At 36.5% G+C, this 144,179-nt stretch overlaps 2 protein-coding genes across 3 annotated transcripts; one reads left to right on the top strand and one right to left on the bottom strand.

Annotated features, from left to right (window-relative positions):
• Positions 1-33,193: 33,193 nt before the first annotated feature.
• Positions 33,194-54,671, bottom strand: AP5M1 (adaptor related protein complex 5 subunit mu 1). The gene is made up of 8 exons (XM_003831672.5): positions 54,183-54,671; positions 48,701-49,346; positions 43,198-43,425; positions 41,398-41,537; positions 40,605-40,690; positions 40,394-40,512; positions 36,942-37,038; positions 33,194-34,469 (listed from the first exon to the last, which is right to left on the bottom strand). The coding sequence occupies exons 1-8, from the start codon at positions 54,254-54,256 to the stop codon at positions 34,387-34,389; spliced, it is 1,473 nt and encodes a 490-aa protein (XP_003831720.1). The 5' UTR covers positions 54,257-54,671; the 3' UTR covers positions 33,194-34,386.
• EXOC5 (exocyst complex component 5) lies at positions 54,657-118,868 on the top strand. Of its 2 annotated transcripts, none has more exons than XM_003831669.5 (18): positions 54,657-54,949; positions 75,820-75,914; positions 76,679-76,826; positions 79,161-79,355; positions 83,846-83,910; positions 86,111-86,139; positions 87,656-87,765; positions 89,427-89,471; positions 89,576-89,716; positions 90,708-90,790; positions 91,744-91,953; positions 93,605-93,752; positions 101,054-101,162; positions 104,026-104,146; positions 105,400-105,486; positions 113,384-113,492; positions 113,663-113,878; positions 114,645-118,868. In XM_003831669.5, exons 1-18 carry the CDS (start codon positions 54,923-54,925, stop codon positions 114,831-114,833), a joined length of 2,127 nt encoding a protein of 708 aa, XP_003831717.1. In that variant the 5' UTR covers positions 54,657-54,922; the 3' UTR covers positions 114,834-118,868. The 2 variants fall into 2 exon arrangements, with proteins under 2 accessions (XP_003831717.1, XP_008955275.1); XM_008957027.4 differs by having other exon boundaries at positions 54,667-55,063.
• Positions 118,869-144,179: the final 25,311 nt, after the last annotated feature.

Genomic DNA, 144,179 nt, shown 5'->3' with positions numbered 1-144,179 from the left:
AGAGTCTTGAAGAGTACAAAACAGAAAAAACCAACTGGCATTTTAAATTGAGGGAGTTATGATTAGTAACATACACTTTTTTTTTTTTTTTTGCCACACATAAACTTTTTGGGAAGAAGGAAGCCAGTATAGGAAAAAGGATAAAAAAATATATAGATGGAGGAAAATGGCAATGAACGAAAATAGGTGAAAGAGAAACAGTAACAGGGCATATGTGTGAGAGGGAGGGAAGGAGCCGTGTGCTTTTGTCATTATTATGTTGCTATGGTAATGAAGCAAAATTGGGTTGATATTGCTCTATGGGTTTGCTTTGAATGAGAGGCCAAATATGCGCAAGCATAATGGCAGATTAACTCTTTAGTAAACCAAAGGGACAATTTAATTGTACTTCATCTAATAATTCAATGTAATTTTTAAAGAACTCTCACATTCCGTTGAAATAAGACCCAAAGAAGACTCTGAAGACAAATAATAATTTTGAAGTTTCTTTTTGTGAATTAGCAGTGAATGAAAACTTTTCAATTATAAAGTACATATTCAGTGCAGAAAAAAATGTAAATATATAAAAGAACAAAGCCGATGATGAAAAAGACACCTGATTTTGTCTGTTAACTTTTTGATGTGTAGCTCTTTAGTCTTTTCATGTATGTGTTTTCACCAATTGAGATCCCTCTTTATTATTGTATGTTGTATGTTTAGGCTGATTCCAGTTTTTCACTGTTATAAATAAGATTGTTTTTCTTTTTTTCAAGAGAGCATCAATTGCTCAAAATAGATTTAAAGGAAAAAATTTTATATACTTTTGATTGGACCTAGAGCTATTCTTGACACATTGTAGCCATTCGACAAATAGGAATTATTATGATTACTGACAACCACACATATGGGCAGCAAAGTCAATAACTATTTGTTGACTATCCATTGGGGTTGCCATTCACATATTACAGAAGTTGCCCTGTAGGTGTCACATTCAGGTATATGGCTGGAGGAGTTAGCAAGCCTTGTCCCAGAGGGTTTCACAAGGTGAAGTTTACTTTTCTATGGCTTTCAAACCTTACAGTTTGCAGAACGTGTATTCACCTACATAGGATTTGGAGATGGCAACTCACATAACTAAACCCAGTAGAGATGGCTGAATTAATGCAAATTTATTAATTGGCAATATGATATATGACTGCCAGGAAGATGGTGCATTTCCATCTGTACAACCAATATATCCTCTTCTGTAGTCAAACAGCTAGCAAAAAGAAAATCAGAAGTTTGCAAACAGACAGAATCAGAGATGATTTAAATGTGTATGCAGACTTGTCATTCAGATAGGTTTCTCTCTTTCCAGGAGAGTTCACATAGTCCATCTCCCGTCTTGGTACCATGTAATTAGCTACAGAAGATTTTCCTTTCTAAACATCCTTTCCAGGTCATCTTGATTGGAATTGTGTGGGTTCCAATTGTAAGGGTTTATGTTACATATTTATAAATGAAATCTTGGTTTACTTCCTCAGATGGCTGTTCACGTTCATTATATGTGGATACCTATAGTTTCTCCAGGGGTAACTGGGTACCTTTATTTCTCTTTATCATCATATTTATCAATGGTCCCTATTGGGTTGGCATTTTGGCAGAGAGCTAAAAGTTTTAGGTATTTTATTATTAAAATATTTATAGAATAATTAAAAAAAATAGAGACAAGGTCTCACCATCTTGCTCAGATTGGTCTTGAACTCCTGAGCTCAGCGATCCTCCTGCCTCAGCTTCCCGAAGTGCTCTGGGATTACAGGCATAAGCCACCATCCCCAGCCTAGAATCAAATTTTAAAGGCTACAGACATACTCTGAAAATATCATTTGCTTAACAAATATTCACTGAGTACTTACTGAAAAAATAAAAGGAGTAACTCATCAAGTCTAGCAACTGTGAGATTTGTCTAATGGCTCAGAGAAGCTGCCATTTTAAAACTGTGATTTTCCCAGGCAGCTTCTAAGTTTTCTAAAGGGAGAGGATTCGGCCCAGGAATCCAGTCTCGGGCCACTTTAAAACATACTTGGCGGTGGCTCATGCCTGTAATCCCAGCACTTTGAGAGGCCGAGGCGGGTGGATCACCTGAGGTCAGGAGTTTGAGAGCAGCCTGGCCAACGTGGTGAAACCCCATCTCTACTAAAAATACAAAAAATTAGGCAGGCGTGGTGGCACATGCCTATAATCCCAGCTACTCAGGAGGCTGAGGTATGAGAATCACTTGAACCCGGGAGGTGGAGGTTGCAGCGAGCCGAGATCGCGCCATTGCACTCCAGCCCGGGCAGTAAGAAAGAAACTCCATCTCAGAAAAACGAAAAACAAAATCCATACCTGGTTTGGGACAATGCAGAGGTAGTTGTGTGGAAGTGAGTGGAGCATCATCTAAAATCTGTTTGTTTGTGGGAGGACGTGTTAGGGACTGTGTGAATATTGAGGTCTGAGTCTAAGAGATCATTCAGTGTGGTCATGGTGAGTGTCTCCTATGCGTTTCTTGTGATTCTAGATGGTATCACAATAAGACCAAATATGATTCCTTTCTCCAGATAGGGAAGAAAGTAAAGCTGGAAGGGGCCTGGTGGGCTGAGAAAATGTGCAGCAACCTGCAAACTGGAGTCTGGATGAAGTTGAAGATTAGGTAAAGTGTGAGTGTAAGATTGGGAGTTTTGGAGACAGGCGCAAGATGACAGAAGGCTGTGTTTAGATCTGCAAGAACAGTGGAGGAGGTACAGAGTGATACATTTTCATGATGTGGTCATGAGAATGAGTTCTTATTCAGAAGCTAATGGATGGTATGTAGAAGGGTGTTGGGAATATTTGTTGCTTTTCTCTAAACTCTTTTATCCTCCAGAAGCCCTAAAGACACCTTCATCTGAATGTCTCATTAATCCCTGGCCCAGGCAGAATTCTGCACCTTTCTCCACCCAATCCGATCTCCATCCTGCCTTGCTGGTCCCAGCACCAGCCATCCAAGCCAGAAATCTGAACGTAAGTCATCCTCAACATCTCCCTCTCCCTCACTCAAACACAATCAATCACTGAACATGTTAATTCTATTTTATAAACATTTTGCAATTTCTTTTCCAACTCTCTTATTTCCACTGCTGTGGCCTTGGTACAGATAATTATCACAAGCTCTACCACTCTGCTCTTCTCGCCACCAGTCTTCAAAACCTCCAGTCTATTCTGTGCTGTCCCCACCCCCATGCTGGGTAGAATGAGCTTTTTCCTTCAGTACTTCAGCCTCCACTCCCACTCCCTCTGCAGCAGCTTCTCTGGACACACCCTGCTGTCAAGCCACACTGAACTACTTGAAGTTGCCAGAATCTTCTACATTTTCTCCCTGGTCCAGTCTTTAGTTCAAAGACTGCTCCCTTTGCCTAAAATGCCCCTCCTTTCTTTTTTCTTCCTGGCTAACACCTGTTCGTGCTTTAAGGTCAGGCTTGTGGTTGCCTCCTCCAAGCATTCCTTAGTGACAGCTTTCACCCTTTCCTCCCTGCTTGAGATCCTCCAGACCTGCTCCCCAGTACTCTAGCATATGCTACTAGAGAACTCCCTGCCCTGTATTGTGAATACAGATAGATTTGTCTTTCTTCCCCATTAAGTTGTGAGTTCGTTGAGAGAAGACAGTGAGTCTTATTCAAATTTGTATTATATTGCCTGGTTTGAAGTCTGACACATACTAGACCCTTAATAAACACCCACGGAAGGATAAATGAATGAGTGAATCCAGGGAAGATCCATCATAACTATAGTTCTTTGATCCTGTGAAGCCTCTCCCTTTTTGCACCATGATCATTTTATGAAGCACTGTTATACACTGTTAGATCATGTCTTGTCTGAACACTAAATCCTCATTAAAACTTCTTTGTCATCAAAGACTGAGACGGAAATGTAGTCAAGTGTCTTCATCTTTATAGATGAAGAAACAAAGGCACAGAGCAGTGGAATGACATGCAGGGGCACATAGTGGGGCCAAACTGGGACAGGATCCTGGGCCCCTGTGTCCTGACTCCTTGCTTTTTCCAACTACTACGTGGCTGCCCCTCAAATACCTGTAATTGCAAATACTTTTGATTGTGTTTCTTTGAGGAATGCATAAGCTGCTTTTTCTTTTTATGGGGTCTCACTCTGTCACTCAGGCTAGAGTACAGTGGCATGATCTCAGCTCACTGTAACCTCTGCCTCCTGGGTTCAAGCGGTCCTCCCACCTCAGCTTCCTGAGTAGCTGGGACCACCGGTGCATGCCACCATTCCCGGCTAATTTTTTGTATTTTTGCTAGAGATGGGGTTTTGCCGTGTTGCCCAGGCTGGTCTTGAACTCTGAGCTCAAGTGATCCGCTTGCCTCAGCCTCCCAAAGTGTTGGGATTACAGGCATGGACCACTGCGCCTGGACCATGATGTGCTTCTAACCTCAGGAAACAAACACTCCCACCTGTAGACAACTTTGAGTAGATGTTTAACCTTTCTCTGAAATGATTTTACTCTGTATTTCAAGCAAGAGGGTTAAAAACAGAGTACCTTCCAATTTGGCTGCTTCTGGCCTCCTCTGTGCACTCTAAAACTTTCGAGGAAGGAAAAGAAAGCTTCTCCTTTCACTTGGCTAGGAGAATGAACATGGTCTGAGATTGGATTGCCTTCATTGGGTACTATGCCTCCTTGGTGTGTTTTTATAAAAATCATTCACATGAAAGTCACAAAACTAAAGCATTTGGTGCTGGAGGTGGGGGGTGGGTGTTCATAAAGTAAAATGCAAAGCTCAGAGCTGTTCCCATCTTTTTTCATAGTAATATGGATTGCTCTTCAAGCCCAATTTGGTTTTCAGGCTTGCTTCTATTTTCCTCTTCCATTCTCTCTACTGATCTGCAACATCTGTTAAAAAATGATCCCCCCTGATTTTTTTCTTCAGTTTATTTCTCTGATCACTGTGCTTACTCTTGTGGCATGTACACGTTTAGCAAGTCAGCGTGACTGAGGTTTCCTTTAGTTATAGGGCATAACCCAGTTTAGATATTTGCTTTATTTAATTGCTGCATTCAAAACACTGTTGGGCATTTCATACTAGTATTTTTTTCAGTCTAAAGATCACCTATGCTTATATTAATATTTTAAAGAGGGTGTTTTGTAGATATGGCTAGTCTGTTTGTCAGATGACTGCCTTTTATCATCCCTCAGAAGTTTTCATATTTCTTCTTGTAAGTGATTGTTAAGGACGTGTACTCACCCAAACAATATCATAGAAAAAAGCCAGAAACCTGAACACTGGAAGGTAAACTGATGGCAAAGACTTTCCATTTTACTGAGGCTTCTAAACTGCTATGTTCCACTTTGAACCATAGTTGCACCTTGTGTGTATATGGTGTGTGTGTGTATGTGTGTGTTTGCATGTATTAATATTTGTATATAAATGTGTAAGTATAGCCACCATGCATGCTTGTTGGGGTATCAGAACAAAGCACCCTCAGAAATATATAATCTACTAAGAAAAGAAACAATTTTGAGCACTGTGGGGAAATTCCAAGGAAGTCTAATCAAGATCACTGTATGACCAGATATCTGTCTTTTTTTAATGTCAGGTATTTATCACAGAATTTTAGCCTTCTTAAATAAAAAGACATACCAAATATTTACTAATAAAACATTCTGAATCAATTTCTGGCCCACTTACAGTTGAGGGAATAATGAAAGTTCTAGGTGATGAACCTGAAGTTTGTGGTTATACAATAGAAAAGAAATGATTCTAGGACTGATGATGCACTTGAATTCCATGGTGGCTCCACCTGCCAGCCTCACAGATTCCCTTCCCCCGGCCCATCAGTCCCTGCAGACTCAAGCTTCCGGTAGGGGGTGCTGTTGTCTAATATAAGGCCTATACTTTGCAAGAGAATTTGGTTATTACTTCAGATCATTTCTAATCTTTACCGTTTCCCAAGATTTCATGTGTTTAAATTGATATTGGCTATTTCCTGTTAAGTTTACTGTGAATTTAATCTTATGCTACTGTTTAATACATTAAAGTGCCATTTTGGTTGCTGCCACTGCACTGATTAGCATTAAATTTCCCCAGAATGTGTTCTGAATATCAGTGAGCTTGTTCAGGAAAATGAATAATAATTTTATTGTTTTTAAAACAATGAAATATTTGATTACTTTGTAAAAATTCATGAAGTGAACTTTGATGAGGCTTGGGAATCAAACTAAGACTTTTAGAGGAATTGAACATACAAGTTTTGCCTTTAAAATTTTATTTTTCTGCTGGTGGAGATGTGTTATATTTGCATTTTTGAGCCTGAATAATTTTAATTCCATTTTTATTGTACAAACCCAAGAGGAACATTTGCTTTGTTTTCACTGATTAGTTATACAATTATTCTCTTCAGATATTACATGAACCATGAACCATAATATTATATTTCTTGTTAATACATTTTGGCAAAAGTATTTACATGACAACACAATACATAAATGTAATGACTTTCTCAAATGAGTACATTGTTGCCAAGAAGCAATCACCTTTATTTTAATACAAGTAAAATTCATTAAAATTTTTCTCAATTAGCAAAGTGACTTTTCCAAATGAACTAGTGAAGGAAAAACATTTCTTGTTTTATCCTAGCCCAGCTGATTTGCTTTTTATTGCCAGATGTCTATTTGGGAAGGAGAGGAAAAAAGAGGAGTGTTTAATTTTAATAAACTCGATGCAGTGCTGACTCCTAGGGGATTAGGTATGGTTCTGATACACTTAGTTCCTTTTCAGTTAGTTTCAAAGTAAAAGTTAAATTTGAAAGCAAAAGCCTTTGAAGCAAAGATACTACTTTCAAGACTCTCTCATGTTGAAAGTTAAAACTTGGAGAACCAAATGAACAAATCCTTTGAATTCCAAACTTAATTTAAACAAAAGAATATTTTATTTTTCTCCTCTCACTAAAATGTTTAAATCCCATCATAAGTCTAATAACCAGATTATGTCATTTGACACAGACAGTTGAGTTGAGCCCTGTATCTGTAAATGCAAATGTAGCTTTTTGGGAAAAAATATAATTAACTTTGAATTTGCATTTACATAGCATAGATTTCAGTTTAATTTAACTTAACTGCTCCTTATGAAGTAATTGTTTAGGCCTAGTTTTGGTCATTCATTTTATGTGTAGAATGAAGATATCTTTTTTTTCCTTAAGATAAGTTAAAAAATAAATGACAATACCTGTGTACAGACTGAATGACTCAGAGTATCAAATTTGTAAAGTATGTTAGTTTTTTTTTTTTTTTTGAGACAAGGTCTTGCTTTGTCATCCAGGTTGGAGTGCAATGGTGCCATCTCAGCCCACTGCAACCTCTGCCTCCTAGGTTCAAGCAACTCTCCTGCCTCTTCTCAAGTAGCTGGGACTAAAGACGCCTGCCACCATATCTGGCAAATTTTTGTATTTTTAGTAGAGCGTTTTGCGATGTTGGCCAGGCTGGTCTGTTAGATATTCTTAATAAAAATGTGAAGTCTAAGAATATTAATTATCCTATATGTTTATGTGGTCCTTGCCTTTAAGATACTTAGCAACACAGAATCTATTTCTTAGAATACCTGATTAGCATTCTTCAGATGGATTGTAAATTGCCAATTTAATAATATTTCTAAGGGAATAAGGTTAAGAATGAAAATTTCAACTTCTAGTAATGTTTACCTAGGATAAGTGAAATTAATATTGTCTCTGTCTTGTAGGAAGCTAGATTAAGATGTTAAAATAAATTATACATTAATCATGAAGAAAGAAATCAATATATTTCTCCTTCCCTGGTCTTCCAAATAGCTCTTAACTTTACAGAAAGAGTCAAGCCGTAAAAAAATAACAGCAATAAAGAAGAGGTACATGATAGACTCCAGTTAAAGGAGCCAGGCTCCATAGAAAAATGACTGATCATAGAACTGATGCAGGGAATATACACCATGAACCTAGAGCATCTTGTAAAACTAGAGGGTAAGAAAGTGCTCAAAGCACAAAAACAGACCAAAAAAATGAGGCATGTCAGAGGAACACAGGAGCCAAACTAAAGCTGCCAGTGGACAAACCTGGAATAACTTGGGCAACAAAATAAATAAGGTAGTATTAAATTATAACCCGAAGTATAAAATAAATATTCATGAGTCAAAGCTTGAATAAACAAACAAATAGGAGAAGCTCAATACCACCCCTCAAGTAGGTAGAGTTTAACACTCCAACCCTTGAGTTTGAGCTGTGCTTGGTGACTTACTTGCGAGAAGCAGAATGTGGAAAGTGGAAATAAGTAACTACAGCGGAGAAATGTATCATCTGGCTCCAACACATCATCAGTGAAAAGCCATATTGATAGCATGTTCTCTTGCTATGATGAGAATGGCACTTTACCTTCATTGTCTTCCTCCCAAATACTCATAACCCCAGTCTAACTGATATGGTTTGGCTCTGTGTCCCCACCCAAATCTCATGCTGAATTGTAATCTCCAGTGCTGGAGGTAGGGCCTGGTGGGAGGTGATTGGATCATTGGGGTGATTTCTAATGGTTTAACACCATCCCCCTCATGCTGTCTCATGATAGAGTTCTCATGAGATCTGGTTGTTCAAAAGCGTGTGGCACCTCCCCGCTTCTCTCTTCCTCCTGCCCCAGCCATGTAAGACGTGCCTGCTTCCCCTTCACCTTCCGCCATGATCGTTAAGTTTCCTGTGGCCTCCACAACCACACTTCCTGTACAGCCTGGGGAACTCTGAGCCAATTAAACCTCTTTTTTTATAAATTACCCAATCTCGGGTATTTCATTATAGCAGTGTGAGAATGGAATAACACACTAACCATGATTTAAAAAAAAAATAGACAAACCCAAATTGAAAGACATTCTACAAAACATCTAACCAGGAGAATCTGAGAAATTGTCATAGACAGAGGAGGTTAAAAAGACATGATGACTATATATAATGTGATATCCTGGAAATATGATCCTGGAATAGAAAAAAAAAATTAGTGAAACTGAAGAAACTGTGGAATTTCGTTAATAGTAATGTACTGGTGTTGGCTCCCTAGTTGTGACAAACGAGCCAGGAGAAACTGGGTGAGGGGTATAATAAGAGAACTCTGTACTGTTATTGCAACTTTTCTGTGAGTCAAAAACGATTCTAAAATTTAAAAATTTGTTTAAAAAAGAAAAGGTATTTAATATTTCATTTCTGTTACATAGATCTTGATAGGTTTGGGGGGAAATTGGAGATGGAGGATAGGAAAATATGACACAAGAACTAATTCTGTCTCCAAAAAGCATACATGATTTGTGAAAAATGCCTCCCCGCCACACCCACTCCCAAAGCTTTCCACCCTTCTGGATATTAGTGATCATATTGGAAATTGGGTTTGAAGAAGTCCATGTTTTGTATTAAGCTAATGGTTAATGTGATGGATTTGCCTGATCTAGCATAGGCTAGAACTGTGATTCTGATACAACCTGGACTGGCACCTGTAATTGCTGTTGTGCTGGGGATTACCTTTGCCTCTCAAATGTGTAGGCTCCATCCCCACTCTATTGGTCTATTGAATTCTAAGGTTTTTTTTAACTGGCTTTCTCTCTCTCTCTCTCTTTTTTTTTTAATGGAGGACCTCCTTTAGAAGTTTCATTGAAAAGAATACATAAGGAAGAAAAGTTTGGAGAACTTGAATCTCTAAATGTCTCATTTAAGTGATATTTTGATTGGGCCTAGAATTCTAGAATGTAAATTATTTTCCCTCAGAATTTTGCAGCATTATTCAACTTTCTTCTAGTTTTCTGTGCTCTCTTAAGAAGTCTGATCCAATGCTGAATCTTGATTGTTGATGTCTAACGTTTTCTCCCTGTAGAAACTTTGTGGATCTTCTCATTGTTCTCTGAGTTCTGAAATTCAAAATTATGAGCCACGTATAAGTCTGTTTTTATTTATTGGACTGGACACATACCAGGCTCGTTGAGTGCAGAAAGTCATGTTCTTAATCAACTTTGGAAAATTCTCATGACCGTTTTCTGTTGGTGATTTCTACCTTTCCCCTTTCCATTTTCCCTGTTATCCCATTATTCAGGTGTTGAATCTCCTGTATTTCTCCTCTGGTTTTTAAATAAATACTCTTATGTTTTCTATTTGTCCTGACCTGAGGGTCTCCTGACCTTGGGTGACTCGCCTGCCTCGGCCTCGCAAAGTGCTGGGATTACTGGCATGAGCCACTGCGTGAGGGTGCCTCTTGTGTTTTTGTTTTTGTTTTTTTAAAGAAAAACACCCTTTCCTGTTATTTTTGTGTGTTTTGTTAAGGCTGACAGAAGACATGCACATGTTCAACCTGTCATCTTTAGATAGTGATCCAATATGTCTTTATAGAGGGCCTACCATGGACTGGACTGTGCTAGGAACAATGGGGAATATAAAGATGTTCCCTCGAGTCATGAAATTGAATCACTGTCAGGACTCAGTTTTAACCTGAAATTTAGAATTGGCCTTAGGAAAGACTGAGTAATTCAAGATGCTGATTTTCCCATGATTGAGGTCAAATCAAAGATGGAAAAAACATAGTGTAATAATTGTTAGAATGAGTAAGAAAAATCTTCCTTAGGTACTTTATGTATTGAGATTTCTATATGCTGTAGTAATTTTTTTCTTCTTTTCTTTTACTATTCGACCCAAAAAACTAATTAAGATGAAAAAGAGAAAAACTTTTTTTTCCCCCTGAGCATTTTCATGATAGTCTTGTGAAAATAACTCTCCTTTGAAGGGGTGTTAAAGTCCCCTAGGATTCAAATATAATAAACTTGATGTCACACAGTCAAATGTCCATAGAAGCTACCTGGGTATAAATAAAGAGAAGCAATAGAGCAAGAGACATAATATATGGCAGAAGGCCCTTGACCTTAGAGTTGAGGGACCACAGAAAGCAGCAGGAACTGTGGAGAACTGAAAAGGGCATACCCTATTTAAAGAGGGTCCTCGCTATTGAACTTCAACCTGTTGCTGCCTTGTGGAAATGAACAATCCAAGTTGTCAAGGGAAACCAGAAATCTGTGTTTTTAATATGAAAATTTAAAATAAGATATTAAAACAAAATATTAAAATGTTAATATGAAATAGCCCAATTAAAACATTTTAAACATTAAAAAGTAGCTAAACTTTTTTAAAAAAAATACTGTGCAGGCCAAAGAAAATGTATTTGTGAAGCAGGCTGAGTTGTAGGTCTCCAGTTTGCAACCTGTGCCATAGTCTTCTATTTGCCCTGGATTCATTTTTCAAGATTATATAGGGCCATTCACAATTGTCATGGCAAATGTAGCCCCAAAGATTGATATTCATCTCTGGAAATATTAGGCTTAGCAGGATGCAAAAATGGGAGATTCTGACTTACTAAAAAAGTGGGCCAAAAATTCTATATGCTGTTTGCCATAAGAGTTACACTATTTTTTCACAAAGAGTTTTGACTCCATTTCTCAAAACCCGCCAGCTTTTTCACAGTGCTTCTAATCAGAATTGAATTTTTTTGTTTTTTTTTTGGGGGGGGACGGAGTTTCACTCCATCGCCCAGGCTGGAGTGCAGTGGCGCAATCTCGGCTCACTGCAAGCTCCACTTTCCGGGTTCACACCATTCTCCTGCCTCAGCCTCCCGAGTTGCTGGGACTACAGGCGCCCGCCACCACGCCCGGCTAATTTTTTGTATTTTTAGTAGAGACGGGGTTTCACCGTGTTAGCCAGGATGGTCTCGATCTCCTGACTTCGTGATCTGCCCGCCTTGGCCTCCCAAAGTGCTGGGATTACAGGCGTGAGCCACCGCGCCCTGCCTCTGATCAGAATTGATCTTGCAATGCTGTACAGCTGTATATAGGAGTGAAGAAGCTCTCTATCCATTGTTAGGAAAGGACTGCCAATATATATTCTTAGGTGAAAAAAATCAAGGTGAGGAACAATGTCTAGTGTGCTACTTTTTGTGTTAAAATAGAGGAAAATAGAGACATATTTGTCCATTTGCTTGTATATGCGTGAATAAAATCTAAAAGGTTACGTTTTAAAAATTAGGAACGACCTGTGGGGTACTGGGCAGATGGCCGGGCGCGGTGGCTCACGCCTTAATACCAGCACTTTGGGAGGCTGAGGCGGGCGGATCACGAGGTCATGAGATTGAGACCATCCTGGCTTGCACGGTGAAACCCTGTCTGTACTAAAAATACAAAAAAAAAAATTAACCGGGCGTGGTGGTGGGCGCCTGTAGTCCCAGCAACTTGGGAGACTGAGGCAGGAGAATGGCGTGAACCCGGGAGGCGGAGTTTGCATTGAGCAGAGATTGCGCCATTGCAGTCCAGCCTGGGTGACAGAGCGAGACTCCGTCTCAAAAAAGAAAAAGAAAATGGGCAGATGGGAACAAACTGGAGAGAAGGCGTTCATTATATACCTTTTCCTTGAGTTATGATATCATCTTTTTGAAAAGTTAAATTAAAAATTATTCTATTTTTAGCCACGTGCAGTGGCTCATGCCTGTAATCCCAGCAATTTGGGAGGCCGAGGCGGGCGTATCACTTGAGGTTAGGAGTTTGAGACAAGCCTGGCCAACATGGTGAAACCCCGTCTCTACTAAAAATACAAAAAATTAGCCAGGCATGGTGATGCATGCTTGTAATCCCAACTACCTGGGAGGCTGAGGCAGGGGAATCGCTTGAACCGGGAGGCGGAGGTTGCAATAAGCTGAGATTGCACCATTGCACTCCAGCCTAGGCGACAAGAGTGAAACTCTGTCTCAAATTTAAAAACAAACAAACAAACAAACAAACCTATTCTCTTTTAATCACAAATCCATACCAAACTAACTTAAGTTTGAAAAGGGTGGTGTATTGCCCTATGTACCTGAAGAGTCCAGGAGCAGGACTAGCTGCACAAGGCATGGCTGGATAAATTAGGACTTTTTTGCTTTTGTTTTCTTTCCTCTCTAACTCTCAACTCTCAGTTTGAGGGTGTTGGCTGCATTCTCTTACAGCAGATGCTGCCCCCTAAGATTCTGGAAAAATGGTTGCAAGATGTATGAGTCACATGCCTACAGTGGCTACAATCTATTATTATAGATTGCCAAGGAGGAAGAGAAAATATCTTTCTTCTTTGGTAATAAAGTCCAAAAAAGAACTCTGGATCATCTTAGGCTACATACCCATCCCTGATCCCTGAACCAATCATTATGGTCAGAAGGTAGAGCACTTTGATTGGCTAGGCTTAGGTCACATGGGGATATTTAGCTTGTCTTCACTTGTACCACATAGAAAGGGCAGGGATATTCCCTAAAGCTAGGGGTGATGGGCCATGAACACAAATCTATTATAGAACCAAATGGGCTCAAAGTTAAAGCAACCCTTCTAAATCCCTGTGGCTCAGATCTTTATTAAAGACCTGCTGCAGAACTCAGGGAGCTGCAAGATGCCAGGTACATGGAAAATGACCATTAATCATCCAAAAATACACTCGCAATTTACATAGGCTGCAAAGTTGAGACTAGAATATGACATCTTTTCCTAGGCCCCTACCTGATTAAAGTTGCTATTTTGCATACCAGGAAACAGAGTAAGCCCGTTTTCCTCAGAGATTGTTTATTTCACTCAGGTATAAATTGTTTGAAAGCCCAAACTAAAATGATGAGAGAAAAGAAGAAGCAATACAGCAAGCTCAGATTTCAGAAATGATGAATTAATGTTCACCAACTTGACAGATTTTTCAAAAATAAAAACTCAGCTACGTTCATTAAAAAGTCATCTAGTCTGATGACTGAAGACAAAAGAATGAATGTCCTGTCAGTGAGTTAGCTAGTTTATGCATCCTGCAGCTTTTTCAGGACCTGGGGAAAACTCATTTGCTTCAAGGACTGATTCCTCTCACAATGCATAAGGTGTGGCTATTTTTGAGTGTACCTAAATTCTCTCTTGAAGGCTGAATCAAGCCACTTGAATCCCTTGAAATATCAGTTTCTCTGTCTTTAAAATTGAGATGATAGTTTTGTTTTATAAAATTGTTGGGAGCTGCGTTAGTGTCTTCTATAGACTGAATGTTTATATCTCTCCACAAAGTTCGTACATTGAAATCCTAACCTCCAGTGTGATGGTGTTGGGAGTTGGGACCTTTGCATGAGTGGAATTAGTGCCCTTATAAAAGGGACTCCCAGAGAGTTCCTGTTCCCTTCTGCCACATGATGTTACATGAAAAGATATCTGCCTATGGACCAGGCAGCCAGCCCTCACCAGATGCCAAATCTGCTGGCATCTTGATCTTGGACTTCCCAGCCTCCAGAACTGTGAGAAATAAATTTCTGTTGTTTGTAAGCCACTCAGTCTACAGGAGTTTGTTACAGCCACCCAAGTGGATTAAGACAGTATCCTACTTAGTCAATTGGGTGGCCATGTTTTTGGTAATTTGTACTGCATTTGTACAATTTGCATTTGTACACTTTGTGTAATTTGCAATACAAATGAACACAAATGTAGCTTAAAACAACACAGAATTATTATCCACAGTTCTGGAGGTCAGATGTCCAAAATGGGTTGGCAGAGCTGCATTATTTCTGGCGGCTCTAGAGGCAGAAGCCATTTCCTTGCCCTTTCCAGCTTCTAGAGGCTGCCTACATTCCTTGGCTCATGGCCATATCACTGATGTCTCTCACGGTTATATCTTCTTTTCTGACTCTGACCCTTGTGCCTCCCTTTCAGAATGACTCTTGTGATTACACTGGCCCACCCAGGTAATCGAGGATAATCTTTCATATCAAATCCTTAATAACATCTGCCATGTAAGGTAACATATTGACAGTTTTTGGTGACTAGGATATGAACATCTTTGGGGGACCATTATTCTGCCTACCACCAGAGTAGAAAATGAAATAATGTCTGTGAATTTTCTTAGCACTGTGCTTGCCACATATTAGATACTAGATTAATGCTGATTTTAAGTTTCTAAGTTTTATCAATTCAGATATTTGACCATGCATCCTGTCTAGCCTTACATTGTTGGATGTTTGATATCCTGGTAGAGCAGAATATATAATATTATATTCCCATGAATACCAACCTAATTTTTTATACTTATGAGCTCTTTGTACTTGAAAGAGATTGTTTATCCAAAAATAAAGGGCAGTCCTTGGATGGAACTATTTTAAGCGGCAAAATTGCCAACACACACATTCTTTTCAGCTACTCTATAAGGAAGACCAAATGTACCACATGGATTGTGGAGAATTTTCAGAGGATACTCAATGTCCTAAAGAATGTTCCATCTTATAGATGGCAATAAAAGGGTTAATTCATCAAGGTACACTGCAGGAGGTCAAGATTTGGCAGTACAGGTGTTTGTACCTTAGCACATCTCCCCATTTGTCTTTAGGTTAACAGGTTCCAAGGGCATCGCAGTGTCCTTCTTTTAGGGGGGGTCCTGCTGGCCCAAAATTATACTCAGCATGGCCCAGTGGCCCTGATTCAGGGGGTTGAATGGTGAATTTTGATGTTTTTCTCCTGGCCTATTATACTCCAAGGACTTTAATGGCAAAACAGAACACGCTACCACATTGAAGAATGTGCAGTGGACTTTGAGAGCCTCCCAAAATGATTCATGAAGCCTAGTCATATATCTAAAGAAAGGTCAAGATTAAGGCTTTATGTATTCTAGCAGAAAAAATGAACGCCCATGATTCCCAGAGGGGTCAATCTTTGCAGTAATGAAGTTTATATTTGGGATGATGGGCCATCCCTCATATATGTTCTTTTGGTTAATAATAGTCTTTGTTTAGTAGTCACTCTCCTAGGAGGGAATGCTAATGTAATACTCACTGAGTTTTCTGCTGCTGGCTGGGGATTATCAATAGGTCATAAATAAACTACCATCACATAGAAAAGACAGTAAGATTATATATACTCCTACTACCTCCAATTACTGTAAGAGTAACAGTTATAAGGTTGTACTCCTACAGCCACCCTAGGGCGAAAATGAGAGGAAAATGTTCCATTAGCTTAATGAAGAGAACACGGCAGAGCCACAAATTTCCTCACTATTAGCACCCATGGTGTGCCCCAGCACAGGAGGGAAGCTCAAGTTCCAGGGTAACAATTAAACTTTCTGACAATTAGCCCCTGCAAGGTATGGTCTCTGAACCTAAAGGAGACATTTCAAGGAATCCCATTTACATTTTTCTCACCTCTTGCCTCTGAAATTTGAGTCATTTGCTTGTGGAAATGGAGGGCATCAGGGCAAAAGTTTCTTTTACAGATGACTACAAAGCATCATTGGCAGGCTTGCCAGAGAGCACCCATCAACTGAATGCCCCTGTTAGTAAAAGGGAGGATTAAGAAAGGTGAAAGATCTGCAGAGAAATGTTCACACCAACCTAATTAGGGAAAAGATGAACTGGATCAATGTGAGTACTTCAGCTTTAGTGTTATTTGCGTTAGAAAGAAGACCACTGAAGAATAAAAATAGATGTAAGTCCTGGCATTGCAACTGTCAAAGAGTCAGGTTTGCTCCTGGCAGGACTTGTATTAGAGGGAGAAGAAATCAGGCTTCCCAGACAGGCTGCCCTGTATTCACATTTTGGCTCTACCGTTTACTCTCATCAAGCCCGGATTTTTCTCCTCTGCAAAATGGAGGTACCAATAGAACAAACTTCCACGGTTTTGGGGAGGATTAAAAGAGAAAATCCATAGAGATTAATCAATAGTAAGTGCTTGACAAATGTTAGGTATTATTATCTAGGTTCAGAATTAGCCTACAACACCATGCATTTGTATAGCATAAGTAAATATGTGTGATAATGAATACTCTCAACATTTCCTTTGCAAAATTTCCATGTTCAAACTTTACTTGGGTGTAATTAAATAGTTTACTTAAGATCCTCTCAATTTAAGAAGTAGTACAGAATATTTATACCATTTGGAGATGTAACATGTCTGAACTGTTCTACAAATTGATCATAAATATATGGATAAATATGGGCAAATAATGGACTTTTCCCTCATTATCCAAAACACAAGGGGCTTTTGTTTGGTCCAACTTCTTTACCCAATTAAATGGAATACTGATGTTGAGCACGCCAGTCCACTACTTCTCTTGCCCCTTATAGCAACCACAGCCTGTTGAAAAGTAGGTGGTCTACTGCCTATCTCTCTGGGCAAGACAAAGCAGTTCTTAGACAAAGCCCAACTTCTCTTCCTTGGAGCTGACTTTGACCATGGTGCAGCTCTAACGTACGCCTCTTTCTCTTTTATACCCCACATCCTCCAGGGTAGCAGTTGGCCTCAGCAACTCTAGATCAGTCACCTCATGAATGCAGTTCCCCCTCCCCATAATTTTGCTCAAAATACTCTCAATGGATCTCCTGAATTGAAAATTTCTAACCTCTGACTTCCAATTATAGTTACTAATAGAAAGTTTTTTTTTAAAAGTCAAATAGCAGACTATCTTATTGAGAAACAGTCTTGCTTAGGATATAATATTTCAAGCATTATCTTTCATACCTGTGGATTTTACACTGATGTTTCAGAAGGTAGTTGGCAATTGCAATTAGGCTTCAGGTGTTTTGTGAAACTACAACAGTTGTTTTTTAAAAAAATCTTTTAAAATAGCAAGATACTGAGTTTGAGAAATAGAAGTACTTCTCAATGATACCTTTGCCTGTCCTGTGACACCTAGATGTCCTTGTGATGATTAAGCTTGGGTCACTTCTTTTTCCCGGTGTGTGGATGTTGCCTTTCACAGCACTTGCTTCTCTTTTCCCAATCATTAGAGGGTTCACTTTTGCCCCCTGCTACCTGGCTCTCCCCCATTTTGTGACGATTACACATTACGTTGTAAAAGTTGTACCCCACTTCCATTCCTAGGACTCTTTGTCCTGATTACCCCTCCCCTCTTTTCTTAACTCCAAAGAATTTATCACCACCTCATATACTATGTATTTTGCTTATTTACATCTTTATTTTCTATCTCATCTTACTGTAGTTAAGCTCCTTGAGATCAGGGGATTTTGTTTTATTCATGCTGATCCCCAGTGACTAGAATAATGCCTGGCACATAGTAGATGTTCAACAAATAGTTATCTATAGGTAAAATGTATTAATTTTTAAAATTGTGACCCAACCTCCAAAATTATAGGTGAAGATTTTTATAACTCAGCTTCCTTAACTATGAACCCTATCATCATTGTCATCATTACTTTTTTCTTATTAATTTGTCTCATCTCTCATGGCTACTAACAATAAAATTTGATACCTACACTAATTTAAAAAGAGATCTAATTAAAAAAAAGAGGTTGACTTTTTAAAAGATTTAAAAAGAGATGGATAAAAAACAGATAATCTAATCATCTTGTCTTGCTTCCACATTTTTCAGATTTAGAAACTGAAAATAGATATAATTGTGATTGCACAGCTATTTGCACTGTGTGGATCTTGGGGAGTGGGGGAGTGTTGTTTTAGTTTTAAGATGGAAAAGCCCTGTGACTTTATAAAAAGATTTGATAACCTGTGCTCATGAGGATAGATGCTCCCATAAGCTCATGAGCCCTAATTCCCTGTTTGCAATCACAAGTAATAATTTTGGCTGTCCCTTTATCAAGGTGGATGGACCGCATGAGTAGGATGAATAAGGAGGTGCTGATGTAGCATAGTTTGAAAGGTATCTAACAGTATGGAGGCCCTATAGCCCCAAATACAGAACACTGTCAATGTCAGAAATCACACCATTGGCCTTTTTGCTCAGCTTTACTCACTTTGCAACATTCTATCTGAAAAGCAAATCCTCTAATATTAGAGCACGTGAAGTCGCTAATACTTCAGTGGGGACACAGAGACTTGGAAGTGATTCCCAAAATCTAGGCACACAGAAGTACTGAGATTTTAGGTATGGAGAAGGGGCAAAGTGGATACTAGTAATGTACTCAAAGAGAAAGCAAAAATGCTGAGGGTCAACTGCCCACCTAAGGCCAGCTCTGAATTTCCTCCCCAGTAAAATGGGTCAAACGAGCCTGCATAGTGTTAATGGTGGAATATGATGCAGAACTAATCACGTTGTATAAACGCCCTTGGAAGCATGTGGTTGACACAAAATTATTTGAGAATTGTTAATTTACTAATAGATAGCATCCTTGGATCTCCTTCTTACTAAGTGAATATTGATGAACATAGAACGTTCGAGGTTGGTGCAGCACATCTTTGAAGGTTTTCTGCAGTTGGATATCCCTGGCACAAAACAAAGCACGTTTTTGTCGAGAGAGATGAAATGAGGAAATGCAGTAATGTGTCGAGGGCAGGGTAGTCCCCTCCTGATGCAGGCAAAAGGGGATGCAATGTCTGTAGAGAAGTACACAGTAATAAAACTGACCAAAATTTGTCTGCTTTTCATTATCACTATGTGCCACCAATTCTAAACTATGCAAATAATAAAATAATCCTCCTGTAAACTGCCTTGTGTTAAATTCTAAACAATTGCTCTGGTTGTGGTTGAGTTGAAATAAAACATATGAAAGTTTCAAATGAGCACATCTTGATAACTTACCCTTTAATAAACATTGTATCCTACATGTAAATTAATTTGGAGAATTTCCAGTTGTACAGTTAATCCCCCACAAAAGGGCTCTGCTATACCCATTCTTTTTGAGAGTAACAATTGTGAAGTGCTGAAACTCACTTTGAAGCCAATTTCTATGTTTAAGCAGTATAGTTGAAATTAACAATTTAGCGCTGTGATTTTAAAGATGAAGAAACAGAACCTGAGTTACTTCAATTAGGTCATTCTGTGTAGTTTTTATTACAATAGTGAAGCAGCATGCCAAGTCTGAGGCATGTTTTTCACAAGTGTAAATTTAATGTTTTTGACAAGTGCAAATTTTATTTCAAGCATCATCTTTTACTAAATTTGAATAGTATTACTTTATTGTTAACTCTTTTTTTTTTTTTTTTTAATTTTGAGACAGGGTCTTGCTCTGTTGCTCAGGCTGGAGTGCAGTGGCACAATCACAGCTCATTGCAGTTTCGACTTCCCAGGCTCAGGCAATCCTCCTGCCTCAGCTTCCCAAGTAGCTGGAACCACAGGCTCACACCACCACACCCGGCTAATTTTTAAAAATTATTATTAGAGACATAGTCTCCCTATGTTGTCCAGGCTGGTCTCGAACTCCTGGTCTCAAGATATCCTCCCACCTCAGCCTCCCAAAGTACTGGCATTACAGGTGTGAGTCATCGTGTCTGGCCTAACCATTTTTTTTTTTTTAACTAAAGAATAACTCAAGAAAACAGAATGTTACGTCAGTGGTGTAATCTAGTTGTCTAAATTGTACCTTTTGCAGATGTTTTGGTTTTATTAAAACTCAGTTACCAGTTACTGTAATGTTAGTATGCATTACTGAGACAGACTAACATGTAGGTATAAACTCTCCCCTCTTTTTGAGATATATAATGTAATTTTAAAGTATTGGTATTTTTTATTCTGTAATATTTCCTTTTAAAATTTTTGTACTGGCATGATTATTATGCACACACACACACATTTTCAATAAAAGACCATTTTTAGTATCTGCACTCCTTTTTCAGCCAGCATTCTCGTTCCTTTCATGATTATTACTGAAAATAATTTTGTCCTGTGAAGATGGGTATTAAAAAAATCCACTTTAGGTGTCAAATACTCTAGATATGACACTAATACCTACAACACTGGTACTACAATGAGATCTTTTACTCGGAGCTCTTAATTAGCTGCAGCTTTGCAAATACACTTTGTACCTTCACTGGCTGATTTTTCTAGTGATTGCTAAAACAATGAGCTACTTAAGACCAATCTGAGCTCCGTTTAATTCGGTTAAAAGATAAGAATTCTTATTATTGCAGTTACTTTGCCTTGATTGGTTAAATCAACATTCAGTTATTGGGGTTGCTGTGCAATATACGGTACTATTTTACCTACTGTGTGTTCAGAGTAGTCTTGTCATAGTAACAGCATGCTAGCACAGGAAGCATTATAACAAATAGGTAAATACATGTCTTTTGTGAATTAAAGGAGGTAATTATGTCAGCCTTACTGCATTTGTGGGTGAATAGCTAAAAATAATTAAAGTAAAAATGCCAGAAAATATTTAACATTAAATAAAAATAATTCCAAGATTGTCGTAAGAGTGAAAATGAGCTATAAAACATAATTTTGTTTCTCTTGATAGACTATTTCAAATTAGAATATGAAAACACATATACAAATACTCTTTTATTTTCCCTTCATTCAAAGCAGTCCCAGTCCTAGACTATACACTACAGCTACGATTGCTGTAATTTTCCTGTCAAAATATTTGTTACAAAAGACTTCCAAATAATTGTTTTTATTTTTATAATTTATCTTTATGCTTTGTACAAACAAAACCCAAATAAGTCTTGATATTTAGAATATTTTGGCTCCCTAGAAACATGTAGGATTATGCTGTATGGGGTGTCCTATTGAGATTCATTTAAAAACAAACACATCAGAACTTGCAACTGAGCCTCCAAGTCGTCTTTGCTTAACTACACACTTATTCCAATGATTCTGCCATTGTCCCAAATCTTTCTGGGAATTTTTTTCTTTGTGAATGGCCTTTAAACCATGTAGCATATTCTTCCAAATATTTGATGTATTGAGCCTCATGAATATAAGGTGGTTAATTATGTTAGATAAAATGGTTTTTATTTAAACAAAAGAGGAAATTACGAGGTTCATTTTTCTTTCGTAGCTTCTAAATTAGCTTCGAAGACTTTTCCAAGAGAGGTCCCCTGAATATTTTTCTAGCTAGGATACACTGGAATCATATCTAGAGGAGACTAATTTGAAAGACATGTATTTGAACTGGTAGAGTTGTTAATGATGTGAGTCCTCCTTTTTCTTTTAATAGTCAAATAGATTTTAATGGCTATTGATGTAAAGCAACAATCAGTGGCATAACACAGCCGTGTGTGGGCAAGAATGAAATGCTTAAATTTAGAAGCCACCAGGGAATTATCTGACATCAGTTTCAGGATCACATTACATTTTCCCCAATCTTTTTTTCTAAATTTGGCCTAGAATATCACTCAGCAGTGGGTTGACATTATTTTGCATATATAATTATCCTCAGCCTTATTCCAAAAATGATTTGAGAAAACTATAAGAGATATAGTAGTATATCATTAATAAAGATCAGTACAATATGATAGGGTAGTACAATAGGATGCAACATAAAAAATAGATTGAGGGTGGGAGAGGTGACTCACACCTGTAATCACAGCACTTTGGGAGGCTGAAGTGGAAGGATTGCTAGAGCCCAGGAAATCGAGACCAGTCTGGGCAACATAGCGAGACCCCATCTCTACAAAAAAAGGTTTTAAAAATTAGCTGGGCATGGTGGTAGGCACCTTTAGTCCTCGATACTTGGGAGGCTGAGGCGGGAGGAATGCAGAGCCTGGAAGATTGAGACTGCAGTGACCCGTGATCACACCACTGCACTCCAGCCTACGTGACAGAGCAAGACCCTAGCTAAAAAAAAAAAAAAAAAAAAAAAAAAAAATTGAGGCAAAGGGAAAATAAGGATAGAATAGAAAAATGAAGACAATACAAAGCTATTAACAAAGCATGTACATGAAAAGCCTCTGCATACCTCTAATAAAGATCAGAATTTCAGCTGTCAGTTTCCTAGTTACCAAACCAGAGAGGAAAATAATCTGTTACAAAACATATATATACTAATATGTGTGTGTGTGTAGGTGAGGTGGCACTGGTTAGCTTAACTAGATGAAAATCTAAACCTGACTCTGCCATTGACATAAACTTTTGATTTCTATGTGTTGCAGTAAACATGAGGATTTAATACTTGGCTTTTCCCTATTATACTAGAATACATTACAAACAATAATTGGAATGTAAATAATTATGACCTATTTTCAGTTCATAAGTCATTAATAGAAACAGCTGACATTGATATTCGAGGGGAGTCAAGGGAATGAACAGGCATCACCTATGTCGCATTCACTTTGTATGTGCTACATCATTTAATTCATACACCAATCTGAAGATGTAAGGTTCCTATTTTATAAACGAGGTCCCTGGGCCCCAGGAGATCTTCTTAAACAGAGATGGCATTTGAACTGTGGCCTGCCTAATGCTACAGCCAGAGTATATTCTCCACTGACTACATTGCTTACTAAGCCTGCCAAAGGCTTTATTGAGAAACTATCTTAGGTAGGATAATAAAAAGTTATCTTTCTTTTGGATTCCCTAAGCATCAATCTTTGGTTTTCACAAAGGCCCAAGATTACTGTGCACTCATTTGAGTTTTAACCTTCATGTTAGCTATACTCTACCCAAATGATTTACTCATTTTCTTTATCTGAATTCCTTTTAAATTTATTTAAAGAGAACTTTAAATCACTATTAAAAATGTAAAACCAATGTGTTTGCCAGAAATAGAAGACACAAAGAGAAGTAACTATTAAAAGATGGGAATATGTGTAGTTCCTAAGAAGCTCTCTGGCACTACCAACTGTGCCTCCCTGGAGGGTGGGGGCCCTCCTATGCAGGACTGGGAAGTCAGGAAGCTCCTTGAGTGTAGGGGAGTGGTCTCCGGGAGTTTCTGAGGATCAAATCCAGGCTTCAATGTCATTTACTTTTCTCTTTTCAAACATGAGAGAAACTTGGCATTGTGGCAGAGACGCAACCCAGGGAAGATGAAGGAATATACCCACTGCCATCAGAAATGTGTAGCTGCAGCCTAGGATACCTTATCCAATGGAGCAAATTTGGGCAAAATGCTGGTAGAATAAAACAAAACAAAATGTGTCTTTTCTGTGAGATGAGAACAAATTATCTCCCACTCCTTTTAGCATTACTGAGATTTAAGTGCCCTTGTTCTGAAACTTCAGATTTTCAGGAAGCAAAATTTGACAACTTAAATGTTTCACCACATGAATAAATCAAACAATCTGATATTAAAACATTTTATGTTGTCAATATTTTTCTATTTTTTTATGAAAAAAAAGTCAAGAAACCCCAAGAGATAACAGCTGGTACTCAAAGCATTTCTACATCTTTTAGATTGTAAATTTTAGGAAAGCAGGTACTTATTCTAATTGTACATTCCCACACCCCCCCACCACCAAACAGGCCCCAGTACAGTATTTTATGCAATGTGTGTTAGAATATTCTGAACATATTCATCTCTTTACCAGACATCCAACTCAGGTTTGATCATGGTTCATCTTAAAAAGAAATGACTTCCACAAACAGCAATTTGTTATGAATGGTACGGACCATATGTTGGACAATGTAAAAGACCTCCAGAAGTTAATTGAGCTCTATTAATAGTTTGTGCATTATTACCACATTTGTTCAATGTTCCTGTGGAAGAATTTTATTTTCACTCAATCCCACTTTGGGTAGAATATAACTGTTTTCTTATAATTTGTGAATTTTGAGAAAACTTCTTTCCATGAATAATGATGAATTGTTAAACTTTAGCAAACTTTATAAAACACTTACACCCACTCAATTGTACAGCCATTTTATTAACTCCAAACACCCATTCAAGCAACTGAGTAGGCATTCCTGCAATACAGAATTGAACATTCAAAACCAAGGGCACATGGACAATTCATATAATTTTGATAATCTGAAGGCACAGTCACATAATTATAGGTAGAGACAATTCCATGAAAAGGCCATTATAAGTCTTTGATACAGAAGGGAATGAACACTGATTGAATACCTATGCACTTATAACTTGGTATCATTCAATGCTCACAATAACCCTACAAAGTTGGGAGGAAACTGAAGACCACAGAGGTTAAGTAATTTATCCAGGACCACCCAGTTTGTAAATGACAGAGCTGGGATTTGAAATCAGGCCTGTGTGACTTCAAAGACTGTATTATTTTCTCTATACCACTTTGCCTTTATGGTTAATGGAAATGTTCTAAATAATCACTTGGAACTTTTGGATACTGGCGACTCCATTTCATTAGTATACGGGGACCGCTGAAAGCTGTGGCTTTATAGGATAGGGAGAGTCATAGCATATCAGGTCTCATTATGCCAAACAAAATCAGGATTGACTCTAGTAAATAGTAGGGAGCCCACAAAGCTGTTGGAGAGTGAGTTTCGGAAGGACATTTCTAAGATACCAGTGCCAAATGTTTTAAAGTTCACTGAAGCATAACTGCAAGGAATGTGTCCTATGATGGGCAGCCTCAGCTGTTGCCAGTCTGACAGTTTAAGCCAAGGCACTACACAGTGTGTCTGAAGATCAGTGTCATAAATGGCAACAAATTCTCTGAAAAGTGCTAAAGATGGCAATCGCAGGGCAGAATTCACCTGTGCCCAATACAGACTGAACCACTGTTTGCAAAATAGCCTTTCTATATACACATGCAAAACCCTAATTACTCAAACATCACTAATTTGTTTTAGGTGACAGGACAATCTGTTTTGTTATGTATTTAACATTTTGCTACTTCATTAAATCAACACTAAGCTGCTTTTGTGTTTCTGGTGGCACTGGAAATATAAAGGTATGAAAATGAATGTCATTGTCCACAAGAAGTTTGAAATATTAGGGAGGTAGGGGAAAGACTGGCACACTAATATAAATCAATGTGAGGCCACTACTCTAGAGCTTGTATTTTCTTGTTTTCCACACATGCACACACACACACATACATTCAAAATAAACAAGGCTAAGAATGTTTTCCAAGGTAGAAGTTCTACTGGATGTGAACTATCCTAAAGAAAAATTTAGTTTATCAATTGACTACACATTAGGATAGTTGGTAAATCTAAGACACATTAGCATACAAATGTTAGATCACCTAACATTTCTTCACATATATATTTTCCTTATAATTCTATATAGACATCATATTTTCTTCACTGATAAGGCAGAGGTAAATCTCATACTAGCAAATTGAGCACACATTCGAAATCAGTGAAGGAGGCAGGAGGGGAATCAGTGGGAGAAACGTATAGTTAGTATGTAGGAGTTTTTTTGTATTTAATTTAGTATTTCAGTATAATAAATTAAATATCAAATCAAATATAATAGTAATTACTTTCATTAGACATTTATATTTACCCTACATATCCAAACCCCAAACATCTGGAGGCAAAAAAAATTCTCTCTCATGAATATACTTACTATAATCTTTATTTCCTTCTGCTACATCAGGTGCTCAAGTTTCTGGGATTCTGTTTGCTAGAGATAGACCCATGGAGATATGCTGCCCCCACGGTGTGCCCTTTAACTGGCTGGTGAACTTCAACCATCACCTTTTTGGGCAGTTTCTGTACTAATAACATACAGAAATAGTCTCCTACGCTACAATGCTAATACACTGCAGGAGGTAGAATATATCGTTCAAAATATGGAACTGTTTTTCGTCTTTTGTCTAATCCCAGAGTGGCATATAATATGAGCACAAAGCTTAACATTAATTATGAATTTTTATTGACTAAATTAAGGTCTCCCTCTCAACCATATTGCTCAGCAGTTCTAAATTCCAAGCCATACCTTATGTTCAATTGTGTTTAGGCCTTCAATATTAAATAAAATAACATGCTATTTTAATATGTATGAGAGAAATACTTATGACACGAGACCACTGTTATTCATATTAAAAAGTCCTTTTGCTCCAGTTGGTTAACAAGCTACAAATATTACTAACCACTTCTACTGATTATTGCCTTAGCAAAAGCAGAATTAGAAGCGTGGCATCTACTTTATTTTAGATTAAACATTTTTTGATTATTGACAAAGACATAACTTTTTACTGATTCTAGACTTAAAATAAATATATGATGCTCTATAAATGTACATGTTATAGAAATGGTAAGTAATAAAGTAACAGGCTAACAGTTTCTTAAGAGCCTTTAGCAAGGGGTAATCTTTGATAACTGTGATAGATACCATTTTTAGGTTGAAATGTGGGAAAAGACCGACAACTTGTCCTGTTGGTAAATCTAAGAAAATAGTTCTTCAAAAATCAGCCAATCCATAAGGGATTACAGAATACTAAACTTGTATTCAGTAACACTAAGAGACCAAGTAAAACATTTTAATCCCTGTTAAATACTATATTTCAATTTCTAAAGTGTAAGAGTAATTTAAATTGTTCATTTTAGAAAGGTAAAGGCTAAAATTCTTTCTAAAGTTTTAATTACTAACTTTCCCATTTATCAATGCATATAATAAAGATTGAACTTTTAAAGGTCAAATTGGTACATCTATTGTTCAATGGCTTTTTCATTCTCAATGTAGTCTTTACGAGGTAGTTCAAAATAACTGTAGCTCTCAAAAGTTATCACAATAATCAACCGGTATTTCTCCAATGCATATATTACATACTCAATTACATACTCATTTCAGTAATTTCACAATTGTTTTCATTTTTTGATTATTTTCAGCTTATTATTTCTTATGTATTGCAGCTTCTGGGAGGAAAGTTACATAAAGCATCTGGAAGTAACTGGAAGGTATACCCAAATAAATAAATAAATGAGTTTCTTTCTTTTTTTTTTTTAATGGAATATATTTCCTAGAGACAAAAATCTTTAGCAGAGAAGGTAACATTAAGTTTGGCACTTAAACATTTTGAAGTAACATAGTTGAGAAATACTATGTTAAAAGTTATTTATTTTCTAAAATGTACAAGTGACTGACTCATTTTTATTATCACTCATGTACTGTAACAGTCTGGGGAGCAGCAGGTTGCTTGCAGATGCAACAAATATTCTTTCAACACTTCAATAAACACAATGTAAACATTCACTTTAATAATGTTTCCTTTGTTAATGCAAAACCGAGTGCATTTTTTCCTTCCCTCTGGCTGAGCTATGACTAGCTGAGTAGCAACAGCAGAGTGCTGAAAGAATTTTTCAACAGCAATTTGCTTGTTCTAATTTACTTTTCAAGGTTGATGATCAGAATCATTATGTTGCTTGCAAAAAGATCTATTTCTATTAATTTGATCCAGTCATTCCTCTTCTTCTCATCATATTTAGTTTCCCTGGCAGCTTCACCAAGTAAGTTAATTGAATCAGAAGTGCCATTACCACTCCAGTTCTGGTTTCCTATAAAAAATGCACTCCTATGTCCTTTAGAAACAAATCTGCTCCACCTGTTGAGAAAGTATGGGTGTACTGAAATGAATAACTCATGTATTTCCACAGGATGGTGATGAAACCTTTGCCTTTTGCTCTTCAAATACTCTTTCTAGTTTAGTAGACCCATGTCTGCAATGGGCAGTACCAAAGTATTATCTGTTTAGTACTCACTTTTTTAAAAAATAAGAAATTCTAAGAAGGTCTGTTTTTTGAGCTAGAACACAATCATCATCAACAAGATCAAGAAAGAGAAATCTTGTGTAATTTTCAAATTATTTTCTTTCATGTAATTTTACATGATGCATGTTGAAAAAGCAAGGCTTACTCTAAATGTGTAATATTCTAGAAACATAATGGGAAACAAGCTATTCCCTACATCTGCAATAACTTTCAAAATAGCTATTTTCCCAATCTCCTTTCTGTGAGGGAATGTGTGTTACTATAGTTCCAACATTTAAAGAGCCCCAGCTAAGTAGTCTGGAAGTTCAATGGTATCACATTCTTCACACTAAACACACCTATAAAACCAGTGGAGAAAAGAAACTACAACCTCAACCACTGGCAAATTAATAAGAGTTAATATAAATAAATTAGCTCACACTTTCTTTGAAATTGGGTGTAAGCAGGCTATGTGTATGAAAGAGAAAAATCACAGTGTTTTAAAATAGATATAGTCACTAATTATCTCTTTATAACCTGCAGAGGGCACCCAAGTCCTTTGAAGGAAAAAGTAAAAATTTAAGAAGAATAACTAATTTTTAAATTTTTCATAACAAAATTTATAAACATAAAATATCATTTAAAGAGGCCATTTAAAGGAAACATGTAGTTTTGACTTTAAATGTTCAACAGATTAGAAATTCAAAATTTCACATCCTACTGGAAAAAAAATTCAGCAGGTGGTTTTTAGTGTGGAGCATTTGTCCATCTGTAAATGCTTGTGCATCATACATTAACATGACACTGATGTCAATTAGGCAGATTAGCTAGGGCATTAGAGAAATCAACCAGACCTTGCAGTATCCTGCTTATAAGGCAAGAAGCTAGTGATACAGGTACAGCCTTGTATTGTTCCAGGCTATACACAAACACTAATGTTATATCCATGAAACAGCTGGTGTGGACAGTTGGAGGCTAGCTGGAAAGCCTTCAGGTCATAAGAGTTTTAATCACTTTGTTTCAATCACAAAGGAACTCATGAGTTCCTTTGCAATTTTCAGTTTAATGAATCCTTTCATTACTATTAACTAATACTGTGTTTGGAGGAAAGATATTTGAATATTTGCCCTTAAAATATTCTTCATCTTACATGATACTGACATGTTTCACAGGGAAACCCACCAAGTCAGACACACTAGTGTTGTACACATTTACGTAAATTCATATACTTGTATATATATGTTGTGTGTATATATATATATTCTGTGATGGTGAATTTCAAAATATATCCTGTTTTATTGAATAAATATGACTGCACGGAGTGTAATGATTAAAAACACTAGTTTCTTAGCAACATAGCCATGGGAACCTGCCCTCTATCTTTATAGAATGCCGTATCTTATATTTTTCCTGATCCACAATTTTGCTGTGGTTTAGGAACTTGCTATCAAAATATATTTTGAAACTAGTTATTAAATTGAAACTAGAGGAGGCTGGCTTGGCACAAACGTAAGTTAGGTATGCACTTCTTTGAGTCATTGTTTCAATTTATAAATTAGATCACAGAAAGTCTGAGCCAAAAAAAGTATAATAATCTAAATACATCCCTTGTATTGCAAAATGCTACTAGAACAGTAATTACTAAGCATTAAAATGCTGTATATAACTAAATCATTAATCAAAATCTAATCTTTAAAAACATATTTTGTAACAAATCACTATACTTTTTTTTTTAAAGGTCTTAAAATATACTGGAGGAATAAATCCTGATTTGACATCTTACAAGATAAAGACTGACATTGCTATTGAAACAGTTTTAAACAGCAAATTGAGAAACCTACCATGAAACATTACCTTTTCTTTCTCAAAATACTGTGCAAAATTCCATATAATATTTCAAAATTTAAAATTATGGAAGAAGAGGTACTCAGATAACTGAGAAAAAGGCAGGCAGAAAAAATTTAATTACTCGAGTATTTTGGTAATGCTGTCACTTTTTTTTTTAAAAAAGCATTCTGAAAATGAATGCAATTATTCTTATAATGGAAACACAAGAAGCTCCTTTGCCTCAAGAAAAGAAATAGTTAACAAAGCTTCGAAATCATTAGTCTTAAGGTGGATAACTGTGTACTGCAACACATTTTCCTCAACTGGATTTCTTTACCACACAGTATGACATTTTCTAATGGTGGTGGTGGTGGTAGGGGGAAAGGTGAGAAGAAACCATGCAGCTTAATTAAACAGAAGCATTTTCTCAGCCTAAGTTGTAGCCACTGCTTTGATTTTTGGTTATGTCAGGGCCAGTTAAGTATACTCTAGTGCATGAAACAAAACTAGAAGCAATACTTAGAATGTAGTCTTTGTTTCTTCTTTCTTCAAAGCCTATGTTTCCTAATATCATTGTTAGGCGAAGCAAAAAGAAATGTTTGTTCTATTACGTAAGAAATAAACTTCATTTGGTATTCAATTGACTTTCTAACTTAGCAGACAGGACTTTACATCTTCAAATACTGAAAATAAATTGCATTCTTGGCCCTTGCTTTAAAAGGTTATAGAGAATAAATGCACACCCTGGTAGTGTTCTAGTGATCTCCCTAATCTCAGTTGCACTTTGTCAGAACGAGGTAACTGGTAGTTAAGTGAAATACCCTAGATCAAAGGGGGATTAATCACCAACTGAATCCTTGCTGAATAAACCTGTCATTCAAGAAAATTATTTCCACTAAACTTAGCAGAGGATTGAAGGTATTTGCATAACAGGGACCAACGTACTTCAGCCAGGTTAAAAGGTTCAGAATTCATCCCATGTTTAGCTTTTTGCCTCCTTTTCCTTTCAGCAGCCTGGTACAATGGTTTCTAATCTGATAATACAGCTAACTATCTAAATGATGTCAGAACAGGAAAGTATTGCAAAGTTTGGATGAGGGATGGATCAATTTCACTTTCAGTAACTCCTAAATCTGATTTGTTGGAATTTAAGATGTAATCCTAAAAAAGTCCCTTAAACCTGAGGACTGTTTATTAACACCCCTTTTTTTGACCTTTGTCTTAGGAACAACCACTCTGTTGTGGCAGCAGTCCCTACAGAAGGCCTGGATGATAATTCCACCTACCTAGCTCCCAGGGGTAGTGTAGGAGTCTATCAATGTCTATGAAGTATTTTGAAATACTACAACAAAAACCAGAAAAAAAAATTGGCAATTGTTACCAAGTATAAATGTCTGCCTTGAAAGATCTTAAATCATACAATGTATAAAAACACCATAATTTTAACCTAGTAGAAATACTGAATTGGTGTGAAAAAAATGAAAACGATTTTATGGGACAGACTAATGTTTAATAAAAAAAATTTTTTAAACAAATAATTGTCATCAGAATTCCTGACAAGACTGCTTCAAACTTGACATTTGAATCAATTACTTAAAAAGTTAAAAAAAAATTGCCACCACCGTAAGGGTATTGCCTAAGTACTATATTGCTGGCTCTAAAAAGTTTTTAAAATATTGTTTAGTAAAAAATGGAGAAAAGAAGGGTTTACAAAATCATGAACGATCTTTTCTGGAGTTCATTCTAAAAAATTTAACACTTTTTTTTTTTAACCTTTCAAGTTTATTGAAGAATAATTACCTATGTGATAGACATCAGATTTCATAATCATATTTTGGCACTAAAAGGGAATTTAGCAATTTTGCATCTAGAGAAGGTCTGACACTATCCAAATCTTTCACTGGAAGTAGTTGCTCATATTCACTGCAAACGCAAAGCATCTTTCAAGTTAAAAAATGCAAAGAATAGTTATCAAAGAAAATGAATAAAATCCATAGTGAGATAATTTTTTAGAAAATGATTGAAGTTTTAACCCAAGAAAGGACTCTTAGAGTGTCTTATAGCTTAGAATAAGAACATGTCAATCACGATTAAGCTTCTGGAATCGGAATCCCTTTGAAATGCAGCTGTTTCTTCTTTAATTGTGGCAACGGACTCTGAAGAAAAGAAAGGTCCAGCCTTAAAGATGAGTAAGGAATACAAAATAGCTCAGGATTAGTTGTGGAGTTCAAAGGTCGCTAATTACACTAAGGAGTTCCCAGACACAGGGAAAACATTAAACAGGTCACCTACCAAACGGGAAACAGACTTTGTCTTCAGAAATTATCCTGAAGTGACAGGTTTCTAGACAAAATCAAAAGCATCACAGTGTGCCCAGCTGATCTCAATGGGATGAAAACCTAAGTTGGTTCAGTTCTGTAGCACTATGTTAGAATGGAATGGCAACAGATGGCATCAGGTTCCCCAACACCTCATCACTTTTCCAGGACACCCTAGATTTTCCTCCGGTTTCTAGAAATGTCAAATAGAAGATTCACTGATTTTTCTAACTGCTTATAAACTTTTGCCTAGGGGATTATTATATTAAATCTTTGCCTACTCACTAGATAAATGCCTCTTGCTTACCTTAGTGTATTTGGTAAACATTTATACAATCAAGATTCCAAATGGCTCCATTACCATTAACTTATCAACATAAGTGAAATGTTAAGCTTTATTTGAGTTTAAGAGAGATCAAATAACTTATAGGGAATGATATTTTCTTCTTTCAAAAGGAAAGTTTTCACTGCTGATTATCTATGATTAAGCTAGAATAACAAGTTAAAGTCCTGGTCAGGCAGTTATTCTTTTTTTCTTTGCTACTTGGGATAATTTTGAACATAGAACCTTATGCCATGATAATGCTTTGCAGAAAATGAGTTTATGAGTAGGACTGACCTTAATTAAAAAATCATATTTCAAATCCTAAATTTATATGCCCTATACCTTTAAACTATCATGCTTTCTTCTGAGGAGTTAGCAGCTTTTCTAAGCTTTTCCTTAGAAGACTCATTAAAAAACAGAACCCAAGATATAATCAAATTGAGTATTAATCTTTAATGCATTTTTTTTTCTCATTTGTAAAAAGACATGAATGAAGTTTTGAGGTTTGTGAGATTTCATCTTTTCTTGAATGGTCACTTAAAGTCCAACTTGACAATGAACTGCTCTGAAAACATAATATGATATATAATTGCAGAAGCAGGTAGAGTATAAAGATGATGACTAGATGGTTTCTGAAGAAATCAAGAGAATGGTAAGAAAGTGAGAGTGACAGCTTTAAGGAGATATATACTACATGTGACTAAAATAAGCTTAAATGATACTCTCTACTCACAGAGTGCCTTTTGAATTTTTACCAGAATTCATTCATTAATTTTAACTTAATAAGACACAGCAAGAGCAGTATTAGATCTAAATTACCTTTAAAAATTTGGCTGCAGACATTAAATGATTACAAAACACTATGATCATCTTCTGAAGGTATTCTACACATCTTAATATGGCTACTGACATCCTAAGCAAAATGTCAAAGTGGCAGATTAACAAGCTTACTTAAAAACTAACTCTAGAACAGAGATTACACACCTTAAGTAGAATTATGCAGATTATTTATTAGTCAATAGGATAGTTCTGATTAAGAAGAACAGCTTACTATTTAAACACTTTTCCTTTGTCTCTGTTGGCTGTTTTTTGAAGAGATGTAGTTGTCTCTAACATGGTCTCTGGTATTCTGTAACAACACCTTATACTAGGAGCTTAGTACTTAGATTTGGAAGAGAAAATAGTTTTTATCTTGCACATTATCTACAACCCACTGGGAGTGGCTGCCTGAATCTCTGAACTAAAAAGGAGCCTGACCCTTTATCCAAGGCTCAGTACAGAAAAGGGCTGTAATTGATTAGCAATGTCTGCCACAGAAACACTAGGAAACAAGTGTGGCAGGGTGACCCAGGACCAGTCTAAAATGAGCCCAAGTGAATCATTACTTTTCTATGTTCTGAATTATACTGGCATAAAATCGAAGGTTAACAAAATTGGAGACATTAGCTTTTAAAACGTCCTTTCAAGCTCTATCAGACTACAAACACTACATAAGACTACTTTTACAATTAAATCATTCAGTGATTTTTCACTCACAGGTTATATGCATCCACATTAAAAATATAAGATTATGATTTTCTTTAAACTGTTATCATTATATAATCCCATTTAAACATGAGACTATTACAATAATAATGATCCATATGTTACTGGAGCAGGGGCTTTAGAATTCCAGATGTAATAATCAGAAGAAATTAGTTTCCGGTCTAAAGAAAAGAAAAAGAAATTAATGATAAGACTATTTCAGCAAAAATTCAACGAGAGCAAAGTCATGATTTTTGAAATTGTGGAATGCAGTTATTTCAAGTCAATACTTTGAAATATTCACTTTAATTTCATATTATCAAGACTTTATTATAACTTTTACCATTTTACAAATATGGACTCATTAAATATTTGAAGAATCCATCTTTGACCTTACATGAAATATCTCTCATTTATGCCAAATCTGCCAATTTTATCTTCACATTTTCTCTAAAATCTTTTTCATATGGACCATTACTCTGACTGCAAAAACATTAAAAATTTTTCATTGGTTTATCTTCTATAACCTTATCACCATAGCCCTGATTCTGGGTCTTGCTATTCTTTACCCAAAGTGTCAGAGATATAAATTAACACCCAACTTCCTAGCAACATTCTAAATAGTTTGCTTCACTGGTTTCTTATTATAGTTCTGATCAATTTAAGCCTTTTTAAAAATAGCTTTGAAACTCTACAAAAATGGCAACCTATTTGAACTAAAGTTTTCTGATATGTAAAGTTGAGATAATAATGTTCATTTGGAGTTACACATGTAAATTCTTTTTATATATATATAATTAAATATCCAATTAAATATAATTATCCAATTCAGCCTGTTCTACCTTTCTTCTTCATGCCCTTCTTCATAATGAAAAGAATATAGACTATATTGTCTTTTTTGTTCTCTTCAAAGTTTGAGAACGCAGTAACAATGAGAGGCAAGACAGCATACTGTTAAGTGGACAGGTTCCAGAGCCAGAATGCTTGAGTATCTGACTCACAGTTCTGCCATTTGCAAGCTATGGGACCCTAATCTCTCAGTTCCATCAGTGTCCTCATCTGTAAAATGGAGATAACAACACTTACATAGGGTGCTGTGAGGATTAATGAGACAATGCACATAAAATACTTAGAACTTTGCCTGGCATATAGTAAGCAATAAATATTAGCCATTATTATTTAAATTGGTATTATTATTACTAAACTATTTTTAAACTAAATTGTATATTATGAAAATAGATTTTATTGTCAAGATGATGGCAAAATAAAGTTTTACATAATTGCACAAACTGGAAGTCACATTCTGAAACTAACAGGAAAGAAAAGATGGGTCATAATATTAATTTAAAATGAGTTCTTTCATTCAACATATTTTGTATTAAGAAGCAGGTACGTTCCTATCCTGTATTATGTTCTCTGGAAATTACTGCAGTATGTTTAGTTAACATAAATAAATTATTTTCCCATAGACAATCTAAAATACTGGTCTGTTTGCTTTCAGTCTCTCATATATACAACAAAAAAATGATGTAAGCGAAAACACAGGGCAAGCCTAGGGAAGTAAAGAATACTGGTTTATTCTGGTTACATTACATAGTAGAAGTTATATTGACATGCACAAATAGTTGCTTAGAATTCTGTAGTTCTGAGTTCTCTAATTCTCTTGAAATGTACATGGAGAGTCCTTTCCTATTCTTTCTATTTTAGGAACCCTAATCCTTAGTTTAAGAAATATTTATCTAACTATAATAAAAAAAATGTGTGCAAATTGGGATTATTCTTATCCACATATATAACAGCTTTATTCTCCTTAATGTATGAGGCAAAAAGGTTAAGTTTAGATAACTCTACCTCATTTTAGCTACTATTCGATGTTACATATTTCTATTTGATCTGAATTAAATACTTTTGATTCATTTATAAATTGTTTTTGTCTCATTATATTTTCATGTTTCGTGTGTGTGTGTGTGTGTGTGTATGTGTGTGTGTACACACATATAGATCTATACTTTACCAACCATTAAACATACTAAAATCAGGAAACGTCTTTTTTATTGTCTTCCTATTGATAAAATAGAGAAGGTGCTAAATAATGCTTATTGATTGCAACATTTGCTGAAGATATTTAAAAGTTTTAAACAAGAATCATCTCTAGTATCTACTAAATCTATACTATACGCTAAGCATCATACTAAGTCAATATAATCTTATCTAAACCTCATAACAATCCTGAGGTAAATCGCACTATTATTTCCATTTTATACACAAGAAAATTAAAACTTCAAGAAGCTCGCTAACTTGCCCAAAGTTACACAGCTAATGAAATGGCTGAGCCAGGCTTAAGCCCTGTCTGTCCAACATCACAGTCTCTGTGAATCACATCTCTGAATAACCAGAGAAAAACAAATCCAATTTTACACTGAAGTTCCCCTCTATCCCAATCTTTGCTTATCCAGACCACTTTATAAACAAGAAGGCGGCAGAGGGCAGTGTAAAGTACACAAACTGTTATGTGGGGTAGAATCAGCCCAGAATTTTATAAATTGGGATTATTCTCTAATCTCTAAGTTCTGTTACATTCAAATTTTACCTTAGGTAATAACTGCAAACACCATTTTAATTCCCTTAAGTTAGTTTGAATCTGTGTAACTTACGTGCACTTATTTTTGGTTTTCCTGATGCAAAAACTTGAACTGAATGCTGATCTGCATAACATCCAGTAAGTGTGTAATCTAAGATCCTAAAATGAAGCTAGAAAGAAGAGAGAAATGTACCAAATTAAGGTGATTATTTGGTAAAAAGGATGGTTACATTTTTTCCCTTAACCCAGTCTTAGGGAATTTATTTTACACAGTTCACAAAATAAAAACCACAAGTACTAAACTTGAATTGTGTGTGTGCGCACACATATATATACAAAAACACACACAATTTTTTTTTCCGTTTGCATTAGGGCCATTTTTTTGTAAGGCTGTCATTATGAAGTACTTAACACATAATATGCACTTCACTAACAGCTCTATAATCCATACTGCAAGGTATGCTGAGTGAACTGACGTTCAAAGATGGAAGCAATTGGTATCCCAGCACGTAAGCAGCAGAGCTGGCATTTGAACTCAGACCTTACCGACTCCAAAAGCTGGTGCTGTCTCCCCCTGTGCTGCTGTCTTGCATGCCCTATATTCTCTTCTATCCCTAGGACTATGTGGCTATGATATATTCTAGATCATAAGTCTTTTACAGGCAGGAAAGTATACACCTTCTAATAAAATATAATTTAATTTTGAAAACAGAAACATCAGTTTATCTTGTGTTTAAGGGGAATGAGCTGCGCTAATTTTCCAGAAGGGTGAAATTTAACTTTTACAGAACTAAGCTTAGGAATTACCTTTTCCCTCACCTAGAAAACCTTTCTAAAACGTACTCCATAATTCCTGGATTTCACTGACAATGTGGGGCTATCACTACAAATGCCAACTATTATACTGTGCTGTAACAGAGTAAATCATTAGTACCTTCCCTGAAAACAGCACACTCTGTTGTCCAGGTTGCAGTGCAGTGGCCAGGGTGCCCCTAAGTTACAATGACATTCACATGACCTATGAAAAAATCTATGCTTCATGGAGCTCTAGCAGTATCCTGATATCTTTTTATATATTTTTTCTCTTATCTCTATTCCCAGCAAATTTCTCCCATTTCCTAACTTTCTCTATTAATTACCAAACTAACTGATCACATGCATAAGATGTGATTTAGAATGTAATGTAATTTTCAGATCTTCTCAGCAATTTTTTTTTTCCTGTTGCAACCCAAATTATCTCTGATAATAAAAGGCTGTTGCTTGCTTTTTTGGTATAATTCTTAATGCTGGAAGTTATGACAAGACTGATTTCCATACAACTGAAATACTGTAAAACACACTTAGATCATTCAGTCAACAAAAATATGTGCTACATGCTTTCAATGTGAGTGTAATTGGTTGGTGATGGGAATGAATAGAAAAATCGTAATTCCTACTTTTGAAGGACATAGAATGTGTGGTAACATTCCACATTTTTTTCTGAAAGGTATCTGAAGTAGGAATTTTTATAATAATCCTTGAAACAAAGCTTCTGGACATAAGTGAAGCCAAGATAGAAGAAATGAATTATCATCAGTATACTTCTGACTTCACTACCACTTCCCCTAATTGTCTGTATTTCTCTTGATGTCTTTAATACATTTTTTATGTTTTCTTGCTACCTTTCTAATCACTCCTTCAATTCCCTCATTTGTTTTTTTTAATCTTCCTGTATTATTTTATCCTTTTCTGATCTTATTTATTTCCACTGCCTCAACTATTTCTTCTCTGTGGCTAATTCCTAAATCCTGTATACAGCTGAGCCTTCTCTTAAGAATCAAGCTTTAGATTTTTAGCTACCCACTGAACATTTACAATGGGCTATATTGCTATTACCAGCAAAAAATATGATATGAAACCCATTTCTTCCCAATTTTCTCCATATCAATAATTTAGGTATATTCATCCATTCAGCAAATATTTATGTGTTAGGTCCTGGACTAGATATTTGGAATAAAACAATGAATGAATGAGATTCACGTCTCTACCCTCTTAAAAAGCGTCAAGTTTGGTTTAAGTTCCATTTTTTTTTAAACAATATCATCTTGGAACAACACCATTCCTTGTCTCTGTATTTAATTAGTGGTCAAGGCTTTATTTTATCACAGCTTTTACGGCAGTCCCTTCATTTTTCTCCCTTCTCCCTTCTTTTCTCTTTCTGTTGACACTACACTAACTCAGCATTATTAACTTATTACAATATTACCCTTTCATATGGAATATTAATATGTTACAGAATGGCTTGTCTCTAATTTTTTTACTCACCTTCCTTACATCCATTCCAGATTAACATTCATAAAGTATCACTTGTGAAAGACTATCCCCTACTTTAAAAAGTACACCATCAACCAAAGGAATAAAAGTCAGATTCAAACCCTCTATAATCTTAATCTAAATTATGTATCCAGTCTCTCATAGTACTACTATTTTTAGCACTGGTTTCTAAGCATGCCTTGTTTATTCTTCTTTACTCTTTTAAGTAATTTCTTTACCTAAACAAATGTTAGTCAATCTTCAAGTCTTCATATTCATGCATTACTAGGCCTCAGAGTTTGGCTTAAACTTCACCTCCATTGTAAAGCTTTCCACAACTTCAGCTGTAGCACCTTTTTCTTGAAATACCAAAGCTGTTAGCACCGATAAATTGTTGATGTGCAACACTGAAAAATTCCTGGAGGGCAAGGACTACATCTTCTATTTTCTGTATACAAATCTCAATTTTTTTGTTTTTGAGACAGAGTCTTACTCTATCGCCCAGGCTGGAATGCAGTGGCACAATCATGGCTCACTGCAGCCTCGAACTCCCCAGGCTTAGGTGATTCTCCTATTTGAACCTCCCAAAAAGCTGTGACTAAAGGTGTGCACCACCATGCCCAGCTGATTTTTCTATTTTTTGTAGAGGCGGGGTCTCACCATGTTGGCCAGGCTGGTCTTGAACTCCTGGGATTAAGCGATCCACCTGCCTTGGCCTCCCAAAGTGCTGGGATTATAGGTGGGATCCACCATGCCTGGCCCAAATCTCAAATTTGATAACCAAGAGCTGAGCAGAATTAGACTAAGTTGGGTATTAGGTTAGCTGGTTCCCTTTAAAAACAAACAAACAAACAAACAAAAAAACCCTTGTTTAAAAGAGATCTGGTCGCACTCTGTTGTCCAGGTTGCAGTGCAGTGGCACAATTTAGCTCACTGTAACCTTGAACTCCTGGGCTTGAGCGATCCTCCCACCTCAGTCTCCCCAATAGCTGGGACTACAGACATCCCGCCACTATGCCTGGCTTTTAAAATGTTCAAGTATTAAGTGAAATAGAAGTGACTAATACTAAACAACAACAAAAAATCAAACAAAAATCCAAAAGAGAACTTATCCCAGACTAAAAGAACAGAATTCTAAAACAATTGGTGGAAAACATTAAAAATCAACTAGAAATATGCAATTTATAAACAAAGGAAGGGTGCTACTGTAGTCAGCTGTATAAATATGTTTACCTTTAAATATGCTGTTTCTCCAGTACAAATTGGGTCAAATGGCTGCTTCTCATGGCTCTTGGCTCCAAAAGTTACAGTTCCAGAAAGACTAATTTCCATTGATTTTGGGAACTTCTGGCCTAAAACACAAATATACCAATAAACAATTCTAAATTAAGTAGATTCTACAGTAAATGAAAAGAAAAAAAATCAATAAATAAAACTTGCTCACCAATAATCCAGATCAATAAGCTTTTCTCTCGAAATACTTCGAGCTGGCCAAAACTAGTTTTGTATTCCAAATGTGTAATTGGACCTCTTTAAAAAGAAAAGGATAAAATAGAAAAAGATCATAGATATAACAGTTTTAAGAGATCTAAGTCAAACTTGGCCACTGTTACTTAATACAAGGACAGCATAAAAGCAGATCTGTATTCAAGTTTGCAGAATAGAACAAATAATGAATGTTAAATCTTGAAAAACAACAAGCACACATAAACATTTTTGGTGATGATGTGTATTTCATTATTAATCCTTAAGACAACTATGAAATCATACGAAATGTATTAATACAGTCACATGGGTTGCTACAATAAGACTATGATTTTACTATATATGTAGATATATTTTGACAAAAAACTATGCTGCAGAATAAATTTAAAAGTAGAATTGATAATAAAGTAATATTATGATATAATTGGCTAATTCACCAGGTTGTTGATAGTTTGGTTTGACTTGTATATGGAAAAATTGCTAGAAATAAATCCGGTAGAAAAATAATCCCTGAGGAAGCTACATTGGCTTAAGTGTATAATTTACTAGTAAGTTTAACTAGAAAGATAAAGGCATATTTAAAGGTAAACAGATTATTTTTATGACTATATCATGAAAATCAGCATTCATTTAAATAAAATAAAATTGTTCAGACCTTAAAAATAGGGTAAAAGACAAAGACAATTTACTGTGGGACAGTGGAAATGTATTAAGGAAGACAGAAATTATGGCAATATGCATTTTATTCCTACCTATTGTAAAAAGGTATATGGGCTTCACAGAATTCAAAATTATTTTTCACACTTTCATGAAGTTTTAAATTAATGGTTATTCTTAGTTGTACTTCTTCCTCCTTCATTTGATAAAAACCCAAAATTGGTGGGACAGGGACCTAAAAAGAAACATAAATGTCTATATAATTCTCAGGTTAATGGGTCTAAAACACCAAAAGTAACTGAGAAAAGAGTTACTTTTAATGACTTGGAGATTATTCCAAGTTGTTTTGGTAACAGCAATGATGAATCTATATTCATCTTAAGGATAGGGATTCTTCACTCTTTGTTTTCAGAGATGAGAAAAGCGCTTTACAAAGGTGTACAATGCATTCTTGTTCCTATACTTGCTCGTCCAGGCTCCCCGTCTCCATGTTCTCTGATCTGCCGCATAGGGCATGCAGTAGGCATACTGATTACTGCCAACCTGCCCTCAGCTCCTGTTGCTCCAGTTGAATCCCATGAGTTCTCCAATCCCATCGTTCAGCAGTAACTTACTTGGTTGGTCATCAATGACTGACTGAAGAGGAAACAACTTGTAGGCTGGGGTGAGCCAATCATTACTTCTGGTACATGTGAAGTAAGACACAGAAAGACTACTTATACAGGGCAAGCCCTAAAGCTGTAAGGTCATGTGTAAGCAGAGAAAGCCAGTTGAAAGAGGAGACTGAGAAGCAGAGATGTGACAGACAGGGTGGACCTTGAGTACAGGCTGATACTAATTTTCTGGTTCTAGTCCCAGTAAGAACTGTGTCTGCTTCTTTTCTTATCCTTAAATGGCAATGAGATTGCCTATTGCATTCTCAAAATAAATTTGCTCTACTTAAGCTAGCTTGAGTAGGTTTTTCTAACCTACTCATTCACAACTAGGACAAGAGATAAATGGTATAGTAGAAACGAGGTTTGGGAGTCTGAAAAATTGGGGTTCAAATCCAGGCAATTTCATTTATCAACTATAGACGTGGTACAAGTCATTTCACTTCTTTGAGACTCTCCTCAGCTGTAAAATGGGGATAATGTTTAAAGGTTGTTAGCGGTACTACAGTACTAGAGAAAATACACGTAAAGTGCTTAGGACAATGTCTGACACACAAGCAATTATTCAATAAACAATAAATAGCTATTGATAATAATATATATTTGTAATTCAGGTTGCCTGCGATGAGGGGTATTTTATGTTCATGGTTAAAATCATGACTAAATCATACCAAAATCTATCCCATGACCATGAACTCCTTTTTAGGGAATATTAAAAAAAAGTTCAATTATTTTGAAAGCTATTTACAAATAGTTACCGACACCAAAGATAAGAGGTATCTTATTCAAATAAGTGAATCTTTTTTTTTTTTTTGAGATGGAGTCTCACTCTGTCGCCCAGGCTGGAGTGCGCTGGTGCGATCTTGGCTCACCGCAACCTCCGCCACCTGGGTTCAAGCGATTCTCCTGCCTCGGCCACCCAAGTAGATGGGATTACAGGTGCACGACACCACGCCTGGCTCACTTTTTGTATTTTTAGTAGAGACAAGGTTTCATCGTGTTGGCCAGGCTGGCCTCAAACTCCTGACCTCAAGTGATCCACCTGCCTCAGCCTCCCAAACTGCTGGGATTACAGGCATGAGCCACCGTGCCCGGCCTAAATCTTCATCTTCAATCATCAATTATTGTCTGATAAATAGAACTTTTTCTAAGTTCTCATACCAAGAGTATGAATTATCTACTTATCAATAGTATTTATGAATATAAAGATCAGCAAACTCTCAACTATTCTAGGGTTGTTACCTGGGAAGTGTAGAAGCATAAGTTGAATGACTCTAAAGGTGGAGTGAATGGAAATTTGTAAGGCCCACTAAATGCAGAGTCATCCATTGCATCAATACTACTAGAAGTCAGAATTGCAGAGTCAAGAGAAGTTACACAAGGGTGAACTAGAATATCCTGAAGTGGAGATCCATTGGTGGGGAGACTCAAGCTGATGGTAACATTTGGCATGATTCCTTCCAAATCACACTGAAATGCAAACAGAAAGATTATCACCAAAATCTCAGAAGCAAATGTCTGTTTGAGGCTTTTCAAAATTTATCAAAGTCATTTTCCCCAATTAACTCACTTTTCTCTAGGTATTGTTCTCTTTGCTTTCTGTGTTCTTATTAATGGTTTTATCATGTTCTTAGACACCCAAGCCAGAGACCAGGAGAGCCCTCATAGACTCCATTGCTTATCTCTAAAGCTCTTATAAAGACAATTTAAATCTGCTGAATTTTCTCCATTCCTGTTGAAACACATTGATATGGGCCCTTACAATTTCTGCCACAGCCTTCTAAATATTTCTGGACTTGCTTTCCTCTAATCAGTCCTCTAATCCTCCATTAATGCCAGAGCTATCTTAATGAAACATAATTTTTATTATATTTTTTCCATGCTCAAATCCTTTCAGTGATTCTACTTCAATTCTGTATTACCTGTAAAGCCTTTCATTGTTTGACTGTCATCTACCTCCTTTTTATTTTCCTTCAACTTTTAAGTTCCAGGGTACATGTGCAGGATGTGCAGGTTTGTTACATATGTAAACGTGGGCCATGGTGTTTTGCTGCACAGATCATCCCATCACGTAGGTATTAAGCCCAGCATCCATTTGCTATTCTTCCTGATGCTCTCCCTCCTCTAACCCCCACAACTGACAGGCCCCAGTGTTGTTGTTCCCCCCTTGTGACCATGTGGTCTCGTCATTCAGCTCCCACTTATAAGTGACAACATGAGGTGTTTGGTTTTCTGTTCCAGCATTAGTTTGCTGAGAATAATGATTTCCAACTCCATCTACGTCCATGCAAAGGACATGATCTCATTCCTTTTTATGGCTGCACAGTATTCCATGGTGTATATGTACCACATTTTCTTTATTCAGTCTATCATTGATAGGCACTTATGTTGATTCCATGTCTTTACTATTGTGAATAGTGCTGCAATGAACATACGTGTGTATGTATCTTTATAACAGAATGATTTATATTTCTTTGGGTATATACCCAATAATGGAATAGCTGGGTCAAATGGTATTTCTGCCTCAATGTCTTTGAGGAATCGCCACAGTCTTCCACAATGATTAAACTAATTTACATCCTCACCAACACGGTAAAAGTGTTCCCTTTTCTCTGCAATCTTGCCAGCACCTGTTGTTTTTTAACTTTTTAATAACAGCCATTCTGACTGGCGTTGGATGGTATCTCATTGTGGTTTTGATTTGCATTTCTCTAATGATCAGTGACGTTGAGCTTTTTATCATGTTTTTTGGCTGCATGTATGTCTTCTTCTGGGAAGGGTCTGTACATGCCTTTTGCCCACTTTTTAATGGGGTTGTTTTTCTTCATCTACCTGCTTAAAAATTTTCTACCCTGCAACTTACACGTAGTCATATTGGATTCTTGCATTTCCCTAAATAAATCATACTGTCTTATACCTCCAAATGCACCTTTGCATGTGCTATTCCTTGCAGCTGCAATGTTCTTTTCTCCCTGTAAATGCTTTCATTCTTCATGTCTTAGCTCATTAGATGCTATGTGTGAAGCCTTACATTCTGTATCACCTCTACAGCCTACCTTTGCTATGTAGAGAAGCCCAGGATCTTCTTCCCTATGTAGTCTGGGTTAGTTTGCCAATGAGAGGTACTCATGAGAGATTCACAAGGGAAAAGAAAAAAGGAAGTAATTTTTCTTGAAAGTTCTTTGAAGCCAGACAGGACAGCCTCTCAAACCTGTCCTTGAGCTCCTACTTTAAGGCCAAAGTGGCCAGATGCTGCACTTCTGCGGACCTTTCCTTGAATTTCCACTGTGAGGTCATAACAGACAGATATGGCAGTTTCTCAGACTTCTTTGTGAACTTTTGATTTGTCTATCTCCTCCAGTCTCCAGACTGAAGTCTTTAGTGACTGTTTCTGAAAGGCTACGGCTAGAGGATCAAAGACTTATTTCCTCAGTGCTTCTTGAATAAGCCCTAATTTCTATATTAGACATCTTTATTCCCATAAATCTGGTTGGGCTTCTTCTGGCCCAACCAGACTGATATACTTTACTTGTGTTTGTGTAGGTGGTCAGGGTCTTTGTACCTCTATCTTGAAATTCACCTCTATTAAAGCCTGGATCAAACTGACCAACTGGGCCCCATAAGAATTATTGATATCTTCTGTTTCAGCAGAAATATTTTAAGAGTTAGTGAACTCTCAAAGCATAACACTTAGCTCCTAATGCACTATCATATATTAGATTGCACCATGCATTAACTGTCCACTATCTACAGGTATCTGGTCCATTTCTCTTTTCAAGCTTTAAATTCTTTGAAAGCAAGAATCGTTACATTTTTCTTAGTATCTCTAGTGCCTGACACATTTCTATGCGTAGAAAACAATAATAAAAAATGTTTGCTGAGTGGCTATCTTTTTCTAATTATAAACCTACTTTTGTTTTCAATTTCTAATGTGAAATGTTTCACTTTTAATGTTTTACCTACTATTTGACATGTGTGGGAATTCATTATGTATCTGCTGTACAATGTAAGTACTTACAGAGCAGGCAGGCATTACGAAGAGTACTATATACAATTAGTGCCTTTATAAGGTCTGTCAGTGACAATTACAATAATGTCAGTCACATTAATAATAAATATGCCAAATAATCTTACTTTAAAACTTAAAAAAAATTTTAGGGTTTCAACTTTTAAACCATCTGCTATTTTCTATATGTGAACTAATAAGAATAAATGAAAAGTAGTTTTGCTTTTGATAGATATTTATGGAGACAAAATAAGCAAACATCAATAGTAAATACCATTAAAATTTAATAATATTCAGTTTATACTTAGCAAATTAATCTCTTAACATTCGTAAAGGGTCAGAGAAAGATCAACCATCATGGAACCTGCCGATGAATCTATCTGTGCACTTAAAATGCCGGATCATCAGTTATTTACTATAGGTTGAGAACATCCATTCTAGAAGGAATTGGTGTACTACCTTTAAACCAATCTGGCATATGTAACCCAACTTTAGAAGTAAAAGTTATTTAAAAAAAAAAAAGGCACCTAAGAGTTTATCTCATTTTAAAAATGAGAAAAGATTCACAAAATTGTGTAACTTTCTAAAGACATATAGAAAATTAGTGGTAGAGTGAGGTCTAGAACTTTGGACCACTGGCCTTTGGCTCTGGTTTTCTACCGAGTAGGATAAAATGAAGATGATTATTTCCATTTACAATGGGCTTCACAATAAAATTCCTTTAAACAGTAACTTTCTGAAGTACTTAAAGAATGTTTGGCTAACAGTTATACTATGTACATACAACCTTAAAGAAACATTTAGTATGTAGGTTAAGGTATAGCCCCATTTTCTCCCCCCTTAAAAACATTTTTTAAATAAGGAAGTTGTCCATCATGATAATCTGTATCAGGACTAAGAGTAGGAACCAATCTGAAATTCTCCTAAGAGTAAACTGGAGTCAGCCTATCGATGAACAGGGACATTAAATGCCATGATATTAATTAGCTTATATAATAAATAACATATTCCCTGTTTATTGCTACAGAATGAAAAAAAAAAAAACAGAATTGGTGAATTTTCCTATTTTCTTTTTTTTTAAGACAGAGTGTAGCTCTGTTACCCAGGCTGGAGTGCAGTGTCATGATTGTGGCTCACTGCAGCCTCTGCCTCCCAGGTTCAAGCGAGTCTCATGCCTCAGCCTCCTGAATAGCTGGGATTACAGGCATGCTCCAACATGCCTGGCTGATTTTTGTATTTTTAGTAGAGACAGGGTTTCGCCATGTTGGCCAGGCTGGTCTCAAACTCCTGGCCTCAAGTGATTCGCCCGCCTTGGCCTCTGAAAGTGCTGGGATTACAGGAGTGAGCCACTGCGCCAGGCCATATTTTTCTATTTTCATTTCATTGAACTTAGGAGAAAAAAGATTTAACTACTTTAAAACTTAAGAATGACATAATCCATGAACACCTCAATTTTGGAGCCATTTACAATAGTTATTTCTAATAAAGTGAGTAACTGGAGTATATTTTTGACCATGATAGATATGAGTTTAAAATAGACACAAAAACTTTTAGGTAACTTTAACGTTAAACAGGATTAAAAAAAAGACAGACCCAATTTTTCTGTCAGGACTGTTCTAATTCTCTGCTCTTGAACTCTAGTTTTATTCTATAATATTTATACATAGCCACACAACATTAAATTTGACATATAAAAAGTATACGTAACTGCAGGGAATAAAGGAAGATAGAAAAATAAAGAAATGAGAATACTATTAATATAAACTTGTAGGAAGTTTACCTGGAGGATTTTATTTTTGATCATTATTCAACATGGCATTAATCACTGCTAACTGTATTGTTATTTACATTGTCTTTTCCTGTTTTCTATTTCTACAGAGAACCCAATATTAACCTAACGACTTGTTTAAATAAGAGCCCTTCAACATGATTTTAGATATGTCAGAGATGTCAATTTCATCCCTCTAAAGAAAATGGAAAACAGCAGTGGTGACTTTAAAATATGTTCTGAAGTTATTTGACATTACTCTTTTCATAGGTGGAGCCTAATTCCACGCCCCTTGAATATGGACCACTTAGTGACTTGCTTCTAATGAACAGAAAGTAGTGGAAGTGTAACCTCCCAGCTAGGTAATAAAAATAATCGCTTCTGCCTGCCTGCCTGCCTGTCTCTCTCCTCTCTCTTCTCTCTTCTCTCTCTCTCTCTCTCCTCTCTCTCTCCCCCCCCACCCCTCTCTCATCATCTGGTCTGAGGGAAGCCAGTCACCAAGTGTGAGGACACTTAAGCAGCCAGTTGAGAAGTCCATGTGGAAAGGAACTAAGGCCTTCCTCCAATAACTAGGACCAACTTGTTAGCCATGTGAATGAGTCATCTTGCAAGCAGATCTTCCAGCCTCAGTCAGACCTTCAGATGACTATAGCCTCAACTGAAAACTTGACTGCAACTTCATGAGTGATTCTACCCTGAAAGTTCCCAGCTAAGCTAATCCCTACAGAAACTATGAAAATAATAAATGTCTATTTTGGGGACAATGAGACAATTCTTTACACAGCCACAGATAACTAATATAATTGGTAAGGAATGCAAAAAGATAACATAAAATTTTACATGACTCTCCCATTTAAAAACTGCTGCTTAAGATGAAAATAAAAAATGTTATTTAAAATACAACTAGCAAATTTAACTTTTCTCCATATGTTAAATAAAACGATAAAGCAAATACCAGAGAAAAATCTCACCTTGCAAGTCACTGTTCCAACAACTTGCCATGTATCTGCTATACCCTGTTTATCATATTGCATGGATTTTACCTTTTCAGTGATAGAAATAGAAACTTGTGGTTTTCCTTTGTACGTCCCAGTTTTCCAAGCTGGCTGTTTCTGTGGCTGAGTCACAGATGCAAAATTGGTATTATCTAATGAATTCTGTAAGTTGGCATCTAATAAAGTACCAAATGGACAAGCCTGCAGAAGCAAGTCAGGCAACTGGCTCAATTTTGTATTCAGCTCAGAGTCATTTTTCTGACCTGAATAAAGAAAATCCTGTATCCCAAAAAGAAATTCAAAGCCTTGTGAAACTCCACTGACACTGATTAATGGCGGACGAGGGGACAGAGTTTGTTCAACTAGTGGAACACAAGCATATATCATGTCATTCTTCAGAAAAGCAACAACTGGCCAGAGTTCTTCACCTCCTATCAGGAGTCCATAAATGGATGTTTTATTGATGCGTGAACAGCTATCACGACTCTCAACGAAGTCTTTATCATCATCCAATAATCTAAGTTCAAAGAGCAGTGCTTTAAGAAAGGGACCATCTTCAGGAACAGGCACATAACTTGCTCCATTGAAGACTCTGGCTCGTTTTTCAACAGTTGGATACCGTCTGCATTATGGAAACAGAAACATTATAAATGATTCTTCCAAGTAAAATCAAGATGAAAGAATTTTTTTAAAACTCTCAAATATAAGGCAAACAGTAATAACAATAAAATACACGAGAAACAAATATATACACACATCCATAAAAGCCAACAACCAAAAAATTATAATGCCCATTAAGTTACTATTAGAGTGACTGTTTCATATTTGGTATATAATCTGTTATTCAAAATGCTTAATTCAATTTAGTTATCTAGTTTAGGTAGAGTACATGATTCTAATTCAAAATCCTTGTCTCTCAGCCACTCAGATACCATCTTGGTCAGCAAGGAGTATATACTTGAACCGTTTTAGGCATCTGTAAGAATTTTTTTTCTTCTGATTCTATCTTAGTAGCTAGAGTAGGGCTAACAAAATGGTTCAATTTAACCCTCCATAATTTTGGATTCATTAGTTGAGATGGTACAATTTTAAAAGGAATGTTCTATTCTACTTAACTTATAGTGAATGACAGGTACCCTGAGTCTTCTTGCCAATCCCTACAAAAACATGGAAGATCATTTTAGTAATAATGGTTTATCTCTATGGCCCTGGAAGATACTTTTAGATAATAAAAAAGAATAAAATCAGAATGTTTTTGCATATTCTGAGTTGAACTGTAAGCAGTTACTAATTTATCTTTTCTTTGCTTGGAAACAGAAGATGCTTTTGCTTATTTACAGAAATCTGTTAGATCACAGTTTCTCAATTCCAAAATATGTACTTTTCCTCATTCCTTCTGCCTCCACTCCAAAGTCCAGAACAATGTCATTTATCAGCTGTTAACTTTTGAGTAAATCACTTAACTTCCCTTTGCCTATTTTCTCATTTGTAAATAAAGGGGTGGCAACAAATCAGCAGTTTTTACCAACAGTCAAAAACATACCTGGCTAAAACAGTTTTTTATTAAAAAATACTGATGTTTACTAATATTTTAAAAAAATATAAGTAAGAATGTATTCAAAGTTATCCATATGTAGATTAGGTGCAATGGCTAATCCAGCACTTCAGAAAGCTGAGGTGGGCAGATCACTTGAGGGCAGGAGTTTGAGACCAGCCTGGCCAACACGGTGAAACCCTGACTTTACTAAAAATACACAAATTAGCTGGTTGTGGTGGTGCACGCCTGTGATCCTGGCTACTCGGGAGGCTGAGGCAGGAGAATCTTGAACCCGGGAGGTGGAGGTTGCAATGAGCTGAGCCGAGCCGAGATTGTAACACTGCACTCCACCCTGGGCAACAGAGTGAGACTCCATCTCAAAAAACCAACAAACAAAAAGAAAAACACCAAGCAAGCAAGCAAACAAACAAAAAACCCAAAAGCAGTTACCCATGTGTAGGTAAATATCACCTACATTCTGATGCATTTTCTTGATTAAGAAAGGGGAAGAATCAGGTAGCACACCAGTAATGGCATGGCATAGCAGGTAAATGCCATTTATTTCTCTAAATCTCTGTATATGAATAGTAGAGATCTCTGGACTAAACTCTAGTCCAATCTCTTATTATCTAGTTTTCCAGAGGGTAATTAAAGTTCTTAAGTATAAAAATTTCACAATTGACTCTGAAGATAAGTTAATCTGGGAACTTACACAACACCCCAATATGTGTTCAATAAATATTTTGTTGGATGACTCAACCTATCATTTCTAATTTATTATATGCTTTTTCTAAAACAGGATTCAAGGCTTAAATGGGCCTACAACCATGGGGTATGATACCGACCTAAGCCAGATGTAAGCTGATGCTATTATTATCTGGAAAGCAAATCTTTAAACCAGAATCTTAACCAAGTTTTGTTATAGGAAATAAGTACTTAGATAGAGAAAACATCATTTGCCTTCTTAAATCTTAAATATTGGCCACTTATTGACACTTATAAAGTGTCAGTGCCTATCTGTGTAGCTCTAACACCTCCCCCAAGAGGTTAGAAAACTGAAAATATAATAAAATTTAACTAAGTCATTCAATGATACAGAATTAAATTATTTGAACACAACTTGCTACCTCTATAAATGTATTGAAAAGCCCATCCAAACATATCTGACTTTTTATTCTGAAATAATATCCTGAACACAGTGAAAAAACATTCTGAAAACTAGGATTTAAGAAACTTATTTTCTTAAGCAGTAAAAAGTTCACCTCTATGAAATATTAAGATAAGCTACAAAGCAACAGATATGGTATTGGTACAAGAAAGACAAAGTACTAGAACTGAGACAGACCAACATTTATATGAGGGGACATAACTAACACTACCAGTAGCCTCACAAATTAATGAAGACATGACATACTGCTTAAAAGATGATGTCAGAAAAACTGACCCACACTACAGAGAAAACCGAAATGGGATTCCTACTTAACATCATATCCAAAGATGGACTACATATGGGTTAAAGACCTAAATGTAGCAGATGAAATTATAAAGAGAAGACAATGTAGGAAGATATTTTTGGGAAATATGGGTGAGAAAAAACTTCAACAAATTCCCAAAAGCAATTAACTACTTTGATTGCATCAAAATTAGTGATTTCTGTTTAACCAAGGGCAACATAAATTGACAATGGTAAATTAAAGAAAATATCTGTACTATCTAAAAATGACATAGGACTAATACCAAGAATACAAAACAAACTCCTACAAATTCAGAGGAAAAAATAAGCAACTTTCAAAGAAAAAAAGGACAAGACATGTACAGGCAATTCACAGTAGAGGAAACTTAAAGGACTAACAATCATTGCTACATACAGAAATGCAAACGAAAATAAGATGTTCTTTATTGGCAAAAATACATGTTAGGAAAGAATGGAGATACGGGAACCCCTTCTTGCTGCTAGTGAGTGCGTAGGTGGCTGAAAGCATTCTGTGGAGCAGATTATTTGGCAGTCTTTAGTCAAAATCGGCATAGACATGCCCCATGGACAGATTTGAGGATGCATACTTTGGCAGTGTTCTTTGGAGGCAAATTTGGGAGAGGTCATCACTAGGTAAAGGGGACAGGTAAATGTGTAGGATGTGAACCATGAGTACTACAGAGCAAGAAGAAACAATGGCCTAGATTTGCACTGTCCAACATAGTAGAACTACCCACATGTGGCTATTTAAACTTAAATAAAAATCAATTAACATTACCCAAAATTAACAATTGAGTTCCTCAGTTATGCTAGCTGCAGCTCAAAAGCTCAATAGGTACTTGTGGCTAGTGGCTACAGTATTAGCCAGTACAGATTAAGAACATTTCTCCTTTCCATCATCATAGAGAATTCTATTGGACATGCTGCCTTAGATGAACACAAAGTATCATGGATATTTCTTTAAAATAGTGTCGAGAAATGTGACAAATGTAACATTAGGAAGTGAAGTCTAAAGCACACTTAATTATGTAATTTGAAAAATGCATACAATGAAAAAGAGTAACATCGAAGATGTTAAGAGTTACCTGTCAGTGGGAAGGGAACGGCAGTTAGAAATAGGTAACCAAAGGGAATATAAGTAAAATGAGAGATACTTTGTACGGACTGATGCGCCTGGTAAAACCACGTACTAAAGAATATTATTAATCTCCTGTATTTGAGGTCCAACAACAAATGTTGGGGTTAGTGTCAGCCAGAAATCCTGGGGGGAAATGGTAAACTCCAACTCTGATGCCCTCAGGAACAAAAACTGTTAAGGTTGCAAAGAAGGAATTTTTCATATCCCCATTGCCAACCAATTTTCATTTAAAATTAAAATCTTTTTTTTCTGCCTCAATCTCAATTCTACTATGGTACTACTTCACTATAAGCTTTCTTCAGGGAAGAACGAATTGTGACAAAAAAGAACTATCAATGGCCAGAGAATAAAAGGTGAAATAGACCCACTCGATTGCCACCAACATTTTACAATGAGTTACTGTACAATTCCCTTAACAGAGCTAATTTGATTACACAGGGCAAATTCTAATAGTGGGACCAGATCAACTTAACACAATATATGAAAAAGTGAATACATTTTTTTGGGTTTCTATTTTCTTCAACAATTAGGAACTGTAAACTGATGATTTCTACCAATGACACATATTAACAAGATAAAAATAAAAGCCTGGGCGGGGCGCGGTGGCTCCTGCCTGTAATCCCAGCACTTTGAGAGCCAAGGCGGGCGGATCACGAGGTCAGGAGATCAAGACTATCCTGGCTAACACGGTGAAACCCCCTCTCTACCAAAAATACAAAAAATTAGCCGGGCGTGGTGGCGGGTGCCTGTAGTCCCAGCTACTCGGGAGGCTGAGGCAGGAGAACGGCATGAACCCGGGAGGCGGAGCTTGCAGTGAGCGGAGATCGCACCACTGCACTCTAGCCTGGGGAACAGAGCGAGACTCCGTCTCAAAAAAATAAAAACGAAAAAATAAAAGTCTGATATAACTTAGCATGGATTTTTCAGTAGAATAAGTTAAAATGTTCTTGAACGATTTTGTCAATGCATGTTGAAAAATCTGAAAATGTTTAGTGCTCAGTAAATTTTCTACCGTTCCCTTAGTCATCTCCATTTTAATTCTAAGCAGACGGAGGTCATTTTAAAATACAATACTAATAGAAAACATATACCGTAAATAATATGTACCAGTCATCAACTCAATTCTCACAACACTGTAAGGTAGGACTATTAAAATCTCCATTTAACAGACGAAACAGAGGTCTGTTAACTGGCTAGCCCAAGGTCACGCAGCTATTCGTGGCAAACCTGGGCCACGAAGCACCACAAAACTATGCTACTTCATCGATCTTCTGATCCATCATCCCTGAGGATTCAGATTTGCATTTACCTGGAGAATCTCACGGTGCCACAAAGTGGAGTTCCCGGTTCGTGGCTTATGAGCCACACTGCCCGCTGCGCCATGGTTAAGTCAGTAAAGCATTAGCTCATCTCATAATTAAGGTCGCCACCGAGGAACAGCGCAGACCGGCTTTCTCAGACGGACTCTTAACAGAAGCCCTGAGGCTCATCCTGCGCCGCACACCGGTCGCGCTCAGCAGAGAGGTTAGCTTTTTTAGGTGAAGTCACTAACGCTTCTGAGTCGCTCTAGGCCAACACACACCACAAAAAGTTCTAAGAACCCCAACCTATAACCTTGAGAAATTTACCTATACCCTGCAACTCCGGTATTTTCTTCCTCTAAATTCTACTTCCGGAATGGTGGCCCGCAAGGATCAAAGTTCCTCATACACGGTAGCGTCGAGCCTTTTTTCGGTTCGCCCGCCGCTCGTTTTCTTCGCCGGCCCCTCCCGACAACCTCCCTGGCGCGCGCAGTTCCACTTCCGGCGTATGAGGCGGTGACAATGGGAGCAGCGCGGGCGGCGCCGGGAGGCAGCTGACAAGCGTTTGCGGCTTCGCTTCATGGCCGCTCTCCCGCCCCTCCTGGGATCTGTGGGGAGCTGGGGAGCCCGCAGCGGCCCGGAGCCGGAGCTGGCGAGCCGAGCGGAGACCTGTGCGCCGCGCCTCTGAGGCGCAGCATGTGAAGCGGAGACGGCATCCAGTGGGGGGCGAGCCTCTCAGCCGGCCGGGATGGCTACCACGGCCGAGCTCTTCGAGGTGGGCCCCGGCGGCTCTACAGGGAGTGGCAGGCCCGGGGTTTGCAGGCAGCTGGGTGGGCGGGCCGAGGAGCGGGCGTTTGCTGGCTGCCCTGGAGGAGCCCTCGGGAGAGAGGTGCGAAACTGAAGGGTTGGGGTGGCAGCTCCGTGTCAGCGCGGGCGGAGCGTGAAATGGGGGAGGGGTGCTTGGGGCCGAGGTGGGCTGGGCGGCCGGTCGGCAGAGAGGGGAAGCCGGGTGTCCCAAGGGAGGAGGGTTGCTTTTGTTTGTGGGGGCAAGAGGGAAAGTCTGGAAGGTTCGGGTGTTGGAAGATGTCTACTCCGGATGAGTAGTGGGAAGGGCTGACTCAGGACGAGGAAAGAGAGCCAGGAGCCTCAGGTTGGGCGAGTCTTGTCGCTGGGGTCCTCGCGGGAATAATAGGAGGAAGCCACTTGAGATCGGGACTCTTGGGGGCTTCTCGTTTTTGAATAATTATTCCATTAGTAAGGTTGCAGGTGGCATTTATAGGACTGCCAGTTTAACCTGACATTTGAAAAGGCTGGGACAATTTTTTTTTTTTGGACAATAAAGGCCTACTTATCTCTTTCGACTGAAGAGAGATAGACTGAAGGGAGGCAAAATTCAAGTGAACACTTTATTTCATGTAATACATAATAATACACTCGAGGCATTTACGTGTATTATAAAATAAAAAAACGTTTATAAAATAAAACGAACACTTCGTTTCATGTATATAATGCACCTTAAGTGTATTATATGCATTTACGTGTATTATAAAATCACCTAACTGCAAGCTAGAGAATCCTTAATATGTAATAGTGAGAATACTAATGTCTTTCCTCGAGCGTTTACAGTATTTAAACCTTAAAATTTAATTTCGTGAAGTCCGTTGTAAGAAGCTGTGATAAAAGTTTGAGATAATAGAATAGGAAAACTCTAATTAGGCTACAAAACAATGACACGTATAAAGCATCTCCTTGTGTGAAAGAAATGAAAACGGATAAGAAAAAGGAAAGAAAGACCCCTTTTTTGTGTGTGTGCTTGTGTTTCACATTGAGTAACAAAAGTGTAATAATTGAGAAGACTGTAATCCACAATAGGGAACTTCTCCATAAGTGAAAATGGTATCCTTTTTCTGCGTAAGATTCAGCAGTTTTTGTGGCTTACAATTTGAATGCCACAGTTTTAATAACAAATGGAAATTTACATTTGTTATTGTTACTATATTTTGCATATCAGTCAGCTTTTGGATAGATAATGCTTTTTTTGAGAGGAGTAATATATGTTATTGTTATAATAAGTTGTAATAAGACAGTAATTTGTGAATGAAGGATTGTAATTACAAGAAAGACTTCAGAGATATTGTATTTTCTCACTTAAGTGTTGGGAGATATGCTACATTAATTTCTGTAATTCCAAAATTGTGCCATCTGTTTATTGACACAAGAACGGGGAGACATTTTTCCTGCTAGGAACTTTTACTGTGTCCCTAGGTACTAAGTAGTGCTGTGGTTCCTTGTTTTATTTTTCACATCTTAAAAAGGGAGAAAACGATGAAGTTGTATGAGATCTTTAATTAAGGTATTTGCCGGCAAGCCAGCTCTTAACTGAAAACTGTTATATATGTTGTCATACGGTTCATAAGACATTATCCTTTGAGTTAATCCTGCTTGACAGTTCCAGTTGTACCTTGGACCATCTTATGTATATTTTTATTTAAATGTTTGACCACATGATTTCAGTAACTTATTTGGAAATATGTTTGATTTTTTTTTTCCCCTCTCCCTAGCGGGGAAGGGGAGGAGGTGGGGAAATATATATTTTGCTTTCTGGGATCCTGCCATTAGGTTAAGTAGTATATATATACGTTTTATATATATATATATATATACACACACACACACACACACATATATATAACGTATATATAACATATATATATATAACGTAATTTAGTGACTCTAGTTACATGGTAGCCAGTAAGATTCTGTGATAATAGAGACAGTAGCCCTTAGACTACCCTTAGGCCAGAGGGTTTTTAAGACAAATTTAAACGTATTTATAGATCTTAAAACTGACGTGACTTTTTTTCTTGACTATATGTAGCTTGTTGCTTCATCATAATTAAAAGTATAATAGTTACAATTAAGTTTCAATAGTTATAATTAAGAAGTGCATTTATCTTTTCTGGTACTGCTATGAATCCAGCCCTACAGTGGACTCTACTCTTGAGTAAGTTTTCATCCCCAAGTGAAAAGTTGATCTCTTGGCCTTGGAGGGAGGAGGAAAAAAAATCCTGTCACTGCTCAGTTTCCTGTAGCTACTGCCATAGCATCTAGGTTGTAGTACAAGTCACGGGAAGTATCTTTTTCTCCTGCTTCCCTTTCTTAGTCCCAGCTGGAGAACTGTGGAAAACGGAAGGCAGGATGTAGTCAAGGATGTTTGGTTTTTATGCATCCTGATTTTCATGCACTGTTAAATAGAATTATGCTTTCACTTTTCATGTTAGGAGAAGTTAAATGAAAACAAAATTAAGCTTTTGAATCCATGAAATTTCATTATGTTAACTCTGCTTCTTTTAAAATCTTATTGGTCCCATGACTCTCAATGAAAACAACTTCATATAACAAAATCAAACTGTAATATATTTCCTCAGTTGACCGAAATGATTTAGTAATAGATGATTTGGCTATTGTAATAGTGTATATCCTGGAAGTTTCTCAGAATACCTTCTTAGTTTCAACTTTTGTTGACAGATCTTTCTGAAAAGATCCATGTACAGTGTTTTAAAATCTCCTCAGGATAGACATTCTGAGTAAGGATTCTTATGTGGTGTAGATGAATTGTATCTTCTACATATACAAAGTGGCTGGGCTCAGAAATTCCTTTTTAAATTTTCTTCTCTTTGTTTTTGAGACAGGGTCTTGCTCTATCGCACAGGCTGGAGTGCAGTTGGGTAATCACTGCTCGCTGCAGCCTCTACCCTCCTGGCACAATCCATCTGCCCACCTTAGCCTCCAGAGTACCTGGGACTAGAGGTGCCTGCCTCCATGCCCAGCTGATTTTTAAAAATTTTTTGCAGAAACAAGGTTTTACCATGTTGCCCAGGCTGGTCTTGATCTCCTGGGCTTAAACAATCTGCCCACCTTGGCCCCACAAGGTGCTGGGATTACAGGTGTGAGCCACCGTGCCCCGCCAGTTCTTTTTATGTTGTTGCAAATGTTCCTCTCTCCTTTTATTGTGCTACTGAGGACATTCTTTCCTCATTTGCTTAATTTTTTCCCCCATAATTCTTCAAGAATCTTCGCTTTTCTCTGTTTGGGCTACCATTATGGGAGAGTTCTTGGTTAGTAACTAGGGTTAATTATTCATTCATTCTACAAATATTTGTTGAGTACCTATTAAGTTCAAGATAAAGTTCTGAAATTAACAAGGCTGCATGTCTCAAAGGGCATGCCATAGAAATATTAATCCTATGAGATGTGTCGCAAAAAAAAAAAAAAAAAAGGGTTCAGTGACCAAGTAAGTTATGGAAATTAGCATAGTCTGTTTCGTTGGAGATTTGCAGTATGCCTTAATATGTTAAAGATGATGAGAAGTCCATTTCCCCAACTTTTTTCACCATGAGACTGTTTTCTTTCTTTTTTAAAGAGACTTATTTTCTACTGCTTGTTAACTTAATTTTGTGAATTACAAGGTACATATTTTGGAAAATAGAATTAAGTATAGAACCTGTCCTTATCAAATAGAGGGAGAGAAGGTGGATATATGATTCTATACTCTTAAAAATAAGGTTATAAATGGTTTCAAAGAGGTCTAGATGTGCCATAGGTGTTGAGAGGATGGGAAGGTTACCTCTAGAAGAAAGAAAGGATTAGAAGGTGGCATTTGAATTACCTACAGAGGATAAATTAGATTTGAGTTTGTGGAACTGGATGGAGGGACTTTTCAGTAAAGCAGACAATAAAAGCTAAGACATAAAGGGAGGGTTGTAGGCCCTGGAGATAAGGGGAACATTCATTTTGGCTGGAGTATATATAGCACACATAAAGAGGAGGAGTGGCATGTAAGGTAAATCGGGGTTTAATTTTGGAGGTCCTAAATGCCAGGATTAAAAATTCATTTTTCTTTCTTTCTGTAAATATAGGTTCCTTGATAATAGTGCTTGAGGTCAGGTAATTTGGCTATGATAGCAATGGCTGTTTGACTTCCAAATTAGAGTATGAATATTGAAGAACACCTTTTCCCACATTTATTTGTCTCTTAATTTTTCAAACTAAATTACAAAAGCTAGTTAGAGTTGTTGAAAATGATGTCTCTTGTTCAATTAGCTAGCCAGGTATATACTAACGAACATGAGATACACAAGTAAGGAGCACCCCATTACTGTCAAGGTGCTGAAATGCTATTTATTTTAACCATATTAGTTGTTAAGTGTTTATAGACCTTGGCTACCAATTGTAGTATCATGGATATGATAGAATGTATTCATTCTGCAAACATTGAATGAATCTGTAGGCCAGACATTCCAGGTACTAGAGTTAAAAGATGTTGAGTTAAGCATCTGGTTGAGGAAGACAGACATGTTAATACATTAATACAGCGCAGTGGGAGTATAGAATCTTTTCCAGGGATTATTAGGAAAGGTTTCATTTAGTAATGGCATATAGAAATTGGATGTTGATGGATGAGTAGAGATTTTTCAAACAGGAGAAGGGCATTCCAAGGCAGAGACACAAGATGGCTCCAGTTTGTTGTAAGGTGAGGCAGTTGAGAAGAGTTAGGATGTGTATGTGCATATTTTAAGAATAGGGAGTGGTGGCAAGGCATTGAGACCATAGGAGTTCGAGGGCAGTTTTTTTGTTTTTTTGCTTTTTTTTTTTTTTTTTTTAGGCTGGAGTACATTGGCGTGATCTCAGCTCACTGTAACCTCTGCCTCTGGTTTCAAGCGATTCTCCTGCCTCAGCCTCCTGGGTAGCTGGGATTATAGGTGCCTGCCACCATGCCCGGCTAATTTTTTTATTTTTAGTAGAGATGGGCTTTCGCTGTGTTGGCCAGGCTGGTCTCGAACTCCTGACCTCATGATCGACCTGCCTCGGCCTCCCAAAGTGCTGGGATTACAAGCGTGAGCCACCGTGCCTGGCCAGTTTTTTTGTTTTTTGAGACAGGGTTTTGCTCTGTCACCCAGGCTGGAGTGCAGTAGTGTAATCACAGCTCACTGCAGCGTCGACCTCCTAGGCAAAAGCGATCCTCCCACCTCAGCCTCCTGAGTAGCTGGGACTACAGGCATGTGCCACCATGCTTGGCTAATTTTTTATTTTTTGTAGGGACGGGGTCTCATTGTATTGCCCAGGCTAGTCTCGAACTCCAGGACACAAGTGGTCCTCCCACCTAGGGCCTCCCAAGGTGCTGGGATTATAGGCATGAGCCACTGGGCCCAGCCTGGGGGAAGTTCTAAGAAGGCTTTTTATAGCTCATGCAAGAGGGCTGACCTTACTTTTTTTGGGTAAGGGTCAGGGAGACAGACAATTTTAACGTTAGTGTGAAGAATCGCCTTCTATGGGGGAAGAAATTGTTAGCTGGGAAAATAGGGATCGTGGGCAACCTGACATAGTTCTTGTCATTTGGTAAGTGTTCCAGAATTATCTGTTGACTGATTAATCTGGTCAGATGAAAGTCTAACCTAATTCAATGGCAACAGAGAAGAAATTTGAAAAGAATTTTGGAGGAAGAATTAAAAGAATTTGATTACTGAGGAGTTAAAATTCCAAATTTGTAAACTTTGAAAAGTAGGTGGTTGGTGATTCATTAACTGTGACAGAGAAAATTAGAAGGACCCTTGCAGGGGGAAGAAATAATATATTCATTAAGTATATATATATGTGTGTATATATATACGTATATATATACACGTATATATACATATATACTTAATGTATATATACTTATGTATATATGTATATATACTTAATATATATACATATATGTATATATACTTAATATATGTATATATATACGTATATATATACACACACACACACACACACGTATTTACACTTTGAGTTTTTAGCAAGACATCCTGGTAAAGAAGTCCACAAGGCAAATGGAAATATGAATTAGTAACTCAGAAAGAGATCACAGTTAGACATAGCAGTTTAGGAAGTATCACTTTATGTGGGTGGTAATTTAGCCAGGAGGTGGAAGACATCTCTCAGCTCTGCCTCTTACTAGTTGTGTGATCTTGGCAAGTTACCCAACCTCTTTGTACCTCAGTTTTCTCATCTGTAAAATGGGGGAAATAATGGTATCTACTTCAGAAGGTTTTTTTGATGACTAAATTGAGTTGAGAAATTTAAATTGCTTAGAAGCATACTATTAAGAGAGTAGTATCCATTTTAAAAAATTAGGTGTCGGCCACTTTCAATTTAAGTGGATTGAGATGAGAACTAGATTAGAGATCTATCAGGGAGGGAACACTTCAGCCTTCTCAGTCTCAGTTGACTCAGAGTAAATGATCCAAGAAGTAGGAGATTATAGTAGGAGAGGATTACAAAAAGGGGCTGTGGAAGGTTGTATTTTTCAGGATGGTCACAAGATCTGCCATCCTACATTGTGATGTTTATGCCCCTCCCATAGGAAGTAGGGTCTATGTTCACTTCTTGAATCTGTACAGGCCTATGACTATAGAAGTGATGCTATGTAGTGATTTGCAAGGTTAGGTAACCTCTTGGACTCTAGCAGCCATGCCAAGAGAAAGCCCATGCAGCCCTTTGAAAGAACCAAGGCCCTTTGCCCTTTGGCTCTGGCTGAACTCCCAGCTAACAGTAAACACCAACTTGCCATCTTGGAAGACTATCTTCTAGCCAAGTTGAGCAGCCCCAGCTTATTTCATGTGGAGCAGAGACCAGGTTTCCCTGCTGAGCCCTCCTCCAATCAGATTTGTGAACAGTATGATTATTGTTATTTTAGGCCACTAACTATTTGAGTGGTTGTTAGGCAGCAATAGATCACTGTAACAGAGGCCGATCAATTTCTTACCTGCACCAAGATCTAATAGCCTTCTGCTGGTCTTAGTGGAGACAGTGGTAGAGGTAGAGGTTGATGCTTAAGAGTAATAGAGTTCCATTTAAGTATTTTATGCTTTGGAGTTCTCCAGTCCAAGCAACTTGGAAGTGAACTTTTGGAATAAGCAAGTCATTAAATTGAGGACAGTATTATAGACTGCACATGTGTGTAATTAATCTAAAATACTGAGTCCCTGGTGTTCCCAGGAAATGAGATAGTTGAGGTGTGTGTGTGCCCACATGTGTGAGAGAGATTTGAAAGAGTGATTGATTGCCTTGTTCTCTTAAAAGTGGATTGCAATTTCATGTAACACCGTGCAAATAAACATAACCTACAAATTAAAAGTTCTAGTTGAGTGATAAATAATTTAAAAGTTTGATTGTCAATAGTTTATGTATGTATATATTTTTAAAACTTAGCAAACTTTTCTGATGTTACTTCCTTGAAGCCGAAATTTGAAAATGAGAAAATATAGTTATTTACATATCTTTGCTTATTCAAGATATAATAAACGAAAGAAGCAAATGATTCCTTCACTTGTTTAATTTCATTTCCAAGGTGTCTATTAAATGCCTGTAAGAATATTTAACGTGTATATTTGGCAGTACACTTAATTTGATTTGAAATGCTAATGGCAGATTTTATTAAATATTTAAAGTAATTTCACAGTCTGTAAATGTTAAAGGCACTATAATAGAGTGGGAAAAATATCTGGGTTAGAATACTGGTTTAGTACCTTGATAAGACTTAAATTTCATTTCCTCAGTTTCTTTATTTATAAAAATGAGATGAAAGAGCTGGGCTGTGATGATATTTAAAGAACATTCTTGCATTACGAATTTTAAATCTAATTATATGATTCTGCTGAGACTAGTGTAACAGGAATTGTAACATTTGTTACCTCTCCCTTTTGGACGTAGACATAATATATATAACTTTACTGTTCGAAATGAGATATATTCTATCCTGGAAAAATATTTTGCTTAAGAGAATCTAAAATATTTTGTAAGATTCTAAACTACCATCGTTTAAATAGTCTTCAAAACAATTTTGATAACATGATTAATTGGCTAATTTCATAGTTTAAAGGGCTTCAAGATTGAATGTTAACATTGACTAATTTTAAAAAGTAAAATTATTTATTTTGTAGTGTTTGTGCAAGTAGTTTTCAAAATACTTTTTCAAAGTTTGCTTTAGTTATATTAGTGTCTTAATGAGCTTTATTTTTCTACCTTTTCATACTACCTTTGAAATCCATTTTGCTAGCCTGAGACAAAATATTTTGTCGTGCTTTTTTAAAAACTCGGTATTCAATAAATATAACTTATTTATTAATATACAGAAAACACGTAAAGAATCTCACTGAAAAATCAAAGAAAATGGGGTTAGAAAGTAGAGGCCGAATATTATAAAATTCTTTTGGTTCTTTGTAGTGCCAGAATTGTATTAGGCTCATATTTGGTTTCTGTTAGAATCTTCGATTGATAGTACCATGTAATGCCTCTTCTTTATTTCTGGGTTGTGGGGTGGTGGTCCTGCCTTTTTGGTTTTGGATGTATGGATCAAGAGCATGACTTTCAAGACCCTCTGCAGGGGTTTCAGCCATGGCCCCAACTAGCTAGTGTTTTGGTATGCTCAGCATTGTTCTGTTGACTACAGCTGGAAAGCAAGAGAAATGTATGACACAGCGTCCCCTTGCTTTCAATTTAAGTATGGAGAAAAGAGTGAAACTTATGAAAATGATTCTAAATCAATAAATGACAAAATGACAATTAGTAATGTTCTGTGTTGGGATTTGAATTTTTAAGCTTCATAGGGGTTTAAGAGTGGAGAAATTAATGGAGACCATGTAAGGAAGGAACCCTTCAAAGAATAAACGGGAATAGAGCCAGGCTTCGAGTAATGGTATAGCAGTGTTTGAATTGTTGGAGGAGAAAGGGCATACTTGGTGGGGTGAGTTACCTGGCCACAGGTTAGGAAGCAGGAGTAGCATGGGCTTGAAAAGAAGACTGGAATAGTCTGACGGAAGTGTGGCTGTTTGTTTTGAGGTACAGAGAAATTTGGGTAGGTGGTACAAGATAAGAACCCTAAAGGGTAGATTTAAGAGTGTGAACTTGGCTGCATGTGGTGACTCACACCTGTAATCCGAGCAGTTCCAGAGACTGAGGCGGGCAGATCACTTGAGGCCAGCAGTTAGAGACCAGCCTGGCCAACATGGCAAAACCCCATCTCTACTAAAAATATAAAAATTAGCCGGATGTGATGGCGCACACTTGTATTACCAGCTACTCAGGAGGCTGAGACATGAGACTTGCTTGAACCCAGGAGGCGGAGCCGAGATTGTACCACTGCATTGCAGACTGGGTGACAGAGTGAGACTGTATCTCAAAAAAAAAAAAAAAAAAGAAAAGCGTGTGTGAATTTGATAGTGTAGTAGGAATTATATAGGGAAGTTTCTCACTAAAAGGAGGTAGTGTTTTAATGATTTGTTAGACAGTGGTATCCATAATAAATTTAAGGAAAATACATGATAGGCAGTACTTTTGAACCGATGGGTTAGTTGGTTTAACAAGATACAGAAATATCTCTCTGAAACGATCTGAGACTTACTTTATTTTTTTTACCTAGGCTGGGGGAAATATCCTAGTTTCTTTGAGTTTTTGGGTGGTTCCAACACATTGTATTGGATCTGCTTTTGGGAATGGAGATACAAGAAAATATAAAAATTGAATTTGTGTCAAGGAAGCAACATTATTTAATTAGGGATTTATGTTCCTGTCCAAGGGATTGACATCCAAGAGATTTTTCAGTAGCAATGACCACAAATACCATTAAGTTCTGGGATACATGTTCATAACGTACAGGTTTGTTACGTAGGTATACACATGCCACGGTGGTTTGCTGCACCCATCAACCCCTCATTTACATTAGGTATTTCTCTTAATGCTGTCCCTCCCCTAGTCCATTACCCTCTGACAGGCCCTGGTGTGTGATGTTCCCCTCCCTGTGTCCATGTATTCTCATTTTTCAGCTTCCACTTATGAGTGAGAACATGCAGTGTTTGGTTTTCTGTTCCTGTGTGAGTTTGCTGAGAATGATGGTTTCCAGTTTCATCCATGTCTCTGCAGTGGATATGAACTCATCCTTTTTTATGGCTGCATAGCATTCCATGGTATATATGTGCCACATTTTCTTTATCCAGTCTGTCATTGATGGGCATTTGGGTTGGTTCCAAATCTTTGCTATTATGAATAGTGCTGCAGTAAACGTACGTGTGCATGTGTCTTTATAGTAGAATGATTTGTAATCTTTTGGGTATATACCCAGTAATGGGATTGCTGGGTCAAATGGTATTTCTGATTCTAGATCCTTGAGGAATCGCCACACTGTCTCCCACAATGACAAACATCATATTTTAATGTTACAATTGGTAACATTTGTAAAGCATATAAAATCAGTTTAATGGAGCAATATAACAACCAATTATGTAAAGCTAAATTTCATATGATAGTATCTTAGTGCATAGTTCTAGATTTTTGTTTTGGCTTGGTAATTTTTGCTTTTGATTACTATAGCAAAACAGTGAAGCTAAACCTTTATCAGCCTTATAAAATTCTGAAGGATTTAAAAATTTTTTTACAGGTATTTGTATTACAGGGAATTGTTTGAGAAGTCTTTTGGGAGGACTTGGTCATTTGGAGGTCTTAGGATTTGTTAATTTGGCTTTTTGTCACTGTAAGCGCCTTTGCAGCAAGATAAAGTATTAGAAAGCAAGGCATTAGGATTTATTTGCTTATATAAGCAGAATTTTTAAATTTTTATTTATTTATTTATTTTTTATTTTTTGCTTTTTTGGAACTTCCATCCCTTGGGGATCAATTGCTGACTTCTCGTAAACCCTTGTGATAATTTGTCTCTGAGGATAAAATGTGTACTTTGCTTCCAGGACACTGACCTCTTATTTTCTTCCACCTACACTGGTGCCTCTTGCTTTCTTTTGTTGGATTGTTTTCCTCCTCTTATCTCCAAATCTTGGCATGCCTTTCTTCCTCCTAGATCTCAACCAGTCCTTAAGTAACCATCTACATGTTGATGATTCAAATTTTGTGAAGCTCCAGCTTCTTCCATGTAGTAAAAATTTGTTTTTCCATGTATGTGCTCTATATTTCTCTTACATATCTAATAGGCATCTACACTTTAACATATGTGGAACAAAACTCTTGTTTCACTGCTCCCTCATCCATCTCCTTCCCTGATCTTCCCATCTCAGTAATTAGCACCACCATTCACAAAGTTGTCCTGGCTGCAAACCTCTACCTCAATGAGTAATCTTTTATTCCTTTTTTTTCTTTCTCCACATATCCAGTCTATCAGCAACTTATATGAATGCATGCCTTAAAACGTCATGAACCTATTTCTCAGCACCTCATCCACTGCCACTTTCATCTGAGTCACTGCCATCTCTTGAATGGACTACTAAGGTGTTGCAGGTTGGGTCTTTTGGGAAGCAGACTTTGAGACAGTTTAGTATGCAGAATATTTATTAGGAAGTAACCTTGGATGAACATTTATGAGGGGCAGAGCAAGGATACAAGATTGAGCATGTGGAGAAGTAGAGTTACAGTTTTCGTCCAGTGGCAGTGTTGATGGCTTCTGTGGGGGGGTCTGAAACTAAAATGACCTGTCAGAGTTGTCCTGCTTTGGACCAAAGTGGTCTGGCCCTTATACTCCCATCTTAATCAGTCATTGGGTATGGATCACATTGGGAAAGACATGACATTGGGTGAAGTGTCTCTTTGCATCTGATGAGGTCCCTGAAAATCTGCCCATGAAGGCTTTTTGTTGACAGCACTATTAGCAGTTAGAGCAAGTCCCTTGTTGAAGGGCAATCTGGATGGCACATTATTGTGTTCACCACAGACAACCCTTGTTCCACTATTAGACTTTACTTCTTCATATACATTTGGGGAGCAGCTCTTCTGACATTCTGGTTGGGTCTCATCCTGGAGGAAAATTAGAAGAAGAAGGCTAGTGAGATGAACTGTGGCCCCCACTGCTATAGCTGGTCTCGGAGTTGCAACTGATATTCACTGTCTCTCACCTCTACTATCGATTGTAACTCTGCCTTACCTTCAACTGGTACCTCTAATGTTCTTGGTATCTTAACTGGTTATAATACCCTTTTTAGGCCAGGGTTGTAACACTTGTCCGTACATTTTCAGAATTGGTTGAGGGGGTGTTAAGAGATCCCTGAGAGGATCATCTGTGTGCCAAACATACTGCTCTCTGCCCCCATTGTGTATTAGCAGCCCTGCCTCATCCTGATCATTATGGTTGATTGCCCTAGCCAAAGATGATCACTCCTCTTCTTATTCCCTAGATATAAAGAGACAATATGACCAGGCAGTACTTGTAGTTATAGTTTAATGACACTCTTACTATGTTCGTAGGCTAAAGTGTTCCTTCTTTGGGGACCAAGACTATTCCGGAAGAACCTAGAGTTACAGGGATCCCAAGCACAAACTGGGAGTCATGATAAGTGAACCCACTTTCTGCTTTTACCTCTTGTTGCCAGACTCATGTGTTTTTCCTATGGGAGTCACAGCATCATATAAAGCCTTTTAATTCAGAATATATACTGCATCTTGGAGAATAGTGCTTCCTTTTTTTTTTTTTTTGCTTTTGGAGACGGAGTCTTGCTCAGTCGCCCAGGCTGGAGTACAATGGTGTGATCTTGGCTCACTGCAACTTCTCCCTCCTGGGTTGAAGCAATTCTCCTACCTCAGCTTCCCGAGTAGCTAGGACTACAGGTGCCCACCACCAACCCAGCTAATTTTTTGTATTTTAGTAGAGACAGGGTTTCACTGTATTGCGCAGGCTGGTCTCGAACTCCTGAGCTCCGGCCTGAGCCACCACACCCGATCAGTGCATCATTTTAATAGAGTATGCCCTCTGAACTGGTGCTTCAGCTGTGCCTTCATCAGGCTGTTCCAGTGCTCTGTTAGTCTGCCTACCTCTGGTTGGTGTGGTTTATGATATGACCAGTGAATCCCATGGTTACCTCCTTTGCTGTAAACTGGGTGCCTGGGTCCTTTGGTGTGATATGGTATGTGGAGTCCTGTGCCAGAGGAACAAACACTGCCTCTGAGGAAAGGCAAATCCAACTCAAATGTTTCTCCTTCTATCAAAGTAAAATATTCTTTTTTCTAGGGTAGAAAGGGCCCAGTGTAGTCAACTTGCCAACCATGTGATTAGTCTTGAATGGGGCTATTTTAGGGGCTTAGAGTTGGTCTCTGTCACTGTTAGGCTAGATATTTGGTTTCACAGTAGCTGGATCAGCCTTGGTAAGTAGGACCTCTTGCAGTTGGGGCCATGTTGTCTGTACTGTGTCTGCTTTGTTCATGTGCTCAGAGTGCTAATGCCAAGCAAAGTCATTTTTTCTGCTTGGTTGCTTAGTTCCTCTTTCATGGTATATGTTCTCTGGTGCTAACATGTTATACAAAGAACTTCATACTTTGCATCCAGTTTCATGTATCTGTCTGTCTTAGTCAGCTCAGGCTTCCATAACAAAATTCCATAGACTGGATGGCTTCAACAACAGAAATTTATTTCTCAGTGTTCTGGGGGCTGAGAAGTCCAAGATCAAAGTGCCAGCAAGGTAGTTATCATGCTGAGGCCTCTTCTCTTAGCTTGTAGGCACCACCGTCTCACTTTGTGCTCACGAATCTCTTCTTTGTGCAGAGAGAGATTTCTTTTTCCTGAAGAACATTAATCCCATAATGAGTGCCTGTACTTTGTGACCTCATCTAACACTGATTACCTCCCCAAAGGTCCCATCCCCAAATACCATCACATTGGGAGTTAAGTCTTCAACCTATGAATTTTGGGAGGACAGTTCTTTCATTGTATAGTCCATATGCCTCTCTACTCCAGACTTTCTTGTCCTTGGTCTTCCAATCTTAACTTACTTCTCTGATAGCTAGGCCCTTTGCCATTTCCTGTGTAAGGTGGCATCTCATGGTAGTTTTGATTTGCATTTCCCTAAATATTAGTAATGTTGGGCATTTTTTTTTTTTTTGGGACAGATTCACTCACTCTGTTACCCAGGCTGGAGTGCAGTAGAGTGATCTGGGCTCACTGCAACTTCTGCCTCGCGAGTTCAAGTGATTCTCCTGTCTCAGACTCCCAAAGAGCTGGGACTACAGGCACTCGCCACCACACCGAGCTAATTTTTGTGTGTTTAGTAGAGACAGGGCTTTGCCGTGTTTGCCATCCTGGCCTCGAACTCCTGACCTCAAGAGATCTGCCTGCCTCTGCCTCCCAAAGTGCTGGGATTACAGGTGTGAGCCACTGCGCCCAGCCAGTGTTGGGCATCTTTTCATGTGCTTATTGGCCATTTATATATCTTTGGAGAAACATCTGTTCAGTCCTTAGCCCATTTTTGAATTGGATTACTTGTTTTTATTAAATTTTAGGAGTTCTTTCTAGTCCAGAATTTAAAATTTTTCATTAAGTCTGATTGGTCTATTTTTTTCTTTTGTTGCCTGTGCTTTGGTATCATATTCAAGAAATCATTGCCAAATCCAGTATCTAGAAGCTTTACCCTGTATTTTCTTCTAAGGGTTTTATAGTTTTAGGTATTACAAGTAAGTCTTTGAGACGTTTTTAGTTAATTTTTGTTTGGTGTTAGGTAAGGATGCTTTTGCATTTGAATACCCAGTTTTCCCAGCATTATTTGCTGAAAAGACTGTCCTTTCTGTTTTGAATGGTCTTGGCACCCTTGTCAAAAATTGTTTGACCAAATATGTGAGGGTTTTTTTTCTAGGCTTTCTATTCTGTTCACTTGTTCTGTATGTCTGTCTTTATGCCAGTACCATATACTGTCTTGATCAGTGTAGCTTTGTAGTAAGTTTTGAAATTAGAAGGTGTGAGTCCTGCTGCTCTGTTCTTTTTCAAGATTGTTTTGTGCTCTTCGGGGTTTGTCTATTTTTGAATAAAACAAAGTCATTGGGATATTCACAAGGATTGAGTTGAATCTGTAGATCACTTTGGGTAGTATTGACGTTGTAACAATATTAAGTCTTCCAGTTTGTAAACATAGGATGTGTTTCCATTTATTTGTGACTTCTTTGATTTCTTTCGAAGTATTATAGTTTGCACTGTACAGGTCTTTAGCCTCCTTTGTTAATTCTTATTTTATTCCTAAATACTTTGTTCTTTTTGGTGCTGTTGTAAATGGAATTGTTTTTATAATTTCCTTTTTAGATTGTTCATTGTTAGTATATAGAAATGGCAACTAATTTTTCAGTTTTTCTTGTATCTAACTACGTATTTGTGTCTGTTAATCAGGCTCTCTTCTTGCTCCCTGCCTCCGCTTTACCCTTCCCAGCCTTTGGTAACCACCAATCCACTCTTCTGTGAGATCAAATTTTTAAAATTCCACATATGAGTGAGGTCATGTGGTATTTGTCTTTCTATTCCTGGCTTATTTTACTTAATATAATGTTCTTCTGGTTCATCCATATTTTTGCAAATGACGGGATTTCCTTCTTTTTAATGGCTGAGTAGTATTCCCTTGTGAATATATGCTGTATTTTCTTTATCCATTCATCCACTGATGGACGCTTAGATTGATTCCATATCTCAGCTTTTGTGAATAATGCTGCAGTAAACATGGTGGTGCAGATATCTCTGACATACTGATTTCATTTCCTTTGGATATATATTTAGTAGTATGATTGCTGGATCATTATGGTATTTCTGTTTTTAATTTTTTCAGGAACCGCCATAACATTTTTTGTAATGGCTGTGGTAATTTACATTCCCACCAACAGTGTGCAAGGGTTCCCTTTTTCTCCACATTTTCACCAACACTTATCTTTTGTCTTTTTGATAATAGCCATTCTAATAGGTGTGAGGTGATACCTTACTGAGGTTTTAATTTGCATTTCCCTGATGATTAATGGTGTTGAGCATTTTTTCGTACACTTGTTGGCCATTTATGTGTCTTCTTTTGAGAAATGTCTGTTTCTGCCCTTCACACATTTTTAAAATCCAGGTTGTTTTCTTCCTATTGAGTTGAGTTCCTTATGTATTTTAGATAAACCCCTTATCAGATGTATAGTTTGTAGATATTTTCTCCTGTTCTGTGGGTTGTATGTAATCATGTTAATAATGCTATGGAATTTGGCTTGCTGATACTTTGTTGAGGATTTCTGCATGAATGTTTATAAAGGGATATTAGTCTGTAGTTTCCTTGTACAGTCTTTGTATGGCTTTCGTGTATCAGGGTAATGCTGGCCTCATACAGTGAATTAGGAAGTGTTTCCTCTTCCTCAGTTTTTTGGAAAAGTTTGAGAAGGCTTGGTGTTAGTTTTGTAAAATGTTTAGCAAAATTCAACAGTGAAGGCATGAGTTCCAGGGCTTTTCTCTGTTGGGAGATTTTTGATTACTGATTCAGTCCCCGTACTGGCTATAGGTGTATTCATTTTATCTGTTTTTTCAGGATTTAGCCTTGGTAGATTTTATGTTTCTAGGAGTTTTTCTATTTCATCTAGGTTATCAAATTCATTGGTATGCAATTGTTTGTAATGCTGTCTTATAATCCTTTTTCTTTCTATAAAATTGGTAGTAATGTCTTCATTTTCATTTGTGATTTTAGTAATTTGAGCCTTCTCCCTTTTTTTCTTAGTCTGTTTAGCTAAAGGCTTTTCAATTTTGTTGATCTTTTCGGAAAACCAACTTCTGGTTTCATTAATTTTTTTCCTATTGTTTCTTTATTCTCTAATTTGTTAATTTCTGCTCCAGTTTTTATTATTTCCTTCCTTCTGCCAGCTTTGGCTTTAGTTTTTCTTTTTTTTTCTTGTTACTTAAGTTTATACTTCTTTTTCTAATAACTTAAGTTTTAAAGTTGTGTTGATTTGAGATCTTTATTTTTTAATATAAATGTTTCTAGTTGCAAATTTACTCCTTAGCACTGCCTTCACTGTGTCCTATGTTTTTGTATGTTGTGTTTTTATTTTCATTCATAAGTATTTTATAATTTCCCTTGTAATTTCTTCTTTGATCCATTTACTTAAATCCTCTGACAGTCACTTTATCCAGAGGGAGAGGAGCTTGCAAAAATGGGGAAGGTGCAACAAGAAAGGCCACCAGCCTCTTTATGCCTCTGTGGTCTGAAGCAGCAATTAGCCCTCAGAGCAGGGATCTCAGATATTTGGAGGACAGGGTCCTTTTTGGACATGCTGGCCCCTACAAGCTGTGTGCAGGTTGTTCCAGGAATTTTTGGACAGCACTCTGCCACAGGGCTAGGGTGGGACCTGGGTAGCTGCTATTGTGCTAAGAGCTGAAATTGACCAAAATTACCACATTTTCTTGTCTAAGCCTTCCCCTGGGAAGATATAAGCCTTCACTAGCCTACAGAGTTCCAAAATAGAAAGATTCTGCGAGTGCAGTTGTTACCTAGATGGAGAGACAGATTTACTCCACCATCTTCCCAGAATCCTGTCTGTTTTATTGATACACAACCATGCTCATTCATGTGTTGTGTATGTTTGCATTTGCACCACAGTGGCAGAGTTGAATAGTTGTAACAGAGACTGTACGGTCTGCAAACCTAAAATACTAGCTATCTGGTCTTTTAAGAAAAACATTGTAGATCTCTACTTTATATTCTTAAGGGTAGCATTAATTTTTGCCATCCTGCATGATTAGCTACCTCAACTGGACAGGGGCGACTTTAGGATTTTTACCTGGGCTTCCTCATTATAATAGTTCTTATTCTGTAGACCCGTATCAGCCACTAAGTGTGTCTATACCTGTTAAACATTTGTAGACTGCAGAAATGACCACTAGGTATGCTCATGGACATATTGGTTTGACTCTGCTAGATCTTGGCCAGGAATCTATTACCTGGCCCCTGTGTGTTCTCACTCTGACACGGTCCATGATGCTTTGGGTCAATCAAGTGCCAGTGCCAACTAGCACCGTATATCCAATAGACTTCAAAATATTTGCATATTTTTCTTTCCTTAGTGTACTAAAGTAAATGATTGTAGCTCCTTTTGGGAGAAGGAATAGGAGAATTATTATTGTGTATAGGCATTCCCAAGAAGAAGGTAATACCTTATCTTCTTGAGAACCTGGCCTTTTCTTCAGTCAATAACAGGGAATATATCATAGTACATCCTATAAGACTTTGGTATAAACTCTGGAGTCTCATTACCTCTCTTGACCTCATCCACAATTATTCTCCCCTGCATTCACTCTCTTTTAGTCACACTGGCCTCTTTTCATGGATTGTATACCAAGAGTGTTCCCTGTGCTTAGAGTCTACCTCCCGCAGATAGCTTATTACTTAGCTGCATACAGATCTTTGCTCAAAATTTATTTTCTTAGAAAGGCCTTGCCTGGTGACTTCTTTCAAAGATAATCTCACTCTGGCCAGGCCTGGTGGCTCATGCCTGTAATCTCAGCACTTTGGGAGGCTGAGGCGGGCGGATCATCTGAGGTCAGGAGTTTGAGACCAGCCTGACCAACATGGAGAAACCCCGTTTCTACTAAAACTACAAAATTAGCCAGGCATAGTGGTGCATGCCTATAATCCCAGCTACTCAGGAAGGCTGAGGCAGGAGAATTGCTTGAACCCAGGAGGTGGAGGTTGAGTGAGCCGAGATCATGCCTCCAGCCTGGGCAACAAGAGCGAAACTCAGTCTCAAAAAAATAAATAAGTAAATCATCATCATCATCATCATCCCACTCTTATCCATCATTCTGTATCCTCTTTCATTTTCTTCATGGTTCTTCTTGCTGTATCATTTTTTGTGCTCGTTTATCTGTCACTCTCCTCCACTAGATCCAGAGGAGCAGAGATTTTTCCCTCCTTTTTTTACTATTTCCTGGATATTTAGAATAGTCTCTAGCACATAGTAGGTCCTCAATTAATATTTGCTGAATGAAGGAATACTATATTTTCAGGTAATTGAAAATATTTTGTATGAAAAAATCCTTAATTTTTTGTCAGTAAATACCTGCTATTTATAAGTCTTTAGTGTATGTCATTTAATAAAACTAATATATTAAAATTGATGAACAGTATAACGTGTTTAATTGAAAACTATGATTACTTAACACATAAAATTAATAACACATAAGAACTAAGATTATTAAGTATTTATACTAATGTGTATGCCAAGAAAATGATAGGGAAAGGGATATGATTACTATATGAAGTTTTTTAATGGAAGTACTGTAGATTTTTGAAAGGGCTGACTACTTCCTAAGGTAATTTCACAACTGTAAATTGAATTGGTATTAATAGAACCTACCTTGTAGACTTACTACTTACCATAGTACATATTGAATATGATAAAGTATGTAAAATACTAGGCAATGCCTGGCACATAGTAAGTACTTAAAACATTTTAGCTGTCGTCACCATTTCATTATATAGGGGTATTTCATGTGATGGTCAAGTTTTCTAAAATTTTTAAGTAGCTTAGTTTCTAAAGTTCTAAGTAGCTGTAAATATAAGTTCATCTTGAGTCAATATTTCTCAATTTTAGATGACGTTAAAAATCTTTAGATTCGCATCCACTCTTGTTTCGACAGAAGTGAGGCAGACTAGAGGCTGATTATCTAAATATGTTGCTAAATGAGTTCATTGTATTTCAGGGTGGCATATTTTTTACTTTGAAGGATATTAATTCATCCTTGGGACTTAATTCTCAAACATGTCAGCACTTTATATCTTTAAAGGTTTAAGAAAAAACTTTGCAGATATAAAAGTTCAAATTGTAATCACCAACTAGTTTAAGTTACATGCTAGGTAGGAGGCAATATGTGGTATCCATTTACATGAAAGAGGGTAGTATGAAAAGTATGTAAATTAGTGTGTATTAGTCTAAAAAATGTATTATCTGTTGATGGTGAACATTTGAAATTTTATTTTCTTGATTGAGCCTTCTCTAATATCCTTTTTTAAACAATTTTTTTTAAGAAAATTAAAAGATTTTGTATCCTGCTTTTTTCATCAGCTATCATATGTTAGACTTTTTTCTCATTTCTAAACTTTTTACATGATCATGATTTTAAAAGGAACATTGTTTTTCATCCTGTAAGTTTACCCTAATTTGTCAATTATGGCATTGTGAATATTTATGTAAACAATTTCTTAGTAATATACATAATGCTCAATGAACATTCTGCAGAGATTTTTGCATTCATATATGCTTTTCCCTTAGATTTTAAAAATGGAATTACTGTTAGGGTATACGAGCATTTGTAACACACTGATGTTACCTAATACTTACTTGTTGGCCTCCAAAAAGATTGTACCTGTTGACATTTCTAACAATACTGAGAGTGTAAATTTCAGTTTATCCTTTCTTGCCTTGCTCATTATAATTAAAAAAAAAAAACTTTGTCAGTTTGTGAGATTTTTTAAAAAGGATAATTTGATCTTATTTGATTACTAGTAAGGCTGTACATTAAAAATAATTTTTTTGACCATTTTATTTCTTCTACAAATTACTTGTTTGTTTACTTTGCTCATTTTTCTGTTGAGTTGTTCCAGTTGGTCATTAATACTGTTCTAGTATTTTAATATCCCAATTTTCATTAAGTAATTTGTTTTGTTTATTGAAGATTTTTTAATTGAAAAAATCTGTACATTTTAATAATATAGATGTATTTAAACAATTAGTAATTTCATTTTAAGTTTTTACCTAGTAGAAGCTGTTTTAATTTTATAAGTAATATTAAGTACTTGTGTATGAAACTTTGTTAAAGCGTGTTTTTTTGTAAACTAGGAGCCTTTTGTGGCAGATGAATATATTGAACGTCTTGTATGGAGAACCCCAGGAGGAGGCTCTAGAGGTGGACCTGAAGCTTTTGATCCTAAAAGGTGAAATAAAAAAATTTTTTTCCCCACAGATCTAATCTGGTACACATTAGTGTTAGAATAGAGATGACTGTTGAGATTGCTTTCAGCATTCCTCTACAAGGATTTTAGTTAACAGTTGGCCAATAAAAGACAATACAACAGAGCATTAAAAGTTTGAGATTTTGTTTTTTCTTTGACATTCTTTTAAAGAAGCAATTTAACTGGTATGCAGGAAGTAATTTTATTGAGTATAAGAATTTGACATTTCTTCTAATGAGTCATAAACTAGAAATGATTATACTTCTAAAATAAAAACATTAAATACATTGTTTTAAATATAGTTGTAAATTGGGGGAACAAAGTCACTGAACTCTGGAATGTATATTATTATTTTTATATAGTACATTTGCCTTCTTGACTATTTTAAGTAGGCTATAAAGTGTATTTCTATTCTAGGGGTTTATTGGGGATTCTGGATGAGGTTTTCATTCACCTCTGAGATGATCCACCAAAAAGTCAATAGTTAAAGCCTGGCTATATTTTCAAATGTCATGTTTGCTTTAAAGCCATGTGGCCTGGACAAAACTATGAGGAAGTTATGAAATTACAGAAAGACTTTATCTTTTGATGAAGAAATTTCTAACAAGATGCTATAGAAAAAATTAACATGATCATTTCAAGCTCAAGGAACTCTTCTTATTAAGACTATGATTATAAGTTAACTGGTCAGTTCCTAAGGATTAATAATAGGTAGATTGATACATATTCAAACTTTCCTCTGTTAGATTATTAGAAGAATTTGTAAATCATATTCAGGAACTCCAGATAATGGATGAAAGGATTCAGAGGAAAGTAGAGAAACTAGAGCAACAATGTCAGAAAGAAGCCAAGGAATTTGCCAAGAAGGTACAAGAGCTGCAGAAAAGCAATCAGGTAAACATTTTGTTAAGAAAATGGGTATTTTATATAGGCTATAATATCTTTATTTTCTTCCAGTTTTAAGCTCTTAAAAAAGTCTAGTCAGATGATAGTAACTGTCAAGATTTCTTTCTACTGCTTTAGTCCCATGGGGTAAAATGTTAATGAATTGTTATCAAGTACTCTTGGCATTGGCTTTCCACAGAGTGTTGGTTTAGGATCACAGTACTCTTCTTAGGATAGAGTGGTATCCAGTTTAGTGTGGTCCTTGATTCTCCTCTAACAATGCGAACTTTGAAGAATGACACTTCAGTAGACCCCTAGTTTTAGGAACTCTTTATTAGCTTGGATATTTAGGTAGTCATTTGCTTTCTCTTTAATCGTAAAACAAAGTAATATGAAAGCAGCTATTGTCTGAATTAGGTTTTCCCTAGAGAAAACCTGGTCTGGGAAGTTTCACAAAAGTCATGAGGGTATGCTCCAATGAGAATTCTAGTGTAACTGTAGGAAAAACTGCCTTGATCTGTTTTGGAGTAAAACCAAATCACTAGATTGGTCCTGGGGCTAAGCAGGCCAAACTTCTTAGTCACTCTTAGGTCCTAGACTTAATCTGGAACCTCTGAATCCCATTCACAGGCTGGGCCTTATCTGGAATTTGATTCCCCCCTTTTTTTTTAAAGACAGAGTTTTACTCTGTCGCCCAGGCTGGAGTGCAGTGGTGTGTTCTTGGCTCACTGCAACCTCCACCTCCCAAGTTCAAGTGATTCTCCTGTCTCAGCCTCCCGAGTAGGTAGGATTACATGCACATGCTACCACACCCAGCTAATTTTTTTGTATTTTTAGTAGAGATTTTGCTATGTTGGCCAGGTTTGTCTTGAACTCCTGACCTCAGGTGATCCGCCTGCCTCGGCCTCCCACAGTGCTAGGATTACAGGTGTGAGCTACTGCTCCTGGCCTTGATTGCCCTTAGTGTAGTTTGGAATATTGTTTAGCTTTGCTGCCTCCCAGGGATCATTAGTTCTTTAGTGTTAGGGATTAGCAAACTGATTGCTGCTAAAGTTTCAATTTTTTAGATTCCTTTTCTTAAACATATGTGGCTATGAGAAATAAGGAAGTCAGTAATTTAAGATAAGGAATGCATTTTTAAGAGTTAAGGTGACAGTTTCTGAATACTTTTAATGCAGTTTTCCCTTGGTAATAATAATAATAGTTAAGCTAATAAACTCTGGGACAAGTCTGCCTGAGTTTGAGTTTCAGCTCTGCCGCTTATGAACTGTAATCTCAAGCAATTTAACCTTTTCATGGCTCAGGTTTTTTTTTAATCTGTAAAGTGTGTTGTTGAGAGAATTATATAAGTAAATGCATGTAATATGCTTAGAACAGTGTCTAGTCTAGCACAGAGAAAGTCCTTAATAAATGTTTAGAGCTCTTCCCCACCTCAGTTTAAGGTTGGAAAAAAGTCCCACACTAGATTATCAGCAATTCCACTGTTGGCAATTACAAGGCATTCATTGCATTCAATTTCCATATGCCACAGGACAATCAGTGTACCCTGGGAGAAGGGAAAGAATATTCTAGAAAGTAATATACTTTTGCCTTAGTAGATTCTGTTTTCAAAACTGGGAAAGAACTATTTTACTTTATATATAAACATCACTTTTTAAATATTTAAAATCAACTGGTATATTTTACCACTGACTTTTTTTTTTTTTTGAGGCAGAGTTTTACTCTGTTACCTAGGCTGGACTGCAGTGGTGCAATCTCAGCTCACTGCAACCTCTGCCTCCTGAGTTCAAGCGATTCTCCTGCCTCAGCCTCCCAGCTAGCTGGGGTTGCAGGGCCCACCACCAAACCCAGCTAATATTTGTATTTTTAGTAGAGATTGGGTTTTACCATGTTGGCCAGGCTGGTCTTGAACTCCTGACCTCAAGTGATCTGCCTCCCTCGGCCTCCTACTGACATATTTTTTATTCTTTTCAGTTTAGTAGCAAGAGAGCTCTTTAGATGTCTGGTCCTTTTCATACTTAGCTAATTGTTTTCAGAATCATTATTTGGGGCTAAATGGTGTTGAGTGTTTTTTTAAAACAGGATGAGGAGTAAACAGCTTTTTTTGTTTGCTTTTTTGTTGATTAATGTACTCACGATAAATATTATTTTAATAGTTAATGGTATAAAAGTTTGCAGTTTGGTTAACAGATTTTCAGATCATGTCACACTAATGAGCATGAATTTTGTAGATCATCTCATATATAACTTCTGTTATCTTTAGTTAGTAGCAATAAGAGTAGTAGTTTAGATTATAAACTGAGCACACTGATTGTATTTTATGCTTATGCACATTTTTCCTAGGTTGCCTTCCAACATTTCCAAGAACTAGATGAGCACATTAGCTATGTAGCAACTAAAGTCTGTCACCTTGGAGACCAGTTAGAGGGGGTAAACACACCCAGACAACGGGCAGTGGAGGCTCAGAAATTGATGAAATACTTTAATGAGTTTCTAGATGGAGAATTGAAATCTGATGTTTTTACAAATTCTGAAAAGGTAAGTGCTGTCAGAGGATAAAACCAAATCACAGCATTAATAACAGTGCCCTAATTATGAGCTGCAATAATTGCTTTCCAGAGTTAGACTTCAAATCACTGAGTAGCTGACTTATTAAAAGTTTTTATTGTTCTGAAATGTAAACTAATACAGTTTCTTGTAGATTGCTGATGAAGTGTTAATATTGAGATGTTTAATTGGGTTTCCTGGCATTTTTTTAATGAAATTTTTTGTGGCTTAAAAATGCTGTGGTAGCTGTGTTCATAAATATCTCTTTACCATAGATTTCTTTCAATATTAACAGAATTTCTATAGTTTTTAAATAGTGACAGTCCATTGGGTGGTGGTGGGGTGGTCTGACTTAAATCATTGATAAGCTGAGATGCTTTTCTGTAAAGCAATAAAGAATTCAGAACTTCTGGTTTTTATTACTTGAATAAAGATCTCTTATAAAGAATTAAAGCAGTTTGGACCAAGGAGAGCTGAAAAAAATTCTGAATTAATTGTTTATGTTAATCCTTTTCATAGCACTAGTCACTTACTCCTGGTCTAAGGGTACATGGTATTGGCTGCTCTGCAATCTTGAAAGAAGGTAATTTAGCTCACTTTCTTCCCCTCAGGGGAAAAAAAAATCAAAATGTGCGAGAAAATGGACATTCTTATGGATCTTGTATGTACATAGCAACATTGTCCACTCATATTGAATACAGTCTTCCTGAATTATTCCAGATTTACTCCATAGAATATTTCAGATAGTGGAATGTAAAAGCTAAGTATTATTGACACTCACTTTGAATTAAGCAACACTTTTTTTTCATAGAACTCTATAGGGTTATAGAATTTATAATTTTTAGAGTTCTTTGGAAAATAGTTATGTGTGTACAGATAATTCCTCTAAAGAAAAGGTGTTTTTGAAAAATTTAGTTTTTCAAGTACAGGTGGTTTTTTGGTTATAAGAATGAGTTCTTTAGTGTTAAATTCTGAGATTTTAGTGTACCTGTCACCCAAACATTGTACACTGTATCCAATATGTAGTCTTGTACCCCTTATTCCCCTCTCAACTTCCGCCTTTAGAGCCCCCAAAGTCCATTATATCACTGTGTATGTTTTTGTGTCCTCATAGCTTAGCTCCCACTTTTAAATGAGAGCATATGGTATTTGGTTTTCCATTCCTGAGTAACTTCATTTAGAGTAATGGCCTCCCGCTCTATCCAAGTTGCTGCAAAAGACATTATTTTGTTCCTTTTTGTGGCTGAGTAGTTTTCCATGGTGTAAACGTACCATATTTATCTTTATCTGCTCGTTGGTTGATGGGCACTTAGGTTGGTTCCATATCTTTGCAGTTGAATTAATTTTTGGCCTAGTTCTACCAGTTAGCCATCCTTAAGAACTCATATAGTATTAGATTGCCAATTATTAGATAAACTCCTAGCTGTCTCAATTTCTGGACTCTGTACCAATCACCTTCCCAATGGAAAGAAAAGGAAAAAGCACCCACAGAGCTAGACCAGTGTGTGATTGTGGGAGGAATTAGAATGGGATAAGATATCAACACATCATATTCTTTTCCTTCTTTCCCCCTAGTCATTTTTGTTTTTTTAATTGTTCTTTTTTGGCATCTTGGCTGGGTGTGGTGGCTCAGGCCTGCAATCCCAGCACTTTAGGAGGCCAAGGCAGGACGATTGCTTGGGCTTAGGAGTTTGAAACCAGCCCGGGCAACATGGTGAAACTGCATCTCTACCAAAAAAAAAAAAATTAGCTGACCGTTGTGGCACATGTCCATAGATCCTAGCACTCAGGAGGCTGAGGCAGGAGGATTGCTTGAGCCCCAGAGGTTGAGGCTGCAGTGAGCTGTGACTGCCACACTGCACTCCAGCCTGGGTGACAGATAGACCCTGTCTCAAGAAAAAAAAGAATCTTCTCATATTCTGAAAACAAAAACAAAGACAAAAACAAAAAAACCCTATTATGTGTTTACCTCTGTCCTTACACATATGTTGGTTTTTGTTTTTTTTTCTTTTTTTTCTTTTTTTTTTTTTCAGATGGAGTCTCGCTCTGTCCCCCAGGCTGGAGTGCAGTGGCGCAATCTCGGCTCACTGCAACCTCCGCCTCCTGGGTTCACGCCATTCTCCTGCCTCAGCCTCCTGAGTAGCTGGGACCACAGGCGCCTGCCACCATACCCGGCTAATTTTTTGTATTTTTAGTAGAGATGGGGTTTCACCATGTTAGCCAGGATGGTCTCCATCTACTGACCTCGTGATCCGCCCACCTCGGCCTCCCAAAGTGCTGGGATTACAGGCGTGAGCCACCGCACCTGGTCTGTTTGTCTTTTTTACCTAGAATGGCAGCTTATTGTTGCTCATGTGGATAATACTTGATGACTGTGATTATCTTTAACACTATTAGCAAGGGCAGTCTCTCACCTCCCCCAAATGTCAATAACTATTAGAATATAGTTTTGCCAGCTTTTGTTACTTATTGTTGTAGTATGTTTTAACTGACTAAATGTTGTATATTGTAACCTTAAGAGATATCTGTGCTTTACACAATTTTTATAAAATAATTTGCTATGGAAATTCAATATAAACAAGTGCCATTTACCCCTATACTAGTTAGTACATTAAACAAAGTTTGCAATAGCACAATGATGATGATGACTTCTTAAAAGAACAAAAACTCCTTAGGGAAGCATAGAGCAGGCTGTGTGCCAAGTATATTATTTCTGAAGGGGGTATTGGTGAGGAGAAAATGATGGATTTTGCTAATACAACTAAATGGCATGGTGAGGACAGATACTACAGTGATATTTGTGCCCATATACAAGAGGACAGAGTGAGTGTTTGGTAGTTGAAAATGACAGTGACCTGACTAGGAGAAAAGGGATGATTGAAGCAGAAATGCTATATTCACTATAATTTGGAGCAAGAAGGGAGAAGAGGCTCTGCTGTTGTTATTCACAGTTGCTTGTCAGAGTTCACATGCCTACTTAGAAAAATCTATATTGGGCAGGGCGTGGTGTCTCAAGCCTGTAATCCCAGCACTTTGGAAAGCCAAGGTGGGCAGATCACTTGAGGCCAGGTGTTCAAGACCAGCCTGGCTAACATGGCGAAACCCCGTCTCTACTAAAAAAATACCAAAATTAGCGGGTGTGGTGGTGCATGCCTATAATCCCAGCTACTTGGGAGGCTGAGGCATGAGCATTGCTTGAACCCAGGAGGTGGAGATTGTAGTGAGCCAAGATCATGCCACTGCACTCCAGTCTGAGTGACCGAGCAAGACTCTGTCTCAAAAAAAAGAGAAAAAAAATCTATATTGATGTTCTTAGCTCTTCCTTCGTATTTATGAGTCTCACTGTTTTTTCAAATGTAAAAGAAAATGAATCTTCATAAAATGAATTATTAAAATTGTGCCAAAGTAAAACTGAGAACTAATTTTAGATTTAAAGAATAAATGAACATTGTAAACTCCCCTGAACTGTTGTGTAAATAAGCACAGATATCTGCATTAAAGAATTTTAGAACTCTTGCCTAAGTTCCTTAGTTCCACAACTTGAATAAATTTACACATTTCTGGCTGGGCTCGGTGGCTCACGCCTGTAATCCCAGCACTTTGGGAGGCCGAGGTAGGCGGATCACCTAAGGTCAGGAGTTCAAGACCAGCCTGACCAATATAAAGAAACCCCGTGTCTACTAAAAATACAAAAATTAGCCGGGCATGGTGGCATGCGCCTGTAATCCCAGCTACTCGGGAGGCTGAGACAGGAGAATCACTTGAACCCAGGAGGCGGAGGTTGCAGTGAGCAGATATCGCGCCATTGCACTCCAGCCTTAAGAGATATCTGTGCTTTACACACAAGAGATGTCTAGGCCACAAGATATCTGTGGCCTTAAGAGATATCTGGGCCACAAGAGTGAAACTCTGTCTCAAAAAAAAAAAAGACAGAAAGAAAAGAAATGTACACATTTCTATATTATATTTCATCATGGGGCTTTACATTAAACTTTATATTTTCTTTTAGAACAAGTGTTATAAATTCATATGATCAGTAATGACAGGCATTTAACTTACAGTAGGATATATGTGGCAGTATGCTCTAAATTATTTTTATAAATCTCGTTTATCCTTTTCGGGTTCATAAACTTAGAATTCTGAGATTTACACTTGGCTTTCAGCAAGCAATGATTTAAATTTCTTTGGAATAAACTTGAACTACAGGTTTCATTGGGAACGGATTGTGGCATCAAAAAAATCACAGAATTTCAGTACCAGAAAGCTAAATGTTTATGTTATTATTGACTCATTATTGGTAACACCCCAAATGTATTCTTGTTGCTCATAAAGTTTTATTTGTTGTGGATTTTTAAAGGAAATTTTTTTAGGGAAGGGACTGTGGGCATATGCAGGGAGATATTACTAATTTCAGATATATAATTATTTTTTGATATGCCTAAAAGTTTTTTAAATTATTGCTTTTATTTATTTTTTCATAGATAAAGGAAGCAGCAGACATCATTCAGAAGTTGCACCTAATTGCCCAAGAGTTACCTTTTGATAGGCAAGTTCATTTCTCAAGAGCTAATTTGAATATATGGTATAATTTATAAAATAAAATAGTATCTTTTCCTGTATGATTTTCTTTGCCCATTAATTAAACGGAAATTTATTGAGCACTTGCTGGTTCATTTACTTGCTAGTTTATTCACTTTGTACAAGATGCAGTGTAAAATAGTTTATTGAAAAAATACAGTCTCTTCTTAATATCTAAATTTAATGATAGGCCTTGAAATAATTTCAGTCCCTGTCTCCTGAAAAAAAATTTGATGAAGGAGAATTTTGAAATCGACTGAGGTTAAATTTGGATTTTCATATTTTGGACTTTGAGAACCAGGTAGGGGATAGAGAGAACACTTTTCCTATTTCCTGATGAAGGTTCTTAGGCTTTTGGAGGCCTTGGACACCTTTGAAAAGCTGATGAACGCTATCACCTTTCTTCAGGAAATTAAGATACACACAGATTATTGTATACAATTTCATGGAGTTTTAGACTCTAGCCTATCCACAGAACTCTTCCTAGGGACTTCAGGTTAAGAACCCCTTTTTTTTAAAATGCAAGGCCCCAGAGCCATTACTAAGTTAGATTTCATCCTAAAATAAACTATCCACTGAGAAGGAAATTTTTTCATGATTTCTTCTAGTGTATGGAATGTCAGACTCTTTAATAAACTGTTGGTAAAATAGTACTTCCTCCATGTGAATATTTGAAAGAAATATGATTTAATATATTACAAATGATACATAGTAATAGACATATAATATGTTATTTTTGTTCATACTTGAAGATCTTCAGGAACAGGTAAAATATGGATATATTGCTGTACTTAGCTTAACCATTATCTCCCAAACATGTAATGAATTCCCCCTAAAAATGTATCTATTTTATTCTCAACTCTGATTATCATGAAGAATTAGCAATAATGATCATCTATCATTCTTAATAATAATCTGGTAGTTGCCCAGCATTATGATTTAACTTACTGTAATACTTTTTAAAGTCACCCACCAAAACTTCTCTTTAACTTTATGTCATTTCAGAATTGGACTGTTTACTTAAATGGGTAAAATGTCTAGCTCAAAATAGGCTCATAATAATTATTGACTGCATCCCCCTACCCTATCTTCATCCTATTTTTCCACTCCAGAACACACATGCATATATACATATATATATGAATATGAATGTGTGTGTGTGTGTGTGTGTGTGTGTATATATATATATGTCTAATTAGGATATATATTCAACTCCAAGGCTTGGTGAAGAGGCCAAAACAAAACCATAAGAGAAGTATGTACCTGAGTGGTGGTGAATATGAGTGTGTGTGTGTGTGTGTGTGTGTATATATATATATGTGGAGTTGAACATATATCCTAAATAGATTCAATTTTTTCACACAGATTAATATGGCCTTATATGTGATCTGATCTACTGTGACTTTGATACATCATTTTTGTATAACACTCTAAATTTTTGTTTCCTTCTTCATTTGTCTTTGGCATCTCTTTTGCCAGCCACTCTCCTCTCTCTTCAAACAATTGCACACAATCTTAAAATATTTCTTTTTCATGCTATGCATTTCACTTAGATATTTGAGATTTGAAAAAATTCTACTGTGTGGTATTTTAGTTTTTTAATTTGTAAAGATTGAATGGCTACTCTGCTAGGCACATTGCTGGGTCTTATCATTTGTCATTAATATATCATCATATAATATATTATTTGATCATCTTTTTCTTTTGAATAATAATGATGGAACTTTATTTTTAAAAATACCAACCATGGGAATGGGGAGGGAGACAAATAATCAAGTGTATTTAAAATACCAGCAAATAAAAGTAAGAACAGTAAGTCAGTTTTGGGACTGGCTGGGTTGTTAGTGTCTTATGCAGAGCAGTTGATTCTTTAAAAAGAGAATTGATTTTCAATGTGAATTTCCTAAATGAGAACCAGCTACCTACCTACATTAAGTTTTATCACCTGGCATGCTTCCTATCAGAATTCTCTCCTCTGATTTTGTCTTTTTTCTTTTTACAATAACCTTTTAACTTTATAATGGTTTTGGATTTACAGAAAAGTTGCAAAGATAGTACAGATGGTTCTCGTATCTCCTGCACCCAGTTTCCCATTTGGTTAGCATCTTACATTGCCATAGGATGTTTGTCACAACTAACAAACCTCATCGTTGGTTTTTGTCTTTCAGATTTTCAGAAGTTAAATCCAAAATTGCAAGTAAGTGATGTATTTATTTTACCTTTTTTTTAATAAGTAAAAAAACTACTTGTGTAAAAATAAAACAGCAAAAGGAGAAAAAGCAGGAACAATGGCATCTTCCTACCCTAGTAGGCTACTGCATAGAAGATCCCTGAGTTTGATTTCTCTTCCCTCAAAACAACCATTACCAGTTTTTTGGATATTCTTGCAGAATAATCTATGGATATACAAGCATAAGACATAAATTCTATATATGTGTGTGTGTACATATGTATGTGTATGTATAGATATTTATATGTACTTCTATCCTCATTTATTTTTAAATAATTGCTACCATACTATATAAATAGCTTTATACCTTGCATTTTTAATTTAATAGTGCATTTTGGAAATCCTGTGCTTTCCATACATCTATCTCCGAATAAGATTCTCTCTTTTTTTTTTTTAAGATTATATAAGCATTTCAGTATCTATTTAACTCCTTACATGATTAGTTTGGTTCTTGCCAGTCTTGGATTTTAGTTTAGGTTAGATCATTCTAGGTTTTTGAAAAGACCACTAAATTTGCAGGTTCCGTGGTAGCTGGGGTCACTATTTAGAGTAGGCCACTGCATAGAAGATTCAAAGATTCATCTATATTCCCAAAAAGTCTTAGAATAAGGATGACACAGCTAGTTAGACTTCCTGGGAATATTTTTGATCACAATAGATTAGTCTGAAGTTCAGGTGTTCGTTAAGAACCATACTAGCCTCAAGAATATAGTGAATAGGGCCGGACATGGTGGTTCGCACCTGTAATCCCAGCACTTTGGGAGGCCGAGGCGGGTGGATCACCTGAGGTCAGGAGTTCGAGACCAGCTTGGCCAACATAGTGAAACCCCGTCTCTATTAAAAATACAAAAATTAGCTGGGTGTGGTAATGGGTGTCTATAATCCTAGCTACTCAGGAGGCTGAGGCAGGAGAATCGCTTGAACCCAGCAGGTGGAGGTTGCAGTGAGCCGAGATCGCGCCACTGCACTTTGACTGGGTGACACAGAGAAACTGTCTCGAAAAAAAAAAAAAGAAAGAAAATGAAAAAAATATAAATACTGCATATTATCAGGATGAGATTTGGTGTTCAGTCATCAGTCCACTATTGTTCTAGGTAGAGGCATCAGAACTCTAGTAAAGAGTTCTGTAGTCCTCTTCACCCTTTCCATGTGTAGGATTTTTCATGTGCGTTGCTATCAGAAATAGCATCTGGAGGATTTTTTCCAGTCAGCTACTGGTTTAAGTAACAGTGGCATATGACAGTCAGACCCTGGAAAGCTCAGTAATTTTGCCAGTTTGGAAGTTTTTTGTCTTGAAAATATAGATTTATATGCCACAGTATATTACAGGGGCTAGGTTCACGGCCTATAATCTCATTTGTTTTTGTAATTCCTTCAAAAGAAAGCTATATTCATAGTCATTATATTTGTAAATAATGTAGATACTCTTAAATAACGTGGATGCTTTGTATGCCTCAGTGTAGCTGAATGACTTTATTTTTAGGTAAATACCATGATTTAGAATGCCAGCTGATTCAGGAGTTTACCAGTGCTCAAAGAAGAGGTGAAATCTCCAGAATGAGAGAAGTAGCAGCAGTTTTACTTCATTTTAAGGTAAATAGTAGGAATTAAAAATGAATAGTGTTCAAGGCTATGGAAATTGTGTAAGTTCTATATATTATAGTCTCTGATTTCCCGCATTCATTATGTAACTATCACAGTGATAATTTTCACTGTTTTGAGTAATTTGTACATTTGATACTCTGTAAATGGTATTGAATGTTATATATTTAATATTTAAGGTTTTATATTCAATATTAATATTGAATTAAAATTAATTGATCAATTAAATATTGATGAATTTTTATACTTTGATAAAGAAAATCATATTGTCTGCCTTTTTGCTTTCACATATTATAATATAGGTGAAAAGAAAGAAAACGCGACCGTAAATATCTGTAGGATATAGGAACCAGAGAGTAGATGGAACATGACTAGTAAGAGACTTAAATCCAGGGGACCTCAGGAGGTAATACAAAAGAATTTTGTATTACGGAATTGTTTTCCTAGAATTTGAACTGGGGAGAGAATCCCTGTGTAGGAGTGTATTTCTGCAAAGAAAGTGCTTAAAGAAATGGTTCTTCCTTCAATCTGTTTCTTTGATTTGTATCAGATTAGGGAAGGGGAAGCTATTTGTTGGACTTTTCATTTTGGTAAAATCTGAATGAGTATTGAGAATGGCTCTTGAGACAGTAGTGCACTTTATATTGCTTTCCTTACTGGTTTTTATGTATGATTTATTAATAGGCAAAAATCTCATTATGGTGAGCTTAATGACAAATCAGTTTGTTTTAAACACATTTTATTAAAATACATTTAGTTTAAAAAGTAAATTTCCAAACTACCAGCTGAATACAACTGTCCAGATTCTTGCAAGGAAAACCAAATGCTAGAGAAGGCCAGGCGCAATGGCTCACTCCTGTAATCCTAGTATTTTGGGAGGCCGAGGCGGGTGGATCAGTTTAGCTCAGGAGTTCGAGATCAGCTTAGGCAACATGGTGAGACCCTGTCTCTACAGAAAATACAAAAATTAGCCGGAGGGGAGGCATGTGCCTGTAGTCCCAGCTACTCGGGAGGCTACAGCAGGAGGATCGCATGAGCCTGGGAGGCAGAGGTTGTAGTTAGCCAAGATGACACCATTGCATTCCAGCCTGGGTGACAGGAGTGAAATCCTGTCTCAAAAAAAAAAAAAAGAAATATATATACACACATATATATATACACACACACACACACACGTATATATACACACACTTTTTAATATATAAATATTTTTATATGTATATAAAACACATACATATATATATGTAAAACCTTTTCCCAAGACCTTGACTCTCTGTGTATGTGTGTGTTTGTGTGTATGCGTGTGGGTGGGTGTGAGTGGGTGTGTTTTGGAGTTGAAGGAGATGGCTAGATGATCATAGGACAAAAATTACTCTAAAGAACTCAGTTACATACTTCATCTTTCTTGTTTTAGTCTAAAGTTCAACAAGGATATGTACCAACTGATAAATTTTATCATAGAAAGTGACTAGGGAGACGATACCTTTATCAAGTTACTGGTTTTCTGCAGTTAATTTTATTTAAGTCCAACAGGTGTTGCTATTGGCCATTTACTGGTAAATAGTCATAGCTTTATGACATATAACACTTCTTTTTTTGAAATAATTATTATAATTGAATCAGAATAATAACAATGTGTTTCTTCCTTGTAGGGTTATTCCCATTGTGTTGATGTTTATATAAAGCAGTGCCAGGAGGTAACATAACAGTACACTTTGTTGGATATTATTTTATGCTAATTGGTGTTTTAAAATCATGTAGAAATTATATGTTCACTGTGTAAAATGTCTCTGCTGTTTAGGGTGCTTATTTGAGAAATGATATATTTGAAGATGCTGGAATACTCTGTCAAAGAGTGAACAAACAAGTTGGAGATATCTTCAGTAATCCAGAAACAGTCCTGGCTAAACTTATTCAAAATGTATTTGAAATCAAACTACAGGTAATTTTAAATAGTAACAAATTAAATAGTTTTTAAGGCAATATGTAATTTTTTCCCTATATTTTAAAAGTATTTTTAAAATTTAGTTTACTTATGTAATGACCTTAGAAATAGTAATCTAGTTAAGGAGAAAGGAATCCTCATGCTTTTTAAAAAATGTTTCGTATTCACCAAGAAGAAAGTGCTAATCAATAAGTATCATCAGAGAACATGCTTGAAATTTGTGTAGTATTCGTAGTAGTAGTATAATATATTGTGGTAAGATAGCCTTGAAGATTTTTCTTTTTTTTGGTCCCTGCCTTCACCAGTAGATGTCATTTGTGAAACTGAACAAGAATTACAAGAGCAGTCTGTAGAATTTTTAATAATATGGTACTAACCTGAAAAGGGAAAACACAGAAATTTAATTTACCCCCATATCACTGTACTTTCAGATAACATTTCCTAAGCTGTTTACAACTGGATTAAACAACATTCAATAAGTGTTTGTTTTTTTTTTTTTTAACACAATTCAGGAATTTTGATAGTATTGTCATTCTCTAGAAGTGGGTATGTAATGTACAGCATTTCACACATTTACTGTCTAAGAAACCCTGTTTTGGAGTAATGCCTATAGACATCTGAAGGAACACTAGTGTTACCTGGAACTCAGTTTGGGAGATGCTGCCTTAAGGAATTGACTCTATTGTTTGTACTCTCAGTTTTGTTTTTTTGATGCACCTCACAGAGCAGAATAGGCCAATTTAACAGAAAAGGTATTATTCCTAAGACTGATAAAGATCCTCTACAGGTAAATATGAGAAGTGGTAAAATGTAAAAACCTGTTTAAAATATTTTATGATTGGTTTGTTTTCTGTACATTGCCTTTTTGATTGGATTGTAAGTCAGAAAGGTTCAAAACTGTGGAGTGAATTTTAAAAGAAAAATATGTTGAGAAGTTGTAGAATTTAATATTTACCTAATTAACAGAATGTTAACCTTTTTCTTTTAGAGTTTTGTGAAAGAGCAGTTAGAAGAATGTAGGAAGTCTGATGCAGAGCAATATCTCAAAAATCTCTATGATCTGTATACAAGGTAAATTTTTAATGATTAAGAAAATAATAGATAACAGATTTTTTAAATTTTTTTGATAAAAAACAAGGAAGTATTCAGGTATTTTTGAATAAGTTTGTCACCAGTTTACGTTTTAGCATTAAATGCTTAGCTGTATAGACTAGTTATATTGTACAAGACTGTATTGTGCAACATTCTTAATACATTAACGTCAGGAATTGGATGTTATGCTTTATTTTTTCTCTAAGCATTAGTGTAATTACATTTATCTGCAGTCAAAACTTTAGAAACTGCAAAAGGAAGTGATGTAATCTTAACAAATGACAATTTCAGCTCTAAATCTTCTGTAGGAATTTGTCTTGTGCTTTTGTAAATGTCAGTGTTACTCTTAGAGATTGTCTCAGAAGCTTCATATGGAGTCTTGTGGGGTTTTTTTTTTCCTTGACTTTTCCCAACCCTATTACTCTTCTTCAGTGTCTTCATTTTGGGAGAAGGTTTTTCCAAAGTTACCATAATGAGGAAGTCCATCTCAACAACAACACTGTTATGACCCTATCTTCAGCAATGGGAAATAGAAAATTAGAGGGAAAGTCCACAAGGACAAAACAAAAGAGGGTGAACAGACAGTAGATCTCTCAGTACTCTGTTTTGGGTCCCATGTGATGAATGGCATTAGACATACTTGAGGCCAATCTGCCACTGTCGCCATTTCTGGACTAGTTCATTGCCTCACAAGTTCTTTTCCTAGGAATTTATAACAGTTCTCAAAACCGTAAAGTTGTTCGTAATATTTCACTGTATTTATATGTAGCCCTGTAGAGTTGATCTCTGCATCATTAGTACTCTCCCAGAGTTTAAGAAATGGTGGCTTAACATAAGTCATGAAAGTCACGTTGTAAAAATTTGTATTCCTTAATATTGTTACTATACCTAAAACGTATATTAATCTTTTTCTCCCCCTTTTTCATGAAAAGAACCACCAATCTTTCCAGCAAGCTGATGGAATTTAATTTAGGTACTGATAAACAGACTTTCTTGTCTAAGCTTATCAAATCCATTTTCATTTCCTATTTGGAGAACTATATTGAGGTGGAGACTGGATATTTGAAAAGCAGAAGTGCTATGATCCTACAGCGCTATTATGATTCGAAAAACCATCAAAAGAGATCCATTGGCACAGGAGGGTGAGTATTTTTGTTAAATACTTCTGTTAAAACTGAAGACATTAATAACTTCATTATATTTGGGCAAATTATCAAATGTTGACTATCATTAGAATTTTCTGTGAAGAGTTCTTTTAATCCAGATTGTTATATTATTGATCAAATCTTGTTCTTAAACCACATGTTGAAATGACCTAACATAACATGATTGAAATGTAAGCCGGGCGTGGTAACTCACTCCTGTAATCGCAGCACTTTGGGAGGCCGAGATGGGCTGATCACCTGAGGTCTGGAGTTCGAGACCAGCCTGGCCAACGTGGTGAAACCCCATCTCTACTAAAAACACAAAAATTAGCTGGGCGTGGTGGCAGACACCTGTAATCCCAGCCATTCAGGAGGCTGAAGCAGGAGAATCACTTGAACCTGGGAGGCGGAGGTTACAGTGAGCCAAGATTACGCCACTGCACTCCAGCCTGGGCGACACAGCAAGACTCCGTGTCAAAAAAAAAAAAAAAAAAGTAAAGCAGATATTTGTCAATTAAAAAATAATGTTTTAAAACTATCGAGCAGAACACTAGTAATATAAAAAGTTCCATCGTTTCTTTCATTTTTTTTTTTCTAGATAGAATAAGTTCCAGGTTATTGACCAGGAAACGCATCTTTTTTTTGTTACTGTTGCAGGTGTGAAAAAAATAGAAAATAGTTTGTAGTTTAAGTACCTTGAATTGATGAGTTTTGTTCAGAGACTTTTAGCATAAAAAACTATTAAATTAATACCTTAATGCCTACAATTATTTACAGACTAGAAGAAAATATCTTGCTCCAAGAATAGTTGGCATCTTAGCTACCAGGCTTTAACTGCCTGGAACCCAGATTCTAAAAAGAGACAGAATGACATTGGTGGACTCAAAGTCCAGAATCCCCACACGTATATATCGAAACCAGTTTTCTTATTTCCCATTTTGTTGTGTATTAAATAATGATTAGAGAGAGTTAAAATTAGTAGTAAGAGGTAATACCTGAAAGGTAGTAGCAAGGAAGGGAAGAGGAAAACTAATGAATAATAGGAATTTGTGTGTGTGTGTGTGTGTGTGTGTGTGTGTGTGTGTGTGTGTGTGTGTGTTTACGGTAGTCTCAAGTTACATATCCTAAGAGCAAAAAAAGTTTAACCTTCCAAAGATACCCCATATAAGTGTTTCAGGTGACCCTCAGTAATTAAGAATAGCTAAATTATGTTTAATATATCTTCTTTAATATCATGAATAAATGTGCATAATCTTAAAATGACTATATTTTAAAATTGTTAAACTTTTAAAGGTTTCTTTTTAAACAGGACTATTTCGTTATTTAGAATGCCAACCTATTTGGAATAGCTCACTTTCTAAGGAAACCCAGCAAGTTTTACTATTGAGTCAGAATTGTAAGGCTGAATTGTAAAGCGACTTCAGAAATTAGAAGTCCAAATCTACTCATTTATCAGATGAAAATCTTCCGTTTAGAGATCAGGGCTAACTTTATTTCACAAAACTAGTTATTGGAATTAGAAATTAGGTCTCTTGGCTATTGGTCCATTTTTGTTGTTGTTGTTGATATATACTAAGTTTGGAAGTACTCAAAGTTGAAATCTGAGTAAAATGTTTTCTTTTTTTCACTTGTCTTTATGATGTACTAGTATTCAAGATTTGAAGGAAAGAATTAGACAGCGTACCAACTTACCACTTGGGCCAAGTATCGATACTCATGGGGAGACTTTTCTATCCCAAGAAGTGGTGGTTAATCTTTTACAAGAAACCAAACAAGCCTTTGAAAGATGTCATAGGGTAAGAGTGATTGTAAATTTATTTTACATATACAGTTGTTCCTTGATATCTGTGGGGAATTGATTCCAGAACCTCCGAGGATACCAAAATCGTGGATGCTCAAGTCTGTTATATAAAGTGTGTAGTATTTGCATATATTCTATGCACATCCTCCTTTATACTTTAATTCATCTCTAGATTACTTATAATTATTTATATATATTATTACATTACCTAGTGCAACGTAAATCTCTAAATAGTTGTAACTTTAGTGTTTAGGGGATGATGACAGTACATATTCAGTACAGATGCAACCATTCTCTTTTTTTTTCTTGAATATTTTTTAATCTGTGGCTGGTTGAATCTGCTGATGCAGAACCCACAGATACAGAACTTACAGATAGAGAGAATTGACTATGTAGTTGTATTTTAAGTCTTACCTTGTTTTACTAAGATATAAATTTACTCTGATTAGGAACAACTATTTTTTGTAATAAAAGATAGGATTTTTATTTTGGAGAACAGAATAATTTTAAAATTAGGAATAAATGTGAATATAACTTTAAATTAAAGTTTAGCAGATCAAATTTTTGTTATGTAGGATTAAATGAAGATGTGAAAGGGACAGTTAGACTTTTCTCATGAAGAAATGGTGCATCAGGGAAAGAACAATGTTTTAAGAGCATCAACATCAAAGGGAAAGAGTGAAGATTTGGCTCCATTAAAACTTAGATTTTCCTCTCTAATAAACACAGTTTAGCAAAATAAACAGATAAGTCAGAGTGATAAAGTATTTGTAAATGATACTACTAGCAAAAGATTGTATGAAGCAAATAATAGTAGCTAATAATTTTATAGTACATAATATGTTCCAGACACTCCTTTTTTTTTTTTTTAAATTATGCTTTAAGTTCTGGGATACGTGTGCAGAGCATGCAGGTTTGTTACATAGGCATACACGTGCCATGGTGGTTTGCTGCACCCATCAACCCCTCATCTACATTAGGTATTTCTCCTAATGCTATTCCTCCCTTAGTCCCCCACCCCCCCAACAGGCCCCAGTGTGTGATGTTCCCCTCCCTGTGTCCATGTGTTCTCATTGTTCAACTCCCACTTAATGAGTGAGAACATGCGTTGTTTGATTTTCTCTTCCTGTGCTAGTTTGCTGAGAATAGTGGTTTCTAGCTTCATCTGTGTCCCTGCAAAGGACATGAACTCATCCTTTTTGATGGCTGCATAGTATTCCATGGCATATATGTGCCACATTTTCTTTATCCAGTCTATCATTGATGGGCATTTGGGTTGGTTCCAAGTCTTTGCTGTCGTGAATAGTGCTGCAGTAAACATACGTGTGCATGTGTCTTAATAGTAGAATGATTTGTAATCCTTTGGGTATATACCCCAGTAATGAGATTGCTGGGTCAAATGGTAATTCTGGTTCTAGATCCTTGAGGAATCATCACACTGTCTTCCACAATGGTTGTACTAGTTTACACTCCCACCAGCAGTGTAGAAGCATTCCTATTTCTCCAGATCCTCTCCAGCATTTGTTGTTTCCTGACTGTTTAATGATTGCCATTCTAACTGGCGTGAGATGGTATCTCATTGTGGTTTTGATTTGCATTTCTCTCATGACCAGTGATGATGAGCTTTTTTTCATGTTTGTTAACTGCATAAATGTCTTCTTTTGAGAAGTGCCACTCTTCTAAGCATTTTAAGTGTGTGTGTGTGTGTGTATGTATATATATCTTGTTTGTATGTAGTTTACATACGTGTGTGTGTGTGTATATATATATATGTATGTAAACTTATTTCATCATATAACCACCCTGTGAGGTTGTTAGTTTGCAAATAAAGAACTGAGATACTTGGATTTTAGGTAGTGGATTGAGAGTTGAGGCAGTCTTAATTATTTATGTTGATGTATATAATCTGTATTTATATTGAGACAGTAAATTATACATGTGAATATAAATCAATAGAAAACAAGTCAAAGAATACGCATACGCAGTTTACAAAAAGAAAATGTAAATCACTAGTACAATACTCAGTCTCACTAATAGGGAAATGCAACTTATTCATTAGGTTGGGATAAATTAAGAAGTCTGATGACCAAGTGTTGTTAAGGAAGTGGAGCAATAAGCAGTTGTCACCCACCGCCAATGGGAGTGAAATTGGTACCGTTATTTTGAGGATTAATTTGGCAGTTTCTTAGAGAAACTCATAGGTTCATGTGATATGTATAACATCATAACAGCATTTTTTTCATGGTGAAAAATTAAAAGCAAACTCTCAGTGTCCATGAAAAAGAGAATTGTTAAACTGGTGTTTTTCATACAGTAGAAAACTATACAACAATTTAAATGAGTGAAGTAGAGTTACATGTGTCAACATGAATAAATCTCAAAAATACTTAGTATTGATATGACTGAATCATATGGTTTTTTTTTAGGAAGCTGCCAAACTAATAGTGTGTAGTGATATTTGATTATAGTTTTAGTTTTCATTTTCCTAATGCAATGATGATTCATGTTGAGCATCTTTTCATGTGCTTATTTGCCGTCAATATATACTCTCTGGTGAAGTGTTTGTTCAGATCTTTTGTGCATTTTAAAATCAATCGTGTGTTTTCTTATTTTTGGAGCACTCTATATTGTTACAATTTATCAGATATGATTTGCACATTTTTTTTCTGCCTGTGGCTTATCTTTTTATTCTCATCAGTATTTCTAAGGACAGATGTTCTTAATTTTGATGACATCCAATTTAATAATACTTTTCTGTTCTCGATGGTGATTTTGGTGTCATATATTTTGGTGTCATATATAAGAAGTCTTTGCCTAACCAAAGGTTACAAAGTTTTCCTCCTATGTTTTCTTCTTTTATAGTTTGAGGCTTTATGTTAAGATGTATAATCAATTTTGAGTTAAGTTATACAGTATTGTGGATCAAAGTTCATAATTTTATAATTAGGCATCCAGTTGTTTCAGTTTCATTTATTGAAAAGACTATCCTTTCCGCACTGAATTACTCTAGAACCTTTGTCAAAAATCAATGGACCATTTATATGTGGGTCTGTTTCTGGACTCTTGTGTTCCATTGGTCTGTCTTTATGCCTGTACTGTACTGTCTTGATTGCTGTAACTTTATAATAAGTCTTGAATCGGGTAGTGTAAGTCCTAAGTCCTCTAACATTTTTATATAAATCATTTTGTATTATGTCTTATAATAGCTTGTCTGTTTCTGAAAAAGTCTGAGATTTTGATTGGAATTACATTGACTCTGTAGTTCTATTTGGGGAGAATTCACATATTTTGATGCCATTATAAGCATATGTAAATGGTCTTTTTAAGATTTATATTTAATTTCTAGTTTAACTTAGTCTATAGAAATACAGTTGATTTCTATATATTGCTCTTATATCCTGTGTGAACGGAAAATAAATCTCTGGACCCCCAAATCACTAAGCCAAAGGGAAAACTCAAGTTGGGAAATGCATCAGGCAAACCTGCCTCCCATTTTATTCCTAAGTAAGATAGGAATTCCTTGTGGGCCTCAAGATCTTTCCCCTAAAACAGTTTTATTGAATTTCACCTTGGCAATGTAAATTTATAACTTATCTTCACAGTTGCAGGACAAAGGAGAGAACTCAAGTCATCCCTCAGCTCACCTGAGAGAAATGCATATCTGATTGCTTCCTCTGTCCTATTGTTTATGTAAAAATGTAGATTCACTGAGCCAGATTAAGGCACAAGTGATTATTCCTCTACCCACTTCTGATATGCAAATTGTATATTCAGTGAAAGGGTGGTCAAAGACAAAAGAATACGACTGTTTGTCTCTTATCTGCCTGTAACCTGGAAGCACCTTCTCACCCCTTCAAGTTGTCCCGCCTTTCCGGACAGAACCACTGTACATAACACCTATTGATTGATGTCTCATGTCTCCCTAAAATGTGTAAAACCAAGCTGTGCCCCTACCAACTTAGGTGGGCATGTGTTGGCGGGACCTCCTGAGACTGTGTCATGGAAATGTCCTTAACCTTAGCAAAATAAACTTTCCAAATTGATTGAGACTTGTCTCAGATACTTTTGGGTTCAGACCTGCAACCTAACTAAACTCACTTATTAGTTCTATTTGCCTTTTTTTTTTTTTTTGTAGATTCCACTGGCTTTTCTGTGTAGATTATCATATTATCAGCCCGTAAATACAGTTTTACTTATTTTTTCCAATATAGATGTCTTTTATTTGTTATTTTGCCTTATTGTACTGGCCAGACTTCTAGTACAGTGCTGAATAGAAGTGATGAGAGTGAACACTTTGCATTATTTCTGATCTTAAGAATAAATCATTTAATCGTTCACCATTAAGTATGATACTAATTGGGTTTTTCATAGATGTTCTTTTTCAGATTGAGAAAATTATTTTATCCTACTTAGCTGAGTGGTTCTATGAGGATTAGATGTTAGATGTTATGCAAAACTTTTTTATTCTGTTAATATGGTAAATTATAGTGATTGATTTTCAAATGTTGGCCTTGCATTTCTTCTTTGATAAACTCCAGTTGGTCATCAATTGACCTTTGACCTTTTGTCATATTTATATATTGTTGGATTAAGTTAGCTAAACTTTTGTAAAGAATTTTAACATCTGTGTTCATGAGGGATATTGGCCTTTTTTTTTTTGCCTTTTTTTTTTGGAGACGGAGTCTCACTCTGACGCCCAGGCTGGAGTGCAGTGGCACGATCTCGGCTCACTGCAACCTCCCCCTCTTCAGTCCAAGCGATTCTCCTGCCTCAGCCTCCCAACTAGCTGGGACTACAGGCGCCCACCACCATGCCCGGCTGAGTTTTGTATTTTTAGTAGAGACAGGGTTTCACCATGTTGGCCAGGGTGGTCTTGAACCTCTGACCTCAGGTGATCTGCCCGCCTCGGCTTCCCAAAGTGCTGAGATTACAGGTGTGAGCCACCACGCCCAGCTTTTTTTCCTTTTTATGTCTTTGTCTGGTTTTAGTATCAGGGTAATGTTGGCCTCATAGGATGTGTTGGGAAATATTTCCACCACCCCTCTCAATTTTCTGGAAGAGTTTGAGTAGAATTGGTATTCTTTCTTTCTTTCTTTGGTAAAAGTCACAAGTGAAGTCATTTGGGCCTGAATTTTTGTGTGTGTGAGGATTTTAAACTACAAATTCAACTTCTTTAGTAGATACAGAACAATTCAGGTTATCCACTTCTTTTTAAGTCCACTTTGGTAGTTTGTATGTTTTAAGCATTTTTGTAGTTCACATAAGTTGTTGAATTTATTGGAATAAAATTATATTCATGATATTTTCTTATCCTTTTAATATCTGTAGAATGCGTACAGTGATGTCACCACTTTCCTAATGATAGTAATTTGTGTTATTTTTTTTTCTGATCAATCTGGCTAGAGATTTATTCATTTTACTGATTTATTTCCCCCCGAAGAACCAGCTTTTGGTTTCATTAATTTTTCCCTGTTGTTTTTCTGTTTTGTATTCATCAATTTCTACTCTTTATTACTTCTGTTATTCTGCTTACTTGAGTTTTATCCCCACCCCTCACCCCAAACCCCCTGTTTTTTTAGTTTTCTAAGGTGGAAGCTGAGGTCATTGATTTGAGAACTTTCTTTCCTAATCTAATGCGGGTGTTTTGTCTTACAAATTTCCCTGTAAATACTACTTTAGCTGCATCCCCAGAATTTTTGTATGTTGTGTTTTATTTTTATTCAGTTCAAATCCTTTTAATGTTGCTTTTGATTTGTTCTGGCCCAAACGTGATTTAGAAATATGTTATTTAGTTTCCAAATATTTAGGAATTTGTTAGATGTCTTTCTGTTACTGATTTTAAATTTGATTCCGTTGTGGTCAGAGAATGTACTTTGTATGATGTGAACCCATTTTAAATTTATTAAGACTTGTGGTTTTTTTAGCCCAGAATATGGTCCATCTTTTTTGTATGCACTTGAAAAAAATATATATCCTGATGTTGTTGGATGGAGTATTGTATAATGTCAGTTAGGCTTAGTTGATTATGTTGTTCAAGTCTTCTATATCCTTACCAATTTTCCATCTGCCTCTTCTGTCTATTATTCATGGATGTTTGGATGTAAATAGGAGGAATGTAAGAATAGCTTGTGAAGAAGGTAAGAGCATTTTTTGAGCATCAGTGATTAGAGGAGGAGGGTGAATATTGGAGTAGAGAGACTGATGAGGGAGGGGTAAAGGTTGGGTAGTATTAATAAGACCAGGAAGGAAGCTGAGTAATACCAAATCAGTATTTATAATCAGTGGGAATTCAAAGGGGGTTATAGAATTCCTATCAACTTCTAATTTGATACATCAGATAATAAGTATTAACCCCAAGAGGACACATGAATTAAGACTACAAATAGGTTTGACAGAAGCAGAAATCAATGTATAAATAATATAGAAAGCAATTATAAGAAGTCAAGAGTAATTTGCTGACTGTTAAAAAAGGATTTTATTTTCCCAGCATAACTAATAATTTTACTAAATAGCTAGTTTAACAGCAACAGCAGCACCAAAATGAATATTGTAAGCTCACTATGTGCAAATACTGTGCTAAAAACACTTTATGCTTATTTTCGTATTTATTCTTACCTCAAGGCTAGAATGTAAGTACTGTTAATACTATTCCCATCTTACAAATGAAGAAATTGAGGCATGGGTGGGGTTAAATAACATCTCAAAGGTTCACTTAATCAGGAAATGGTAAAACCATTATTTGAACCAGTTATATTTTATGGTGCATCCATTATTAATTTCTCCATCTTTACTCCCCAGTAAAACAAAGAATTCTTTTTGTTCTGAGTTTTACTAGACTGTTCTTTGCTCAATCAGTGGCTCTCAAACCTCTTTGGCCCACAGTAAGAAATGCATTTTACATGTTAGCCCTGTGTATGTATGTATGTGTGTGTGTGTGTGTGTATACATATATATATATGTGTGTGTGTGTGTATATATATACATATATGGGGGGTATATATATATATATATATATATGGGTATACATTTTATGAAAGTATACTTGGATTTCACTAATGGATTGCAATCCAAGTTTGAAAAACATTGCTCTAAGTCAGGAGAGTTGTAGATAAATATGGAGCATTGTAATTGTGTGTGTGTGTATTTGTGCATGCACGCGCAGTATGGGGGGAGCTGTGAGTTATTTTCATACCTGAAACACTGACTACATCCTATAAAAAATTGATTGCTTAAAAAAAATTGGCATTTTCAAAAGGTAGACTTGAGGAGTGATATTGTTTGGTTTTTGTTTTTAAGCTCTCTGATCCTTCTGACTTACCAAGGAATGCCTTCAGAATTTTTACCATTCTTGTGGAATTTTTATGTATTGAGCATATTGATTATGCTTTGGAAACAGGACTTGCTGGTAAGTATATTTGTGTTACACTTGTGTTAAATTCTTTTGATTCTGCTTGGTTAAACTATATGCATAATGTTGTTTTGCTTATAATCATCTCTGTGTCTCAAATTCAGTTCAGTGCAATGAAGTTTGAGCTTTTATAATGCAAGGATTTGCCAGGTGCTGAAAGCTATACAGAATGGTTCTCTCATATTGTTTACATATGGCATAATAGAATAATAAGCTACCTAAGTCACTGCAATGTATGACACAATGTCTTACAATGCTGTAAGTTAGAAAATGTCGAGGAGCAAAATGAAGGCGAAAACAATTCTGATTGGGGAATTGAGTAATGTAAAATTTAGAAAGAGAAGTATTAAAAACTAAGTCTGGAAAAAAATAGATTCAAATTAAAATTCTTACTTTGCTTTTGGTCTTTTGGTCTTAGTAGTTAGTATTGGTAGCATAATAATGACCTGAGTCCTGTCTCATTAATTCAGTTGTCTACTTCACCTGTTCAATGGTCATCTCAAACTTAACATATCCAAAATGAAACTCTTTATCTTCCCTCTAAACCTGTTCCTTTCCCATTCTTCCCTTGTCATTAAAAGGCATTACCAATATGCGTGATTATTGTATGTCAGTTTTTTAAAAGGCATTACCATTTCCCACTTGCTCAATCCTCAACAAAACCCAGGAGTTCCTCAATTCCTCCTTTTCAGAAATCAATCCTGATAGCCAATCCATCAGCAAATCCTGTCAGTATACTTCCAGGCATAAGTCAAATTCATGTACTCTTCTCCATCTTCACCGATGCCACCCTAATTTAAACACCATTATCTCTGTCTACTTGTAACTGGTCTCCCTGTGTACATTCTTGCCTCTCCACATTACTGACTTCGTGTAACAGCCAGTTTAATTATTTCCTTATTTAAAACTCTGTGGTGGTTTCCTATTACTCTTAAGGGGAAAACAACAGCAAACTGTAGAGAAGCATGACTTTTTATCTGGCCTGGTATGTATTGATCATCTCTCATTGCATTTCTTCTCACTGCCCAGTCACTCTGACCCTTATTGTTTTTCCTTGCTTAGTCTCTTTGCACTTGGTGTTTCCCTATCCCCAAAATCCTTTTGCCTCAGCTTTTCTCATGGCTGGCTTTTCAATCATCTGATCTCAACTAAGATGTTGTCTTCTCAGAGAGGCATTGCTGATCATCACCCTAGCTAAAGTAGCCCTCTTCTCCCAGCCCAGTTATCCTTATTATCTTCTCATTGCATTAAATTTTTTTATAGCACTTATCACAATGAAATTTTTATCTGTTAATGTCTGCCACCACTCATCAGAATTCATTCATTTAACACATGCTTATTAAATGCCTACTCCTGTACTTGTGGAGTTTATATTCTTATGGAGAAGATAGACAAATGATTAGAAAGTGCAATGAAGAAAAGTAAAACTGAGTAAGGGATTAAAAAATTTAAAAAAGTGTGTATATATAATAATTTTGATATGCCCCTATTTTTATTTTTATTTTTGAGACAGAATCTCGCTCTGTCACCCAGGCTAGAGTGCAGTGGCACAGTCATGGCTCATGGCAACTTTGAACTCCTGGGCTCAAGCAATACTCCTACCTCAGCCTCCTGAGTAGCTATAACTACAGGTGCATGCCACTGCACCTAGCTAATTTTTTCTTTTTTTGTAGAGTTGGGGTCTTGCTTTGTTGCCTAGGCTGTTTTTGAACTCTTGGCTCCAAGCGATCCTCCCTCCTCAGCCTCCCAAGAATTTTTTGTTTTGATTTAAGCTATTTTCCTAAAGGTTTCTTTTCCCAGTAACTTATGCCGCTGCTGGACTGTTTGTGTGTGCCAGTTTTTCTGTAATTATTGAATATTCTTTAAAAATTTTAATTTCGTGGTTAAAAACTTACACTGTAGCTGAGTTCTGATGCCTATAAAGAAAAAAAGTACATCAATATTGCCTTAATTTTTATGTCTTTCATTAATAACAATGATTCATATTTTCTACATATGTATTGATTTTGTTTTTTTCTCTTGTAAAGTTCATTTGTTATTCAAGCCTTCAATTTTCTTACCAGTTGGTAATCTTGTCTTTTACTTGCGGGGGCAGGGGGGCAGAGGGAAACACCTTTGTTTTCCATTATTAAGAAAAAAAAAATCATTGTTCTATAAAGAACTCTATGTGTCAAGCCTGTATTTTCTCATTAGCTATGCATATTTTCTTTAGTCTCTTAAGTCTTTTACTTTTAGCTAGAAACATAAACATCTAGGACCTTAGAGTTCATCTGTTATTCTTTACAAAAAGGAGGAAATGGAAATCCAGAGAGGTCAGCTGACATTTTGAGGTCAGAATATGGAGTGGCTTGATTCCCTTTTTATTTTATTCTGAATAAATTCCAGAATAAAATCAGGAATGTAATCTGTAGATAGGACATTTTGAGTATTTTTGAGGAAATAGTGTAGAGCACAGTAAGTGAAATGTGTCAGTTTAGAGATATTACTATGGCAGCAGTATCTAGGATAAAAGGTAAAGAGACTTGAATGAGGAAGACCAATGAGAAAATTATTCGAACTGTTATCAGAGATAAAGAGGCCTGGTTATAAGAAATATGTGGAGGTGTATTCATGGCTCACGTGAATCATGAAGGCTGAGTAGATGGTGAACACTGGGCATAAAAATAACTTTGGATGAGTTTTACTAGTATAAGTTTAAGCTTGATTTTCCTCTTCTGTCCACAGAAGTCATTATTGATGTATTAAAATAGTGGTGTCATTTATTTTATGTTACAGATTTAAAAACCACATTCTTTTTTTCTGTTGCCAAGATGAATTTCTTCAAGGATGATTCTAACATATGTATGCTTTCTGGTTTTAGGAATTCCCTCTTCAGATTCTAGGAATGCAAATCTTTATTTTTTGGACGTTGTGCAACAGGCCAATACTATTTTTCATCTTTTTGACAAACAGTTTAATGATCACCTTATGCCACTAATAAGGTTAGTCAAATTATCTGATTTTCATTGATATTTCAGTGACTATTATAGCATTCTACATGATCTATATATTCTTTCATTAAATTTAAAAAGTACATTTTCACAAAAAATGTCAAACTGGACAAGTGAAATGAAATAAAAATATAAAAGTTCTTAGGAAATAAAACATTAGATACGGTTTCTTCTTGCATTTCTGTTTTCTCTTTCCACTATATTATTAATTTTGGTGTATTTCAAAAGATTTAATCTGTCACAAACCTAAAACTGAAATCTCATGTGAAAGAGGACCTCCAGCTTAGTGAAACTCAGCAAATTTGACATCTTTTAAAAGATCCGATAGACAAAGTCCATGTACCCACTTGTTATAATGTAAAGATACATACAAAAAATTTTGTGAGATTAATGGGACAGATTTTAATGAGGCATTAGAGTAAGGTTTGGTTTATATCTTCATATCAATTTATGTGAACTTATAAAGCATTTGAGAATTAAATAAGATGGTGTATATGTGAACGTGCTTTACAGAATTATCTGTTTAACACTATTATGTAAGAGGAAAAATACTCATATAAAATTTTTTGACATTTTGTTGTAAACATTGATATGCCAAGACTAGTCCAGAAACAGTCTCAAAGATAACAGTCACTTGTAATCCCTGAATCATACTTTGAAAGGAAATTTACTTTTTAAGAGCTGTTATGCCACAAAGCAGAGAATTCACACAATTATTAGGGTTGCCTATTTCTTAATATTTTGAATGTTTTGACATTCTGATAGCATTCAGAAGGCAAATATGGTTGTCTGGTTTTTAAAAGTACAACTGGATTGGCTGTTACCCTCCAAATTTTATAGTATGATTTACTGTATTCTTAAAACTCTGGTGATGATAGTCTATAACTTTTCTTGGTATTACACTAGATATTTGTTTATAAAGAAAACCAAATAATTCCAAAATTTTAAAGTCACATTTATATTCTTGAGAGATGTCTCCTCAGAGATCAAAATAACAAATTTAAGTGGTCCTCTTCCTTCCCTTTTAATCGGTTGTTTTTAGTCTATTATAATGAATTGGGCATAGTGAATGCTAAATAATTACTTTGCTTCTTATATGCTTCTTGGATTTGTTAACAATATTAATGTGTATATATGGATATATTTATAAATGTATATAATGTAATACACATAGGTGTATGAAAAACTTTTAGAAAATATTAGACTATTAATATGATTCTTTTTCCCTTTTAAATATACAATAGCTCTTCTCCTAAGTTATCTGAATGCCTTCAGAAGAAAAAAGAAATAATTGAACAAATGGAGATGAAATTGGATACTGGCATTGATAGGCAAGTTGTTGGTTTTGTATCTTGCATTTTTTTAAATTATAAAAACACCATATTATAGCAGCATGAAAATACTTTGTAGAGAAGGAAAATATTTATCTTAATTCCACCATATTGCTACATTTGATTTTATTTTTACATATTGCCTTCATCCTTATTAGAGTGTTGTTTTTATTGGATCCTGAAGTTTTTTACTTTGGACTATCTTGGCATTTAACATGCCTTCCTCACTAAGCTTAATCATTTCTAGCTTTTGATTTAAAGTGAGAAATATGTGACTTTTTCAGTTGAACACTTAGAGGCCATTGTAGGATTATTGATTGTCCTAATTGCAATGTTACTGTGTTTCAAGGAATAGGGAGGCCCACGGAGAGGCAGAGAGACAGGGAAACAGCCATTAACTGGAGTAGTCAGAACACACACTACATTTGTCAATTAGGTTCACTGTCTTATATGGGTATGGTACCCCAAAACAATTAAAATAGTAACATCAAAGATCAGTGATCACAGATCACCATAACAGATTTAGCAGTAATGAAAAAGTTTGAAATATTGTAAGGATTACCAAAATGTGACACAGAAACACAAAGTGAACACATGCTGTTGGAAAAGTGGCACGGATAGACTTGCGTTGCCATAAGCCTGCAACTTGTAAAAAAACAAAACAAACCACAGTATCTGTGAAACACAGTCAAACAAAGCAGAATAAAACAAGGTATGCCTGGATATTCAGAAATGGGGTTGTTGGATCATATAGTAGCTCTGTTTTTAAGTTTTTGAGGAATTTCTGTACTTTTCCTTAATGGCTGTACCAATTTACATCCCCATCAACAGTGTACAAATGTCCTCTTTTACCTGCATTCTTGACAACGCTTGTTATCTATTGCCTTTTTGAAAAGAGCCATCCTAATGGGTGTGAAGTGATAACTGATTGCATTTTCCTGATGACTAGTGATGTTGAGCACCTTTTCATATACCTGTTAGCCATCTGTATGTCTTCTTTCAAAAATTTTTATTCAGGTTCTTTGCCTTTAATCATTGGATCATTTAGTTTTTTGCTATTGAGTTGTTTGAGTTCCTTATATGTTTGGAGTGTTAAACACCTCTGAGATTTATGGTTTACAAATATTTCCTTCCATTTCATAGGCTGTTGATGGTTTTCTTTGCTGTGCGGAAGCTCTTTAGTTTGATGCAGTCTCATTTGTCTTTGTTTCTGTTGCCTGTGCTTTTGAGGCCATATCCAAAAGGTCGTTGCCAACATCAATGTCAAGAAACTTTTTTCTTATGTTTTCTTCTACTAGTTTTATAGTTGTGGGTCTTATATTAAATTTAATCCATTTTGAGTTGGTTTTTTTTGTGTAGAGTATAAGATAAAGGTGTCATTTCATTTTCCTGTGTGTAGATATCCAGTTTTCCAGAACCATTTATAGAGGAGACTATCCTTTCCCTATTGTGTGTTCTTGGCACCCTTGTTAAAGAGCAGTTGACCATAAATGGATGGATTTATTTCTGGGCTCTGTATCCTGTTCCATTGGGCTGTGTATCTGTTTTTATGCCAGTGCCATACTGCATTAATTACTGTAGCTGTATGATATATTTTCTAACCAAGAAGTACGATGCTTCCAGTTTTGTTCTTTCTCAAAATTGCTGTGGCTATTCAGGATTTTTTCTGGTTCCATAAGAATTTTAGTGTTTTTTTTTTTTCTATTTCTGTGAAAAATGCCTTTGGAATTTTGATTGGGAATGCATTGAATTGCTTTGAGTAGTATGGACAGGTTAACAATACTCTTTCAAGCTCTAAACACGGGATATGTTTCCATTTACTTGTTTCTTTTGGCAGTGTTCTATGGTTTTCAGTGTATAAGTCTTTTACTTCCTTGGTTAATTCCTAAATATTTTATTCTTTTTCATGCTATTGTAAATGGAATTTTTTTTCTTTCTTTTTTGGATAGTTTGCTGATAATGTATAAAAACAACTGATTTTTGTATGATGATTTTCTGTCTTGCAACTTTACTAAATTTGTTTATTAGTTCTATTTTTTGATGGAGTCTTTAGAGTTTTCTCTATCTAAGATCATATCATCTGCAAAGAGACAGTTTTAATTCTTTCTTTCCAATTTAGATGTCTTTTATTTCTTTTTCTTGCCTAACTGCTCTGGCTAGGACATCCACTACTGTGTTGAATAGAAGTAGTGAGAGTGGACATCCTTGTTCTTGTTCTTGATGTTAGAGGAAAAGCTTTGAGCTTTTCACTTTGAGCTTTTCACACTTTGATATTAGTTGTGGGCTTGTCGTATATGATCTTTATTATCTTTAGGTATATTCCTTCAAACCTAATTTGTTTGTAAGTCTTTGTCATGAAAGAGTGTTGAATTTTACCAGAAGCGTTTTTTTTTTCACATCATCAGACAATTATGTGATTTTTATCCTTCATTCTGTTAATGTGGTCTGTCACATTTATAGATCTGCATATGCTGAACCATCCTTGAATCTCAGGGATAAACTCTGTTTGGTTATGGTGTATGATCCTTTCAGTGTGCTATTGAATTCAGTTTGCTAGTTTTTTTTTTTACATCTTTATTCATCAGGGATATTGGCCTGTAATTTTCTTTCCTGTATTGTCCTTCTCTGGCTTTGGTATCGCTGTAATGCTGTCTTTGTAAAATGAGTTTGAAAGTGTAATCAGTTCTTCCATTGTTTGAAAAAGTTTGAGAACGATTGGTGTTAATTCTTCTTCTTCTTTTTTTTTTTGAGACGGAGTCTCCCTCTGTTGCCCAGGCTGGAGTCCAGTGGCACGATCTTGGCTCACTGCAACCTCCACCTCCCTGGTTCAAGCAGTTCCCCTGCCTCACCCTCCCAAATAGCTGGAATTACAGGCACACACCACCACACCCAGCTAATTTTTTTGTATTTTTAGTAGAGACATGGTTTTACTGTGTTAGCCAGACTGGTCTTGAACTCCTGACCTCAGGCAGTCCACCCGCCTCAGCCTCCCAAAGTGCTGGGCTTACAGGTGTGAGTCACTGCGCCCAGCCGATTCTTCTCTTCATGTTGGGTAGAATTCACTAGTAAGGCCATCTGGTCCTGGGATTTTTCTGACTTCAGCAGGACCTCTGTCTGTTAATCTCTTCATCTTATGCCAATCTATTATCCTTTTCCTAGCTTTATTTCTTTAGTTATTGTGCTTATATCACTTGGTCCATCTTTTGAATTACTTTCTTGAAATACCCTAAAGTACATTTCCTTCAATCACAACTGTCTTACAGACCCTAACCTCTGATAGATGCAGTCTCTTTTATTCCCATAACTGGTTGACTCCTCACTGTTGGAGAATATCACATAACATGTACGTTATTGGTACCACTGCAAATCTATGCTCTCATTTCTCAGTTGGATCTTTAGTACCGCTTATCCATCCTTCTGATTGTCCTTACACTGTGAGACTCAGTGTTTTTCCCAACCTTGGCCATTCTTCATAAGTTCCCTATCTCCACCGGAAGCATTCTGTACACATTCAGCACCCCTAATCCAAAAATCTGAAATAAAAATGCTTCAAAATTTGAAACTTGAAACTTTTTGAGTGCTGACATTACCCTACAAGTGGAAAATTTTACACCTGACCTCATGTGACAGGGCACAGTCAAAATACAGATGCACAGCACACGGTTTATTTGAGTATCCACAAGGGAAAAAAGACCCACCCAACCCTCTTCAGCTGTGATAAATATTTTCTGTGCATGTCCAAATCCCCCCCTACAACAAGCATGCCTACAAAGAATAATAAAATGGCATGTGTGTAGGCTGGACATGCCAATGGTAGGTGGCTCACAATGCCCCACGTGCAGCCAAGACCTGTGTGTGTGCTTTTTTTTCTCCTTATTCTGTGCTCTGTGGTATAAAGATGTTGTGGAATCTCAAAAAGGCCTACAGATACCCCTGAGGTTAACAGTGATAAGAACAAGAGGAAACTTTATGTTTATCTTTTTGTTTGTTTTTGTTTTTTGAGGTGGAGTCTCACTCTGTCGCCCAGGCTGGAGTGCAGTGGTGTGATCTTGGCTGTCTTCAACCCATGCCTCCTGGGTTCAAGCGATTCTCCTGCCTCAGCCTCCCGAGTAGCTGGGACTACAGGTGCGCGCCACCATGCCCAGCTAATTTTTTGTATGTTTAGTGGAGACAGGGTTTTGCCATGTTGGCCAGGCTGGTCTCAAACTCCTGGCCTCAAGTGATCCACCCACCTCAGCCTCCCAAAGTGCTGGGATTACAGGTGTGAACTACTGTACTCAGCCTGTTTATCTTTAAAAAAAATTTTTTTTGGTGGCCAGGCACAGTGGCTCAGTCTCGAACTGAGACCACCCTGGCCAACATGGTGAAACCCCATCTCTACTAAAAATACAAAAATTGGTCGGGCATGGTGGCAGGAGCCTGTAATCCCAGCTACTCGGGAGGCTGAGGCAGGGGAATTGCTTGAACCTGGCAGTCAGAGGTTGCAGTGAGCCAAGATCACGCCACTGCACTCCAGACTGGGTAACAGGAGCAGAACTGTGTCTCAAAAAAATAAATAAATATATAAAAATAAAAAAAAATTTGTTTAGAGATATGATCTTGCTCTGTTACCCAGGCTGGTGTGCAGTGGCGCAATCATAGTTCACTGCAACTTTGAACTCCTGGGTTCACCTCAGCTTCTTGAGTAGCTAGGACCACAGCTGCACACCACCATACCCAGCCATTTTTTTTTTATATGTAGAGATAGGGTCTCATTATGTTGCCCAGGCTGTTCTTGAATTCCTGGGCTCAAGTGATCCTCCCACTTCAGCCTCACAAAGTGCTGGGATTACAGGTGTGAGTCACCATGCCTAGCAGCACTTACGTTTATCAAAGCTGCTGGACAAACAGGATGGCGGTGTAAGTGTGTGAAATGTCTTACAGAAGAGTATGGTATTGGAATGACCACCATATATTACCTGAAGAAACAGAAGGAGAAACTCTGTGCTGAAAGTGATGAACAGAAGTTAATGAAAAATATAAAAACACTGCATAAAGTTAAAAGTGAAGGTCTTGATTATGTATCGAAAGAGTGGATCTGTCAGCATTGCAATGAATACATTGCTACTTAATGGTATGGTGATCATGAAACAAGCAAAGATCTATCATGATGAATTGAAAATGGAAGGGAATCGTGGCTGTTCAATGGGCCGTTTGCCAAAAGTTAAGAACAGACACAGCGTTATGTTTTTAAAGGTTTGTTGTGATAAAGCATCTGCTGGTCATGAAGCAGCAGAGAAATTCCTTAATGAGTTTGCCAGGGTTGTTGCTGATGAAAATCTGGTGTGAGAATAAGTCTATAATGTTGATGAAACACGACTATTTTGGCATTACTGCCCCAAGAAGACACTGACAATACAGGTGATAAGATGGCTCCTACAGAAATTGAGGATGCCAAGGACAGAGTAACTGTGCTAGAGTGTGCTAATGCAGCAGGCATGTATAAGTGTAAGCTTGCTGTAATAGGCTAAAGCTTGCATCTTCATTGTTTCAAAGGAGGGAATTTCTTGTTGGGTCCACCGTTATGCTAACAAAAAGGCATGGATAACCAGGGATGTCTTTTCTGATTGGTTTTACAAACATTTTATACTAGTGGCTTACACATACTGCAGGGAAGCTGGACTGGATAACAACTACAAGATTTTGTTATTCCTTGACAACTGTTCGTGTCATACTGTTTCCCAATGTGACTTTATTCAGTCTTCTGACCAAGGTTTCTTTAGATCAATGAAGAGTAAATATAGAAACACTTTCTTGGGTGGGCATGGTGACTCAGGCCTATAATCCCAACACTTTGGGAGGCTGAGGCAGGAGGATCACTTGAGCCCGGGAGTTTGGGACCAGCCTAAGGCAACATAGTGAGACCCTGTCTCTACACACAAAAAATTTAAGAATTAGACAGGTGTTCTGGCATGTGCCTGTAGTCCCAGCTACTCAGGAGGCTGAGGTAGGTGGATCACTTGAGCCTGGTAGGTCCAGGCTGCAGTGAGCAATCATCACACTGCATTCCAGCCTGGTGATGGAGTGAGACCCTGTCTCAGAACACTTTTTTTTTGGAGACAGAGTCTTGCCCAGGCTGGAGTGCAGTGATGCCATCTCAGCTCACTGCAACTTCATCTTCCCGGGTCAAGCAATTCTTCTGCCTCAGCCTCCTGAGTAGCTGGGACTACTGGCACCCACCACCATGGCTGGCTAATTTTTGTATTTTTAGTAGAGACGGGGTTTCACCATGTTGGCCAGTCTGGTCTCGAACTCCTGCCCTCAAGTGATCCTCCCACCTCGGCCTCTTAGAACACTTTCTTGAACAGCATACTAGCAATGGTGAACAGAGGCAGGAGTATGGAAGGTTTTCAGAATGAGCTGAGCATGAAAGATGCTGTATATGCTGTTGCCAGTGCTTGGAACACAGTGACTAAAGACAGTTATGCATGCCTGGCACAACCTCTGGCCTTCAACTATGTTCAGTGAAGAGGATGAACAAGGTGGTGACTTTGAAGATTTCGATATTTCAAGTGAGAAAAAAGTGACGTCTGACTTCTTACATATACAAAAAATAATACATTTAGAGTCCATCAGTAAGTTGGATGAAGTGAATATCAAAAGAATTTTTTAACATCAGTGAGACTCCAGTTGCTCATTCATGGACTGGTAGTGAAATAGCCAAAATGGTTCCAAATCAAGGTGACTGTGATAATAGTGACAAGGTAACGTTGCTAACACTGCAGAAAAAATGCCTATAGATTACATGGTGAAAATGTGCAATGGACTTATTAAAGGTACAGCAGTGTACATTCATAACAGAACAATAAGTCATATCAGTTTACAAAATCAAACAGAGACTTCTAAGACAAAAACCATTATTAATGAGGCAGATAACTCCAGAGGAAACTTTTAAGAAGCCATCCAGCAGAATATCTCCTCATCCAAAGAGGTCCTGCTTTCTGGTCTCTCAATTGCTTCTGTTGTTTCTTGTCACCTAAAAAAATAAAATATAGGATAGAGTAACCTTTTCATGAAAGCACAGCATGGTAGGTGGAGACTGAAAACCTGCTACATTGTTGTTGTTTAACAGGCAAACAGGTATTGTGGTGATGTTACTGTGCTGTTTGGTTACCTTAAATATCTTATTTTTTCTCTGTATGAATGACATGTCATCTTTTTTACTGTTAAGTACTTATGTGTGAGTGAGTATAAGAAAATGATTGCTTATTGGTAGCATATAAATTCAGAGTCAGGAGTGATGGAAATGCCAGACAGCCACGGATTGTCCACATGGGTGTCTGAGATAGTGACATCTATGCTTTCTGATGGCTCAATGAACATAAACATTTCATGTACAAAACTATTAAAATATTTTATAAAATTACTGTCAGTCTACATGTATAAGATATATATGAAACATAGATGAATTTTGTGTTTAGAATGGGTCCCATCCCCAAGATATCTTATTATGTATGTACAAATATTCCAAAATCTGAAAAATTTCAAAATCCAAAACACTTCTGGTCCCAAGAATTTTGAGAAAGGGATACTCAACTTGTATATGGTTTTGCCTTTGAAAATCCTTAGTTGTTAAGGAATTAAATTAATGACAGACTTCTGAGATCTTTGAATCTTGAAGTATTGCACAAAGAATTTTTGCCCTCTGTTTTGAGCAGACAGATAATAAAACCAAGAGCTCTTTCGTATTAAGACCTAGAGCTGACTTTTTCTAATATCTAAAGTTTACCAATAGTAAAAGAGTTTTATGGTGATAGGAAATTAAATAACTGATTTAATTTAGCATAAATAATATAATTAAACATAAACATAGAGTAAGTTAGATGGGTTAAAGAATGTTGTATTCTCAATTCTCTAGGACATTAAATTGTATGATTGGACAGATGAAGCATATTTTGGCTGCAGAACAGAAGAAAACAGATTTTAAGCCAGAAGATGAAAACAATGTTTTGATTCAATATACTAATGTGAGTAAAATCATTCAGTTTGTTAATACTTTGTTAACATTTTCATTGGTGTATCCTACTGTGCCCTAGATTTTTTTCTTTTATACTTAAAGATTAATGAGAAACTGTATTTCCTCTTTAGCTAAGCTGGTATACATTCCTGTGTAATGAGTGTAGAAAAACTTTTATAGGCCTGTGTAAAAGTCTGTGCTTACGTAAGAAAACAAGTGGAGAAGATTAAAAATTCCATGGATGGGAAGAATGTGGACACAGTTTTGATGGAACTTGGAGTACGTTTTCATCGACTTATCTATGAGCATCTTCAACAATATTCCTACAGTTGTATGGGTGGCATGTTGGCAATTTGTGATGTAGCCGAATATAGGAAGTGTGCCAAAGACTTCAAGGTATGGTGTACACAAAAACATCAAACTTGCAAATAGGCCCAGGAGCATAAGTCAGATTATTAAAAATCATTATTTACTTATAATTAGTGAAAGGTTTATAACTTTTGTTGATATTGTATGAGATAGATTATCACATTCTACCTGAAACAGTGTTGTTCCAATTATTATTTTTTTAATTTTAAATTTTAAATTTTTATTTATTTTTTTTCCAAAGAGTTTCATGATGTTGCCCAGGCTGGTCTCTTACTCCTGGGCTCAAGTGATCTGCTGCCTCAGCTTCCCAAAGTGCTGGGTTTACAGGAATGAGCCACCACATCTGGCCCATATATTTAATATTAAACCCATTTTTGCTTTATGGTGTATTTTCAGTTCCACAGTCTTTGACTTATTGACATCCATGACTAATGTTATATATGTCACACATTAGGAAAATAATGTTGTCTTCATTTATGTCCCCCTGAATATTTCTGTAACATTTAAATTATGAAAAATGCTGTATGTTAATAACTAGTTTTAGTCCTCCGAAGTATATATGATTGTTACTATTGAAGAGAATTGACACATGAATCTTTTTGAAATATAGCAAGTTTATTTAACTACTGAAATCTTTAAGTTTTAATGCATTGTGATCTTTAAAAAATTCTAATATGTTGAACTTCACCCACACTAGTAAGTCCCACCTGACAGTATGTAAAAAGTTACAAGCTAATTGTAAAACTGGAAATTGTTTTGTTTCAATGTTACTTTTTTTCTTCTCTCAATTCAGATTCCAATGGTATTACATCTTTTTGATACTCTGCATGCTCTTTGCAATCTTCTGGTAGTTGCCCCAGATAATTTAAAGCAAGTCTGCTCAGGAGAACAACTTGCTAATCTGGACAAGAATATACTTCACTCCTTCGTACAACTTCGTGCTGATTATAGATCTGCCCGCCTTGCTCGACACTTCAGCTGAGATTGAATTTACAAAGGAATTCAGTGTCAGTTCCTTTACAGAGGAATGTCTTATACTTCAGCAGCCCTCGGTTGATAGAAAGCACAGGAGATACCTTATGACACAGCCAACATTTTGTGAAACAATGACTGGAACAAAACAGCAGCCATACTTACCTTTGAGGTTTTATTTAAAGTTTGGATACCACTAGCTATATTTTGCTTTTTTCCCCTCACATTGAATTTTAATTCCATTCTTGAATGTAGAAATTTCAGATTCTCTAAAACTACATGTCACTGTTTTTATCCTAGAAAATGTTGCTGTCAGAAGGCAAAGGAAATGTTACCAGTGTTTTCGGTTCTTGTACTTTTAACATATTCCATTTAGAAATTTTGCCATTCTGTTTTCCATTAATAATAGGTGAAATACAGGAAAACTACATTTGTTATTCCTCAGTTTTTAATGACCTTTTCAGCATCAATTGTTAATCAGATTATTTTAGGTTTTCGTAAATAATTTTTTTGCCTCTTTCAAAAGGTTAACAATTAAGCATACTTTCTGCAGTTGGTTGATTGGATTTTTTTCTGAGGTACAGCATTAATACTAGTCCAAAAAATGTCATAAACTGAACTAAAATGATGAAATATTTTATGTAGACATTAGGAGTGGATCGGAATACTTCTGCTTTCTGGGTAAAACTTAAAAGTTTACTATTTCTTATTTGGTAAATAGATTTTAAGCCAATTCTAGTAAGAAATTAATAAAACTACCTTATTTTGTATTTCACTTAAGGTGGAGGACCTTAACTAAAGGACCATATTTATTCATTATTTTAATATAAGGGAAGTGAAAAAAAGTGAGGTATAGTCTAAATGGTGCATATAAGAAATACTGACAGTGTTTAGCAACATGCAGCCCTTTAAGATTTCTGTCGTAATGCTAAACTTGAATAAGATGGAATGGCTGAACATGTGGTTAGTCTTTTATTTTAAGAAGAATTGAGAATTGATAGATTTGGAGATGAGCTTTGCAAAGGCTGTTTGCTTTTCATGTCTATAGGTCTGTCATTGTCCTTTTTCAAAGCATTTCTGAAGTTATTCCTACTTGGATATAGTTAATGGAATTGGCTTAATTTGATGACATAATAAATCACTTATAAAATTTTAAATATCAAGTGAAAATTTAGAAAGGCCATTACTATTCTATAAACCTTATAAACTTGCTCTGGGAGAATGCATTCTAAATTATATATAGTGTTTCAGCTCCCATTGTGGTGTTCATAGTCTTCTAGGAACAGATAAACTTAAGTATTCAATTCACTCTTGGCATTTTTTCTTTAATATAGGCTTTTTAGCCTATTTTTGGAAAACTGCTTTTCTTCTGAGAACCTTATTCTGAATGTCATCAACTTTACCAAACCTTCTAAGTCCAGAGCTAACTTAGTACTGTTTAAGTTACTATTGACTGAATTTTCTTCATTTTCTGTTTAGTCCAGTGTTACCAAGGTAAGCGAGGGAATGAAGTATACCAACTTCTTTCAGAGCATTTTAGGACATTATGGCAGCTTTAGAAGGCTGTCTTGTTTCTAGCCAAGGGAGAGCCAGCGCAGGTTTTGGATACTAGAGAAAGTCATATGCTTGTACTATTGCCATTTTAGAAAGCTCTGATGTGAATTCAAATTTTACCTCTGTTACTTAAAGCCAACAATTTTAAGGCAGTAGTTTTACTGGCCATTTAAGCTCTTTGTACAGTGTCAATTTGTAAAAAAGAAAAAACGAAAAAAAATCTCAAATAAAACATGAGATAACATTTTAAGACTTCCAAATCAGAGAAGTGCTTCAAATTATTTTGTTTGGATTAATTTTTAAAATGTAAAGCATATACTTGTTGCTTAGTTATTTTGTTGATTATTTTCATGTTTGAGTTCTGTGCAATATTTTCTATTATGTCCGTTGATAGGACAGTGACAAAATTCGTAAGTGAATACTTAATTTAAAAGTGTTAACATTAATGCTCAATAAACAAATTCCCTGCAGTTGTTTTTTTTATTTCACTCTTTTTATATTTTAGAGCCATCCATCCTGAATTTTATAAATGATTTTTTATTTAAAAATTTGAGATTTTTAAAATTTTTCACAGCACAGGTCTTCTCATTTTCTTTTTTAGCAAAAAATACTTGACTATATAAGCAAGACTGGAAATTTATCCTAAACAGATGATCTTTCTCTGAGGGAAAAAAAAATGTGTCATGTGAGGCAATATGCATTCTTTGTATTCTGATTTTTTAAGTGTTTTCATATTTATAACCATCACAAAATTTTGCCCAAAGTGTATGGCTCAGAAGAGATGATCAATAACTAAAATGTTTTTCGTTTTGCACATGGTAAAATTTTAGGTAGAGAGTGGAGCTTTGTATAATTGGTAACTTTAACCAACATTTACGTAAGTACGGTCTTTGCAGTATTACACAATACCGCATGAGCTAATATGCAGTATTTAGGTAATGCATTGAATGAAGTTGAAAATATGCTCTTAACACACTGTGCATTGTTTTTCTAAAATTGAGAAATATCTGAAATACAGAATACGAATTTAATAAAGGAAGCCTACCTTATGTAAATTATGATGTTGAAAATGACAGTCAACCAGAGTAGATGAAGTGTCCTTATGAAGAATTATTAAATAGTAGCTGGATGGATCTTTAGATGGATGACCACCTGACCATTCCAGGACAATTTTTGGTCCCATTTTGAGGATTGCCATAGTTGTAAGTCCTTAGGATCTTCCTTGTTTTAAAAAACTGTCAAAGTAGGTTAAATTAAAATCTAATTTAAATTAGGTTAATTTATATTACATTGTAGATCATTCTTTTTTTCCCCCTCTTTCACTTCTAAATATTTTGCTTTCTAAGTACTAGCCTTCTGGTTCACAGTGAAATAATTTAATTATCAATCAGTAGATTGATTCCAAGTGGAGAATTCACTGCTTCCCTAAAATGCGTTTTTCTTACCTGTAATGGTGAATATTTACAAGGATCTGGATAAAGAGATTTTGATTTTTGAAATGCCACAAAACCCCTTAAAGTGGTCAAGTACCTAAAGTAGTGGCTAAGGCATGCTTGAACTGTGTTTGAGAGACAGCAGTTCAGTCAGTACATGATTTGTTGGTGACTAACAAAGCTCACATCTGGGAGATTAACTTTTTTTAACGCAAAAATATTCTGCACATTACCCATATATTGTTGAATTTTACATACAAAGCATTTTGTGCTTTCATTCAATTAGTTTAACTATATTCAGTTTCTGTATTATTTCTCTCTGATCTATCCTGTAATACATTATTATATACTTTAGAAGAAAAGATCAGTTCATATTGTTAGACTGAATAATTCTACATGAAGTTAAAAGTTAGCAATTTAAAAAATTTTGCTGCATAATAAAGATAATTATAGTTACATGTATTGATTTAAGTCTCACACACTGTGCTAATAAGTCCTTTGCACATATTGTTGGATTCTAGAGCAACCCTAGGATTTGGGTACTATTATTTCCATTTGACAGATGAAAAACCTAATGCATAGAAAGGTAAGTAGACCAGTCAAGGTCTACAGCTAGTAAAATGCTCAGATTGAAACCTAAATCTTTTCTCACTCACTTTTAGGTTCTATATGCTATTCTCCTTACGTAACGTTAAATAGATCCTTTAGTTTGATAGGTTCATTAGTTTTGCTTAATCGTTGCTTCCAATATGATTTTTATTGTAGTATTTATATTACAAAGTTGGCATACAGGGTCAATATCTAATTTACTGTTGTGTTTTTCTTAATATGTTCAATGTATGGTCATACTTTTTAAATTTGATTTTTTAAATTTTATAAGTGGTCATGAAATTTTAATGTTAAGTTTGTACCTAATAGAAATATGTCTATCACAAATCTTTATTGGTATTATTTTATATACTTTTCCAGCTTGATAATTTTCACAATAGAAAGAGACCAAATATTTTGTACTATATTTTGTGACATAGAAGTAAATGACAACTCTACCTTGGAAGATATGAAGAAATCAGTGTTTTTATGTTCAAAAACTATTTTAAATGTCATAGGCTTGCCAATTGTGTTAACTGTTTAGTACATTGGTAGTTTTTAAATGACTAATGCTGGAGTGAAAATGTAAGGCAAAATATTTAGTATATTAACAGTAGATAGTCATTTTCATGTAATCAGAATTGCATGTTAAGGGTTTTAAAAGCTGTCATAACTCTTACCTTTTATTTCTACCAGTGATCAATCATTTCTCTTTACAAATTTAGGGAGGAAACAACTGTTCAAATGTATAGGGGACAGAAACCTGACATTTAGAGAACAGAAATTTTAATTGCCAAATTAGAGCAGCTAGGCTGCCCCTGGGCTTAACAAAATTCCTATTTTTGAACTAGACCCGAGGTATTTTATCATTATTATTTGATAGGTACCATTAACCTTTGTTTTGTGATTATCGACTTTTGGGGGGAAAGATGAGTAATTAAACACACTCGCCCATTTTCTAAGTGGTTTAGAAGGTTGCAGTCTGCCTCACCATACAAAGCCAATTTAAACAGGAATATATCACATCATGCTTCACATAGCAGTCAACCTCAGAGGAAAGTCATTTATTCAGAAGGCATAGATTTTGCTAGACAGCAGTGATGCATTACAAATATATAATTATTTGCACTAATATTTGAGCAGGTGGAATGGATTAGAACATGGTCAACATTATGCTGCTGATAACATGTATTTTTCTATATTAATATGTACTGTGCAACATGTATTAAAATTGTCAATAATTCATTTTAGCCAAGATACTAATATTTATATTACTGTGTTTAAGAGACAGTATCCAACTGAGCCACTTTTAATTTATAAGTCTGAAACTGGAATTAAGTTTACTTTCAAAAATCACTTAAATTACTTTATAATCAGTGAAAGGTCAGTAAAATGTAGAATTATAAGTGCCTAGTGACTTAATAGGAGGAAATATGGAGGGTTAAGGAAGGAAGTAGGAACCTGGAATAAGAAAGCTAAGTTTCATTTATAGTTCCAATGAGTGACTTTCTTTGTTTTCACCACTGGGAATCTTAAATGAAGAAAGTGTCATATCCCTTCCAGTTATCTTTATGTTAATAAACTAAGTGAAGTTTGGATAGAACTAACAAAGGAATTAGTCTCCAATGGTGGACTTCCAGAGTTTTGAGATTAAACTTTGAGAGGTGAGAAGCCTTCCTGATGCCCCTGTAATCTTAAATTGGCAGGTGCCTCTAAGTGAGGCCATCCCTCTTTGCCTGCCTATCATTTTAATCTTTATACTGTAACTGGTTCCTTTCAACTCTGGCCTTTTATTGTAGCACTTTTATCAAGTCTGCAGCTTCCCAGCTACTTGGGAGGCTGAGGTGGGAAGAACACTTGAACCTAGGAGTTCAAGACCACTCTGGGCAACATAGTGAGTCCCTGTTTTTAGAAAAATAAATATAACCTTTAGCTTTTTGCTATAGAAAATATCCAAATAGAGTCTGGACAATGCTGGATGTAAAGAAAACTGTGAAGCTACCTCTAAGCATATTGTTTGTGAATACTGTGTACCATTTAGAGGATAACATGGGGGATTCACATGAAGTTATGTGAAAATATTTTATAAGGAATAATACCTAAGTGCCTCTCTTACAGTTCTCCAGTAGAATGTATTTTCAATTTTTGCCACAAGGGGGAGAAGTTATTTTTATAGTAATATGTATGTTTTTTTTATTTTAAAAATAGAATTCACACAACTTTACAGCATCTATGAACATTTTGCTATCCCAATTATGTGTGTGTGTGTGCATGTGTGTAAACAAGATTCTGAAAGTCTTGCATGAGAAAAATTTCAAAGGAAATTAATAACAAAACCAAAACAGTTTTGAAGAACATGTGCACAGTGGACACAGGAATTGAACAAAGTTTACCATGATTAACATTATGTTTTCTTATATATCACATTGAATTCCTTTATCAACTCTAATAAGAATCTACTGATTAGTGTTCTACATTCTGCTTTTTAAAGAAAAATTTTTGAAACAATCAGACTTAACAGAAGGGTTGTAAATACTGTACAAATAAAATTTTTCCCTTTTGAGAATAAGTCGCTGTCATGATGCTGCATCACCCTCCAATACTTTTGTATTTCCAAGAAGAAAGAATGCTTCAGTATAACTACAATACATGAAAATTGGGAAGTTAACATTGACATATTACTACTATCTAATCCTCAGACACCAGTCGTTTTACTAGCTGTCCTAATTGCTTTTAAGGATCTCAGTTCAAAATCATGTGTTGCTTTAGGTTGTAGTGTCTCTAGTCTCATTCATTCTGACACAGTTCCACAGTCTTTCCTTGACTTTTGTGACTCTGGACATTTTTATAGATTATAGGGTAGTTACTTTGTAAAACACCCCTACATTTGGATTTCTGTTTCCCCGTAATTAGATTCTGGTTGTGCTTTTTGGCAGACATACCATGGATGCAACTCTCTGTTATTGTTGCATCCTATCACATAGTACACAATTTCAATTTGCCCCATTTCTGATGATGTTCATTTTTATCACTTTCTTAAGGTACTATTTACCAGGCTTCTCCACTTTAAAACTATTACTTTTCCCTTTGTAAATATTTTGGAGGTAGATACATATTAATAGATACAGACATATATAGGTCCCCCTTATTTATTTATTTGGAGACAGAGTCTCGCTCTGTTGCCCAAGCTGGAGTGCGGTGGCGTGATCTCAGCTCACTGCAACCTCTGCCTCCTGGGTTCAAGCGATTCTCCCACCTCAGCCTCCCAAGTAGCTAGGACTACAGGCACATGCCACCATGCCTGGCCAATTTTTCTATTTGTAGTAGAAATGGGGTTTTGCCGTGTTGGTCAGGCTGGTGTCAAACTCCTAGCCTTAAGTGATCTGCCCACCTCAACCTCCCAAAGTCCTGGGATTACAGGTGTGAGCCACCTTAACCAGCCATCCTTTATATATATATATATAATATAAATATATATAAAAATATATGTATATGTGTGTGGTGTGTGTGTATATATATACATATGTGTGTGTATATACACGTGTGTTTATACACGTGTGTGTGTATATATATGCTAATCAGAATTCTCTTGATATCACTATGTATTCATAGTTTTCTGTTCAACTAATTATAATCTGTCATTTTACCAAATCTCAAATTATCCCAAATTTGGTCAGAAGTAGCCTCTTCAGGTTGTCTCCTGTGTCGTTTTGGCATGTTCCCATCATTTTTACAGCACTTTATTCTGGGCACAACAGGATTTTCCAAGTTCATCTTGTACTTGCCTTGCCCCAGCTCTGGAATCAGCCATTCCTCCACCTTTTAGTGAAATTGGCAGTTAGAAATCAAGATTTGTGCATGAGATGTGCTTATTATTATTGAGATGTCTCACCCTACTCTTTCTCAATAGATAATGCTAGGGGGCTTTATGTGTGCATACACACACACACACACTCACGCCTATTTTAAATATACACCCTCACCCATGCTCCCCTCTGCAACATCTTCCTCACCTCACTTGAGCTTCCATACTCCATACTGGGCTTCCCCTCTCTCAGGAGGAGACCATCCTCATCTCACATAGCTCTTGAAGTTTTGGCTTTAGGACCAAATTGAGGGAATAAGAATGGTCATTGCAGAAATCATGTAAAAATTTTAAAATATTAAATTTAAAAATTACAATTTTATCACGCAGAAACAACTATTTTTGGTGGAAGTTTTTTTTTTTTTTTTTTAATGTAGTGAGCAAATTAGTAAAGCTGAATTGAGGAGGGGGTAAAGTGTTATGCCCAAGACACAGAACTTACATTTTGAAAGAATTAAATTTGAAATGCATACCGTATGTTTTCTATTATACAATCTCCTTGCTACTGTAATTGCTATTTAATAAGAGTGCATCAGAGAAACTGTATGAATGGAAACCTGACCATTAAGCACTGAATACCAATAGGATATTTTTACTAATAAAGTTCAAAGGAAAAATGATCATACAATTGTTGTTTTTGTAGGCCATTAAAAAATATATATGCTAAGAAGGATAGACTTCATGTGAGAAAGGAGTCTCTGGGCTGGATCTATTATAATAGATGTTACAATAAACAATGTGAAATAGGAGTCAAATGGAGGCACAAAGAAGTTAAATAACTTCACCAAAATTATATATCTAAAAAGTAATAGAATTCAAACTTACATCCTTAGGCTTCTATAGCCTATGTTTTAACCACTTTGCTCTGTTACCTCTAAGAAGATTTCATAAAAGAGGTCACATTTCAGCTGAGCTTTAAAAAGGCAAGTAGCATTTCATCAGTGGTGGAGGAGAAGGGGAATTCTAGGCAGAAGTAACTTATACTTGCAGGGTGTGGAGGCATGAGTCACTGGTATATCACTGAATGGAAAAACTGCTGTGTGAGTAGAGCTCAATGTGTGGGGTCCATCAAAAAGGGCAAGTTAAAACGAATATTTGGATTGGGGTTAGCTTATTTAGAGCCTTTAGGCCGGGCGTGGTCGCTCATGCCTATAATCCGAGCACTTTGGGAGGCCAAGGCGGGTGGATCACCTGAGGTCAGGAGTTCGAGACCAGCCTGGCCAACATGGTGAAACCCCGTCTCTACAAAAATACAAATGGCGGGTGCCTGTAATCCCAGCTACTCGGGAGGCTGAGGTGGGAGAATCGCTTGAACCCAGGAGGCGGAGGTTGCAGTGAGCCGAGATTGTGCCATTGCACTCCAGCCTGGGTGACAGAGCAAAACTTAGTCTCAAAAACAAAGTCTTTAAAATGGTATCCCAATTAATTTAGGCTTTATCATAAAACCAGAAAACTATTGAGAATTAAGTAAGTGAATGACATGAACAATTCTGTGTTTTAGAAAAAGATAACTGGTCAGAATGTATGCAGTGGACTAAAGGAGAAAAGAGGGCAGAAACCAGGCTACTGCATTAATCTGGTGAAAGCCTGAACTGGGGGAGTAGCACAGGAATGAAGAGGAGGTGATGGATTCAGGGAATATTTGGAAGATTAAACCAATAGGACTTATTAATTGTTGCTTTATTAGATGTGGGGGGTAAGCAAGAAAAGGAATCAAAGATGATTCCGAGATTCTTAGTTTACATATCTTGGTGAATACCAACACTATGGACTTAAAATATATACATTAGGAAAAGTAGGTCTAGGAGGAATGCCACTGACTACTGAAAGAACATCTCTTTTGCCAGAACTTGGTTCAGGTCATGCAAAAAATTTAAACTTCATAATCTGCTAGAAGTTGTGGCAGGAGAAAAAAAACTCCATCTATGGCTTTGAAAATAGGAGAATGATTTTTAAATTTTAAAGGTATATAATTTGATTTTTATATGTAATTGTTTGCATTGTTTTTTACTTAAAGCAAAAAAAAAAAAAAAAAAAAGAATTAAGAAGCTTTCCAACATTTTAGTGCTCGAATATAATGGGTAGACTCAAATGGAATAACACCGGTTGCCCTTTTTGATGTCAGTCCTTTAGAGAGTGTACACTGGAAGGTCTAAATATGATTTTCTCTGGTTGGATTATTCACATGCTAGGAATGCTTTACATTCTGATTCAAATTCTAAGCCAAAATCTTCCACTTTATCACTTAGGACATCAAGTAGTCTCTTCCAGGAAGATACTGCAGACCTTGAGACCCTGCAGATCTAGAACACAATTATCAGCCATTATATTTTAACTGTGATCCCATAGGTTGCATGTTTATCTCAGTAAGGTCAACAAAATGACTCCTTGGCAATATTATGTGGGAAGTGTAATGACACATTATGGATATACCACAAACTCATTTCCTTTGACTTCATGGATTTCAGATAGGGGTTTTGAAAGTACACTTAAAAAAAATCATGTATCACGCCTGTAATCCCAGCACTTTGGGAGGCCGAGGCGGGTGGATCATGAGGTCAGGAGTTCAAGACCAACCTGGCCAAGATGGTGTAACCCCACCTCTACTAAAAATAGAAAAATTAGCCGGGCATGGTGGTGGGCACTTGTAATCCCAGCTACTCCAGAGACTGAGGCAGGAAAATCACTTGAATCTGGGAGGTAGAGGTTGGAGTGAGGTGAGATCACGCCACTGCACTCCAGCCTGGGCAACAGAGCAAGACTCTGTCTAAAAAAAAAAAAAAATCCTTTAGAGGTTTAACATAATCAGGTTATTTAAAGCAGGCTGCTAGTTAACCAAAGGATTACCAGATTACTCTGGAGGTAATTTTATTTTCAGATCTAGTTGGAAAATATCCCACATTGTCATTCTTACATTGCCTATGGTTTCTATTCTACTTTAAGAATTATATTAATACAACAAAATGAAATAATTTTTGGTGTGATTACTAATGGCTTTGACCAAAAGAGCATTTACAGAATGTTGAATATTTTAATAGCTAAAAGTTATAGATACAAACTTCATTAAAATTCTGAAAATAAATTTAGTCAATATTTTAATTTTAATGTATAACTTTTGTTAGTAAACAGAAACATGTTTAGATTTTAATTTTTTATTTTTCTGTGACGGAGATTATATAAAACTAAAAATGTCACACATATCCACAGAATACACATTCATTTCAAGTGTACATGGAAATTTACAAAATTATGTGCTGGACCATAGTGTCCTAACAGTTTTTAAAAATTTGAAATTATTCAGAGTGTTCCAGTGACTGCAATGGAATTAAGCCAAAAATAACAAAAAGCTTACCGAAGTTTTTTATAATTAGGGAATTAATGCAATTTTAACCTAGGAGTGAAGAAATTACAATGGAAATTTTAAAATATTTGAATTTTTCAATTTTAAATTGAATTTCAATTTCAATTTGAATTTCAATTTTAAAAAATTTGAAAAAATTATAAAATGCAATTTATCAAAACTTGTGGGATGCAAAATGCATATATTAGGAAAAAAGGAAAGCTGAAAGCAATTATTTAAGTATCCACTTCAATATTAAACTTTCAAATTAAACATTAAGGAAGGAAAGAAGGAAGGAAACAAAAACTAGAACAAAATAATAAAATATAAACAAATATAAAATATAAACAAAAACAAATAGAAAGGAGAAACCAAAGGTTATTATTATTATTATTTTGGTGAAGACTAATAAAACTGATAAACCTCTGGCAAGACTGACCAAGAAAAAAAAAGAGAAAGCACAACCAATCTCAGGAATAAGAATGGAAGCTTCCATTTGTTCTACAGATATTAAAAAGAAAAAAGGTTATCGCCAACTCTTGCCACCAAACATAAATAATAGATTAAGTGGTTATTTTATTTCAAAAAAAGGTTTAATTTACCAACATCGATATAAGATAAAACTAGAAAATATTAACAGTCTATGTCAAAAATAGTGAATCCATAATTAAAAACTTTCCTATGAAGAAAACTTAGGCTCCAATGACTTTCCTGATAAATTCCTCCAAACATTAAAGGGAAAAATAATACCAATATTGTTAAACTCTTTCAGAAAGTAGTAAAGGAGAGAGAACATCCCAACACATTTTATGAAACCAGCATAACCTTGATGTGAAAAATTAACAAAGACATTACAAGAAACGAAAATTACAGAACAGTCTCTCTCGTGAACATAGATGTAAACATCCTGAACAAAATATTAGCAACCCAAACCCAGTAGTATGTAAAATAGAGAATACATTGCAACCATATCAGACTTACTTCAAAAGTAGGTTGATTAGACACTTGAAAGTCAATGAAATTTACCATATTTAAAGAATTAGGAAAAAATCATCTCAATAGAAGCAGGAAAAAAGTAGGTAGTGAAGTTCAATATCCATTTATTATTTTAAAGAAACATAGCAAATTAGGAATTAAAAGGAATTTCTTTAATATGCCAAAGTATCTGCAAAAAATATATGGCAAACATTATTATAATGGTGAAATATTGAAAGCTTTCTTCCAGAAGTCAGTAATGAAGCAAGGATCCTTGCTATCACCTCTGCTTAGCAATGTACTGAAGATCCTCGCCAATGCAATAAGGCAGAAAGTAAGAAATAAAACTCATTATTTGCAGGTATGATTGTGTACATAGGAAGTTCATATAAGATAAACTATTAAATGAATTTAGCAAGGTTGCTGGATACAGAATCAATATACAAGAAACTAATTATTTCTTTACACCAGCAATAAACAATTTGAAAATAAAATTTAAAAAATACCAATTACAAAAGCACCAAAACATCAAATATATAGGTTTGTGAAAAACTGTAAAATATCATTGAGAGAAATTAAGGGAGTGAAAGGCCATATTCATGAATTGAAAGACTCAATATTATAAATCAGTTCTCCACCAAGTGACCCAAACATTTAATAAAATCCTGATTAAAATCAGCAGGTTCGTCATGGGAATTGACAAGCTGATTCTAAAATTCATATGAAAATGCAAAGGTCCAATAATAGCCACTGGATACCAACACTTATTTAAAAGTTACAATAATTAATTTGATGTTGGCCAAGGAAAAAGAAAGAAAACTATAGAGCAAAATAGGAAGTCCAGAAATAGACTGACAAATGCACAGATACTTGATTTATGACATACATAATTGGCACTGCAGAGTAGTGGGGGAGAGGCAGTTTTTAAAAAATGGTCTACTGTCTCTCACTCTAGATCTTGACCCCTCTTAATAGCATACACAAAAATAAATTCTAGGTGAATAATGCACTTAAATATGAAAGATGAAACAATAAAGCTTCTAGAAGATGACATAGGCAAATATCTTCATGATGGTGTAAGCAAAGATATCTTTATAGGTAACAAAAACAACGAAACTGTAAATTAAATTAAAATTAGGAACTTCTGCTTAAATCAATTTGTGGACTTATCTGGGCTTTGAGAAATCCCTTCTGCTATGGTAGAATTTTACCGTTTGGACTGTGGGAATCAGATCCCCCTCTGGGTGGGTAGGACAGAAGCTTTCATCTGGAAGGAAAAAAATATTCCCACTACCAGTTATCCTAAGGCAGAAAATGAATAGACTTTGGAATTAAGAGTGAAGAAGTAGGAGCAAAAGAGCCTCTGAATCTTTGGGGCCAAGAGGTTGGGTAACTGGATTTAGAGGTATAAAGACTCTTGAAAAGTTTTGTTGATAGGAGTTTAAGAATTGAAAGGCAAAACAAGTATTTGCAATATAAAATATAGTTGCCAAAAGATTCATATCCAAAACATATGAAAAATGTATATGTCAGTAAGAAAAATATAATCCAATAGAAAATGGGCAAAACATTTGAGACTTGATCCACAAAAGAGAATATCCAATGCCCAATGGACATATGAAAAGGTCCTCAACCTCACTGGTCACCAGAGAATTACAAATTAAAACCACAGTGAGATGCCATTACACATCCCCAGAATGGCAAAAAATAAGAAGCCCTAACAATTCCACGTGTTTGTAAATGTGAAGCAAGTGGAACTCATATATGTTTCTGGTGAGAATAGATAGATATATTGCTATTTGGATAACTATGTTTGTTTCTACTGCATATGCATACCCAGCAATTCCACTCTTTCCTTTGAAAAGAAGGATGGTGTCTGAGGATGGCAAGATGGTAGCTTCTAGGATGTTTTATTTGTTGATCTGAGCAGAGTTACATGAGTGTGTTCAGTTGATAATAATTCATTGATAATACATTTACAATTTGTTCACTTATTAATTTAAGTTACATTCTAATAAAAGGGTTATTTTAAAAAAGTAACTGAAACATAACTACTTCAGTTTTTTATTCATAGCCATTAATGGTGCTGTAAAAAATACTATAGAACCTAAAGGCACATTTTCTAGAACTTTCTGGATATAATACAACTTCTAGCTTGTACTGCTTGTTAATAATTAACATAATTTGACCTCAAAGCATAAGAACTATTGTAGTAATTCCTGTAGACGGGTTAAAACATATGTATATATAATATTTTTGTATTAATAATATATTTTTTCCTGTTATCCTTTCATTATACATGCTATAAATACTCCAAACATTATAGAAATATGCAGTATAGTATAACCAGAAATAGATAGTGTAGTGTATTCCTGCTTTATTGGCTTGGGCTATAAAAGGTCAATTTTTAAACAAATATTAAAACTGTAACAACTCCAATCCAACACCTTGAATTCCCCCTAAACCTAAGGTTTTAGTGGTTAATAAAGTTTTACTGCATGCTTGGGGGATAACCACAGTATACCTCCAAAGTGATTTACTTTGCCATTGGCAATGATTTTTCTTAGGTTCAACAGCCCCAAATTTAATATCAGGGACCCTCTGGAGTTTCTGTCAGGCTCCAGATGTTGAGGTCAACTTAATGCCCACCAATAAAACTCTCTGAGAACTTTTATGCTCCAAATCCAGACTCAGAGAAGCTCTTTCTGCCCTACCCCATTAGTCCTGATTTCAAGACCCGTTCATTTTTCTGCCTTAAAATGATTGAGATGGGACCAGAAGGTCAGTCACAGTAGAGTGGGTTTCTCATATCTCAAGTTAGTTCATTTTAATATCACCACATAGGAACACTATCTAAATCTACACATAGGAAAGCACATCTCCAGAGCTTCAAGAGCCCAGCACAGCCAACTCCATATCCAGGTACTAAATGGAACTCCTAATGAGGACAGCTAACACTCATGGAGCATTTACTCTGTGCCAGATGCTATTTTAATGATTTCATATTCTATCTACATAAAAATTCTATGAGGTAGATGCAAACATTATTATCATCAGTTGAGGCATGGAGAAACCCAATGCAAATCCACCCAGGTACAAGAAGGTAAAACCCAATGCGAATCCACCCAGGTAGAGGATTGAACATGGGCAGTCAAACATTGGCACCTGTTCTATTGAACACTTTGCTGCATTTGCAAAATCAGTTGCTCAGATTGTAATTTTGGGATTTGGATTTTCTGTGACTTCACATATTCCTTCAAGATCAACTGATGAAATTAATAAATTTATTTTGTATAACAAAAGAGCCTATTCTGGATAAGTGTCCTCAAACAAACTGAACTTCTCAGAATATAATGGATGTATCTACTATCAGAAGCCCAAACTATCCAGCAATCCCCTAAAAAGCAGATCACTTAAACAAAATTTTAAAAGTGAAAAATCCCAATAATCCTGCCCCTCAGAGCTGAACCCTGTTTAGTCGTGCCACAAATTTTGATTGACATAGCTTCCAAAACTCTTCCTTACTCTTGGAAAATCCATACTTTTCATGCTTAAATATGCAGCATGTTTAATACCAATGTTGGCCCTTCATAGCATGAGCAGAGGTTAGAAACACCTGCACAAACATGTAGAGTTTAGGGAGTAAGCCTTTCCTTACTTAGAGAGTACACCCTTTCTGAGCTAGTGGGTAAGAATTAATGGGCTAGTAGGTAATAATGTTGCCTGAATGTTGGACTAGGCCAGCCCCAGAGCCTGATCTGAAGTTTGCTTTATTAGTTTGCCAGACCCTCAAGCTTGGTCCAAGTTTAAAGATGAGTGATAATGACAACTTGGCCCTAGTATAAGGTTGCTTTTACTCAGTTATCTGACAAACCAGCAAATGAGCAACAAAACAAGTTGTGTGTGTGTGTGTGTGTGTCTGTGTGTGTGTAGAGCCCCCAGTGTCTCCTTTGCTCTCCATGGAAGGGTGCCCAAAGTTCAGAAGTCATTGCACACATTTCCAGTTAACCATCACCACAAGACTCTACCTCACAAGTTCTTATTATCCTAGGATAGATGCCCAATTAGCATTCAAGGGTTTATCTTGTCATTTGTTCAATTCAGTAAATATTTATTGAGCACCTACTATGCACTGTCCTAGGCATGTGAGGTACATCAATGAACAAGACTCCAGACATTGCTGAGCTTACATCCTAGCAGCTGAAAGCAGACAATCAACATAATTAATAAACCAATTCTACAATACATTAGAAAGTGATAAGTGTTTGGGGAGGGGAAAATAGATCAAGGAACAGAGAAAAAGAAGAGTTGATGAGAAAGAGTTTCAGTTTTAAATATGGTGGCCAGAATGGCAGGGTAAGCTTTATATTTGTGTGACCTGTGCAGTTGCCCAGGGCTCACTAGCCTCCAGAAGAGTCTATATTTGGTTTAATGCCCTGAATTAATTGCAAGAATTGAATGTCTTGCAATTCTTGATAATTTTATCTTTGAAATTGTGTTCTGCTAAATTAAATCTGATGGGACAATGAAGAATGTAAGCAAGCAGAGGAGATATGCACAGTATGCATGTCTGCCATGTTGGCTGACATTCTAATTGAAACTACATTGCATTGGTATATTCATTTGGAGGAGATTGGTATTTTTATAATATTAAGTTATTTCTATCACAGAACATAGTATAGCTTTTCATCTGGTTTTATGTTCTTCAGTGATATTATTTAGATTTTTCAAAATTTAAGGTAAGCACATTTTAAATTTATTTGAATTTAAATCCTATTTGGGGCTGGGAACGGTGGCTCACACCTGTAATTCCAGCACTTTGGGAGGCTGAGGTGGGTGGATCACCTGAGGTCAGGAGTTTGAAACCACCCTGGCTAACATGGTGAAACCCTGTCTCTACTAAAAATTCAAAAATTAGCCAGGCACAGTAGCGCACGCACCTGTAGTCCCAGCTGCTCAGGAGGCTGAGGCAGGAGAATAGCTTGAACTCAGGAGGTGGAGGTTGCAGTGAGTGGGGATTACACTGCTGCACTCCAGCCTGGGTGACAGAGCAAGCAAGACTCTGTCTCAAAATAATAATAATAATAATAAATTAAATTGATAAACAAAAAATTCCATTTGGGTTTATTCTTAGGACTTTAGGAAACAGTTGTTTCAATGCAAGCCCCATCTTTTTCATATTAAAAACAGGCATTTTGTCCTTTGACATATAATCATAGGGGGAGAAAGAAAGTTTTGGAGAAATATACAATGAGAAACAAAGTAGTCTATTGTTTCCTGGCATGTTGTCTTTCTAATTGACCTTTGCTTGCAAGTTTATTTTTTTTCACTGAAAACCTTTCAGAGGAAAAGGGATCAGAGAGTTTCATAGAGTAGCAATGGATAAGACAAGGCCAGTACTGGCCGTGAGAACAGACTACCCTGTGTGGTTACTTCTTCTTATAGCCATGGTTGTCAGCAAGACCAAAGAGAAGTAACCAGAGAGGTCAGTGACCTTGTGGCCTCTTGGGTGGGGTCTACATATGTACTTTTGACACTGATGGCCAGTGAGGAGGGAATGCTAAAAGCAGCACAAGCAGGGGCCACAAAGGCTGATGTGATGTGTGGCCCAGACCTGATTTGTGCAAACCAGAGGAAATGGAGCTCATGCCAGATCAAGGCTGTAAACCTTATTGTAACCCACAACAGACACATTTACTTGGCAGAAATATTTTGCATTGGCAGTGTAGAATGTGTCAAGGCACAGAGATGGGAAAGCTAGATGAAAAATAAGAGCAACAGCATCATGGCAGAAAGACATGGACATTCTAGACTAAAATGAAGTGGATACAGAAATGCTTAGTATGCTGCTACAGCCCTCCAGCATAGTAATTCACGAAAGCAATCAGCCCAGGGTAGGACAAGCAGGGATACGAGAGGAGGAGAGGCACAGAGGGGAAGCCCAAGACTAGGTCTGAGACTGACTCTATCCACTCTGGGCTAGGAGAAAATACCTAGCATTAGAGAAAATGTATGGAATATAGTGTTTTAGTGGTGCCTAAACCAATCACTTTAGTGAATCCACCTGTCATTTACTCATACAGATATTATTCTTACCAATTTATTCCTTTGTTTATGGTGGCCAAAATCTTCATTCGGATGTTAGAATAGAAACAAAGAAATGTTCCATACCCAACTAACTTTCAAGCCATAATATTGATTCCAACCAGGACATTTAATTATCAGGCCCCAGTTTTGCAGACCCCTGCAGATCTGAGGGTATGGAAAGGTAGAATGGGAGGGTGTTGTTCAGATCCAGGAATTGCAACACTACTCTTAAGTATTTATTGTTTATCTGAGCATTGAGTGAGCCACAGGCAGGGAAAGAATTAAGTATGTCAAACTGCATATGTGAAATAACAAAGAGAGAGAAAGAAATGTTACCAGTATATTTTTAAACAAAAGGCATGAAAATGGCGGCTCTTCTGGGTATGGAAAAAATTTTCCTTTTCCTACATATTGACAGCCAGAGGGGGTTATTATTGAGAATATGGGTAAAATTACCGCCAGTTTCTGCTGGTACTCATGTTTAAAAAGAAACTATGGAAACCAGGAGAAGGAATATTAATTAAGTTCAAATTTGGAATGTCTTTGCCAGGAGCAGATGAATGAATTCAATGAAGCAACCTGTTGGGTTGTAATTCAGTGTTTTGTTAGTACTTTAATAGAATGCTGAACTTTTCAGAAATTAATACTTTGTTTTAATAATCTTATTAAAAAGTTATTTCTTGATAAGATTAGTCCTGGAATGTGATTTTTTTAAATTTAAAGAACCAGTATATATTTTCTTTCTTTTTCACAATTTTAAATATTCTTATTGGTTATAACTAAAAAAGGTTTAATACATTTAAAAATATTAATACATTTACATGTCAATAAAAAGCACAAGAAAATAAGAGGCAAGTAAAATGTCTTTCCCCCTCCAAACTTTCTGTCTCCTCCTACCTCTAGATGAAGAAACCTGTTATCAGTTTGTTGTGGATACTTTAGAGATGTTATTTGCACTTAACTACTGGCCTACAAGGGCCTCAACTGTTTCAAGGCCCTTTGATGATTACATCTTTTGAGTCTTATTTTCTAAGAACACATGCTTTTTAAAAGAATATTTTCTAATAGTGAAAGTAATATGGATGCCTGGAGAGGGTAATGCTAATGAGAAAATACAAAATGGGGAAATTATTCACCTGAATAAACCTAGAGAGTTTACAAGTAAAGCTTCACTGGTCACTGCAAGGTTTAAAGGAAGTTTCCACTTTACAATGTAAATATGTTGTGGTCGTCTTAGTTCTTAGACTAATTTGCTTCTTTCTGGTGGGGAGGATAGCAATTTGAGGAAACACTGACTAAATCGAAAATCGGCTCCATTTAAATGTGAAGCTGCGTTCTAAACACAAGCATAGTCTGCTGAAGGGCTCTGAACATTAAGCTGCATGCCTTGCTGAGTTTTATTCCAAATAGACAACAGCAGATGGTAACAATGCACTTCTCATAGATGGTAGGAGGGAGGCAGTCTTGTTTCAAGTAATACTATTTCTGGGCGATAATCCAAAATGCGCAGTAGGCAGAAGTTAAAAGGAAGCGCTTGCTTTTAGGTTTTAAAAATATATCCCTTAATCCTGGGTGATGATTGACAATCATGATTTAGAGTATGAGGGGCCTCTCTTTAATCCGGCAAGTTTGATGTTATTTGCGTATCTAGTAGGGCTTTTATTCAACTAAAACTAAGTGGAAGCCTGTGCAATTGATGCCGCATTTCAGAATTGATTCTTGGCCTGGTACTCTATTTACAGATTAGTAAGTACACAGGATCTGTCCTCCTCCTCATCTTTTTGAAATTTAAAGGTTCTAAAAGGCACATTTACAATTAAAATATTTCTTGCTGTGTAAGAGTATGACCAGGAGATGGCTTTTTTCTGTATAATTTCATTTCTTAAGAAGCAGTCTGTAAGATTATATTAATCCTGATTTGATTATCAAATTATGATATTAGCTATTGGTATTTATAAATGATTAAAATGTTGTCATTATTGACTTCATGTGCTTCGGTATAAGTTCTTTGGAGAAATTTTAATGAATTACCTCCAAGTCTCTTGCTCCTATTAGGTTTCTTGCAAAGCTTTTCTAAGGAATAGATCAATGTTAAGCCATTATATTACAATTGTTTTATCAGCTGTGACAATCATTTGATTTAAAATCACACATTAAAATAAAATTAGTTAAATCATAAACTCCAAAACAAGATGTCATTAAGAAAGGAAAATATACAGGAGTGAAAGTTAACGAATTTTACAGCAGAAACAGGAGTAATTTTTTTGAGGCACTTAAGCACTGTGGTCAATGTCTTTGTCACAGTTCCATTCGACAAAGCGAAATAGACTACATGTGAAGCCCAAGTGTCTTTCCTGTATTCTCATGATGTTTTAAATTATGTAGTTTTTGGAGAATGTTTAAGAAGTTAAATACATTCATTACAGAAAATTTGGAAAGTACAGAAAAGTATGAAAAGAAAATAAACATTACCTTCATTCCCAACAGTCACTATTGGGCATCGTCTTCTATTTTTTTTTCTTATATTTTGTTGCAAGGATTTAGATTTAAGGGCTAAAATGTACTTCCCAGGAGACATCCTGGCTGCTAGGAGTGTGTAGAAGCATTCAAAGTCGGTTCCTCTGGAGTCGGGTGAGTGACACAACCTGCTACAGGTTTGGTCTGTATTTTGTAAGCTGCGTCAGCAGAGCTTTCTATGAAAACCCCAGTGATGGGATCCTTTGTGTTTAGAATATACTCTAACCTAATAAGTGCATGTTGATAATACCTCTTTCTGTTAACATTTCAAAAGCCCGTTTTGCTGTAGAATCATGCATTTGATATTTAAAAGCTAATGAATCCAACTGATAGATAGTAGGAAAATTTTATTGATATATTCATTGCAAAATAGTTCTTCAAACCAAATTTTGTTTTTGCCTTTGTACTCATAGTTTCTTGCCAGTAAATGACTGAGTGATTGCTACAGTGAAAACACTACTTGCCTACAGCTTTGCTCAATTAATTCATAAGGACTACATAGGTAATTCATTAAATCTTAATGAAGATTGGATATAGAGGAGTATAGTAGTTGGATCTAAATCTGCAGCTCAAAAATCAAATCCTAACCCCTTAGACTGTCAAATCCAGAGAAAAGTCAAGGCCCTTTCTCTCCAGCCAGCGATGGCTATCATCCCAGAAACCTACACTGTTGCACGGTTTTTCCTCTGCCTGGAATGCTCTTCTACCTACTTCCCACCCTCAGGTCTCGCACTGCAGCTCTTCCTTCCAGAAACTGCTCAAGTGTCTCCATGAAGCTTTTGGCTACTGCCTCCTCCCCAAGGTCCTGGCCCCTTCCTCTCCACTGCCAGGGCACTACACACACACACACACACACACACACACACACACACACACCCCTCCACGCAGCTCTCATCACCTCTAGTTTCCATGATTTGTTTACTGTCTGTCTCCTCCTTACCTGTAGTCTAGTGAGCTCTCACAGTCTAGCACAGCATTAAAAAATGGTTTGTTGACTGAATGACTTACTAAAATAGATGAATAAACAAACGGATGGTTGAATTTGCTCATGAGATAAGGGTACCCACCACCCAGCATGTGTCTAGCACATAGTACACATAGGAGCAATGACCATCTCTGATGTTATTACTTTTACTGAATAGTTATCAGACATTGCATTCAGTGCTTTAATGAATCACTCATTTATGGTAATCTTACTGCTATCCATATTTTACAGAAGAGGTAACAACCAATAGCTCACAGGGCAGGCATCAAACCCATGCTGTCTCATTCCAAAGCCTATGTACTTGGCAATATTAAATAATCTACTGCCTTTTTCTATAGGAGGCAGTCAATACTTGAATGAATGAGTGGATGAATGCTTCCCCTCTATGAAAGAAGCTATGGTAAGTAAGAAGTTACAGTAAGCACCTACCACCAGGTGCACAGCAAGTGCTCAATAAATGGCAATGCTATTGGCTTTGTTATTTTATCATACGGTCTCCCTCAGAATGACCAATCCAAATAGCATCACTGAAAATAAGACATGGTATTAGGGCTGGATTGAGATATGCAAGCACCAAGTGTGTTGAAAATCATGGTTCAACATTTGTTTAGTGAGGAGTGATCAATACTGGCAAGGATGTTTCGTCTTGCTTTGTTTTGTTTTGTTTTTATTTATTTATTTTTATTTTTTGAGACGCAGTCTTGCTCTGTAGCCCAGGCTAGAGCGCAGTGGCGCGATCTCGGCTCACTGCAAGCTCCGCCTCCCGGGTTCACATCATTCTCCTGCCTCAGCCTCCCGAGTAGCTGGGACTACAGGCGCCCGCCACCACGCCCGACTAATTTTTTGATATTTTTAGTAGAGACGGGGTTTCACCGTGTTAGCCAGGATGGTCTCAGTCTCCTGACCTCGTGATCCACCCGCCTCGGCCTCCCAAAGTGCTGGGATTACAGGCGTGAGCCACCGCGCCCGGCCTGTTTTCTTTTCTTTTTCCTTCTCCATTTTAATCTCTTCTGAAAGGTGATCTACTTTAGTAGAAATGGAACCATGTTATATTTTGTCCTTTGTGTTAGGATGCATAGACAAAGAACTGAGTTCACTGACAACATATTTCCATGGTTTTTGTTTTTGTTTTGTTTTGGTTTGTTTGTTTGAGCATTTCTAATATATAAGTGCCACAGGTATTTGTCTGATTGAACCACCCTATAATCTGGCCTTGAATAAAGAATGATATTATGACAAGTGCCACAAAATGTCTCAAATGCCAGTGATCTACTTGGCTCAGAGATTCTTAGACCTAGTTTTGAATCAGCTCATTTGGGGAATTTAAAAAATCTTCAGATACCCAGCATCCAATCTCAGAGTTTCTGATTAAGGAGAACTGGAGGGTTGTGGTTGACACATGTACTTTAAAGTAGCTCAGTCCTACGAATCGGGATGAGAAGACTGTGTCCAGAACTAAGGAGACAAAGTACATACAGGCCTCTTCTGTGTCTGGCATATAAACATAAATACAAACCTTCCTTACCTTGAAACCCCCTAATTAGGATGGCAGATAGGAAAAGACAGTAAAGATTTATTTCCAGCCTTGTCTGGGGGAGAGTGGAATCTGACTGTGGCTATGCAAATCATTTGCACAGACCTATTCAGTGGTTTCACAAATTTGGCTTTTTATTGGAATCACCTGTGGTAGTTTAAAAACTAATCCGCAAAAACCATAATCTGAGTTCATTGGCAACACATTTCTGTGGTATTTTTAGCATCCCTAAGATATTGATGCCACGGGCTCCCATCCCTGGTGATTCTGATCCAATTGATTTGGGGTGTGGCCCAGGTATCAGGACTCTTGAAAGCTCCCAGCTGATTCTAACGTGCAGAAGAGTTTAAGAACCACTGGTCTGTTTGAAGAGACTGCATCAGACATGGAATAACGGACTCTTTTCGGCAATTTCCTTTCAACGAAGGTATCCTCTTGGATTGCTCTTTCTGCCACTCTCGAAGCCTAACTCTCAGTAAGCAGACCTCTGTTTCAAAGGCAAGAAGAAGGGAGTGCAGTGAGTACAGCTAAAATGTAGGACTCTCTGGTTTCCTAGAAGTTCTAGATGGGACCTCTGGAAGATTTTGTGGAGGCACTTTTTTGATATGTACCTTTGCTCCATCCTTATTCTCATAAAGAGAGCTCCTGACTTTGTAAGCTAAGGTGTTAGGCTGGCCAAGAGAAGTAGTCCATTTGACAGTCAAAGATCTCAGTAAAACTGAGTATGGCAGGGTTATAATTTATGTGGTAGATTAGTATGCGCCAGCTCACGAGGGCCTGATCACCCTCTGGTGCAGTAATAAAACTCTGGTTCAGAGCCTGCAAAACTGAGAACCAGACCTTGCTTTCTCAGTGATCCTAACAAATTGCCATCCTATGAGGCTTATCAAGAAAAGGACAGCCATCCCAGGTCATCTTTTGTAAAGAATGACCTGGGAAGCATCTCCAAAGCATTTACTATGCTAAATAAATCAGGGCACTTTGCTCCCTTAGCTGAATGCTGAAAGTTATAGACAGGGATTTAGTCAGACCTAAGAAGGAAAAAAACCTGCCATCATGGAGAGAAAAAAGAAATAACTGAAGGATCTATTTGCCACCAACATGAACACCAGTCAAAGGATGGTGTGTCTGAAAGGGAAACCATGAGACAGAGTGATTCTAAACCAAATGCAGGTGTCTGAATGACCTTCTCATTGCTGAACCCATGAAGCTCACTAATTAAGATGACATCCACCTCTGCAGGGAGTAATTTCAACAAAGGAGTCTTCTCTCTCTAACTCTTCCCTTTTCTTCGTCGATCATGTAGCCTGCCTAAATGTCCCACTACTAAGGCTTGTTATGATATAAAATACAAATATTTTGGGAAAGAGTAATATAATAAGCCTTCTCATGAATGTATGTATAGTGATTTCCAACCCTGGCTACATGTTAGAATCACTTGGAGGAGAGGAGTTGTTTTTGTTTGTTTGTTTTTAAATACTGATGCTAGAGCTTCACTGTCAGAGATTCTGATTTAACTAGTTTAGGGTGGAGCCTGGACATTGTTTTGTTGTTGTTGTTTTAAGGTGATTTTTAATATGCAGCCAAAGTTAGGATCCATTGGTCTAGAGTGTGGAAAACATCGTATTCTTCCTGGAGGGCAGATTTTGATTGGGAAGGAAAGAAAACTGAGTCTTTAGCCAAAAGGAGGTAGGAAGAAGTACCTGGGATTTTTATAGGAGATGGGGAAAGTGGAGATTAGGAAGAGAGGTAGTGCTGAAAATAAACTTTTATTTGTCAGTTTTGCCTACGGCTGGCTCTGACTCAGGACATAATAGCGATAAGAAGCAAGGAGGAGAATCAGCTTATGAGAAAAGTGCATCTTCATAAATACATTTTTTTTTCTTTTTTGAGAGGGAGTCTCATTCTGTCGCCCAGGCTGGAGTGCAATGGTGCAATCTCGGCTCACTGCAACATCCGCCTCCTGGGTTCAAGTGATTCTCCTGCCTCAGCCTCCTGAATAGCTGGGATTACAGGCACCCACCACCATGCTCAGCTAATCTTTGTATTTTTGGTAGAGATGGGGTTTCACCAGGTTGGCCAGGCTGGTCTCAAACTCCTGACCTCAGGTGATCCACCTGCCTCAGCCTCCCAAAGTGCTGGGATTACAGGACTGACCCCCTGCTCCAAGCCATGAATACATGTTTAAATCTGTCTCAATAAGAATTCTTTTAATTATTCTTTGAGTTTCCAACACTGGAAACTGACCACCTTCAACTAAAGCAGTTTTAGTTCCTATAGCACTTGTTCTTCCTGGATAACTCTAAAATAAAAAATTTAGCAAGATGGAGAATTAAAATATGTCTCTGGGAGAGTGGTGAGTGTTCTGCTTAAGGATCTCTCAGGATAGTTTATGTAAGAACTTTTAAGTGTGCTCTCAGAGAAATAAGTCTCAATCTGTTATTGTGAAATGACTATGTAAACATCTGTCTGTCTGTTTTTTTTTTTAAAAAGAACATTCCAGTTATATCTTGTTTTTGTTTGCTTCTCCATCGTTTGCTGGCCAAACAGCTTGCCCCTTGCCCTGTTGTCTTGTTACTTTGCTTGGCATGAAGAATTTTAATGAGTTTTGTTGGTTGCCCTCCTGACTTTTGTTCAGAACCATTTCTCAGGGCTGCTGTTGTACATCTGTTCCTCGGCCTCTGAGAGGCAGTGTGGCATCATGCATCGAGCTTGTGCGGCCTGGGTTTGAATCTCGGTTCTTTGACCTTGGGCAAACTTTATTGGATTTCCATTTCCTCATCTGTAAAATGGGAATGATACTAATACTAACACTCACAGAATTGTAAGAATTGAATGAGAATACATATGAAAATTACTCTGTCAACCACAGCATGCTGTGCAAGGGATTTTTCTCCCCCTTCATTGGCCCATCCCATGGGGAAGAACTGTTAAAGTTCTTCAGAAGCACATGAAAAAGGCTAGACTATTTGGGGATATTTTTATGGCATCAGCTCCTGGTCTATGCAGCATTTCAGAACAGAATTACTGAGATCATCCTCTAGCCTGCCTGAGGTCACAGCTCATGGGTCATTGGCACCAGCCTCTGGGAACATCATCCACTGGATGCTCTGCCCCAGAATCTGGCATCAGATTTGTATGGGCTACTAGGTTTTGTTGATCTCACTTTAGGTAGGGTTCTAGATTAAGTCAGTCTAGCTTGTGATAATCAGACAGTGAGCTGTGTAGATTTTGAGGATGTCGGACCAGAGTTTCCTCTTAGAATCAACATCTTAGCTGTAGTCTACTCATCTCTCAGCCCTTAAAGGACCCCATTCTTGATATATAACTCCCTGGGGATATGAGAGTCTACCAAGGCATCGATCAAAAGCAAACTTCAAGCAAGAGCTTTATTGTTAGGATTTGCGGTTGTTCATCAATATTACGTGATGGAATCTGACATGTAAATACAATTCAGGAGGAAACAGGAGTTTATATTTTCCCATTCCAAGGCTTTCCTAGTGTTGATCTGAAAGAGCAGTGATTCTCAAAGTATGATGCCCAGGCCAAGCAGTATCAGCATCAACATCAGCACCAACATCAAGAGAATGTGTTAGAAATGCAAATAAATCACTGGCCCCACCCCAGATCTCTTGAATTACAAACACTGAGGGTAAGGCTCAGCTATCTGTGTTCAGCAAACCGTCCAGGTGATGCTGATGCTTATTAAAGTTTGAGAAGCACTGATCTAGAAACTGTGGCCACCTGTGTTTTCTTTTGGTTCTTTAGAAGTAGGGATGATGATCTTCAGGGGGTTCTCTCAGGTACCTTCATTATAGTCACCCCCTTGGGGAATTAAGCTTTATTTGAAATATATTGGTTGCTGTCTACTATACTGATAAAAAGTTGTAAACTACTTGAATTTGCAAACTATGTCTTTTCTTAGAGTCTACCTCGATTCTTTTAATCCAGTGAATTCCGGGGCAAAACTTTCAGCCTGGTTGGTATTAGAGGGAGAGGAAGACAGTATTAGGAGGGTAAAATGAGGCATTGTCTGGAATTCTGTAGTTCACGAATGAATCCATTGAGGAGTGGGAGGATGATTGGGATGCCAGAGAAGAAGAAGCTGTGGGTCCTGTTTACCTAGATAGTTGGCTGTGACAAAGGACTGGTTTGATTAGAGTCATAAATTGTTTTAGGCCAGGCATGGTGGCTCAGGCCTGTAATCCCAGCACTTTGAGAGACTGAGGCAGGCGGATCACATGAGGTCAGGAGTTTGAGACCAGTCTGGCCAACATGGTGAAACTCTGTCTCTACCAAAAATACAAAAATTAGCTGGGAGTGGTGGCACGCACCTGTAATCCCATCTACTTGGGAAGCTGAGGCAGGAGAATAACTTGAACTGGGAGGGACAGAGCGAGACTGTGTTTCAAAAAAAATGTTTTTTTAAGTTAGTTAATTTATTTTTATTATAAATGGATCTAATTTATAGTTGTATATATTTATGCAGTACAAAGTGATGTTGTGATTTATGAATACAATGTGGAATCATTAAGTGAAACTAAGTAACATATCCAGCACTTCAAATACTTATTACTTTTGTGATGAGAACATTTGAAATTTACTCTGAGCAATTTTGAAATTCACCACACTATGCAATAGATCTCAAAAGAAAATAACTTATTCATCATATCTAACTGAGGCTTTGTACCCTTTGACCATCCGCTCCCCATTTCCCCCATCCCCTCACCCCTGGTAACCACCATTCTACTCTCTGCTTCTATGAGTTTGATTGTTTTAGACTCCACGTGTAAGTGAGAACATGTGGCATTTAGCTTTCTGTGCCTGGCTCTTTTCATTTAGCATAATGTTCTCCGATTTCATCGATTTTGTTGCAAATGATAACATTTCTCTTTTTTAAGGCTGAATAGCATTGCATTGTCTATATCTGCCACATTTTCTTTAACCATTCATCTGTTGATGGACACTTAGGTTGATTCCATAACTTGGCTGTTGTGAGTAGTGCTACGCTGAACATGGGATGCAGGCATCTCTTCCACATACTGATTTAAAATCTTCCGGGTAAATGTCCATTGGGATTGCTGGATCACATGATAATTCTATTTTTAATTTTTTGAGGAATATCTATACAGTTTTCCACGATGGCTTTAGCAGTTTACATTCCTGTTGTGGGAAGTCAGGGACCCCGAACAGAGGGACCTGCTGAAGCTGTGACAGAAGAACGTAAGTTGTGAAGATTTCATGGACATTCATCACTTCCCCAATCGATACTCTTATAATTTCCTATGCCTGTCTTTACTTTAATCTCTTAATCCCATCATCTTCGTAAGCTGAGGATGTATGTCGTCTCAGGACCCTGTGATGATTGCGTTAACTGCACAAATTGTTCGTAAAGCATGTGTGTTTGAACAATATGAAATCTGGGCACCTTAAGAACAGGATAACAGCGATTTTCAGGGAACAAGGGAGATAAACTTAAAGTCTGGCTGCCTGTGGGCCCGGCAGAACAGAGCCACATTTCTCTTATTACCAAAAACGGGTAAGAGAAATATTGCTGAATTCTTCCCCCAGTAAGGAATATTAATAATTAACAGCCCTGGGCATTCCCACCAATAGAGTCATAATTTTGATTCAGTTCCAAGGTTTAGACATGTAAAGAACAGAGACAGGACAGCCTGCCTAGTTGAGTTTAATTTCTGATCAGAATGTTATACACATGGAAAGCATTTCCTTTATTTTTAAAGTCACTTTAACCTCCCTGAACTGGAGACAATGTAACTTAGGAGAAAGAGGACTGACTTGTGTGCAGAGCCATGTGTTCTAGTCCTGCCTTCCTACAGGCTTGCTGTCTATCGTGGGCAAGGCAGCTCTCTGGACCTTTGTTCTCACAATTGCAAAAAGGGGTTTGACTCCATGATCCCTCAGGTCTCTCTTCCAGCTCTGAAGTTCATGGATTAATTCCTCCATATCCCAAAAGCACTTGGTACTCATCTCAGTTGTCTGCTTTCCTCTTAATGGCACAAACCATTTGATCTCACCTTTTCACCACATCCTTTTTCTTACAATGAATCATGTTTAAATGTGGCGAGAGGTGCACAAAGACCCTCAGTCCTGTGTGGTGGCTCCAAGGGTTGGCTTGTCACAGCAGCCTTCAGAGGCCCAGCAGTGGACATCCATCGCAGAGCCACACGCGGCTTGCCTGCCAGAGCCCTAATGGCCAATGAAGGAGCTGTGATCAACGCCCTGTGCTCTGGAAGCAGCCTGACTGGCTGCCATAGGATTCTCCATCTGAGGAGCGGTTCTCTCAGAGTGTCGTTTCATCAACTTCCTGGGTTCAGCTGCTTTTACTTTCAGGACTCACAATTTTGGGAAGAAAAGCCTATGATTTCTCTTCCTGGGTAAATGTGCATTTTGTCATCTGACCTCAAGAAATAGCATGAAATTAACTTATTTCCCCTACCCTTGGTTAAAAGAAATG

This window comes from Pan paniscus, chromosome 15 (genome assembly GCF_029289425.2).
Source record: "Pan paniscus chromosome 15, NHGRI_mPanPan1-v2.0_pri, whole genome shotgun sequence".
NCBI classification, from domain to species: Eukaryota; Metazoa; Chordata; class Mammalia; order Primates; family Hominidae; genus Pan; species Pan paniscus.
Note: the sequence above shows the minus strand (reverse complement) of the source record. Positions and strands in the feature narration are given on the sequence as shown.

Excerpts from the sequence above, each read along its gene's own strand:
- EXOC5 (XM_008957027.4), top strand. The coding sequence starts at position 54,923 with ATGGCTACCACGGCCGAGCTCTTCGAGGTGGGCCCCGGCGGCTCTACA. Across the intron at positions 89,717-90,707 it reads TATTTGAAATCAAACTACAG|AGTTTTGTGAAAGAGCAGTT; the intron begins GTAATTTTAAAT and ends TTTTTCTTTTAG. Across the intron at positions 91,954-93,604 it reads AGATCCATTGGCACAGGAGG|TATTCAAGATTTGAAGGAAA; the intron begins GTGAGTATTTTT and ends ATGATGTACTAG.
- AP5M1 (XM_003831672.5), bottom strand. The coding sequence starts at position 54,256 with ATGGCGCAGCGGGCAGTGTGGCTCATAAGCCACGAACCGGGAACTCCA. Across the intron at positions 43,426-48,700 it reads TTGGAACAGTGACTTGCAAG|TGTGATTTGGAAGGAATCAT; the intron begins GTGAGATTTTTC and ends TTTGCATTTCAG. Across the intron at positions 40,513-40,604 it reads CTTATTGATCTGGATTATTG|GCCAGAAGTTCCCAAAATCA; the intron begins GTGAGCAAGTTT and ends TTTGTGTTTTAG.